At 42.7% G+C, this 128,237-nt stretch overlaps 3 protein-coding genes and 1 pseudogene across 3 annotated transcripts; 2 read left to right on the top strand and 2 right to left on the bottom strand.

Moving 5' to 3' along the window:
• Positions 1–24,774: 24,774 nt before the first annotated feature.
• LOC126563897 (uncharacterized) lies at positions 24,775–67,275 on the bottom strand. The gene is made up of 3 exons (XM_050220691.1): positions 66,922–67,275; positions 66,775–66,852; positions 24,775–24,906 (listed from the first exon to the last, which is right to left on the bottom strand). The coding sequence occupies exons 1-3, from the start codon at positions 67,273–67,275 to the stop codon at positions 24,775–24,777; spliced, it is 564 nt and encodes a 187-aa protein (XP_050076648.1).
• A 2,022-nt stretch (positions 67,276–69,297) lies between these two features.
• LOC126563888 (uncharacterized) lies at positions 69,298–76,643 on the bottom strand (annotated as a pseudogene).
• Positions 76,644–90,875: 14,232 nt separating this feature from the next.
• Positions 90,876–93,897, top strand: LOC126562359 (uncharacterized). The gene is made up of 2 exons (XM_050218838.1): positions 90,876–91,695; positions 92,309–93,897. Exons 1-2 carry the CDS (start codon positions 90,900–90,902, stop codon positions 92,530–92,532), a joined length of 1,020 nt encoding a protein of 339 aa, XP_050074795.1. The 5' UTR covers positions 90,876–90,899; the 3' UTR covers positions 92,533–93,897.
• Positions 93,898–102,591: 8,694 nt separating this feature from the next.
• Positions 102,592–104,474, top strand: LOC126558490 (uncharacterized). Its single transcript, XM_050214517.1, has 3 exons — positions 102,592–102,830; positions 102,911–103,218; positions 103,279–104,474. Exons 1-3 carry the CDS (start codon positions 102,607–102,609, stop codon positions 104,472–104,474), a joined length of 1,728 nt encoding a protein of 575 aa, XP_050070474.1. The 5' UTR covers positions 102,592–102,606.
• The last annotated feature ends 23,763 nt before the right edge of the window (positions 104,475–128,237 follow it).

Below are 128,237 nucleotides of genomic sequence, written 5' to 3'. Positions count from 1 at the left end.
GGGAGTAGAGAGGATCTGCTAATCATACCATTTTTATCTTTTATTTCGATTACCACCGACAATAGTAACTGTAGTTTTCGGTAGGCTTTGTGTGGTATGCAGCCGTTCGGGGAAAAAAAACGAAAACTCTTATTAATTTAAATTATTTTGATAGGAAATGGTCTTATATTGAATTTTAATCAATCGAAGAATTTTTCTATATACTTGGTTTAAGTTTTAAAATCAATTTTTAAGAAGTATTCGTAAAAAAGGTAACATTAGCAAATTTGCTCCAATTTTGCGTGTTGGCCTTTTCTTATTTCGTAATGACGTCTAGGCCGTATTCCTAATGCGTATTGGCCTTGCGAATGAAGATTTTCAAACACTATTAAAAGGTGTAATTCGTTAGAAACGCATGTTTAGAACTCTTTTCAACTTAGCTCCTGCTTAGCTCAAGTTTTTCATCAGAAATGGTTTAATGATTTTTTTATGTTGCTTAATATCATTTTAAAACTACCTAATTTTTAACTACCAGACCAGAAGACACTTGATAATCGCACTCGAATCACCCAGAATTGAAGAAATCTCACAGGATTAATCTGACAAAAAGGGAAATTTACCATTAACCTTTTTGTGACAGTCTTAAAAGTAAAAAAATCTTTATTGGGTTCTACAATCGAAATAAGCTTTGAATAAAATTTTTAAACATTTTAACTACAAAAAACTACGCTTCATTTTTGTTTATGCACCAATTTGCTTAATTACGAAATCCGTCAAACTCTCAAGATTCGCGCAAGATTCGCTCAAGATGCGCAAGATTCGAATTTGACGAATCAACCTTAAGAAACAGTTAAAAAAATATTAGCTTCGCAAGTATTTTTTTTATAAATCTACTTGTTTTGCCAGTTTGTTGCTGAAAACTGATACATTGCCGATATCTGGTATAGTTACATTGGCAAAGATTCAGATTTTTTTATATTTTTGAAATGTACTTCTAATTCGATAATCAAATTAGTATCCCTATTTTCTAAAACCAACCTACACGGATAGGTTGTACTTTTTGTATGGGAGTTTACATTTTTCGGGATTAAAAAATTTATTAAATTTTTATCAGCCGGTCTTATTTGAATGAAATTTTGAATAAAGTGGTGAATAGTGAACTGTCGATCTAACAAATGAGAACTTAAAAAAAATTCTTCTTTTTATTTTTCACTCCCAAAGCTGTAATCTACATGCTTCTACGATAAGCATTGTTCGATAAGCAGAGCTTTTTTAGAAAATTGGCAACCTTTGTGTTGTAAAACTTATTTATTTTGTTTGAATCAGCCGTAAACATTTCTTATGTAGGGCTTTCGTAGTGTAGTATAGTGGTAATACGATATGGCTTCAAATATGACTCATAATGATCATATTTTATAATATTTTTTTCATTATTTCGTCCATTTCTTAGTGACCAATCGTGTAAATTTATTTTAATAGTTTTTATTTTATAACGCGAGTTTGTTTTCTAAGAGATTCAATGCAAGACCGACATACGTATAGGGGTGAAAATATTTTGCCATTTATTCTCTTCCATATGCCATTGTAATAACGCAAGCAATTATTATACAAAAGTGAATAACATGCCCTTCGTTTGAATTGTTTGGAACTATAACAAAAACATGAGAATAATTATCGTACATTTCTTCGGCTATTTTTATTGTCTGTATAAATTGATTGTATGATTTATGTAAAATGAAGTAAAAACAGTACGCAGACTTATTTTGATGGTAATTTACTTTTCACAATTACTTAATAAAAAAATATAGATCATATAAAACGGCGATGCGATTTCCACGGTTCTGTAAGGGTGTAGGTGTAAGGGTGTATTTTTGGTCATTGAAATGAAGGTTAACCCTCTGGAATATTCAACAGAAGCTTCGGTTCACAATCAATCAAAAGGATGTCGTATCCCTGTTTATTTTCTCCATGAATGGCACTGACCAATGTGATTTAGAGTACAATGAGCTTCCCAATTGTTGCCACATGCATTAAAAAGTACCACAAAGATGGAGAAGATGTGTTGTTATCTACTCGAAACGTTTGGGGATTCTGGCGGATCTCAAGAAACCAACCTAAGTTTGCCTCTGTACCGTTCCGATCGCACTTTTCTCGATCAATTTGAAGAAGAGAATCTGTCTCATTGATTGCATGTACAAATTCAGGGATTCATTGATTAAATAAGGGAACTTTCTTCAAAAAAAAAGGTCAATAAATGAATTTTTGATACTTTTGTTTGAAGTGGTGGCAAAAGGCCGCAAAATGACGAGGATTTATTTAAATTATTTTATTTATTGTATGAAACTTATTTTAAAGGATTTATCAAAGAAATCAATGCAATTTGATTAGTTACAGTTTCATTTACCGTTTGATCTTGCCATGCATTTGAAAAGAGTTGCTTTTTTAAATACATACGTTATCAATGCTGTGATTTGTTTATTTATGCAATAAGGACATTCTTCTTCTTTGACTCTACAACCTCGGGAGATATTGGTCGGCTTGTACTGACTTCCTTCGCTCGATTAGACTCATAGCCATATAGTCAGACTTGCGTACGGAGATTGTACCAGGTTCTAATCTAATGTATTGCTTCGGAATGAATTCAAGCTTGAAGCACGAATCAAGACTATTCGTTTTAACTATTACCAAGAAGGTGTTTGAATGATTCATTAGCACTATTTGGACAACAGTTAAGTGTACTACTAATATCAATGTATTGCGTTTGACAAAACATAATGCTTTCGGGTGTGCATATGGCAATGCAATATAAATTTATTTTAAGCAATACGGCCTGGTCGTCCTTTATGAATTAAAAAAAAATAATTTTACCCTATTCAATGCGCGGTAGAACCTACCTTTGTACCCGTAAACTCCGGTGTGTCCACAAATTGTAGTATGCATGCAAATTCTGAGATGCATGGAAACTCTGAGATGCACTTAAACCTTAAATATTTTTATTCCATTGACAGTTTGGTCGTAATCCTAATAACTAAAAATACCAATGTTGAACATTTTCATTACTTGGAACACATTTCCAACAATGTTTCAACTATGTTTAACATACTCATTGATTGTGTAATAGATGCTAACATTTCCTATCGGCTGCCATGTGTTTACAAATCGTTTCTTTGTCCTGGCGAATTGAAAAAATCGCAAATACGCACGATGTTTAAATTCTTCATTATGTGAATTGTACAAATGAAAATATGAAAAGTGTCCTAGTGGCTATTCAAAAAAGCCCCGTCCCGGGTCCCGGATTGTGGTAGTATTTTTTGTATTTCTTCTTCATGTGCTTGTGCTAAAAGTTTAGAATCTTTTATTTTTCCATCGCCAATTCAATACTTATATTTTCTTAATGCAAACACGTCTGCGCACCAATCCCTCTTCTTTTTGGCGTTTCGTGAATAATCGCAGAAATTCACATCACATTCTCTCCTACATGACCCTTGGAGCGATTATTGTTTCGCTCCGAAATATGTGGCCTTTTTGCTGAAAATTAAGGCAGTGTGTTTGCGACTCCTGCAGTTACATTGCATCCCTCTTAGCGTACCGATTATTCAAACGGCACTACGCAATCTTAAGCTCTTAAACCCCCTCCCACCTCCCCTTTCTCTCCTTCCTTTCTCTGCTCGCTATTACTAAGGCGGAGAAGAACTTTGACTTTTGTGTGCGACGGACTCGGACTCGCGATGAGAACGGAACAACGTGATTGCTAGCTGAGCGAACCAACATCTTTTCTTTTTTATATCTTATGTATAAATATCTGACTGCACTGGTGAACACTGCACGCAGGCAGATAAATGTGTGTGCTGTCCTAACAATTGTTTGTTTTGTTACATTCCCAAATGGCAAAAAGTCGGCAATAGCCAAAACATCAGAAACCGGAAACAATCAACTAGCCTTCACAATAGCCACAGCAATAGTACCGGACCAATCAAAATTACACCCATATGAACAACCAACATGCGACAGCCAACATAGGACTGGACATCAACCATGAACCATAAATAAATAAATAAATAAATAAATAAATAAATAAATAAATAAATAAATAAATAAATAAATAAATAAATAAATAAATAAATAAATAAATAAATAAATAAATAAATAAATAAATAAATAAATAAATAAATAAATAAATAAATAAATAAATAAATAAATAAATAAATAAATAAATAAATAAATAAATAAATAAATAAATAAATAAATAAATAAATAAATAAATAAATAAATAAATAAATAAATAAATAAATAAATAAATAAATAAATAAATAAATAAATAAATAAATAAATAAATAAATAAATAAATAAATAAATAAATAAATAAATAAATAAATAAATAAATAAATAAATAAATAAATAAATAAATAAATAAATAAATAAAAAAATAAATAAATAAATAAATAAATAAATAAATAAAAAAATAAATAAATAAATAAATAAATAAATAAATAAATAAATAAATAAATAAATAAATAAATAAATAAATAAATAAATAAATAAATAAATAAATAAATAAATAAATAAATAAATAAATAAATAAATAAATAAATAAATAAATAAATAAATAAATAAATAAATAAATAAATAAATAAATAAATAAATAAATAAATAAATAAATAAATAAATAAATAAATAAATAAATAAATAAATAAATAAATAAATAAATAAATAAATAAATAAATAAATAAATAAATAAATAAATAAATAAATAAATAAATAAATAAATAAATAAATAAATAAATAAATAAATAAATAAATAAATAAATAAATAAATAAATAAATAAATAAATAAATAAATAAATAAATAAATAAATAAATAAATAAATAAATAAATAAATAAATAAATAAATAAATAAATAAATAAATAAATAAATAAATAAATAAATAAATAAATAAATAAATAAATAAATAAATAAATAAATAAATAAATAAATAAATAAATAAATAAATAAATAAATAAATAAATAAATAAATAAATAAATAAATAAATAAATAAATAAATAAATAAATAAATAAATAAAGAAAGAAAGAAAGAAAGAAAGAAATAAATAAATAAATAAATAAATAAATAAATATTGAAACAGGCATTTGTTCGCGATATACCTACATCCATTATTGTGCAAACTAGAAGCAAAATGCAACAGTCCTGATCATTTGGTTAATGACTACGCATACGATATTTCTATCATAATAACTGATGCTCACAGAATAGAAATCATAAAGGAATCATTAGAAGAATTCGAAAAAATATCGAGGGCAAAACTCAAAACAATGAAATTAGTATCGATGGATATAGATCCTACAGAAGTAGGATTACGACCGAGTGGATGAACGAAGCCAAAACGTTTTTACCATTAAAACTCTGATATATTTATGCTCCGTTATGATTATAAGTATGTTTTATTTGGCGAAAAAAAAGTTTCCTACTTTGTATGATCAAACGGTGGCCTTCATTTCAATTAGCATTAAGTAAAGCCAAAGATCGGCTAAATTTATTAAAACCTCTATTGAAACTCAAAACATTATTATTCATCGAAAATATACTGTTCAACATAATATACATTTCACAGTTCACATTTTCTTTGGAGGCTCAAAAGCGGTTGTAACTTGAATGCCTTGCAGCCCAATTAAGGGGTTATTGCACGAAACAAAATTCATTTTGGATTTTATCTGTCATGACGAGCTTATGACATCAAAATACCTTCCGCTCATGTGGTAACACATTCATCAGATTTGGTATTCCGGTTTCAAAATTTGAACAGAAAAATTTTTTTTCGTTAATATGCGCGCTCAAAAAATCACAAAATACAAATTACATGCTATCTCTTACTGTTTGCCATCAATCCGGGACAAAAACAACGCCTCGTATTCCATTTGACTGATATTTGACTCCCAAAACCAAATCTGAATTGTGTTTCAAGAATATATGCCGAAGCCGATGAAAGTGTTTTCCATTGCATGTTTACAGGCTTTATAGGCATGTTGCAGTCGCATACATCTGCGACTGCATCATTTTTGTGTGGGCTCTTGTCAACTTGGATTTTCATGATAAATGATAATCATTTTTTGAAACAACTCGTATCTTGAAAACATACTGTATTATTTTTATCAATTTCTGAACAACGTGTAAACATTCCTTAAGCTGCAGCCATACTGTCAACGATGAGCTGTCAAAGTGACCAATTTGTATGCGAATACAAGTTCAACGGTTTTACAAAGTGCTATCCGCGGATATTGCGATCGAAAAATTTAGTTTGTGCTATTGTCTAAAACGGAGCAGAAGCAGAAACGGAAGCAAACGACATTTGCAAGGAGACAGTAAGCCACTGAATAGTCTGACCAAGCTTAGGACGATAAAGCTAACCGATTTTTCTTTGCCGCTTTTTTTTCAGCTGCTGAAGGAATTGGCAAACGCATGGGGCAATGTAAGTAAAGGGAACTCCATTCTGTTATTATTAAATTTCAATGCATGCATTCTGATTGCCCGAGGCGGGGACTGGTCGGTGGTGTAGGGACAACGCCTGTCTTCATACGACAGTACCGGGATCCGTATCCGGGACAGTACCATCTTGCACGTTCCACCGCAGTAAGGATTGACTATCCAATTACGTGCTGTCTGGGTCGTTGAGAAGTCAAGAAGAAGATTCTGTATGCCAGCCAAATGCCGTAATTGATTGAACTATTGCTTCGCATTACAGCTTATGAAGAGAGGTTATGTCTTATAACCTCTCATTACAGCTTATGAAGAGAGGTTATGTTACCCATTAGGCGACAGGATATGCATGGTTTTCTGCACTGCATGGTATATGCAGTGAGAATATATCTGACTTTTTTTTTATTCGGAATGAATGCCCTGCTATTTTCTTCCATCCCTGGTAACAATGAGGTTCATTTCATCATGACCTCTCTTTCATTTTTTATGCTCTGTCTCCCTCTTCTCGGACTTAGCGTTTGAGGCGAGTTAGTATAGTGCAGAGTTCCGTAAAGCACCAGGAAGGCTGACCGTGAAGGAGAAGAATCGTAGTGTTGACGGATCACGATCACAGGCCACGTCACGGTTGACGATCGCGAGATAGTATCTTTTAATCAGACAATCAGAAGTTCTAAAGCGATCCATAATGAAGCTCTTCATTCCTTCCTCAGATATGTGTGGAGATACGTGGGTCGAGGACCCAGGTCCTTGGATTGACGGCGGGAATAAAACAATCAAAGACTGTTGAGAAATCCTTAGCAGTACCGGTAAGTAAGGAATTACAAGCATTTGATGAGAAGGCATGAGGTGTATCACGGTCGTCATTGTTTGTACGAAGGTGCATCCGGTGAGTAGACATTGTAGGAGTATGAGTACATAAGTATAAAAAATGTGTGTGTTGCTGTCAATGTGCTCGTGGCTAGATTCGTGGTGTTTGTGCAAGGATCGGCGGAAGATCCTAGTGCATTAGTGGAAGCAGTAATTTCATCCGTTTGTGTAAGCAATAATCGCCGAATTCTTTGAGAGAGAAAGTGTCCCGAATTTTCTAGAATTTGTGTGCAACGCTAGAAAACGGAGAACAATTTCAGTTAGTGTTTTTTTTTTCCGTTTATTTATAGAGGCTTTGAATCTCTGAAACTACATACGCCTCTGAGTAGCTAGTGTTTCTTTCTTCCTATCATTAATAAGACAATTTTGTTCGCTCTTAGAGGCGGCCCGGTAGTGCAGGCGACGGTGGCGCCCGTCTTCACACGACAGGACCGGGGTTGGCATTCCATCCGGGCCGTCCTCCGTAGTGAGGATTGACTATCCAACTATTGACTATTGATTCAGATGGTTCTAATAATCCTCCCAGTGACAAATGTTGTATAAATGAAGGAGGATGAGAATGACGATGGTCAAATGTCATATTATATCGGACTTTATGATATTGTTGTTTTATTATATTATTATATTATTTTATTAATTATATTATTAAATTATATTATATTATTATATCTTTATATTATATTGTTATATTATTATATCATTATATTATATTGTTATATTATTATATCATTATATTATATTGTTATATTATTATATCATTATATTATATTATATTATTATTGCCCTTTTATGAAGTCATATTCCAAAAAAAAAACAATTTCTAAAGAATTTAAGCAAATGGGAGGCATATGTTTTTCCTTTAGGGGCATCGGGTATCACATATACATTCTCACAGTAATAGGATGCCTAAAGGAAGGAGTGGTAAAACTTTAAGCTCGAAGTTTCTTCCAACATATTACATTCCAACAACAATATTTACCGAAGCGTTGTCACTGAATTCAACAGTAACATTTAGATTTTTATCTTACATATTTTTTATAATACTTACTTATCAGGCGCTACAACCGCTTTGCGGTCTTGGCCTGCCGCAGTAGAGTTCGGAACCGCTCACGGTCCCGCGCCGTCGTCCGCCAATCCGTTATTCCGGCCTTGATGGCGGATGATTCCATGCCATCCGCCCACCTCAATCTGGGCCTACCACGCCTTGTCTGTCCGTGGCCTAATAGGACTTTCTGAGCTGGGTCGTCCGGTACCATGCCTATAACATGGCCAGCCCATTAGAGCCTTGCGAGCCTAAATCGCTGCACGACGTTGAGGTCGTCATACAGTTCGTACAGGTCTTATCGTACAGGTCGTTGTAGCGGCTCCTCTATTGTCCTTCCACATATACGGGGCCAACAATACTTCTGTTCGACAGGAACGCGGCTAAGAGAGCTTCGTCTGTTTTGGACAGGGTCCATGTCTCAGAGGCGTATGTGAGTACTTTGACTATAAAGGTACTATACTATAAATCACTGAGGGACTTGTACATGAAGACGTGTTTTATCGAGTGGAAAGAAACGCGGACGCGACTGCTGTCGTTCAGTGTAACATTGTAAGTCATTTTTTTCTACAAATGTATGGTTTTAAATATTAACAATTTTTAAGAGTATTGGTATTTGTGCTACATGCTGTGAGTGTGTATTAGTGCCAGGAGTGTGGGATGTAAAATCCTAGTTTTATCTGAAAATTTTGTTTTAGGATTTTTGTAATCGTCGTCCGATTCGGTCGCTTTAGTTAATTGCACCGAATGCATAGACGCGTTTTCTGGCGACCCATATTCTCTTTTTGCCGGTGCCATTTTTTCCAAGACACAGAATGCGTTGCCTGAACTAAGAATGTTTATAAGCGTCCGTTGCGCGCGCAACACTAAGGATACATGGGTGCAGTTTTATTGCACCTGACCGTATTTTTTTTACAATCCTATAGGTTTTATTTACACGCTGTTGATACATTATTAGTGCAAACTATCCTCTACCGTTCTCGCGAGTGTTCTATTACGAGCTAGTTATATTAGTATGACCTTGAAGGCGAACTATTGCTTTTAAGGACATACTAATCCGTGCTAAGCGCAGCTACACATGTATTTATTTACACTAACTATTTTCTTAATTCCGCATGATAATGCCTCCGTTGGGCTCTTCAAAAATTTATCTAATTCCCTACAATGGTCTTGGACTTCGGCAATTAACGGGACGATGTATCCGCCTCTGTTGCCGCGGCTTCTTCCGCGGCAGAGAGGCCTCCCGTTGCCCTTGTGCTTCTGGCAAGCAACTCGTTGTTTGCCGGGAAATCTTCATCGTCTTTCCCTAAATCTCACGACACGTTCGCGGATGGCCGCACGGCGAGTGGCTGTTGTGGGCGATGGGGCCACTCACAACAACCCTACTTTCTCCCTTCGGTCGTTCGTACGAAGGATATGCTGTTTTATTGCACCGATTTATGCGAGTTTTACTCGCATAAATTAACTTTTCTTATATGAGTGTATCGAAGGTAAATCCTTCTAAATTCGAATGTTCGCCGGTAATCTTATGTATTACTGATGACGCTTTTCTTTTATCTCTTTGTTCATACACCATATTTTTCATTTTTTGTAGGCTTTCGGCATCTTAGTCACCGCTCTCCATTAAACTCGGCAATGGTGTATATGTCCAGCTTGTTACAATATCGGTTGTTAGTTGTTGTGGTGCCGTTGTTTCGCGCATGCGTTGATCGATAGTGTACCATCTTCCACCAATGGTAAATTTTACTGGCAACAGAGGAGTGCAATCTATTTGCGAACGAACGATTATTGTTTTTGTTGTGATTGCGTTTGTGATATGTTCACGTTAGTGCGCGAGTAAACGTTCCTGGATTTCGGGGGTGAAATCAATCACAACCAGGTTCTTTGAGTTCTGCGTCTTTACGACGTTTATTATTCGACTGATGTACTGAGGTGCTTGTCGCTTACAATTTATGTCCTATTTATAAGTTACATTCTATCGGGAACGGAGTAACGAGGGAAAGGAAAGGATTCATCTTCAGGTACACTGCTATGTGTCCTCTTCTCTTGGATTCACTGGACGCTGGCGATGTTGACTGTGCTTGATGAGTGTTGACGATCAATTCGGTTTTCTTGTTGTTCCGAATCCAAATCAGGTAGCATACTGACATGACGATGGTGCACAGAAGTGGCGTACCTATTAGGCTTGGAAGCGACCATGTCGTCCATGTGATGCTGTCTGTCTCCAGCCGTATCTGCTTCATCTCGCTGCGTAGCTCGAGATGTAGGGAGTTAAGATGTTCTAGGCTCAGGTTTAACATCTTCTTCTGTGGCTCGATGTGTACGCCGTAGATTGGCAAGTTCAATGGCGATCCCGGGAACTCCGTACGATTAGTTGAAATTCTCTCTCCATTGTAATAAACGTCGCACGACGTGTAAGAGACGAGAAATGATCCAGTTAGGTTCCTCCTTTCAATTCCACATGTGGAGTCCAGTATGAAATCAACGGCCGAGTTGATTAGGATGTGTGTAGCATCTAAGTTGATTAACTCTTTTTCGGCGGTATCAACGAAGAAATTACATGCTGGATTCCCGCCGTAAATGATTTTTGGCACACATGACGAGTTGTCTTCCTCTAGGTCTTCCGTCTTATAAATCGTTTTTTCCAATGTTGTTACCATGAATGCTTTCTTACCGGAGGATAGGTAGAGGGTGTGTGGAACATGTATTTTCTTATCTCTATTCGTAACCGCATAAACTTGAATTTTTTTTGTATGATTCTATGCTTAGCTTTGGACTGCTAATTATGAACAAAATTTCGTTATTATCCGTAGCTATCTTCGTGTTTGTAAATGAAAGCGCCTCGGTTGTAGTATGAATAGTTAGATTCTGTTTTCGTACGTCTCTTCCAATCATATCCATTTCTTTTCTATTCAAAATACGAGGGTTTGTTACTCCCAACTTCGCTAAGACAATGCTATCTGTAATTAAACTTAATTTTGCGGACAGGATTTTTAAATTTAACAGAATATTTAGAGAAAAAAAATTCTACTGAGGTATCTCTAGCGGTTCTCAACGTGACTCGAATACGATCTAAGGTGTCCGTTAGCTGTTGTGAGAGGTCCTTATTAATTTTAACTTGTGCATTGTTATTGTCTATGAGTTCATTGATGGAAGAATTTATTAATCTTAAGTCATTCGCATCCGGTGTACCTGCTATAAATTTCCATACCGTACCTAGTGTTTCCCATCTTTTAGTTCTTCGTATAGGGAATGTGTTTTTTTAACATTTCGTACGCGTTCGTAAATTCTTCTTCGATAATCGTTGTGAATTGTGTTTCAATTAAGGAACTAAATTCCATAGCTAGTATTTTTATTTCGCGTTGAATGCCTGACACATTAAAGTGATCAATATAATAGTTGTTACCCACTTCAATTCTTGGTTCACCTCTATCAAACGCTATCAACGGTACATTGTCTAAACTTGCTATACTTATGTTCTGTCCGTTGCCGCTAGGCAGGATCCTGCGAAAAAAAAAAAATTAAACCTTTTTAATTTTAATGTCATTCTTGTGTACTCTTCTTCCTTGTTTTGTTGTAACTGTGGTTCTATTTATCTTATCAATATAAATTTTCTTATACGGTTTCGCATGTTTTAATCTTCTTTTCGTTTTCATATAAGCCATCGCTTGGTCTGGTATAATAGATTCTTTTTTATCCCTATTGTAATATTCCACATCTTTTTCTTGTTTTATTTTAATGTTCTCTAAAACTTTTTCTAATATTTTAGGAGTATTATTTGTTGGTGTTATAATTTCAAATGGTGTAAATTTCGTGCAAGAATGAATTGAACTGTTATATTTGAATAACGCTAGCCCCATGATTTCGATCGTAGTTATGCTTGGATTCTCGGATTTTGTGATCCGATAAATCTTCAAAAGGGTTGAATGGAATCGCTCAACAATGCCATTCATCTCACTTCTGCCTGTTGCTGTTATATAAGATTCTATATTGTAAATGTTTAAGAGGTTTGTCATTTCCCCAGAATTAAATGATTTTTCGCCGTTCATTACCAACATCTTGGGTGGTTTTATTTTCAGTATCATGTCTCTCAAAGCGGGAATGATATCCACTGTGGCTCTTGATTCTATTTTCCTTGCCTGAGCATACTTAGAAAATTTATCTATGCACGTGAGGAAGTAGTGATTCTCTAAGAAAAGAATGTCTATGTGCATTATTTCTAAAGGTTCCTTGGGTAAAGGGGTATTTTGAATTGGTTGTTTTAAAGGGATTCTGTCATATTTACATTCATTACATAAGCGACAGTTCTTTATAAATTGTTTCACTTTACTAGTAATTTGGGGAAAGTAAAATTTCCTTAAAATTTTGCTTTGTTTTCCTCCAATCCGCGATGGGCTTTTTTATGTTCATCGTTTATAATATCCATCTGTCCGGTACTAGATTCTACATTCTCTAGTATTCTTTGAGTGAAACGTATTTTCAAAATATTTTGTTGGCTGAAGTTTTTCTTGTATACTTCCTGTATCTTACCCATTAAGGATTCTGAAGTGAACAATCCGTTCAACTTCGATGGATCAAAATGTTCTTTTAATAGTTTAAGTATATTTTCTTCATCTGTGTTTTGTATTTTTACTGATATCCGTTTAAAATTTGGGAATGGGTGAGATATTTCTACCCTATCTTGTCCTTCTTTTAAAATGACTTGGTGTCTAAAGGCATTTAAAGGAGCCTCTGTTGAAGGAATATAAAAGGTATCGCTCTCTTCTGCAGAATGTTGCGTAGCAGTCATTGAATATACTGCTCGACTTAAGGCATCTGCAACAACGTTCGTTTTTCCAGGCTTATATATTATTTCGTAATGCTTTGTGCTGCGGCTGCGGAATTTTTTGTTTATCCCTTCGAGACGGACGATGTATGGTTCCAGTGATCCTCTACTTCAATGTTTTCAGGCGTTTAACAATGCTTCTCACCTATTTGATTTTCATCTTTCCCATCAGTCTTTCCAACGCCTCCTCCTACAATTCTTTGATTCGTTCTTTCCATCCGTGTAGTAGTTTTTTTTCCTTTCTGTTTTTTTTCCTTTCTGTTTGTTGTTTCTGCAATGCCTAGTTTGACCTATCGATAAGCCTATCGATTGTCGTCCGTTTTAGCCTATGCGTATTTACAGTGGTTGTCAAAATAAAGTGCCCACCCCTTGATTTTTTACATTTTTGTCATGATTTTAGTGAGAAATGAAGTTAGAACACTGCAAATTTTTGTAAATGCTACTTTTAACGTACTCTAACAGATTCATTACCTAATCATAATAAATAAATTGTTTTGCACGCACCAAAAATAGTTCCATTTATTTTTCTAAAAAAAAGGTTTCAAAAAAAAGTGCCCACTTCAATTAAGTTAACAAAATATATATTTATTTCACTCACAAAATTTGCTAATATTTTATATGGCCCCCTTTGGCTTTCAGAACCCGCTGAAGGCGTTTCGGCATGCTTTCAACTAAATTTTTTAAATGTTGTTGGTCGATATTCTCCCAGGCATGTTCCAGGGCTTTAAAATATGTTTCTTTATTTTTCACACCTGTTTTATCAACCCTCGCATCGAGAATCGCCCACAAATTCTCGATGGGGTTGAGGTCTGGGCTTTGCGGAGGCCATTCCATCGGTTTAATCTTACATAAACGGAAGAAGGCCTTCGTTTTGTTCGCTGTGTGTTTCGGGTCATTATCCTGCTGGAAGATGAATTTCTCTTCAATGCCCGTCTTGATGAGAGACACTTCCAGGTTTTCTTGTAGGATGTTAATGTAGGAATCAGAAGTCATAATCCCATCGATTTTGACTAGATTCCCCACACCTGCCCACGAAAAACACCCCCAGACCATCACATTGCCTCCTCCATGCTTTACTGTTCCTTGTATGTGGCGGTCTTGCAACTCCTCACCCGCTCTGCACCATACACGGTCCCGCCGTTTTCGGTTGAACAGTTCAAATTTCGATTCATCTGTCCACAGAACTGTTTTCCAAAATTCTATTGGCTTATCCGCATGGTCTTTTGCAAATTTTAGCCTCTTAGCTTTATTAACCTTGCTAATGAACGGATGTTTCCTAGCAAGCTTGTTGTTGAAACCTTGCGCTTTGATCTGGCGACGAATAGTACTATCAGAAATGGGTAGCCGAAGGGTTTCCTGGATCTGGCGGACAGTCACTTTTGGATTTTTTTTAACCTCTCGAACGATCCTAGTGTCCGTTTTGGAATCCGTTTTGGGTTTCCTGCCTCTGCCTAGCCGATCCACCACTGATCCGAACGTGTTTTGTTTCTGTATGATTTTTCCCACGGCTGCTTTGCTAATATTGTATTGTTTTGCAACATTTCGATGGGAATGGTCATCATTTTTATAGCTTCAAAACGATAAGTTTATGGCTAATTTTTCACAGTGGGCACTTTTTTTTGAAACCTTTTTTATAGAAAAATAAATGGAACTATTTTTGGTGCGTGCAAAACAATTTATTTATTATGATTAGGTAATGAATCTGTTAGAGTACGTTAAAAGTAGCATTTACAAAAATTTGCAGTGTTCCTACTTCATTCCTCACTAAAATCATGGCAAAAATGTAAAAAATCAAGGGGTGGGCACTTTATTTTGACAACCACTGTAGTTTAGTTTAATTTTTAAATCATTTAGCAATTAAGTCACTCATATGTAGCCCTAGCGGCAGATATTTCGTTTGAAATAAATAAATAAATAAATAAATCATGCTCTTCTAAGAAAGCTTTCCATCTTTTCAATTTCGAATTGCAGTTTTTCTCTGATAACTTATATACAAGTGGTTGATGATCTGTTAGAATTTTGAATTTTGCTCCATACAGGTAGTTTTGCAAAGACTTGATTGCCCAAACTATGGCTAGCATTTCTTTTTCTGGGACTGAATATGACTCTTCTGTCTTAGTAAGGGTGCGAGATATAATAGTTTGCTAACCCTAAAAACATTCTTAATTCTTCGAGTATTGATGGCTGAGGATAATCCTTGATTCTTTCTACCTTCTTTGGATTGGGCTTTACCTTCTTTTCCAATAATGTGTCCGAGATATTCGACGTGCAAGAATTCAGATTTGTCTAACTGAATTTTCAAGTTAGCAGCATTTAATGTAGTGAGAATTTTGTCAAGGTTTTGCATATTTTCCTCAATTGTTTTGCTAAAGGCGATCACGTCATCCATATAAATGTAGCAAATTTTTCCTATATATTCTCGATGAACATCATCAATTACTCGCTGAAAGATGGCGGGTGAATTTTTGAAACCCAATGGCATTCTCAAAAACTCATATTTGCCATGATTGACGGAAAACGCAGTTTTATCAATATCTGCCTCTTTCATTTTTATCTGATGAAATCCTGAGGCAAGATCGAGGGTAGAAAAATATTGTTGCCCATTGAGTTGTTCCAGAACATAATTAATTGGAGGTATTGGGTATTTATCGCTAATGATCTTATCGTTTAATTTTTTATAGTCTTCGACCATCCTAAACTTTTGTATTCCAGACGCATCTTCTTTTTTTATCGACAATTAAAATGGGAGCGGACCATGCCGATCTCGATGGCCTTATAATTCCGTTATCCAAAAGTGCCTTTACTTGTCTATTTATTTCTTCTGTGTATTCTGCCTTTTGTGGGTTGGTACACAGGTATATTATATTATTAATTTTTGGTACACAGGTATATTATCAACAGTGTTGATAGAACATTCAACATTCGTGGCATACGTTAACTTTTCATTTGGCTCATAAAATACAGTTTTATTTTTCAGCAGTACTCCATTAAGTATCTGTTTTTTGTTGATGTTTAAATGATCCAAACGAAATTCTATAGGATTGCTATCTTCGTGGGCAGCATATGATTGAAAAGGTATTATAAATGGTTTGCCCTGATCGGTCATAATTGTAAGAGTATTAGCTGAAAAGCAGATACTAGCGTTCAGAGTTTTTAAAACATTTGTGCCATTATACCGCAGAAAAATGGATGAAAGTCTTTCACCAAAAATTGAAATTTCGTCATTGATTTTGGCTCAAAAAATGCATAACCAATGGCTGCTGACACATTGAACTTATAACATTGTCATATGGTTTTATGTTTTCAGCTCGAAATGCAAATTCTGATGATATTAAATTAATATTAGATCCACTATCTATTAAAAATGGAAATTCTCCCGACGCTGTCCGCAAAATGATGTATGGGAGGAATGGCTTTACCACTTTGCGGAATGGTCTAAAAAATTCGTTTCAGCATATCCCTGGGTATACGCTTCGTCCCTTGGTGGTTGCATATTGGCCCGTTGTGGCTGATATTGCTGATTATAGTCAGCTTCGGGCCTTGCTGGTCGACCTGTTTTTGAACCTAAATCTATCGGATAAGCTGATCTTTGCTGTGAAGAAGCAGGCCTAGCTCTTTTCTGATTCGGTTGATTAGTGAAATTTGTTCTTAAGGATGGATCAACCTCCATTGGTTTTGGGTATTGTAAATTTCGAGAAGGATCGTAATTTCTATGATTGGTGTTATTATAAGGCTGCGTATAATAATTTTGAGCCAAGTTATTTGGAGGAAAAACATATCCTTGACTTGAAAAATTTCCCGCCTGTGGATACATATTATACCCATTGTTTCTGTTTTGGGGAAAACGACCTTGTCTAGATTGCCCTTTGTGAAAATGATTTCGTGTGTACTGCTGGGGTGGTACCATGTTGTTTTGGTTACCTTGGCTGAGCGAGGCTTGGTTAGGTATAATGCAGTGAGCTTCATACACGCAGCACCTTTGGAACGCATCTGCCAAGCTCTTTGGCTTATCGTTATTAAAAAGAAAGTTATTAAAAAATATTGCATCTAGACCTTTACATAATGCCATTATAGCTTGATCTTCATATAGTGCTAATAAGTGCGGTCCAGAAAGGGCATAAGCTGTATCCGTTTGTAATAATATTCGGATTGCTTCGTAAACGTCGTGAATCCTCACGAAGAAGCTATGCATTGATTCGTTCTTGTTACGATATATGGCCTGTAGATCCCGGCATAAAATTTCTAAACTTCTCCTATCTTTATAATGAAGAAGCAAATTAGATTTGATTGTTTCCCAGTCGCTTAGAACAACGCTGGTACCCAAAAGTTTTGCCGCTTCTCCTACAATTTTCCTTGCTATTGATCTTGTTAAAATATTATACTCGATTGAAGTCTTTTCCAATCGCGAAAAAAATTTCATAACCTCTTCAACCTGGCATACCCATATGATAACATTACTGGTCCATTGAAGGTTGGAATGCTCTGAACGAATTTAGGCACCCTTCCGGCCTCCAAAAACTCGCTTCTAGTCATGGGCTTATCGTTATTTTGATTCATTCTATTGGAATTAAAAAGCTCCTGTCTCAAGTAGCGACTTGTTTTCATATGCGAGGGATAACTTGTAATAATCAAAGTACGTTGCTTTTCTTTGTATGCTTAAAATAATTTCGGATTGCTTAAATTACTCGACTCACAGTAACCAGAGGAGATAGACCAGCATTTATAATCTGGCCTCGTGGATTCGGTGTGATACTGCCGACACGTTGGAGTGGTCCCGTTCGATGATTCTACTAATGGTCCTCGGCGTCCTTCTCGATGTAATCGCTGAAGTGCAGTTTTTTTTTTTTTGTTAACAATTCAGGAATATTTATTGAACATTAAATGCTTATAACTATTCCCACTCCCCTTCCCTGTCCCCGTTCCCGTCAGGGGCTGGGTTGTTCAATGTGGCATAGCCTTTATTCGTCAGAACGGTTTCCGTTGTATTTCTCACTGTTCCATTTGGTTATGGACTCGCATTAACGCATCTAATCTTACCGGACGCTTCCACCCCAATTTCCCCCTTTCACTATGGTTACCTACATTAACGACCAGAGGTGGTCGCTGCAGTAAGGGAAGCTTCTTCATCTGCCGTTAAGGGCTCGCGTAGCCCTTGGTTGGATATCGCAACCCCTCGAGCAGCTGCTCTCCGCATCTGCTCCGTTTCACGTCTCCGTACGCGCCGCCGGATGATATCTGCCTCCGTAGGCGGCACCCGGCTTCTACGGCTCCGGCCGGGGGGGACTGGTGGTATCGTCCCGGAACGCATCCGTTCCCTCCAAGACCGCTGCATGTATAGTCGGCGCTCGTGCCTCTGGCGAATGGTACCCGGAGACGGGGAACGCCCTCGATTCCGACGTGGAATGGGAGGGGGTGCCGTTCCAGCTGCTTCCGCCTCGGCTGCCATCCGCAGCACCTCTTCGTCACGCGCACGCGCTGTTTCCGCCACTGCTGCCGCCAACCGGACATCAGCTCGAGCAGCTGCACGTTGCCGAGATTGTCGCCCTCGTGCCGTCCGCACGCGGTTCGCCCGTGTTTGTTCAGGAGACACTGGAGACGCTGCCTCCTCCTCACCCTCTTCGACTAACTCGGAGGAAGGTGCTCGAGTGTTTAAAAGCACCTCATCCTCCCGCCAGATCTGCTGAAGGACCCTCGTGATCCTTCTTGCGGCCTCTTGTATGGAGCTCCATTGGTCCGGGCTCTCCAACAGCTTCATACCCAGGTTGTCAGGATGAACTGGGTCTTCCGAGCCGAACCCAAGAAGCTCTTCTCGTATCTCTGCGAAGACCTCGCATACGAACAGGACATGGGCCACCGACTCAACCGAACCAGGGCACCGAGGACACTCTGGGGTGGGGAGAAAACTGCAGACATGGAGATACTCACGGAAGAATCCGTGTCCCGTGAGTATTTGTGAGAGGTGAAAATCCACCTCTCCATGTCGCCGTCCCACCCACTGGTGCAGGTCGGGAATCATGCGATGGGCCCATGTCACGTACCGACTGGCCGTCGGTGCTGCAGCCGCCAGGTCCCATGACCGCTGCCATTCCTGCATCGAGACCATTCGCTCCGATAATCTAACTTCCTTCCTGCTGGTGCTAGGGGCAGCTAGGAGCCTCCTGTAGCACCTTGCGTCCTCTTGTATTAGCAGCTTGTACGGCAAGAGGCCTGCTAATACTACGTTGGTCTCATACGCCACCGACACGAAAGAGCTGGTAACACCCCGTGCAGGTGGCTTTTGCACTTGGGCCAGCTTCCGTCGGCACCACTGCATTCCCGTTGCTTCCGACCAGACAGGGGCGGCGTATCGGACTATCGACTCCGCAACTGCTGCCATCAGCCGACGCTTCGCCACTTGGGGGCCACTGTGGTTCCTCATGACTGAGGACACCACACCAACCACACGGAGGGCTTTCGACGTGACCATCTCCACATGCGGTTTCCATGACAGGTGGTCATGGAGTCGGACACCCAAGTACTGTATCGATTGCTGTGTTCTGCACTCGACGTCGCCGACACGGAACGGTACTTCCAGCCGACCTCGCCGGAGACTGGAGATAAGAACTCCCTCCGTCTTCTCGGGTGCCAGCTGAAGATGATGACGGTTCATCCAGCATGCGATGCGATCCACCGCTTCCTCGGCAACCAATGCAGCCTCTTCCGGAGTGCAGCCCTCAGCTAACACCGCGATATCATCCGCAAAACCGATGATACTCGCACCCTCCGGGAGCTCAACCCGTATCACGCCGTTATACATGACGTTCCACAGTGTTGGTCCCAGGATGGAACCCTGTGGAACGCCCGCAGTCACCCGGCGTGTGACGGGCCCGTCTGCGGTGTCATAGACGAGCTCCCGGTCTGTGAAGTAGTCCTGCAGGAGACGTCTCAGCTTCACCGGAACTCCCTTTTCACGAAGGGCCTCCGCAATCAATTGCCAGTTGGCGGTGTTGAACGCGTTACGGACGTCGAGCGCTACCACTATGAGGCGTCGCTTGTCCCGGTGATTCGTACGTCCATGTGCCTGGGGATGTGCCAAAAAATATTTTCGAATTTTCCAAAACTATTTCACTTAAATTTGGCATTTTCCCGCCACAAAACAAGTATAATCCTTCACTATCTAACGTTTTTAACACTTTTCAAACGATTTTAACTGCAATTTTGCACACTTTTTTCGCTATCTCCACGGAGCTCTGTTTTGGTGTACCACTTGTCACCACTGACAGCTCACCACTCGCTGAAGTGCAGGTGGCGGTGACAAAGCGCAGGATAGATTTAACTAAACTGTCACTGTTTTTTTTTTTACTGTTGTGAGAAATCTCACTAAGTGGATGGTTCGAAAATATTCGGAGTTGATTTTACCAAGCGTGTAACGCGTTCGCTGTTTAGTTTGTTACTGTTTATTCATCTGTTTTCTTTTTACATTTACAGTAGTTCATTTTTCCCTAAGCCTAAGAATTCATTTCTGCTCTAGATCGTGCGTCAAGTATCTTATCTAGGGCAATTCTGTTTTAGGTGATTTCGTGAAACCTTTCATGAAATAATTCACTAACCTATTTAAATTCCAACATTCCGGCCACCAAAGAAAGTATTTCTTTAACTTATCTACGAATATCAATCGTTGCTTATCTATAATTCAAATTCCCTGATAAATTCAATTTAGGTAGTCCATAAAGTTCAACTGCCCTGCACCGGATGTCCGAAATGGTATGTGAGTAATGTCAAAGAGTGTACTTTGAGTGCATGTGTGTGTCGCTAAGTTGTTTACATTTGCGCATTTTGCAAAATGTCAGGATTTGGGAGCATTGATAGTCTAGCTGTTGCACGCACTATCTCTTTACCAGCGCCAGTTCGTAACGTGACAACACGAACTATTCCATCTTTCCCGGGATGGAGTTTCGACACACTACCCATTGGCCATAAAGTAGGTGGTATGTTGTCTTCTCTGATTATAACTAGCTGTCCCTCTTTTAGCGCTACCGGTTTGGATGAGATATTCTTTGCACGGGCCTGTAGCTGTTGTAAATATTCGGGATACCACCGTGCCCATATACACTGAAGGTGCTTTTGGATTAACTCATACTCTTTCAACCGATTGGACGGTGTGCTCCTGCGATCAACTTGTGGTGGTGCTAACATGTTTGACCCTACCAAAAAATGACCCGGTGTCAATGGTTCCATATCAGTGGGCTCGTTCGATAGTGGAACTAATGGCCTAGAGTTTAGACATTGTTCTACCTGGGCTAATAGTGTCAACAAGCCTTCCTGTGTCAGGCTCGTCGCTCCAATTGTGCGAACGATGTGTTGTTTAACCGAACGTACCGCAGCCTCCCACAATCCACCGAAATGTGGCGCTCGTGGTGGAATGAACTTCCACCGTATTTCGTTGTTCGCACACCAGTTGAATATGTGATCACGATCGGCGTCACTGCACTTCAGCATCCGATACAGACGATGTAACTCATGTGCAGCCCCTTTGAAGTTGGTAACATTGTCTGAATGGATTTCTGAAACTGAACCCCTGCGTGCGAGCGATGAATCGCCGAAGTGCCGCTAAAAAGGAATGAGTCGTTAGATCGTTGACCAATTCGATGTGCACCACTCTCGTCGAAAAGCATACGAAAATCGCGATGTATGCCTTAGTTGCACTTCGATTGCGGATAGTTGACTTAATCATCACGGGTCCGCAGTAGTCAACACCACACACTGAAAACGGCCTTGTTGGTGACACTCTCGATGTAGGCAGATCAGCAACAGTCTGTTTCACTAACGAAGGTTTAGTTTTAAAACAGTTGTGGCAACGATGGAATACAGACTTTACTAAACTTCGGCCTCCAAGTATCCAAAATCGCTGACGAAGTGAGGCGAGCAGAAGTTGCGGTCCCGCAACTTCTGCTCGTATGCAACAAGTGGCGATGATGATGTGTAGCTAGTAATGCTGCAAGCGGATGTTTCGACGATAGCACAATCGGAATTTTCGTCGCATCTGCGATCTGTGCGTTCCGAAGCCGGCCACCAACACGCAACGTGCCAGCATGATCGACGAAAGGTGACAACCATTTCAACCGTGAGTGTCGCGGTATCTCTCTGCCACTCTTGATCTCGCGAAATTCTTCCGGAAACGAATCTTGCTGAGCAAGTTGACACAAGCAAATCTCAGCATGATGGAGCTCATCCTTGGGTAGTACCGGAACAACCCTGATGAGTTCTGGGAGTGTTGTGTGAGTGCAGCTAACCTCTGAAACTGATGCAGTGCTGTGCTCCAGACAGCGAAAATAGCGTAGAACATACATAAGCCGTCGTGCGACGAAGTTTCATGTAGCTAGAAAAACGTGCAAAGAATTTGCTACTAAAGTCGTTCGTAGAAGATGTTGCAGCAACCAATTCTACAGTTCTTTCCTCTTCGTGGCAAACATTTTCTCCTGTTGTAAGATTATTTTGTGGCCAATCTTCTTCCTTGCTGCCTAACCAATGTGGACCATTCCACCAGCGATGAGATGAAAGCAGCTTATCTGGAAGCAGACCACGAGAAATATCATCTGCTGGGTTGTCCACTCCTGGGACGTGTCTCCAGCATTTGATCCGAGTTTCTTGTTGGATCTGTGCCACTCGGTTCGCCACAAACGGCTTCCAGCGACGTGGCGGTGAGTCCAGCCAATGTAGCACTGTCATCGAATCAGTCCAACAGAAGGTGACTATTGCGGTCTCGAGGAACACCAATTCATCATCCGATTGGGCCGCCAGCGTAACTTTCGGCTGAGATGAATGTTGAGCGACCGTGTGATGTAGTAAACTATGATGTCGTTCATTGCATGAACGGCAAGAATAGTCTGATTTGCACGATTTCACTTGATGAGAGCTGCTGAGGCAGTTCCAACATAGACCCTTCGTCTTGACTATGTCCCGTCGTTGTTGTGTTTCCTTTCCGATAAACACAGGACAATTGCGTAATAGATGCATTTCAGAACACTGTAGAGGACATTTCAGCTGTTGTAGGAACGGGGAGCTGGACGCATTTCTCTGCACTGCAGCTGCGTTTGTAATTGTCTTTCGTGGTACAGGAAGACGATGTGCGCCGGCCACCTTGGTCGGAGCTACCCTTTCGCACACAAAGCTCTTACTCGACTTCAAAATTCGAATTCGATCCTGCAGGAACTCGATCAGCTCACTGTATTTATCCCGTTTACAATGCACGGAATGCTTCTCCCAAGCTAAGATAGTTTCTTGATCTATCTTCATTAGCAGCATGTTGGACAAAGGCGTATCCCAAGTATCGACCGGTTCTTGTAGTTTCACCAAGCCATTCACATGCCGTGTGAATTCGTCCACCAAAGAAGTTAAACCGTCGACACTTTCTGTTTCTAATCCCGGTAGGAAATACAGCCTCCGCCAGTACTCGCGAATGAGCATCCGTGTGTTGTCATATCGCTTAAGAAGTGACGCCCAAGTCACAGCGTAGTTTTCTGTAGTCAAAGCCACATGTTCGAAGGGAACTGCTGCGTCGCCCTTCAACGAAGAAAGTATTGTAATTTGGCAATGTATGGTAAATCAGCGGAAGCGTCAATCATCGCGACAAACCGATCGCGGAATGACAACCACTCGCTTGGCGCTGGTGCGCTTGGCCGTCCAAACGCGAGCGTTGAATTTGCCAAAAGTGTGGATTCGTTCAGCGGGTTGGCATCCTTCCGTTGATTCTCCCTGAAGAATGATTTCAGCCGTCGGCACCGTTCTTCCATATCGATCCTGTCGTTGATACAGGATTGAATCGCCTCGCTGCTGTCGTCACACTCTTCCAGCTTCGCTACCGCAGCGAAGAAATCCTGCCTGTGTTGCTCCAGCCCCTCCAAAGCCTCCGGAATCTGGCTTACATCGTCGTTGCCGAAGGACTGCTTAAACCGTTCCAACGATTTAATGTTCTCCAACGCGACTAGTTTCTTATGCTGCGCAGCTTTGATGTTCTTGTCCATTTTAATCACTTTCAACTATTGATAACGCACGTTACAAACACCGAAAGAACTCAAATAACGATGAAGCGAATTTAAGCGATGGCGCGAATCCGACCGTTGCCCTTTTCGTAAGGCGAATGAACTTGAACGCGTGAATTTGGATTGGCGCGTAACTTGCACCGCGCTCGTGATGCGGAGCGTACCAAATTTACCGAATTTACACCGATGCCCGATACACAGCGATGAAAGAGAAATAACTCCGTATATTCAATATCCGGTTCGAAGGACCAAAAATGTGAGAAATCTCACTAAGTGGATGGTTCGAAAATATTCGGAGTTGATTTTACCAAGCGTGTAACGCGTTCGCTGTTCAGTTTGTTACTGTTTATTAATCTGTTTTCTTTTTACATTTACAGTAGTTCATTTTTCCCTAAGCCTAAGAATTCATTTCTGCTCTAGATCGTGCGTCAAGTATCTTATCTAGGGCAATTCTGTTTTAGGTGATTTCGTGAAACCTTTCATGAAATAATTCACTAACCTATTTAAATTCCAACAACTGTACTGCCACTTCACTGTCCGAATGTCCAACCTATTCGGGCGCCAGTTAACGTTCCTGGATTTCGGGGGTGAAATCAATCACAACCAGGTTCTTCTGCGTCTTTACGACGTTTATTATTCGACTGATGTACTGAGGTTCATGCCGCTTATAATTTATGTCCTTTTTATAAGTCACATTCTATCGGGAACGGAGTAACGAGGGAAAGGGAAGGATTCATGTTCAGGTACACTGCTATATGTCCTGGGTGCCGGATGCATCTCAGGTATTCTTGTAGGCAGAATATTCTAATAACCGAGTGTCTGGAGCCGGAATAACCGTGCGCCTGGAGCCGTCTTGGGTAGTCGGTGAAGGATGGCGACGGTGGTAGGTAGCCGTCCTATAACTCGTGCCGGGCAAGCTCTATTTCAGTGACCAAAAGCGCATTAGTCATTAGTACCCCTGGCTTTACGAAAACCAAACTGAGTACTTGAGAGAAGGTAGTTGGTTTCCAACCATTCTTCTAACCGCAAGAGAATCATCCTTTCAAGGAGTTTCCTCAGACACGAAAGTAACGATATTGGCCGATATGAATCGCGTTTTGTGCACAGTTTTGCGCAGGAACGAAGTCGGGACAAATTTTGTGGGCAAATTCATTCAGCCACTCGCCAGAAAAGCTTTCACTCTCGTTGGTGTTATTGCTGTTTCGCATCCTTCTAGCCATTCTCCAAAGCGAATTAAGTGAAGCAGAAGGGTCTAGGTTATTGACGTATCTACGCCAATACCCTTTTTCTTCGCCTTCAACAGGTTTTTGCACGATCTCTCCAGTCCTTTATATTTTTCATATAAAAACCTCGAGCCCGTGTCCCGGAATGCTTTAAACGCCTCCCGCATCTTTTTAAAAGCCGCTTGACAATCCTTGTCCCACCAAGGAGTGGGAGGTTTTTTGAATGCTTGGTGGGAGCGCCTTGTTTGGGCTTCAAGAGCGCACTTGTTTATAATTGAAACAAGTTTTTCGTACTCCTGAACTGGAGACAAATCTTCCAAGTCAAGAGAAAGCGAAGCGGCTAGTAATTCACCGTATGTCGTCCAGTCGATGTTCCTCGTTAAGTCACATTTAACGGGGATTCCACCTCCTCGACATCCTCCCTTGATGTAGGAAATTACTATCGGCAAGTGGTCACTGCCGAAAGGGTCCTGGATCACCTTCCAACTAAAATCTAGGGCTATCGCTGATGGACATAGAGACAGGTCCAGTGCACTCGCCCTACTCTTAGGTGTCTGCATCCTAGTTGCCTCTCCTGAGTTGAGAATTGAAAACCCAAATCTGTCGCAGATGTCTCGGATAATAGGAGCGCGAATGTCATCCTTATCGCAGCCCCAGTCGACTCCGTGAGAGTTAAAATCTCCCAGGATCAAAAGCGGTCCAGGCAAGACCACTGCTAAATTTCCAAGATCCTCTTTGAACTTTTCAATTTTTTCCTTTTCATTGTTGGCTATCGGGGGGATATAAATTGAGGTAAATGTCACGTGAAGATCGTCAAGTTTTGCCTTGACTGCGACAGTTTCAATAATATCTTGTCTAGGGGTGGGTATTCTGGTGAAAGTCTGACTCTTTAGAACACCAATCAGTACCCCGCCACCCCTTGTAATGCGATCTTCACGGATTATATTAAATCCGGTGAAGGTAAGATTAATGTCTCCCGATAGCCAAGCTTCACAGAGGGCGAACACATCGCAGTTGTGCTCGCCCACTTATGCTTTAAAGGAGTCCAGCTTACCAAGCAAACTCCTACAGTTCCACTGCATGATGGTAGCCCTTGGAGGAATTAATCGTCCAAACGGACCATCATGCTTAAGCTTGGCCATTGGGCCAGTCACTGTTTGATCATCCCCTTCAGGAAAGGAAGGGCCCAAGTAGAGATCATGTGCAGGTGCTGCGGGAGGTTCAGGGTCATGAGGAGGGACTCTAGGATCTCGGAAAGGGACGGGGTAGGGGTTTTCGGACAACCCCCGATTGGAAAAGCCAAGCTTTCCAGAGGTGCTTCGGTCCGGGGGGATCGCTTCTTCTTGGGCTCCTTCCTGGCAGATTGAGGAGCGGGAGCAGAAGGATCAGCGTCTCGAGTTGGGACTGAGGTTGTTGCTTTAGCAAGACGCTGTTGTGCCAAAGGTTTAGTTTTTTTTAGGACCTTCCGATGTACCTTTTTGTATGATACTCTCGTGGCCTTAGCTGATCTCAATGCCACCTGTTCGGGTGCAGTCGGGTTGGACTCGCCATTTGCAGCTGTATCCAAAACTGCAAAAGGGTTCGACGCGTTCGCACCTTTAAGGGCGTCGCTATAAGAGCCGCGTGCCCTCTCAGCTACCGTTTTTGTCTGTTCCCTTTGCAATTTTCGGTACACCGTGCACAAGACTACCTCATGCCAATCCTCCCGACAATGCGAGCATTTTTGAGAAGGGGCTTTGCACTCCTCGGTGGCATGTGCCCCTCTGCATTTTCCGCAGCATATTTTGCGAGTGCAAAACGGATCGGCATGACCGATCCGACTGCACTTCGAACAGGTGGCCACCCTTGGCACGTATGGCCGGTCGATCGGTATCCGGGGACCTTCAATAATGAGGGCCTGCGGAAGACCCTTACCCTCAAACGTGATTCTGATTGAGGAGGTCGGAACATATTTTTCCCCTCCTTCGCTGAGGCGTCAAGCTTAAAAAGCTTTTTTGCCTCGAGCACTTTTACTTTTGGCGTACCTGGGGCTTGAAAAACGCCCACGCCATATTTAACAATATCCTCTTCAGGATATTCGAAGTCCTGGATCACGCCAGACACTTCAACCAGACTACCGGGGATGTAAACCCGGTAGTGCTCCGTAAATTCTGGATCAGCCGCAATGGCGTTGGCTTGAGCCCGGTCCTTTGCGGTAACCCTGCTGGAATAACCCGAGCGTCCGGAGCCATGTCGCCTAGCCGGTGTAGGATGGCGACGGTGACGGGTAGCCGTCCGGTAGCCTGTGCTGGAATAACCCGTGCGTCTGGAGCCGTGTTGGGTAGTCGGTGAAGGATGGCGACGGTGGTAGGTAGCCGTCCTATAACTCGCGCATGCGTTGATCGATAGTGTACCATCTTCCACCAATGGTAAATTTTGCTGGCAACAGAGGAGTGCAATCTATTTGCGTACCTCTTAATTGTAACGAACGATTATTGTTTTTGTTGAATAAATGCGTTTGTGATAAGTTCACGTTAGTGCGCGCAGCTTACACGTCCGTATTGGTTGCAGGTTGTAGCGGAAGAGAGCGAACGTTTATTTGTTTTGTCTGTCCCTAGCGATGTAACACAACTTATTTTGTTTATTCCTACTAGTTGATGTTTCACGCGTTGGTATATTCAACAGTTTTTTACTGGAATTCCCTGATAGCAGTCTTCTTTGCTTTCGTAAGAAACGTAAACTGGTTTACATTCAAGATTGTATAATATTTCGGCTACTACTACTGTTATTACTACTGCTACTACTACTACTACTACTGTTAATATTACTACTATCCAGGACGTGTCAGGAGGTTTGTGACAAACTCACTGGGGTTTATTCGTGCTTCCCAGGTGAGATAACCGAAGTCTACGAGGGCTGACAATAAAGTAAGGTCTCCAATTTTTTTTTTCATAGAAAATGACCTTTTTTTACAAAAAGCGATACACCGTTGGAAAGGCCAAGGTCTTGGCTACTTTTCTACATAATCCTCATTCTTTCCAACACCTTGCGCATCCGCACGATGAACTTGTCTATGCCGGCAGAATACCACTCTCCGTCCGCCTCGCGCAGCCAGGTGTTGACCTCTTTCTAAACCTCCGCGTCACTTTCAAAATTCTTCCCTCCGAGATGTTTTTTCAGGGCGGGGAATGACGGATTGTTTCGCTGCTACACACTCCTCCAAGCTTCTCTTCCAAGTCCCTAATTGTCTCACGGCGGTTTTTGAGCATTTCTGCCTCCACTGCTTGAACAATCGCATCCGAGACCGACGGTCTGCCACTTCTCTCCTCGTCGTGAGCATTAGTACGCCCGGAATTGAACTCGCGGCTCCACTTACGCACGTTTTTTTTATGTCCATACACTTCCCCGTAAACTTCAACTAGTTGACGATGAATTTCAATAGGTGTCACCTTTTTGGCACTCAAAAAACGTATTATAAAACGCAATTTGCACTTGGACGCTGACGCGAGGGGTACCTCCATCGTTGACGGCTGCTCAGCCAAGACTGAGCGGTCGGGGGAGCCTCACCCAGCAGCAAAGTGGTAGTGGGGGAACCAAGGAACACGGCGGTGTTGTCGGATTTCGCCTAGCGCGTGATCCGGCGAAGTTGCAGCGTTGGAGACCTTACTTTATTGTCAGCCCTCGTAAATCGAAACATCAACCCGTCGTGTGCGCTAGTTAACAAACACGTGGGTTGGGTTTGGATTCGGAGCCCTCGGACAGAGTACTTGTTGTTTAAGAGCTGAACTGAGAGTGAATGTATTTCTAAATTTCGTCCTTAAATATAATAAACTATTTCTATTTCACAATATGAGGAAGCAGGATGGACGGTTTAAGGGTTCGTTGTTTCGCTGCTTGCTTGATGGTGGCTTGGAGTACCTGATGTACGACGGTTTATCAGGGAATACCAATACGGGTCTAGGGATGCAAATGTCTGAATAGCCAGGGTATAGATGACCAGGTAAAGGTGCATGTTGATAGTTGGTGAATTGTTTTACAACTGGCTGGATGTGAAGGACATTTTAGGATGCTGATGTCTGGATGACATTTTTTTGTTTATTTATAGAGGCTTTGAGCGTAACCACGTTGTCGTTATAACCCGATTTTGTACGCGTAGTATACCCCAACGCGTTTTCACATGTGTGGTTGATGTTCGATACGTTCCTCCGCTGCAAACTGTTCCTTGGACGTTACTGACGATGAGTGCTTTTCCCCTTGTGGTGTGTTTGCGACGCAATTCCCTAACCCTTTTAATGATGGCTAAGGCGATTTCTCTTGGAACTTGAGCTAGTTTACATTCTTGAGGTGTTAGTTCTTTGACGACGGTATATTCATAGCTTCTTTCATAGTCCAACGTGTGCGAAAAGGCGCCACACTGTTTAAGTGATCGTTTAACAATTACTTTACATTTGTAGTGATATTTTTTTTTGCTGTACAAATTTCAAAGCACAAACTTTTATGTCTTTTATGATACTTTTCTTTATTTAACGTGTTTCGCGGAGTTTACTTGGGCAGCGTTTCCCCTTAGATCGGACGTGTTGCTATTCTAAACCTTAACCTATCTTTAATTTATAATCGCTCGTTCGCGCCAAAATTTATTAACCTACTCACTGATTGGCTTATCCTAATTATCACTTATTTCCCTATTTCCTATTCCCTATCTTAAGCTATTCTATTCTATCCTACGTGTAACATTAAATCTAGCTTGTATGCGTGAATGTTCATATGTGTGATATCTCAGCGGATAACCTAACGCAATGTACTGAACACGGTAATCCTGTACGCACAACTTTATTGGTTGCGACTTAACTCATTCGCGGTTTTCATCAGACTGACCCACTCCACTCGGTCACAAATAAATTTCATAATTCCCTCTCTTCTCTCACTCTCTCCTTATCTCTTCATTCCCTCTCTGTTCCCCCTTAACGTGGTCCGGCGAACAGCCGCAACTCGCTTGCCTCGCTTCTCTGGTCCGTCCGACCACACAAGCCGCCCGCTTGCATTCTACGGTGGGTTTCGCGGAATTCTGGCCGGTGTCGATGAGATCGAACAACAATTGCGGGTGCCGCCGTTCCAGACAATTGTCGCCAAAACAGATGCCACTCGGACAGCCTTCCGTTCGCTCCTCACCCCGCACCTCTCTCTCCTTCCTCAGCCCGCCATTCTCGCCCGTTCCTTAGACCGCGCATCTCGCTCGTTCCATCGAAATGGAACATCCTCCCGGCCAGGTTGATGCTACGGATCTATAACTGGAAGAAGAGCTAATTTATGAACAGGACGTTTAAACTCACCACTCCTTGTCTTCACATCCACTACCCGGATCAATCCGTCCTCGCCCGGGAACACCCTTGCAATGCGTCCCAGCTTCCACAATTGCGGGGGCGTATTATCCTCCTTTATTAGAACCAATGCTCCCTCCTTTACGTTGTCCTTTATTTTGGTCCACTTGTATCTAGTTTGCAGTTCGCACAAATACTCCCTTTGCCATCTATTCCAGAATTGCTGCCGCAGTTGTTGGATTCTCTGCCATTTATTCAAGCGACCTTCAGGCATATCTAAATAGGATGGTTCTGCAACTCCAATCAAGGGACGATCAATTGTAAAATGAGCTGGAGTAAGGCATTCCAAATCGTTAGGATCATTTGAGTGAGCATACAATGGCCTTGAGTTTAAGATGGCTTCAATTTGGCATAGAAGCGTGCTAAAATCAGTTATTGTTAGAGATGCAGATTTATAAATCTTCTTCAGTACACTCTTAACACTCTTGACCCCTGCCTCCCAGATTCCTCCAAAGTGAGGGGCACCAGGGGGTATCATTTTCCATACGATCTCCTTTTCTTGGCAATACTGGAAAATGCCTTGGCCTGTCGCCTCCTTCCTAAACATCTCATACAGCTCTCGTAGTTCATTTTTTGCTCCGACAAAATTTGTCGCATTATCACTGAAGATTTCTTCAGGTATTCCTCTTCTTGATACAAATCGTCTCAAAGCTGAGAGAAAGGCACCAGTTGATAAGTCCTCCACTGCTTCCAAATGGATCGCCTTAGTCACCATACACACGAATACACATATGTATCCCTTTATTGCCGCAACACGACGTATACCGGATTTCAGCATAATTGGCCCAGCAAAGTCAAGCCCAACTCGTTGAAAGGTAGGAGCAGCTGTTACACGGTAGCTAGGAAAATCACCCATCTGTTGTTCCAAAGTAGTTGGCTTGCTTCGGAAACAGGTAATGCATTTATGCAGAACCATTCGAACCGTTGATCGCGCATTGACAACCCAAAATTGCTGACGAAGAATCGCAATCACTCCAGATGGCCCGACGTGCAAATTTTCACGATGAATTGTTGCAATTAAACGATGTGTAATCACATTTCGATTTGGAAGAAGAAGTTGATGCTTGTTTCCAAAGGCCAGATTTGCATGTCTTATACGACCTCCTACCCGCAGTAACTCACCATCCAAAAAAAGGTTAAGGTCTTGATAACGTTGCAACGGTTTGCTATTCTTTACGGCCGAAACTACTTCCGGTAGATCCTGATGCTGAATTGCTCTAATGATCCAACGCATCGATTCTCGCAATTCGGGAATAGTAGGGTTTGGATCATTAATGCGTTCGCCCTTGCGACGCTTTGTGTTTTGTTTGAACCGCACGATGTAGGCAAGTATTCTTTGTGTCTTTCTAAAGGATTCATATTTCTCCAAAATTGGGAGAACTTTCAGCGGTACGATAACATTGCAGATAACCTCGTTGCGCAATTCCGGAATTTCATCATCATTTAGTTCATCGATGCAAACATTTGGTATCTCACAAGTACGTAAAAACTCCGGACCATTCCACCACATCTCATTTGAAACCAGTAGCGACGCCGATTGACCCCTTGATATAACATCCGCAGGGTTTTGATGTGTCCGAACATAACGCCAAATGAATGCTCGGTTCTCGTTGATCTCGGCTACACGATTTCGTCCAAAAACATTCAGGCACTCTATCGGCTTTTTCAACCATGCCAGAACTATTTGGCTATCCGACCACAAGTTAATCGTTTCGAAATTAAAATCCTTTAATGCTTCCAGTACTTTTTTCACTAGACGACAAAGCAATGAAGCTGCAAGCAGTTCCATTCTAGGAATTGTCACGTTCGATAAAGGGGCAACCCGAGATTTGCTGATCACTAATCTCAATTGCGCTTCACCATTCCTCTCTATTGATCTTATATAGACGCAGGCTCCATATGCCTTCAAAGAAGCATCCGCAAATCCATGGATCTCTAATGAAACTGCATTTGTACTTACTACATGTCGAGGAATTCGAACTTGATTTTCTGTTGGCAATGCTTCCAAAAAATTATCCCATTCTTCTATCAACGGCTCAGAAATTTGATCATCCCAGTCCAACTTTGCTAACCATAGCTTTTGCATCAAAATCTTTGCCAACACAACCACTGGAGAAATAAGCCCCAATGGGTCAAATATTTTTGCAATGGCAGACAGAACCTCTCGTTTGGTAGGTGTTCTGCCCTTAGACGGTACCTTTGTCAAAAATATAAATTCATCATTCATCGGATTCCACATCAAACCTAACGTTTTGATGATTTCGTTAGCTTCACAATCGCCGATTTTTGTTAGAGCATCCCGATCTTCAAATGGTATCGATTCCAAAAGCCTTTCATCATTCGCTGACCATTTATGAAGTGTCATACCCGCCTTTCTAAACACCTCAATGAGTTGCACTTGTGCAGCATGGACAGTCTCGATATCATTTGCCCCAAACAATCCATCGTCGACATAAAAATTCTCTTCAATAATGCGACTGGCTAAGGGAAAACCTTCTCGTTCATCTCTCGCTAGCTGCAACAACGTTCGCGTTGCTAGAAAAGGTGCTGCTGCCGTTCCGTAGGTCACCGTGGTAAGCTCAAGCACACGCAGTTGTTCATTCGGCGAAGCTCTCCAGAATACTCGTTGTAGCGGGCTGTCGCAGGGATCCACCTTTATCTGTCGAAACATTTTAGATATATCGGCACTTACCACATATCGAGGCATTCTAAAACGCAGCTTGATGGAAAGTAAGTCGTGTTGTACCTTAGGGCCGGTCATCATAACGTTGTTCAAAGACAAGCCGTTTACCTTCGCCGAAGCATCGAACACCACACGGCACTTGGTAGTGTTCTTGGCCGGGTTCAATACAGCATGATGCGGCAGATACCACCTTTTCACGGAGCCATCGTCCTCACTTTCATCAACCACTCTACAATGCCCTAACTCCTCGTATTCACTCATAAACGCTTGATATTGTTCACGTAACGATGGATTTTTCAACAGTTTTGTTTCCAACAAATAAAACCTACGCAGCGCTACACTTCGCGAACAACACAATTGGCTTATCGATTCCCTTAAAGGCAACTGCACAACATACCTGCCACTGGATTCACGATAATGTGTCTTCACAAAATGTTCTTCACATATCTCGTCTTCCACCTTCACGGAACGCTCACTTGTCACATCTTCAACTTCCCAAAACCTTTGCACTATTGTTTCCAAATTTTCTTTTGTCACAACATTTGTGTACACCTCACGCTCTTTGTGTATTTCCGCAACACGTCCACCTATCACCCATCCGAAATGAGTGTCCGTCATCATGGGAAGTGTTTTTGCCAATTTCACTGAACCAGATGCCATTATTTCCGAAAGACAATCCATTCCCAATAAAATGTCTACACAACTTGGATTGTTGAAATATGGATCGGCCAACATCGATTTATCAGGCAAATTCCACTTCGACGTATCGAAATACACAGAGGGTATTCTACCTGTTATTTCACGATACACAAAACATGTCACGTCCATAGCAAAATCACTACACCGAGATTTCACTGTAAAAGTACACTTTTTCTTCACCGAAGATTCAACGTTGCCAATCCCCTTAACCGGTACGTTCACGTTTACCAAATTTACGCCTAATTTCGTTGCAAGCGCTTCAGTCACACAACTGATTTGCGATCCACTGTCCAACATCGCACGACACAACAACACCTCTTTGTTTGGTAATTCCGCGTAAAGCAAGACGGTTTGCAAGAGAACAATACTTCCCGCCGCATCGGTATTGTTCACATGCTGGCTCGCGCTCACTTGTTCGGGTTCCCTTGAAACCGGTTCTGGACCGTTGTCCCAATGCAATACCGTGTTGTGTGGTCTGTGGCACCTGTTACATTTCAAATGCGATTTGCAACGATTTCGCCAATGTCCCGGTTTTAGGCAAATTAAGCAAAGACGCTTCGATCTAATAAAACTTTCCCGATCCTTTCCATGCAGTCGCATCAGCTCAGAGCACTTGAACGTTTCATGGGCACCCTTACACAATTCACACACAACTACACTGCACACGGTTGTAGCTGCATTCGATCTCATAGGCGTAACACCACTTGAGCTGGGCCCTTTCGAAACAAAACGTCCCCTTTGCCCCGCTGCAACATTTCCTTGGCACCTTTCTAGAACCGACACTCTTTCTTTTAGGAAGCACAAGGTTTTTTCATAACAAGGAAGTTCGTTTCTAGGGACACTCGCTTCCCATAGTTTCTTTGTTTCAATATCTAACGCATTCGCTATCAAATGTATCACCATCGCACACGACAGACCGGTAAAGTTTTCACCTAAATACTTTAGATTTTCCACGTGACTTTCAACCGATTCAACCAAACCGCGCAAACCTACATAACTTTCCTCATTCACTTTTTTCAAATTCAAAAGTCCACTAATATGTAAGTCTACCATACGCCGTTTGTTATCATAACGTTCGGATAACAGTTGCCACGCACGTTCATAATTACCGTCGTTTATTGTTTTCTCATCTATTACCTTGGCAGCCTCACCACTCAAGGCCTTTTCAAGATGATACAACTTGATACGCGAATCTTCACTACCTTTGTCAACAATATCTTTGAATATTGTTTTAAACCGCGCCCACTCCTCATACTTGCCACTGAACGAAGGTATTGGCCGAGGAAGCGGAGCATTCACAATCACTGACGAAACGCTAGGATCAGGTATCAATGCTTTTGGTGAAATGGACTGTGCCGCAAGGGCTTCAGATGCACTTTCTATTTCCATCATCACCTCCTCATGCAATTTCACTGTCTCCTTAAACTTGTCGTCATGCACTTCACTTTCGTCATGTTTTATGATCTCACCATAATGTTTGTTGTGTTCTTCTAAAGCACTATCTGCCTTCTTCCCGAACACTTTGCACTGTACCGCGGTCAGCGCCTTTCCCTCTTCCTTCGCCTGCACAATGTTGTCCCTTATGCGAATCAATTCGCCATACGCAAGGTCACGCATGTGCACATGCGGCCTTACAGCAACAATTACATCCACCCAACCGGGTTGTGGCGCCGGCTTTACGGTTGGAGTGCGAGACGTCCGAGGCGTTCGAGTCATGATGACGCGATTTTTACCGATATCCAAAGCACAAAGGGTCAATATCCGAAGTTCGAAGGACCAATGTGATATCTCAGCGGATAACCTAACGCAATGTACTGAACACGGTAATCCTGTACGCACAACTTTATTGGTTGCGACTTAACTCATTCGCGGTTTTCATCAGACTGACCCACTCCACTCGGTCACAAATAAATTTCATAATTCCCTCTCTTCTCTCACTCTCTCCTTATCTCTTCATTCCCTCTCTGTTCCCCCTTAACGTGGTCCGGCGAACAGCCGCAACTCGCTTGCCTCGCTTCTCTGGTCCGTCCGACCACACAAGCCGCCCGCTTGCATTCTACGGTGGGTTTCGCGGAATTCTGGCCGGTGTCGATGAGATCGAACAACAATTGCGGGTGCCGCCGTTCCAGACAATTGTCGCCAAAACAGATGCCACTCGGACAGCCTTCCGTTCGCTCCTCACCCCGCACCTCTCTCTCCTTCCTCAGCCCGCCATTCTCGCCCGTTCCTTAGACCGCGCATCTCGCTCGTTCCATCGAAATGGAACAATATGTATATACTTAATCTAGCTAGTTATAATTATTGCGTAGGCGTGTTGCCTGTCTTGAAGGCGCTACACCTCCCCCCTTTAAAAATGAAAAGCGTATGCTTTTCATCCCTTAATTAATCTATTCTTATGCACTGTACTTCGTTCTTTTGTATTTGTATTCTTTGTTGTACAGTTCACGTTATCTATCCTTACTACTTTGTATGGTCCTAAGTATATCGGGTCTAATTTTTTTAGTGATGGAAAAAGTAACGAAAATTAAATAACGGACCGGTACCTAGTTGATCAGAAAATGTACCGGTACCGAGTACCTGTTTACTTTGGACCTGGTTATCGATTGTTGATAGGTTATTCGATGGGGAGGGGGGTGGGGTTCTGGGGGGTTTGAAATATGTTTGAAGATAAACAATATTCTTTGTGCATTATACTATCTCATTTATTTCATGCAACACATAACTCATTCTTCTTTTCGGAAAAAAACAACTTAAACTTAAAATTCTGGTTCAATCTGAATCTTGATTATATCATACATTTTTCATAATTATGTTTCAAAAAAATAATTTCCTCTACTTAATCTATTCCTACGCTCGGTGTAAATTTGTCCCGTATTTGAAAATTATTATTATTATTACACTTTATTCATTGGACAATAATAGTCCGGATGATCGTATCTTAGCCTAGCGTGTACATAAATACCTAATTTTTTTTTAACGCTATTCAATTCGTTCGCCTTGAGAACAGTTGGCCCTTGAAATATGTTATGGAGTTCTGGAAGTCGAATAGTGAGTACACCTCATTGAATGCTCTACACATTGATGTCAGAGGATCGCCTGACCCAAAGTTCGTTCGGCGCCGTGTACTCGCGAGTAGTGGGCGTGTACGTAGCGATGTTGTGGGAGCATATATGTTAAGTTGTTGGAGGAGTGCAGGGGAGTCAATGTTCCCTGTAAGCAGGTTGGCGATGAAGAGTTGCTGGGCAATACGACGTCTCTCTTTCAGCTGGTGCAGGCCAAGGAGCATCAGACGATTTTCGTAAGAGGGATGTTGGCTACCTGGATTTCATGGAAGTAGGTGGATTGCGTACCGGGAGAGCTTACGTTGAATTGATTCAATGCGGTCAGATAGGCGTTGTGCCAATGGGTTCCAAACCACACTAGTATACTCGAGAATTGACCGAACTGTGCTGCAGTAAATGGCTTTAAGACACATGGGGTCCTTGAGGTCTCTAGACATGCGTAGCACAAATCCAAGAAGTTGATTGCAGCGACTGATGATTTCTTCGGCATGACGATCAAATGTCAGTTTAGTGTCCAGCACAATACCGAGGTCCCTTACATGTGTCCCTTATAGGAGTTCCATTAATATTGTAGCTGTGGTGTTTCGTCTCCCGAGATCTACTGAAAGATATCACCTGACATTTTTCAATGCATATTTTTAGTTGATTCCGCATACACCAGTGGTAGAAGTTATCTAAGTGTTGTTGTAGCTCATGCTGGTCGGACTCTTTGTGTATTGTCATGAACAATTTAACGTCGTCTGCAAACATGAGGTATTTATCTGCTGGCAGTACGTAGGCTAGGTCATTCATGAAGAGTGTGAAAAGCAGTGGGCCCAAGTTGCTACCTTGGGGTACACCCGATGTTGCAATGAATGGAGGTGATAAGCTATGTGCAAATTCAACAGTGTATGTTCGGCCAACTAAATACGACGTGATCCAGCTTAGCAGCTTTCCCCCAATTCCCAATTTAGCAAGCTTTGCCAGAAGTATGTTGTGGTCAATGCTGTCGAATGCTGCTTTAATGTCGGTAAATATAGCATCCGTTTGTAGTCGATTATCCATGTTGCGCAAACAGTGCGAAGTGAATGTGACGAGATTGGTGACGGTGGATCGTTTTTGGACAAACCCATGCTGCTGCGAGGTGATGTAGTGACTTGCAGAGACAGTTAGCTTTGTGTGGATAACTTTCTCAAATACCTTGGCGCCTGCGCATAGTGATGGAATACCCCTGAAGTTTGCTCCTTGTGTTTTATCACCCTTTTTGAAGAACGGGATGATTCGAGAACTCTTCCAAATTAGTTCGATTTTGAGTGCCCGATGGTGCGTAAATATTTAAAAGTTTGGTTTGATCAAAACACAAGGATATGATTCTACCGTCCAAACTTTTTTCTACGTGTGAATATCTTATTTCCTGCCTCAAGGCAATTGCAGTTCCTCTTTGCCTTTCGTCTATAATTGTGATTATTTCATAACCGTGAATATGTCTGAGAGACGAATCGTTAACCTCTTGCATGCATATTATATCTAAGTCTAGCTTCTGTATCGCAGATGCTAGTGCGTAGGTTTTAGTGTCATTTGAGATGTTGCAAATATTTATACTTCCTATGCGATACGTTTTATGCATGCCTTTTCTCTCTTCTTGAAAAGTTCTTTTCCCTCTAGAAATCTAGTTTTCTTGTTTTTTCCCTTTTCGTGTTATTGATAAAGTTATACAGATTTTTTCCTACCTTTTCCGTTTTCAGGCATTGTAGTTTTTGTTGCATATCTTGTTCGACCGCGTTTCGATTCGATCGTGATAAAGTCTGTTAGTTTTTTATCCACTTGTCTCCTGACGGATGATGATCGCGATCTTTGTCTGTGGTTGATATTCTCTACCTGGTTAAGAGTGTGAGTGTCGACGACGTTTACAGTAATTACATCTGTGTCTGCAATCATTTTGGTTTTGTTTGCAGGCTTGCATTGTAGTCCCGAAGTGTCTGGCTGAGGTTCTAGCTGCTCTTTCGATGTTGAAGTGTTGGTCGTTTTGGGCACATTATCTACTGTGCTAAGATCATGTCCATTTGTCGTGACGTCCGCATACGATTCTAGCCGATCATTTAGGTTGGATTTCTATGTAGTTAATTTTCTGCTGCTTACACAGGTCATCCCGTGATGTACGGGAAGATCACACTCCAGTGCATTCCAGCAATGACATTCCGAGCTCAATCTAGTCAACGTCCAATCAAAGGATGATCGACAAGCCGAGACTGAGCCCGCCAAACACCCCGAACCCGACGCCAACGCTGCCAAACTCAATGTGTCTAAACTGGATTGGAGTGCAGAACACTGTACTTTCAACAACGCTTGCCTCCCTTTTACGGCAGTGGTGGAACCGCCTTCGAGTGCTGTTGCCCAGTCATCGGATCACCCGTGGCACTACAAGAAATACACTTAAGGCATAGACAACACAACATTTCACAAAAAAGGAATGGGGGAATACGAATAAGGATTGGAAGCCGATACGCCAGAGACAAGACCGTTGTCTCTGGCGTATCGGTGAATGATCCTCATGTAGGGGAGGTCCTTGGTAGCCAACACTTCTCTAATTTTAGTACCCGCTCGTCTGCCGATATCCTCGACTGCGCTCAACAAGGAGGGTCTTGCGGTTTCAAATTCCACGCAGGACCACAGAAGGTGATCCACATCGTGGAATCCGTCACCGCAGCCACACACTTTTGTCTGAGCCAGAGTTATACGCTGTAGATGAGCATTCAACGCAAAATGATTCGACATCAGTCGAGACATCATTCGTATGAATGCCCGGTCTTCAGAGAGCCCATCGAACCAAGGGCGCAGGGACACTTGCGGAGAGATCGAGAAGAGAAAACGCCCGAGTTCATCCGCCTCCCACATGCTCTGCCAGCGAGACAGGAAAAGTTGCTGTGGGAAACGAAGGAACTCCTGGGCCGAGATAGGTCGGTCGTAAAAAGTGCCTTCTTTGACGCCTGTTTTGGCCAGTGAGTCTGCCTTTTCATTGCCGGGAATTCCACAATGAGAAGGGACCCAAATGAGCGAGATCTTATACGCCTTATCGAACATTGAGCCAAGCAGTTCAATGATTTTTATGGTGAGGAAGTCCTGAGTCTTAACTGCCTTCGGAGATCTCAGAGCTTCAATAGCACTAAGGCTATCAGTGAAGATGAAGTACTGGTCCGAAGGTCTCGCTGCTATCATCGATAGTGCGTACAAGATTGCGGCTAGCTCTGCGGTGTAAACACTACATGGCTGCCTCAATTTGAAAAATGCCTCGGTGGACTCGCTAAAAACACCGAAGCCAGTATCCTCCTCAGAGGATGATCCATCAGTGTAGTACTGGCTTATTTGGTCTAAATGACCATACTTATTCATGAAAATACCCGGAACTACCCTCGGGCGAAGATCATTAGGTATGGTCTTAATTTCCTCGTGCAATGAGGAATCTGTTATTAAAATGGAACTGTAGTTCTCAGGAAGGGCAGCACGATTTAATGCCTGTGGAGCGCTAGGATGCACTTGCCGGGCAACAAAATCTTCATAAATCTTGAGGATTTTGCTCTTAGAACCTGTCTCTAGAAGCGCTTCAAAATTTTCTATTATCAAGGGATTTGATACTGAACAACGGACTAGAAGGCGAAGCGACAGCATTTCAAAACGTAGTTTGAGCGGCATCACTCCGGTCATCACTTCTAGGGACATGTTGTGTATAGATTTCATGCTCCCTAGTGCGAGTCTAAGACAGCGGTACTGTAGCCTTTCAAGCTTGAGTATCAACGTATTGGATGCCCAATGGAAGCATATGCTTCCAAATTCCAATACGGATAGTACCGTTGTCTTATACAGTCTCAGGACGTCTGATGGATGTGCGTCCCACCATAATCCTGTGGCTGTCCTTAGAAAGTTGGTTCTCTTACTGCATTTTTGTACCAGATGGGTGAAATGAGTACTCCAGTTTAGCCTTGAATTAAACCATACACCAAGGTATCGAAAATTGTCGGATGTTGATATCTTTTCACCATATAAAAAGACATCAATTTTCGGGTCATATAGTCTTTTCTCCCTGTTTTTTCCCGTGTCGCTAAAAGGAGAAAAGACTACCATCTCAGTTTTCGTAGCAGAGAACTTGATACCAAGGTTTTCAGACCACTCGGAAAGATTATCCAGAGTGGTTTGTAAAGCCTGTTGTATTTCGTCGGCGTCTCTGCTTGCAACAGATATAACACCGTCGTCTGCCAATTGTCTAAGACTGCAGTTTGGCGCTAGACAAGAGTCTATCTCACTAACATAAAAGTTATACAAAAGGGGGCTCAAGCAGGACCCTTGTGCTAGTCCATGGAAGCTGGTTCGTTTTAACTGCACGTGAACTTTGTTGAAGTTCATAACTTTTTCCGACAAAAGGTTGAATAACAAGTTATTCAACTTTGGTCCCAGGCCCGCATTTTCTAACTTTTGACTCAGTTTGTATGGAGAAACTAAGTCAAATGCTCCCTGTATGTCAAGGAAAACAGACCCCATGTTCTGCTTGCGTGAGTTAACGTTCCTGGATTTCGGGGGTGAAATCAATCACAACCAGGTTCTTTGAGTTCTGCGTCTTTACGACGTTTATTATTCGACTGATGTACTGAGGTGGGTGTCGCTTACAATTTATGTCCTATTTATAAGTTACATTCTATCGGGAACGGAGTAACGAGGGAAAGGGAAGGATTCATCTTCAGGTTCACTGCTATGTGTCCTGGGTGCCGGATGCATCTCAGGTATTCTTGTAGGCAGGATATTCTACTACCGGAGTGTCTGGAGCCGTGTCGCCTGGACGGTGCAGGATGGGGACGGTGCAGGATGGGGACGGTGCAGGATGGGGACGGTGCAGGATGGGGACGGTGCAGGATGGGGACGGTGACAGGTAACCATCCCGTGCTGGAATAACCCGAGCGTCCGGAGCCATGTCGCCTAGCCGGTGTAGGATGGCGACGGTGACGGGTAGCCGTCCTGTAGCCTGTGCTGGAATAACCCGTGCGTCTGGAGCCGTGTTGGGTAGTCGGTGAAGGATGGCGACGGTGGTAGGTAGCCGTCCTATAACTCGTGCCGGGCAAGCCCTATTTCAGTGACCAAAAGCGCTAAACAGTCATTAGTACCCCTGGCTTTACGAAAACCAAACTGAGTACTTGAGAGAAGGTTGTTGGTTTCCAACCATTCTTCTAACCGCAAGAGAATCATCCTTTCAAGGAGTTTCCTCAGACACGAAAGTAACGATATTGGCCGATATGAATCGTGTCTTGATGGCGGTTTGCCAGGCTTCAAAATAGTGACAACTTTCACTTCTCTCCATTCTTGCGGGACGCTGTTGAACTCCAACATATTGTTGAAGATTCTCAACAGACGTTTCTTGCCCATGTCGGGAAGATTTTGCAGCAGTTTGCTGTTGATCTGATCCAGGCCTGGGGAAGAATTTTTGCTTGAAAGGAGAGCAAGCGATAGTTCAACCATAGTGAACGGTGAGTCCATGATAGGGTCACTGCCAGGCGCATTTTGATGAAAGTTCTGCGCAGGAACGAAATCGGAGCAGAGCTTGTGGGCAAATTCATTTAGCCACTCGCCAGAAAAGCTTTCGCTCTCGTTGATGTAGTTACTGTTTCGCATCCTTCTAGCCATCCTCCAAAGCGAATTAAGTGAAGCGGAAGGATCTAGGTTGTTGACGTATCTACGCCAATAGCCTTTTTTCTTCGCCTTCAACAGGTTTTTGCACGATCTCTCCAGTCCTTTATATTTTTCATATAAAGACCTTGAGCCCGTGTCCCGGAATGCTTTAAACGCCTCCCGCTTCTTATTAAAAGACGCTTGACAATCCTTGTCCCACCAAGGAGTGGGAGGTTTTTTGAATGTGGTCACTGCCGATAGGGTCCTGGATCACCTTCCAACTAAAATCCAGGGCCATCGCTGATGGACATAGAGACAGGTCCAGTGCACTCGCCCTACTCTTAGGTGTCTGCATCCTAGTTGCCTCTCCTGAGTTGAGAATTGAAAACCCAAATCTGTCGCAGATGTCTCGGATAATAGGAGCGCGTATGTCATCTTTTTCGCAGCCCCAATCGACTCCGTGAGAGTTGAAATCTCCCAGGATCAAAAGTGGTCCAGGCAAGACCGCTGCTAAATTTCCAAGATCCTCTTTGAACTTTTCAATAAATTAAGGTAAATGTCACGTGAAGATCGACAAGTTTTGCCTTGACTGCGAAAGTTTCAATAATATCTTGTCTAGGGGTGGGTATTCTGGTGAAAGTCTGAATCTTTAGAACACCAATTAGTACTCCCCCACCCCGATCTTATCGGGGTGGGGAGTAATGCGATATCGGTAATGCGATCTTCACGTATTATATTATATCCCGGGAAGGTAAGATTAATGTCTTCCGATAGCCAAGTTTCACAGAGGGCGAACACATCACAGTTGTGCTCGCCCACTAATGCTTTAAAGGAGTCTAACTTACCAAGCAAACCCCTACAGTTCCACTGTATGATGGTGGGAATCGGAGGAATTAATCGTCCAATCGGACCATCATGCTTAAGCATGGCCATTGGGCCAGCCACTGTTTGATCATCCCCTTCAGGAAAGGAAGGGCCCAAGTAGCGATCATGTGCAGGTGCTGCGGGAGGTTCAGGGTCATGAGGAGTGACTTTAGGATCTCGGAAAGGGACGGGGTAGGGGTTTTCGGACAACCCCCGATTGGAAAAGTCAAGCTTTCCAGAGGGGCTTCGGTCCGGGGGGATCGCTTCTTCTTGGGGTCCTTCCTGGCATTTTGAGGAGCGGAAGCAGAAGGATCAGCGTCTCGAGTTGGGACTGAGGATGTTGCTTTAGCAAGACGCTGTTGTGCCAAAGGTTTAGTTTTTTTAGGACCTTCCGTTGTACCTTTTTGTATGATACTCTCGTGACCTTAGCTGATCTGTGTTTAGCTGAGCTGAGCTGATCTGAACAGAGGCATCTGTTCGGGTGCAGCTGGGTTGGACTCGCCATTTGCAGCTGTATCCAAAACTGCAAAAGGGTTCGACGCGTTCGCACCTTTAAGGGCGTCGCTATAAGAGCCGCGTGCCCTCTCAGCTACCGTTTTTGTCTGTTCCCTTTGCAATTTTCGGTACACCGGGCACAAGGCTACCTCATGCCAGTCCTCCCGACAATGCGAGCATTTTTTAGAAGGGGCTTTGCACTCCTCGGCGCCCCTCTGCATTTTACGCAGCATATTTTGCGAGTGCAAAACGGATTGGCAAGACCGATCCGACTGCACTTCGAACAGGTGACCACCCTTGGCACGTATGGCCGGTCGATCGGTATCCGGAGACCTTCAATAATGAGGGCCTGCGGAAGAACCGTACCCTCAAACGTGATCCTGATTGAGGAGGTCGGAACATATTTTTTCCCCTCCTTCGCTGAGGCGTCAAGCTTAAAAAGCTTTTTTGCCTCGAGCACTTTTACTTTTGGCGTACCTGGGGCTTGAAAAGCGCCCACGCCATATTTAAAAATATCCTCTTCAGGATATTCGAAGTCCTGGATCACGCCGGACACTTCAACCAGACTACCGGGGATATAAACCCGGTAGTGCTCCGTAAACTCTGGATCAGCCGCAATGACGTTGGCTTGAGCCCGGTCCTTTGCGGTAACCCTGATCTTGTTTGGGCGCATCCGCAAAACATCGGCAACGCCCGGGTACTTTTTAAATAACGATGCCGCGATCGTCCTTACATCGAGTTGTTTAACTCGCGGCATAAAATACACTATTGGCTTACCCTCCCACGACGGCGGGTAAGCACGCGCTCGATGTTCTGATAGCGGCTCGTTAGTTGCTACCAGCGGGGAACTCTTTGTCAGCGGGGCACTTTTTGCCACCTGGGAATTCTTTGCAAAGTGGCACTACTACATGCGGCCTTCGATGTCGAAGGCCTTTCGTCGATCGCTATTTTTTTTGCCGCTGGTGCAGCCTTAGGGCGCCCAGGCTTTCGTTTTGCCTCCCTGCAAGAATCATTCTCCCGATCCGAATCAGAGACATCCTGCTCTACCGCCATGGTAGAGCCGGGGACAACGGTGCGTATAGGGAAGGATAACACTTACCGTGACACACGATGCTCAAATAGACAAACTCACTCACACACACACACACACACACACACACACACACACACACACACACACACACACACACACACACACACACACAGTAGGGCTGCTACAAGCGCCGATCGATGCGATAACGCTACGTCGATACGCTTGCTTATCGCTTGCAACGATCAGCAGCAACGATACACACACTCACAACACAAGAACACACGTCGATCGCCACTCGATCGATAGAAGTAACGGTACACTCTCCGCACGAATACAGGAGAAAGGCCGAGACACCGATAAGTGCGTACGGGTTATCGCGTCGACTACCCATTCGCACTCGAGAACAACCACTATCTGCCGTATGCGAAAAAGACAAAGACGCTTCCGAGCGGAATACGTCCTCTCACTACGGAAGTTGGAGGCAGACTGACAATTTTTTAGTAGTATGCTTAAAAAATGCTCAATTTGATCAGGATTAGATTAACAGTATGATAAGATTCACTTTTATTGTTTATTTTTGTGCTTCGGTTTGAAGATTACATATGCTATGGCAGCTGTTGGAAAACACAAAATAAACAGGTCAATTTGTATTCTTGAAAACATCAACCAGCAGTGCACCATCATTCGTATGGCGTGTTTTAGTTTGCCACTTTTTTAGTTTGTTGTCTGCTTGTTTAAGTTTTGCAACGGCAGACAAATCCATGAATGCTTACTGCATTAATACATTTTCTTCACTTCTTCTTACCAATTATCGTTGACGTGAGATAATTCTTTAAAATTTATGAAGAACTTATATTCTGCTATTTAGATGTCTAGAAGTTAAATAAGACGCAAATAATGAATCTGTAAACAACTAGTTGCCTTACAAAATCAATTCACTACTGCCTTTGTTCATAATTTAAGCTGTCAATCACATTGAAAGATCTTAGACATCTTTACACGGTACAACTGAACATTTAACATTTTTTTTATTGTCATAATAATTGCCTGCAAATATTTTTGTTGAGAATTTGTGAATAGTCCAAAAGACTTAGATAGTTTAAAAGGCTCACCAAACATTGAAAACAGATTTAGCTTGGGTAATCGGTATGATTACCTATGCAGTTGTATGAAGGTTGTGTATGATACGTATTGTGTAAACGCGTCTTCATATGTACGTCTAGAATTCATATGTACGCTCCATCTCGTGTGCTGCGGCATCGGAATTTTTTGTTTATCCCTTCGAGACGGACGATGTATGGTTCCAGTGATCCTCTTCTTCAATGTTTTCAGGCGTTTAACAATGCTTCTCACCTATTTGATTTCCATCTTTCCCATCAGTCTTTCCAACGCCTCCTCCTTCAATTCTTTGATTCGTTCTTTCCATCCGTGTAGTAGTTTTTTTTTCCTTTCTGTTTTTTTTTTTCCTTTCTGTTTGTTGTTTCTGCAATGCCTAGTTTGACTAAAGCCTATCGATTGTCGTCCGTTTTAGCCTATGCGTATTTAGTTTAGTTTAATTTTTAAATCATTTAGCAATTAAGTCACTTATATGTAGCCCTAGCGGCAGATATTTCGTTTGAAATAAATAAATAAATAAAGTAACATTCAGTAATAAACTGTGCCAAAACTGACCGTATAATTTTCCATTCGGTGCTCTTCGTGCAAAACTGTCTCTTCTTTCTTCCTGACTCATACTCCCCCTTGAAACTGTTTTAGTCTCTAGCGCCCCGTTGCTCTCGTACGTAGGACTTCTCTGTTACTCCCATACATTTTAGCAGGTACCGGTATCTGACGGGACTTCTCTGTTACTCTCATGCAATTTACCAGTTACTAGTACCTGGTTACTTTGGACCTGGTCGTCGCCTTGAAGTCTATAGTGTACCTGGTTACTTTTAGACCTGGTTACTTTGCGTGTTATTTTACCAGGTACAAGTAGCTGGTTACTTTGGACCTGGTCGTCGCTCTGAAATATGTAGTCTACCTGTTGAGACGAAGTCGGGTTCGTTTCGTGCCATCACGACGCTCGAACAGATTGACGGAGCTTATGCCCGCTGCTCCCTCGAGGTTCGCGTCCACTGCTTCCCGCACCACCCATCTGGACGGAGCAGATCACCCATCTGGCACACCACTCGGGAAGCTCCCTTGTCGCCGAGTACAGCCTGAATCTTCGCCGAGATGTCAGCGCTGTTCGTTGATGGGGACTCGAAGGTATCCGAGTGCTGTTGGCACCACCTAGGTGGTGATGGAATTATGATTTATTATTAACGATTGAGGATTCGATTCAAAGCTACCGGTGGTTTTACGCAGGTGATCAAAGCAGGTAATTTTTTCTTTTTAGGGGAAATAACTTATTCTGAAGTGAGCGTCGAATCGGTGAACGAAATCCATGCTGAGGGTGACAATCATAGAATGACATACTAATTTTGTTTATGCAGCTCAGTTAAATTGGCCCGGTTACAGGGGTACACAACAAAACTCCGGCTACGAAACAAAATTCCAGGATATATCTTAATACCAGTGTGTATGTTTTTGGGGAAGCATAAAAACATATTCCAATATGACCGGATAATAATTTAAGATTATTGACAATGCGGCGACAAAATAAAATGATAAAAATATAAATAATTTATAGCTGCTCACTGTTGATTAGTGAACCTATTCGTTTATAGTTTATCGGGAATTTCAGCCGGAACCAATCGGTCGTAATCCACCGCTGACCGTAGTTTGTTCGCTTCACCGAGGATCAACAAACAGTGAACCATGGGGAATGCAACGTTTTTGATACTTAATCACATGAATGTGTGCGATCTTCAGCCCAAGCACTATCGCCGAAATGTCCTCCAGGATTGCCTTAAGTTTCAATCGAAAAACACGTAAATTGAGATCTGATCGAACGGAAGCTTACTGCCGTGGTAATATAGACTCGATCACTGATGGCCACTTTGGTTTGCACGTTACTGTAATGCAGAGATCAGGCTTACCAATCGCACCAATCGCAATGCAATAGCCATAGAGTCTTGGTACTGAACTCGCACGAAACGACTCCGCCAGGAAACGATGGTGCAATGATAACACGTCTTCCTGCTTGCTCCAAGGTTTGGCCTTGTTCAGGTGCTCCATCTTGCAACTGCTGATCGGCTGGGCCGACAAAGTCCGTAGTACCATCGTCGCCTGGAAGTGATATCATCTGAGCGCGTTCACGGCGCGGTGTCTTTAAGATGCCTTACGTCCTTCCTACTTCTGCGTACGGATCAAAGTGAGTTAAGAGGAGTTGTCGCAGAATAGCTCTATGTGGGTATGCCATCTAGGGAAAAAAATTGACAGTTACTTGACTGAAAGGTAAACAAACTTCGGTCAAGCAGTCTTCAGAAGCAGACGACTTCAGGAAGGGCGCTGGGTGATGAATGTGCTAAGTACCAATCGTGGTACCAATACGAGCTGATAGAGCTTCTTTTACTGTGACCGGAAGCTAGCGGAAGCCCTAACAACCGTCCGAGACCCATCGAATATCTACTGTGCATGATGGTGTTCCTTTCACCTTTAGCACTAGATTTGGCTGCATATGTAATATTAGATTGCAATTGATGATGTCTGATACAGGACAAGACTTGCTTTCATATGAACTTTAACTTGTCTTGCGTTGTATCAACCGCAATCATTGGGCACAGTTGACGCGCATATACTATATGTTGAGAGGAAAACGTATCACTAATTAACTTTTTTGCACTGTAAATAATAAACATGTTAAATCAGCTGGTTCGTTTCGTTCAAGTAAATGTCAAATCGGTGCTGGCATACTTCTTCTTTTTACTTGTCAAACCGGGGTTTTTACCTCCTCTTAACTCTTTTTGGTACGGATGCAGAAAAGGATATTGGAGTGCATCGTAAAACTGATGCTACTCGTAATCACGGCTGAGAATTCTGATGCTACGGTTCTACACAACAATTTTACGCGACTGTCCTTGTTCGTTGCTGACAAATATAATTATGTGAGCGACGCGGGTTTATTAATTTAAAGTTTAAACATTTATTCATAACTATGCGTACCGCACGCTTGAGTTGCGAAGTACAAACTAAAACTTAATTCTAAGCTATTCCTATTTCTTTTCCCTAAGCGCTGAGCCGGTGCCTGATGCCGCGGAATGCTTCAGGGCATGTCGGTGTCGGATGGCGAACGGGGTCCAGAATTGCTGAGTTGTCGTCTGCTTCGGTCTGGACGACAACCGTGGGAATAGCATCATATTCTTGTGTCATATGACGGTCACATGTCATAGGCACATAACTATGTATCACCGAATTTATCGTCAGTTGGACAATTATAGCAACGCATAATGAGTCCCTGCAATCGTGTGTTTATGTGTAACTGCAGGTTCGCGTGGGGTGTCATACGATCGTACGCATGCTGGATTATGGCAGCCAGCGTATTGTATGAGTCGAAAATACTTTGGAGGGTAGCCACAATCGCCCGATCCAGGTTGCTGCTAGCCGCCAACCGCGCGTCGATCATTTCGATTCGTCGAAATGATGCGTCGTCGATTGTAATGGAAGTATGACTGCGCATGTGTCAGTACATTCCCGGTCAGATGAACAAGCGCTCCAATCCGAAGTGACACACGGCACTTTGGATGTGGTATGTGTGCGCCCCAGATCTCTCTACTACAGTGCGATTCTCATGTACTCGGTCATCCGGTCGCACTGATGCTCTCATCGATTTAAATTGTAAAATTGAAATGAAAGATTGGTAATATTGATGTGTGGTTTCGGAAAAACATAGTAGATATCATGAATACGGAGAAACTGCCCATCCAAGTAGAGGTAAAATCTACTCTTGTCTACGGCGTCGTCCTTTCCCATACAATTAGTATGGAGAAAAAATTCACATCCAAGTAGGGGCAAAAACTAGCCTTTGCTCTTTGTACTCATACACTCTTTGTTTGATAGTTTTTTTGAGCTGAAATTATTGCAATGCTTTTAGCAAAAAAGAATGTTTGTTGAATCATTTAGTAATGATTTTATCAAACAATCAGTAATCATTTAGTAATGATTACTGAATATTCAAATAATAATCAATTATTATAATTAATTTATAATCATTGCCGAGTAATTAAATGACTGCTAATGTGCAGTTAAACGTCATTTAAAAAACCACTAAAACCACTCCACTAAAGGCCAGCAAAAACCGGAAATGCCTGTGACTGAGCTGAGCCTTTTTTTTTTTTTGTAACTTGTTCGTTTTATTTATAATGTAAATATTTGCACGAATTCGATAAATTGCTTGAAATAACGCCACACTTCTTCTATTTTTCTTCATACAATTCGAATCACCATTTTGCAATGTAGTCAGTGGCGGTTCCAACGCACCGTTCCTCAAACTGGTGAGCGGCCTATAATTCAGAAAGGTCCTCCCCAGAATTCTCGGTTAGCAGCTTTAATGTGATTGGGTCTATCAACCTCTACTCCGCTTAGCAGCTCCGAGCTAAATCCGGCTCTACAAGCTCTTCCGAATTAAGGTTTTCGTTTCGAAGAAGGAATAATGTGTAAAATATGAATATTCCGAAGACTGAAGGCTCAAGGTGTTACTCGGTCGGGTAAAAGACTAAAGAAGGCACCCCCTAGAATATTTTGTGTACAACACTGTGAGATTTCAATTTTATTGCACAGTGTGTATTTGGTGGTGGTCAAAAGAGATAGAATAAATATTTATTTATTTATAACTAATTATGACGGTCCAGTGCCGTATTGTTCACACCGCTTGTGTTGAACAAATTCTATAATCATATTTATAAGGCATTTCCTCCTTATTCCTTGCCTTATCCCGGGCATACTCGGTTAGATAGAATAAATATGATGTCTCTGGAAAAAGTGGGTTGTTGCTAGATTGACCATTCACAAAACAAAAAGAAAAAAAAATACTTTCCTGACCCTACCGCACTGCATACGGACCTTTACAACCAACATCTAACATGCGTGGTATTTACGCATCAGCCCGAGTTTCCTCTCGATTCATAATTTTCATTTTTACATGCACATCCTAATGCCACTCACAAATTTGTGCATCAGCTGGTATTGAAATTCAACAACAAAGCAGAAACGGCGACTATCCTACCCCCTTTGGTCTGTAAACAAGCCCATCATATTTATTCTATCTCTTTTGACCACCACCAAAAACACACTCTGCAATAAAATTGAAATCTCACAGTGCTGCACACAAAATATTCTAGGGGGTGCCTTCTCTAGTCTTTTACCCTCGGTCGACTTCTCGATTCGTTCTGTATTTATTCTCCTTCTTATTTCGTATGCTGTTGTCAAGGATACATAATTATACGGAAGAAAACTATTCTTGCGCTTCAAAAAGAAATGGCGGAATTAAAAGTGAGCATCGGAGCAAAATCATTTGTCAATATTGAAAACGCCTCTACTACAGTGCGTGACGCGTTCGAATGCATTAATAGCATGATCACGCCTTTTGCTGGGAACATCTCAGAAAGTATCAGTGCGTGGTTTGAGAAGGTAGTCTGTTGACTTCTACGGGACGAAGGTCAAAAGGATTACCTTATACAACTCTCCTAAAAACTTGGTCTTTGGCACACACATAGCACCAGCTCTTATAGAAGGATGTAAATTAAACTTCCGTATTAATCTTACCTACACAATATGAGAAAAATTTAAATATATGATGCACAGTAGCCACCCCGTCAATGAAAAGGGCATATAATATCCCGAAGACTGAAGGCTGAAGGTGTTACTCGGTCGACTTCTCGATTCGTTCTGTATTTCTTCTCCTTCTTTTTTCGTATGCTGTCATTCCCGTCAAAATGACAGTTGTCAAGGATACATATATATATGCTGCTTAACCTAAGGTTTATAATTTTTTAACGTTTACAACCATGTGTACAAAAACTGTCCTGAACGTAACAAAACATCCACTGCTGCCATTTTCGAGACTGATGCAGGTGCAGTCACAAAGCTTCAAGGTAATACTGTATCCTGAAAATAGCACAATTAGACTTGCGTGAAATCTGTAAATCAAATGCATACATATATTTAGTTAAGTTAGTACAGTAGAATTGAGGTCAATTCAAAGCTCAGGATAGCCGAGTTGTAAACGTTAAAAAATTATAAACCTTAGGTTAAGCAGCGAATAAATATGTATCCTTGACAACAGTCATTTTGACGGGAATGACAGCATACGAAAAAAGAAGGAGAAGAAATACAGAACGAATCGAGAAGTCTACCGAGTAAAATCTTCAGTCTTCGGGATATTATATGCCCTTTTCATTGACGGGGTGGCTACTGTGCTTCATATATTTAAATTTTTCTCATATTGTGTAGGTAAGATTAATATGGAAGTTTAATTTACATCCTTCTATAAGAGCTGGTGCTATGTGTGTGCCAAAGACGAAGTTTTTAGGAGAGTTGTATAAGGTAATCCTTTTGACCTTCGTCCCGTAGAAGTCGACAGACTACCTTCTCAAACCACGCACTGATACTTTCTGCCACGATGCCATCGTTGAAACCGTCTTCACTTGCCTTTGACATTCTTCCGCTGACAATCCAACCCAACTTAGTTTCGAGCAATCGGGGAAGATATGACGCCAATTTAATCTTTCCATCTTGCAACAATTCGGCAAACAATCCAGCTCCTATCAGTAGATCTATTCGTTCTGGTTTGTTAAACGCTGGATCTGCAAGCGGTATTCCTGCTGGTAGGTTCCACGACTTCACCTCTACAACTCGACTCGGAGAGTCGGACGTTACTCGCGGTAACACCAACAATTGCAGCGACGTCTGAAACTCGGACACACGTGATTTTATTCTGGCAGATACCATACTGGTTGCTGTCACTGACACCGTCCCTATTCCGGATAAGGGGTTCGAAACTCGGGTTCTCTTTAATCTTAATTGCTGGGCCAGTCGTTCGGATATAAAGTTCGATTGGGATCCTTGATCCAATAGAGCTCTCGCGGGCATCTCCTCTCCATTACTTCCGCAAATCAACACCACTGCCGTCGATAGCCACACCATCGTTTTTGACCTGCCGGATTCTCGGGTGGTGGCATTAATTGTCGTAGTTTCCACCTCTTCTGCTGTTGACTGTGATATCACCTTATCTTCTTCTTGCCGTTTGCACAAAAGTGTAGGATGTCTGCCATGACAATTATTGCACTTGGTGCTATTTCGACAAAACCTTATTTGGTGATTCGCCTTTAAGCAGCTAAAAAATAGTCGGTGACTCTTCGCCAAAGCTTCACGCTGTAGAATTGACATTTCCATGAATCTTGAACAGCTGTCTAGGGGGTGATCTGCATTGCAAGCTGGACAAGTTTTCTTGTTACGCGATGATTGGGCTGCACATGTGACTGAATATGATTGGGATGTTCTGTTCATCTTCTGATCTGGAACACGATTTCGCTGGTAGACCTTTGCAGCGGCTCTCGTGCCAATTACTCCGACGCTGTGGAGAGCGGTACTATTTAAGATGCGAATCCGTTTTTCGCAAAATTCCATCAATTGCTCGTAACTGTCGGTCAGGTTTTCCACTGCAAATTGTTCCCAATACATTAATGTGGTCTTATCGAGTTTATACGTTACCAGCGTCGTGAGTGGCGTATTCCAGTGTTGTATGGGTTCATCAAGCCGTTTCATTCCTTGAACCAATCTTCTTGTCTCATTTACTACTCGGGTCAGTTCAGATGATGTTGTGGCATTCATGGGCTCCAGCTGAATAAGTGCCTTGAAGTATTCCCTCCGAAGGATCTTGTTATCGTCGTATCTCTGCAGTAAGGTCTCCCACATTGGCGCGTAGCCCTTGTCTTCGAGAGGCACATGCTCAAATTGCAGTGCAGCTTCTCCCTTTAGCGACGCTAACAGCTACTGAAGTTTTGCCACCTCAGGAAGTTCCGGCACATCATGCACTAATGACACAAAACGATCCTTGTATGTCACCCACTGTGTAATGTTCCCATCAAACGTTGGCAGTTCTAGTTTTGGTAAACGCATTTTAACACTCGCGGACGTTGTATTATTTGCCATTGTGCTATTCGCAATCGGATGCGCACTTTCATCAGCCTTTTGCAAATCCATAATGAAACCTTTCACTTTATGGTATTTTTTATAAAACTCCTTTCGATCGTTACGCATCTGTACCTCGTCAGCCTCCTCATCTTCCAGCAATAGTTTTTCTCTTACATCCTCGTATGCCCCCTTTGCTTCCTCTAACGCCTTCACTTGACTTGGTAACTCTGCACGATGCACGGAATCATTATAATTGTCTACAAATTCGACGAACGTTGCTATCCACGAGTGACGATCTTTATACACCCTTGCTATTTTTTTCATTTTATTTTCTGGTGGCATTACAACGATTTAATTAAACTTGTTTTATTTTACTATTATTATATTTTTGTCCACGACACGACGTACTGAATTGTCCCACTGTACACTATTATGGCCGCACTGACGCCAACCTTACGCGCCCAAATTGACGAAGCGATGGTGTACTCAGGTTATTGACCGACACAATGAAGCGATGGTGTACTCATGTTACTGACCGCCACAACGCTAACTTTCGCACAACGCGCATGCAACCCACTCCAACAATCAATTTGAACCGTTTTGTCCTACAACTTGTGTTATCCTCCGACTGTTTTCAATTTAAACTCGATCACACTGCGATACGATTATTATCAGTTTTTTATCCGTTGGCCTTAATCGTTAAACCCTTACACACACAAAGTCACATACAAGCGTCACTACGATAAATGTCTTTTGTTGAACTACGCACAACGATTTTCTACCGAAAGTCTGTATCGAATATTCTCCGTTTTAACACTAGTACGCAGCACTACTTTTCCAAACTGCACAACTTCCTTCTGCGGATCCGGTTCGAAGGACCAAATGTTCGATACCTCGCTTGCTTCTTTCGGATCGTTGTTTGTGACCTTTCCGTCGGGGGTTTACGTTAAGACTGAATTATTTGTATTCACCTACAATATTTACAATATTACTTACACTAAGGCCTATTCTATACCTAGACTACACTAACATATGTACACGATATTACGGGATAATAATTGCATACTCATAGGCGCAACAAGCAGTCTTGGACGTTACAGCCTAATAGAAAACCGCGTGGTTCCAACGGAGCAAGGAAAAGAAACAACTACGCGACACACAAACACACATACGTACACGACACGTAAATGACAGGACTACACACGCGATAACTGACAGGGTAAAGGAAGTGAAGCCACGGTTGATAGCTTAGATAAGAGAAAGGAGAGGTTGCGTCATCACGTAAGGCGGGTTAAGCGTTTCAAGCGTTTACGGGCTCTAGTTGATTAGATGATACGCAGATAAGATAAAGGAGAGGTTGGGTCACTACGGCGGGTTAAACGTTTCAAGTGTTTACGGGCTGTAGACGATTAGATTATTCAACCGTGGCACACTTGGGGGGACAATGTTGGAAACTTTATAAGGTTCTCAACGCCCTGTCAGTTAGGAGGCAAGAAGAAGAATAGAAGAAATAAGAAGGATCAGAAAAGGGCAGGACGAGCCTGCCCCGGGATCAGTTAGGGAACGATCGAGTCATTCGAAAACGTATCACGAGCGGATAAAGATAGGAAAATTAATATTAGCGCGCGCGAACAGCGGACTAATTTTTGGCTCTTTCTTTCTTTCTCTCTATTGTATCTAAAGAGCTTGGTAATAAAGAAAAGGTAAAAGAAGCCGCTCGTTTTTTAACACTCGCTGTTGCCTCTCCATTGCCGCCCCGGATGATGTTCCATCGCGTTTTGTTCGTCGTCCATCTCTAGGAATACGTTCTCGATATGATCAGTGTACAGTGATGGTGGACGAAGGACTTTACAAATGACAAGTGTATGATACTGGAAGTTTGAAGAAATGTAGAATCACATACTTACAAACAATGGTTGCTTTGACAATCGAAATAGAAAGCAGAGCACTTTCGTTAATTTGGTATTTTTTAAATGCCAAATTTCAAATTTGTTGATATTGCATTGGCAAGAAACAGTTTTGAAGCAGGAAAGGGAAACTCATTAGCTATCGGACAATCGATTTCAAATTTGTAAACTATGATAAATTATAAGTCTGAAGAAAGCGTATACGATGGGCAAACACCAGGCATGGAGTAATCGAACCCAACCCCAACGCTGCTAGTCATCGTCTTACAAGGGAAGCATGTTGAACGAGCAATCGAACACGGTACGTCCCGTTCCGGTTCGTTCTCATTAAAGCACACTGATGTGCTGAATAGGAGAAGCAATAGAGGACAACATAGTGGGGTCTCTTGCACTATGAGTCAAGAGTGAACGATAATGCCGGAAGTACTGAGATCTTGTTCACAATTTTAGCGACTAAAATCATGAACGTACTTGGCTGCTTGGTCCACTTTCGATCGTTGTCTCTCGCATGTCCCTATAGTCGCCTTTGCTCTGAGGCTCCTATTTAATTTAATATATATGGAGGCAAATCAATTTGGCGAAAGACAATCGTGTCCTGAGAATGTCAGGCGAATCTCACGTATATTAGTGCATGTCCCCAAGAAACGACGGACGTTGATGCACCTTGATCTGTAAAATGATTGCATAACGGATGTAAGGCGGCAACTAACCGAACCAAGTTAGCTTGATTTATGTGGTGATCTTAGGAAGTTAATGTGATATACAATTGTGATATTACCCATCTAGCATTGTTGAAACATCTTTGTATATTCATACAACCCAACTGTCATTGTTGCACGATTTTTACCCGTTTCGATGCGTTTGTATGCTTCCTCAACCCCCTCAACTCCACAAGCTTGAATGTCGTTGCTATCGTCGTTGGTTGTTTCACAGCCCATCTCTTTCTAACATTCTACTGCCTTTCTTCGCTCTCGCTCTTCTGGGACTTAGTCGTTTTCAGTTTGTGTATTTGGTGATTTTTATCAAAGGCATCCAGCTTCATTGTGAAGTGAAAAAGTGTGAAGGTAAAATGTACGGATACTTGAAGTCAATCAAAAAATCGATTAGATTGAAAACAATTTTTTAAAAAATACTTAAATCTGGGTTTTTGCTACATGATAGAGAAAAAAAAGATTATTCTACGCTTTCCAAATGTTTCAAATTGGTAGCTTCATTATGTTGAATGTTATTGAAATATAAAAAGGCTAAACATACCCCGGGTAGGTGGCCATTGAAATAATAGTTAAAAAAGACGATAAATCGTTGTCCAAACTAAATTATGCTAAAAATAACGCTAGAAATACGTAAACTTTTGTTTTATTTAACATAAACCATGCAAATTTAGTAAAATTATGTGAAGATTAATTTATTTTCGCTCTCGTTACCTTTTATTCGAAAAATTCACTCGAACCTCTATCATATCTATCAGGTAGTAGTATTAGTAGTGGTAGTAGTAGTGAGTTTCATTGAGTATAATATAATTTTTTTACATGGAAAGTTCTTTGAGCGGGTTCGACTTTCGCGTCTTTCCTCACCATTTTGAATAACTTTGCTGGCATAGCGATTTTTGGTAGGTCAATTCGTTACCTGTAAGGCGTTTGGAAAATATGAGTGGGAAAGTTTTCAGAAAAAACCCAACAAGTTTAAAAAAAGGGGGTAGGGGGTTACCTTAACAAACTATGCTTAAATCTAGAAGATTATGGCTAACAACTTACTAGCTATGTTGCGTTAGCAACGTACGGTGATATTGCACTTTTATTCCGAAATAATTCACTCGCGAAGTTAGCGTTTTCTTAACTACACTTTATTTTCGTAGTTCTCGATTATATCGTGGTACGGTGTGTGGTGTGGCGTTAAAAAAATTACACTGTTTTTCGCGCGCGTTGATGTTGGAAAAAAGAGCTCGATGATTCGCCAATTAGCCCTTTTATAGTTTTCCACCATCGCAAATTCGTGGACTTGCGATACGCTCGATCCTGATTCAAGCGGATCCGCATTCGAGCAGTCACGCTTGGTGTCACGCCTGACATTCGAGCAAAGAATGTCCTGAGCAAACGCTTTGCAAATTAAAAACAATAACAAGCTATTTATACCTATCTAACCTAAATAAGTAATTACAACTAGGCTGAATTTCGATTTAGCGTTTTTTTTTCTGCCTAGGAGCTTAGTCGGCTTATAACCGGATAAAGAAGAGGGGATAATGTGCTGCCTTGAGGTACTCCTGCTGTGGGAGTGTACTCTTCTGATACGCATTTACCAATTTGTATGTAATTTTTCCTCTCTTTAAGGAAGGATTCGATGATTTTAATAAGATTTATTGGGAATTTAAGATTTATGAGTTTATGAATCAGTCCTTGATGCCAAATTCTGTCGAAAGCCTTTTCACTGTCTAAGAGGATTAGGCCTGTAGATTTTCTTTTGTGTCTGTTTTCTCTTATGTCTTTAGTTAATCTATGTAGCTGGTGTGTTGTAGAAACTGTGGGTTGAAATCCAAACTGTTCAATTGGGATTATGTTATTTATCGAGGTGTGTAATCTCATTTGGATTTCAATGCATTTTTCGAATATTTTACCAAGGTTACTTAATAGGCGGATAGGTCTATAACTTTCTGCTTGGAATAGATCTTTAACTGGAATTTGGAATTGCGATAACTTTAGCTATTTTCCAGTGACTAAGAAAGTAGCCAAGTTTGAGGCTTTACGCGGTAGTCTTTTTAGCGACCGGTTGTTACGGTTGTCAGATATTTTAGTCTAGTATCAGTTTTCCAATGATTTGATCTGTTGTAATGGATGTCTTTTGTAAATTTCTAATATGCCTAGCCACTTTAAGTTCTACATTTCTGTTTGAGTGTGTTGTAATATTTTGTGCTGATTCGAATTGTTTTTTAAGTGCTTTACATTTTTCTTCCGAAGTTATTAGACTTTTATTATTGCATTTCAGTGGGGGGATTGACCTAGTGTTGTTTTTAATAATGCGTACGATTTTCTAGGGTTTATTGTTATTTTTGGCTTGATCGTTATTCATTGACATTAAATTTTATTGCCCATTCTCTATTTCTTAATTCAGACAGAGCTAGTTCAATTGTCTTTTTGAGTCGGTAATATGAATTTTAAAAAGAAACGTCATGTCTGTGTCTTTGCCATCTTTTCTGAGCAATATTTCGGATTTTTATGAGCGAGATTATTTCTGATGGTATAATAATCCTGTAGTTACTGGGTGTTATGAGAGGGACTGATAAGTTATGAGCTGTTGTGATGGTTAATATGAGTTTTTTATCATTTCGTCTATTTGTGTATAGTTTTGGATATCACTTAATTGTGTCTCAATTGGATTTAGCGTGGTATTTATGTGTTCTTTGAATATCTTCCAATTTGCATTGCTGTAATCAAATATTTTTTGTTCGTAATTGTTTGTTAGTTTTGAAGTAGAAACGGAAAAGATCACGGGTAGGTGGTCTGAGGTCTAGCAGATTTTGGTGATTAAGTCGGATATTTCGCAAGTGGCATTTGATAATGTTAAGTCTATTGTAGAGGGGTTTCGCAATGGATCTAGTGGGTAGTATGTAGGTGAATTTGGGTGATAAATGGTAAAACTACCTATTTGCATTTCCCTAAATAGGCAGTTTCCAGCTGAATTTGTAATAGAACAGTTCCATAGTCTGTGTCCAGCGGTCGCCGCCTATCAGAAAGCTATTTTTTCTATTGGTTAAGGTTTTAATATCATTCTTAAATTTACTCACATCAGTTTGTGAGCCTGGATGATATGCTGTAGTGAAGGCAATGGAACCTTTTGTAGTAGACAATTTAACTTCTAATGCTTCGATTATTTTTTTTTATTCATAAAGGACGGCCAGGCCGTATTGCTGCTTCGATTATTTTAAGATTTGGACTTTTTGCTACTTTGTGTTGAATGTGATTTTTAACTAAGATTAAGATTCCTCCTTTGGCACCGTCTGTTCTATCTAACCTGTGCGTGGTATTAACAGGTATCGAGAATTTCTGTATCGGTTTGAGAAAAGTTTCTACAATGCCAATCAAATCAACATTATGATCTTTCAAATATTGAATTAGCTCCTGTGTTTTGTTGTAGATGCCGTTTGCATTCCAGTATGAAAGAGAGATATTATTTAAGACCGCCATCACGGAAAGCAATATTTTTGAACTATTTGAAAGACTACCATAATCTGATCTTCCTTGGTTGAACATTTTTTAAGGCACGAAAACGTTTCCGTGATTATTTGGGCTAGTTCATCGGGCCCGAAGAGAACGTTCTGATTAGATGCAGTTACGTTTGCATGTGTGTTAGTTTGAGATCGTTGCGTACACGATGGATGTGTATTCGTAGTTACGATTTGGGGACGTAGAGGTTGCGAGGTTGGTAAGTACGGGAAATCTTACGTAGATATTGTTACCCGTTTTGGTGTTGGTAATTTGACTTTGCTTTTATCGGTTGTTCTCTTGTTCTGTCGTTACGGGCATCCGGGATTTGCCCGTCCGTTGACCCTTTGGCCACTGGACACTCGGATGATACGTGATGATCTGCACATTTTATACACTTTGCTGGCTTGTAACAATTTGCCGCTCCATGGCCGAACCGTTGACAATTTTTACACTGCATTATGCTGTTGCTGTTAAAGTAGTACCGCCAATATACTGCTTGATGGTTCAAAGCTTTGATAAAACGCAGCGTTTTTAGGTCGACAGTGCCTTTGTTGAAATGAAGCAGATATACCGCTTGCTCCTCATACCGCTTTTTGTTAACTGCTAGTTTTTTTTATCGTCACAGGTGTCAAATTTTCTTCTTTGAGAATTTTTGTGATTTCTTCTGTTTCCATGCCGATAAGACCCATTAGAACAATTTTGGTAGTTCTGTCTTCCTCCAGTTGATAAGTGTGGAAGTCCGTTTGGCATTGTTTTAAGTAGTTTATCACTACATTGAAATCGTCTACTGTAGTAGTGCGCACTACAATGCCCTTGTTTGTTACAGCTGTCGTATATCGTACAACACCTGCGGTGATAATCTTCTTGTGGATGTCTCCAACGTTGGTGTCCTGGATGTTGTAGTTGTTCGTTGCGTTGAATGTTTGTTTACGATCTCCTGATCGTCTATTGTTTGCAATATATCAAATTGGTTCTGTTGATCCAACGGCCTTTTTGATTTTGATTTTGATTTTGAACTTCCGTACACTGAGGATTGAAATGTGGAGAGAGGCAGCGTTGCCCCTCTCTTTCTCCCGATACGTTTGATACGGCCCATGATGGGCGTCTGAGAGAGATGAATACTGTGATTAGCACTTGATTTATATTTCGCTACTTCTTGGCTTAGCTCTCGCAAAACACGTCTGCACGCATTCGAGTGTGAGGAGCGACCTCACACCACACACCACCACTCTCCGTGAATGCCTTTTGTGAAGTAAGTATCTTTGCCATGATCCTATTTACATTAGTAATTTCTTGTGGATGTTGTAAAAGGGTTATTGTAAGATTGGTTTAATTTTGAAAGAAGTGAGTTGTGTTTGTGCTAAAAGGTTTAATAGTATTCTTTATTTTCCACCTAAAAAACCCCGTCTAATGCTGAGGCTTAGCACACTCTAGCCACCAAGTTAACAGGATTTGATTTTATTTATCAACTTTGAGAAAACTGTTGCGAGTAGATTCAAACACGTAGGTTATTACAAATGTTTATTCAGCTAAAAATAGTTTCTATCCTCAATATTTCATTTCAAACCGAATTGTATAAAGTTCTGAAAGTTACACCACAACCAATTCAATCAAGAAGGCTATTTTGTAGGACAAACCCAAAATTTAAAGGTACACGTAAGACCGTAAAGTCTTGAGGTGGTTAGCTATGGTGCTAAACAATCAGTATCTGTTTACGGATGGAGTAAAAGGCTGCACTCCATAAGTTATCATCCTCTGCATTTTTATAGTAGATCCGAAGTTCAGACAGACCTAAAAAGCTTAACAAACGGTCTTCTTTGTGTTTGGATAACATCGCTGTAAGTAAATCGATTACAATTTTTTTTATCTTCTACACTATCATTAGCATGAACCAGTCCAAGTGCCACTTGATAACGATGGTGGGCAATTGCGATATCAAAAATGCCCGTTGCTTCAAAGGGTGCGAAACTGTTCAGACGCAATGTTTGATGAAGGTAGGAAAATGTGTTGGCCGTACGATATGGAGCTCTAAGGAATAAAAGCTTCTTACATACGTTGGTAAGCTTGTTTATCTGCATTAGGCCAAAGCCTCTGGCGATTAAACACGGCAGCAGGTACACGCAACGATCCTCTAGTACGATGTGAAGCAAATTTCGTCTATCCTCATCGACACTGTGTAGATCGAGTGTCTTGTTGATAAGATATTGGAACTGTGGTAAGGATTTCGCGTGACTTGTGCAATGGAATAATTTTAAAAGCTTCACAATTAATGCGTTGGTAACCTTCATGCTCGTTTTCTGTACGATGTACCTTGTCATCGGTAAGCTGCCGACGTTTATCACATGTGCTAAAAAACATTCCAAATCAAATTCATCGTCGTCGTTGAATCGTTTCCATTGATCACCGCATTCCAACCACTTGAGACAGCAATGTTTAACAAACGGGATGTTGACTGGGATGTTGGAACGTTTCATCGTGCTCGCCCAGAATTTCTTCTCGATCGATAGTATCCTCTTCGTGGCAACACTGAATCTCGTGCCGAGCACACAACTCGTGAAAGATCACTTTAAAAATATTCTCTTGATCAAGGTCAACTGCGGCTTTAGCACAACCGACTAATACCTTGTTGTCTTCAATCTGGTACAGGAGTGAACGATTGTGTTCAACAAGGTAAACTATTGAACGGTAAGCTGTTTTGTCAATGGCCAGTTGAAACAATCGATCGACGATGCAGCTGTCCAAAGTGTTCATCCTTCTACCCGATTGTATAATTAACTGCTTGAGGATCAAAAGTTTCGAATTTGCTACACAAAATTCCAACATCGTCATCTCGTTCAGTGTTGGCATGGGCGCATCCGCATAGACATCGAAATTTCGCACTCGCAGCATATTATTTACCACACGTGCAGCTAGTCGATTGGCTGTGTCCGTATCGCGTCCATATCTTTCTGAGAAGTCTACATACTTAATGAACTTCTTCCATAGTTCAATCGCGTCGTTAGCACACAGCTGCCGAAACAAGTTGTCCTCATTAACGGTTCCTCCCTTTCTTAAGGATATTGCATATCCATTGATCGTCATCCAGCACATAAGCATAATCTAAAGCACTCCATCCCTATTCGGACAGTCGCGCGGAAGTCTTGTAATTTCCCTTTTTTTTGCTTTATTTTATACAGACGTTTTTATTTTGCTTTGTTTGTATAAAGACGAAGAAGAAGTAGAAGTAAAAAGGAATAAAAAAAAATTCAAAATTTGGTCCGCTGACCTTACTTGATAGAGTGTGTGACGAGAAAAGGCACCTTCTCTTGCTCCCGTAGCGATTATATATCTTATTTTTCGCCTCACAGTGGTCGCTTTCGAGCCCCGACCCGTGACACATTTTCGCCCAAGCGGTTTCGCCCTTCCAGGGGTCCTGAACGCCTCAACAATCCCAATAGTGCATCAGGTGTATCGATAAGCTCAAGGGATGTCGCTTGCAGTACGGTTTCATTGTCCACGTATGGGCCTAAATGCAGCGGTATTGGGCCACCTGTGTCTTTGTAGCCAACGGCATCAGGATTAACGCTCACTATTGGTACAACCTCTATATTGAAGCGATTTTTTTTATAAAACGCTTTATATTCAAAATATATTATTTCTTATATCTATCTTATTTCTAGTGCTTCCTTTCAGTTTATCATGTGTTCTAGTAGATTCTTATCAATGCTATTAGTTGTATCTTCTTCAGTGACTGTGATTATATAATTTATAAACATGGACATTATTTTATATCTGTGATTTTTTTTTTCAAAATGCTTAGTTCCGGTTTGCTGAGTTCATTAAACGTTGGTACTTCAAGTTGTTTTTCGTTAGCTATTTCCGAAAACATATTCCATAAAGAATTAACCGTGTGACATTCTTTAAATGTGTGTTCCAAATTTTCTTTTTCTCCACATTTTTCGCAATTTGGGTTCGTTTTCATTCCGAATTTGTGTTTCAGCTCTTCTGTAAATATTTTTTCATTGACCATAAGGTAATAATAGCTTCGTTGTTTTGAGTTCAAACTATTGTTGTTAATGTTTCTCCAAATTCTATTCCATTTTCGTGTTGGGATTTTTGTCTGTATATGAGGTGGTGGCAATGAATTTACTATCTGTTTGTATATTCCCTTTGCTGTGGGTTCAGCTTTATTTTTGTTATCTAGATACGCTAATTCTGATCTTATTGGTATTAAGCAAGTATATCTTTTTGATTCAAGAAGTTGCTTGTGAATGGCATTGAATCTTTTTCACGAATGTGTCTATTCAGTAATAATGTTTTGAGTTTTAGTTGTGGTATTAATAAATTTAGCCCTCCTTTGGCCTTACTCAACGCTAATTGAAACATTTTGACACGAGGGCCACCGTTTGCCCATATGAAACTACCAAGTAGGAAAGTTATTTTTGCCAGATGAAACTTACTAATAGTCATCACTGAGCCTAGATACCACAGTTTTGATGTTAAAAACGTATTAGCTAGTATGACTTTCTGGTGGATGTTTAGTTCCCTCATTCTGTGTTGCCTCACTATTTACAATTGAATGTGACGGTCCAGTGCCGTATTGTCAACTGTGTTGCCTCACTAATTGGGCAAATTTGTGGGTCGTGGCTTCCCAATTGAATTTCATGGTTAATCGAAAGGAATTTGTGAATAATATGCCCAATATTCTTATTTTGTTGTCGTCTTTTATCCAATCGGTTACAATCCTATTCCTGTTGTTTATTAAGCCAATATCCATTGCTACCGACTTGGACGTGTTCAGTTTGGCTCCAGATGCTTTTTCAAATTCCTCAAATGCTTGTTTAAAGGCCGGGCTACATTGATCGTACTCCTGAGTGTAATTTTTGTGAACGCATACGCCATCTAGCGGCGGCGGGTCGAAGCTAGAGGCTGGTATAATTTATCTGTCAAAAAGCGTTTTGGGTCGAGGAGCCTATAATTTTGATCACAAACCAGTAAACAAACAGCTCGGTGAGTATGTTCGATATTTTGTCGTGTATGTTTTTTTGAAAATATGTGGTAATTTAACATACATATTGTATTTCTAGCCATGGAACAAGCAGGAAGCAGTGGACGCAATGAAAAAATAGTAAGTACAACTGTTTTTAACGAAAATTGTGTGTGTGTGTGTGTGAACTGTTGTCTGTGAATCGCCGGCTCGGCTCGGGGCCGCAATTGAGCTGAACATTTTATTGAAAAATGTAGTGTTTGTAGGTTTCACAAGTGCTTAAATAATTTGTTGTAGGGTTTGTCCATCTATTTCATCATTTAAACTACATTGCAGAGTGTGTGAAACTGGTTGTTCGTTTTGGTATTGTAGCGGTTTTTAGTATAGAGCGAGTTTTTTTATTCATGAGGAACGGCTTTGTCATATTGCTTGGTAGAACTTTTTTTTTTATAAAATTGTAAGCAAAATTTACCGGCCTATTTGTATACATTTAATATAAAAATAGCACGTGTTATTATTATCACTGTGGTTCCGGTGTGACGGCTAGCATGACCGAATTATCACGCGATTGTCGACCTTTCTGTTGTTTTAATTTAAATTAAAAAAGGGAAGTATTTAACTGAATTTTCTTTTTCATTCCAGGATCATGAAAAAAGCCTCCGCTTCATTGCCGAGGTGCAAAAGCACCGTGTTTTGTGGGAGAAAAAAAATAAAAACTATAAAAATGTAGTTTTGAAGGGCGACGCGTGGGCTGCGATAGCGGCCAAGGAGGAGGTTTCGCCACAAGATGCGAACTCGCTGCACCAACGGGTCGGATTCGCTTATGCTTTCTCGCACCTACTGATCTTTCGGGTCGACCCGAACTCGTTGCACCCGCGGGTCGGATTTGATTCCAACTCCGACCTAGCGCACCCGCTGCACCCACGGATCGGAATCGATTCCGGCTGACTCTTTTTATACGAGGACGTTGAAGAGGAAAACGTAGTGCAGCACATTTCACACGTTCATTCCGGCTCCGTTTTTCATGAACTATCCGCCGGCATCTACTACCCAAGCAGTGAATTTTGATCCAAAGATGCATGTAGAAAAAATGAGGTTTTTCGCTATAATTTCAACTCTACTCTCTTCATCAATACTGTTGTGTGTGGGTTGATGTCTTTATCAATCGCAATAATATTTAGAAAATCATTTTTTACCTTCACACCGTTGTATTCATGCGATTAGAGTACAGTTGTTCGCAATGTATTCTGTTTCTCTAGCCAAAGAGTCCCCAGAGCAATGGTTGGCCCCGGCAAACGGGAAAGTTTACTGGCAGGCCCTGGTGCCTGCCACCTGGCTGAACGTTTTAAACACATAAACACTGAAGCGAGGCTGGTTACACCCGCAACTTACCTTGACATAATCCCGCAAAGCCTCGATAAGACATGCGCACGTCTCTTTAACTATTCTGCTGATAGAATGCCTCGACACCTAAAATTATATGTTGATTGATAAAAGTGTGCTTAGCAAAAAGCAAATAGCTAAAATAATATTACTTACCCGGAACACGTATTGGAGGCTGGTAAATGTCTCTCCAGTCGCAAGATAACGCAATGTTATCAGCAGCCTTTCCTGTTCCGTGATTGCTTTGCGGAAATCTGTGTCCATTTTCGCAATTTTTGGACCAACAAGGGACAGTAAATGGAAGAAATCTTCCTTCTTCATCCTTAAAAATCGGTTCATCGTCTCGTATATACCCGATGTCGTGATGTCGGTCAGTAGCCGGTTGCCGGTTTCGTTTCGGTTCAGGAATAAGTCTTGAACCCACAAACGACGTGCATGCGGACTACGGGAACGAGATCGGGAACGATCCCGGACTTCGTTGTTGTCATTTTCAAGCTCTGGCTCGCTCATTTTTCCAAAAAATCGAGAACCACCAACATTTTCACTTCTACTAAACACCGGCCGGCAAACGATTCAAACAATAAACAATGCACACTGCTACGATCAAGGTGATAACATTGACTACAATTATATGTGGAAGATTTGGCTGTGGAAGCCATGATGGATGGAGTTTGGCAGATGGGAAGGAATGTTGTCGTGCGCTTTGTATGAAGCTTAGGCACCCAACTGTCAAATGACGATTTGCCCCGCAGTACTCGGCGTCCTGACCTGTAGCAATTTATTGATTTTGATCAACATGTCAAACGGCATACAGACAGCCTGGTCGAAAATTGATGAGACACCAAGCATGAATAATTTTGGCACTTAAATTATACCCACATCTAGCTTGCGCTGGTCGCCGCCAGATGCGCTAGTGAATATAAAAATTACGCTTGCGAGTACGATCAATGTAGCCCGGCCTTTATCGTTATTGCTGTGATTTTTCGGTACTAATACGATTATTCCTTCCACAAATTCGGGTGTAATACGATGGCTAAGTGCATCGTTTAGAATAAGGTTTAATTCTTTATGGATGATGTGAAAGAAAATTTCATAAAATTCGCATGGCAAACCATCTCTTCCTGGACTGCGGTTTTTTGTACTTGTGCGTAAAGCGTTGAAAATTTCCTCAGTTTCGATATCTTTTGTCAAATTTCTGTTAAGAACACATTGATTTGGTATTTTTGTGGATACTGAAGGCTTTGTGTTGTCGCAATTTTCATTCTCTGAGAAAAGTTGTTTGAAGTATTCATTTACTTTAGTGTGTATCTCGTTTTCATTGTCTATTACTTGATTGTCAACACGCAGCTTTTTAATGAACATACGATTTTTTCTTCGTTGGCATAAATGAAAAGTTGATATTGGCTCGCCTGCTATGTAATGGTTGCTTTCTTTAATATAATTTTGCTTATGTATTCTTTGTAAATTCAACATTTCCGCTTTTGTTCGATTAATAATATTTTTTTCGTTTGGATCAGTTATGAATTTTACATGTGAATTGTTTAGTCTGTTCTGAAGCATTTCATATTTTTGATTATAGTCTTGGTAATGAAGCTTGTTTTTCCAAAGGAAGAAAATCTTGATTTGGTTTTTTGCTAATTGTGTCCACCATGTGATCCAATTGTTGTAATTCCTTTTCTGTTTAGTCCATTTTATCCAATTTTCTTTAAATTCGGTTTTAATTTCATGCGTGATAATGTGTTTTCTAAACAACCACAGTTTGTGTCTTGGTATGAAGAAATCATCCTCATTTGGTATCGCTATTCGCATTATATAAGCCCTATGGTCGCTAAAAGAAATACTTTGAATGTCAACTGATCGAAGATACTTTTTTAAGTTACGAGATACATATATCCTGTCAATTCGTGACGCGGAATTAGCAGTAACGTACGTAAATTCTTGGTGTCTTTTTATCAGATTCCATGTATCCACTATTTGCAAATGTCTAACTGCGTTACACAGAGCTGAACTGTAGTTTGAGTTCCCTGTCGCATCTTTTGTATCTATCACGCAATTAAAGTCGCCTGCTATGATTAAAGAATTAACAGAGGATGCCTTAGGTGGTGCGCTACATCATGTTGGAAAAATCTTTCTCAATTATTATTACACTTTATTCATTGGACAATAATAGTCCGGATGATCGTATGTTAGCCTAGCGTGTACATAAATACTTAATTTTTTTTAACGCTATTCAATTCGTTCGCCTTGAAAACAGTTGGCCCTTGAAATATTTTATGGAGTTCTGGAAGTCGAATAGTGAGTACACCTCATTGAATGCTCTACACATTGATGTCAGACGATCGCCTGACCCAAAGTTCGTTCGGCGCCGTGTACTCGCGAGTAGTGGGCGTGTACGTAGCGATGTTGTGGGAGCATATATGTTAAGTTGTTGGAGGAGTGCAGGGGAGTCAATGTTCCCTGTAAGCAGGTTGGCGATGAAGAGTTGCTGGGCAATACGACGTCTCTCTTTCAGCTGGTGCAGGCCAAGGAGCATCAGACGATTTTCGTAAGAGGGATGTTGGCTACCTGGATTTCATGGAAGTAGGTGGATTGCGTACCGGGAGAGCTTACGTTGAATTGATTCAATGCGGTCAGATAGGCGTTGTGCCAATGGGTTCCAAACCACACTAGTATACTCGAGAATTGACCGAACTGTGCTGCAGTAAATGGCTTTAAGACACATGGGGTCCTTGAGGTCTCTAGACATGCGTAGCACAAATCCAAGAAGTTGATTGCAGCGACTGATGATTTCTTCGGCATGACGATCAAATGTCAGTTTAGTGTCCAGCACAATACCGAGGTCCCTTACATGTGTTGCTCGTTCAATAGGAGTTCCATTAATATTGTAGCTGTGGTGTTTCGTCTCCCGAGATCTACTGAAAGATATCACCTGACATTTTTCAATGCATATTTTTAGTTGATTCCGCATACACCAGTGGTAGAAGTTATCTAAGTGTTGTTGTAGCTCATGCTGGTCGGAGTCTTTGTGTATTGTCATGAACAATTTAACGTCGTCTGCAAACATGAGGTATTTATCTGCTGGCAATACGTAGGCTAGGTCATTCATGAAGAGTGTGAAAAGCAGTGGGCCCAAGTTGCTACCTTGGGGTATATCCGATGTTGCAATGAATGGACGTGATAAGCTATGTGCAAATTCAACAGTGTATGTTCGGCCAACTAAATACGACGTGATCCAGCTTAGCAGCTTTCCCCCAATTCCCAGTTTAGCCAGCTTTGCCAGAAGTATGTTGTGGTCAATGCTGTCGAATGCTGCTTTAATGTCGGTAAATATAGCATCCGTTTGTAGTCGCTTATCCATGTTGCGCAAACAGTGCGAAGTGAATGTGACGAGATTGGTGACGGTGGATCGTTTTTCGACAAACCCATGCTGCTGCGAGGTGATGTAGTGACTTGCAGCGACAGTTAGCTTTGTGTGGATAACTTTCTCAAATACCTTGGCGCCTGCGCATAGTGATGGGATACCCCTGAAGTTTGCTCCTTGTGTTTTATCACCCTTTTTGAAGAACGGGATGATTCGAGAACTCTTCCAAATTAGTTCGATTTTGAGTGCCCGATGGTGCGTAAATATTTAAAAGTTTGGTTTGATCAAAACACAAGGATATGATTCTACCGTCCAAACTTTTTTCTACGTGTGAATATCTTATTTCCTGCCTCAAGGCAATTGCAGTTCCTCTTTGCCTTTCGTCTATATTTGTGATTATTTCATAACCGTGAATATGTCTGAGAGACGAATCGTTAACCTCTTGCATGCATATTATATCTAAGTCTAGCTTCTGTATCGCAGATGCTAGTGCGTAGGTTTTAGTGTCATTTGAGATGTTGCAAATATTTATACTTCCTATGAGATACGTTTTATGCATGCCTTTTCTCTTTTCTTGAATAGTTCTTTTCCCTCTAGAAATCTAGTTTTCTTGTTTTTTCCCTTTTCGTGTTATTGATAAAGTTATACAGATTTTTTCCTACCTTTTCCGTTTTCAGGCATTGTAGTTTTTGTTGCATATCTTGTTCGACCGCGTTTCGATTCGATCGTGATAAAGTCTGTTAGTTTTTTATCCACTTGTCTCTTGACGGATGATGATCGCGATCTTTGTCTGTGGTTGATATTCTCTACCTGGTTAAGAGTGTGAGTGTCGACGACGTTTACAGTAATTACATCTGTGTCTGCAATCATTTTGGTTTTGTTTGCAGGCTTGCATTGTAGTCCCGAAGTGTCTGGCTGAGGTTCTAGCTGCTCTTTCGATGTTGAAGTGTTGGTCGTTTTGGGCACATTATCTACTGTGCTAAGATCATGTCCATTTGTCGTGACGTCCGCATACGATTTTAGCCGATCATTCAGGTTGGATTTCTATGTAGTTAGTTTTCTGCTGCTTACACAGGTCATCCCGTGATGTACGGGAAGATCACACTCCAGTGCATTCCAGCAATGACATTCCGAGCTCAATCTAGTCAACGTCCAATCAAAGGATGATCGACAAGCTCTATCCCGCAGCAGCGAAAGCGATTTCACTACTCACGAGACTGAGTCCGCCAAACACCCCGAACCCGACGCCAACGCTGCCAAACTCAATGTGTCAAAACTGGATTGGAGTGCAGAACACTGTACTTTCAACAACGCCTGCCTCCCTTTTACGGCAGTGGTGGAACCGCCTTCGAGTGCTGTTGCCCAGTCATCGGATCACCCGTGGCACTACAAGAAATACACTGAAGACATAGACAACACAACATTTAACAAAAAAGGAATTGGGGAATACGAATAAGGATTGGAAGGATACTTGGGATGTTGAATCATAGGACAAGACCGTTGTCTCTGGCGTATCGGTGAATGATCCTCATGTAGGGGAGGTCCTTGGTAACCAACACTTCTCTAATTTTAGTACCCGTTCGTCTGCCGATATCCTCGACTGCGCTCAACAAGGAGGGTCTTGCGGTTTCAAATTCCACGCAGGACCACAGAAGGTGATCCACATCGTGGAATCCGTCACCGCAGCCACATACTATTGTCTGAGCCAGAGTTATACGCTGTAGATGAGCGTTCAACGCAAAATGATTCGACATCAGTCGAGACATCATTCGTATGAATGCCCGGTCTACAGAGAGCCCATCGAACCAAGGCCGCAGGGACACTTGCGGAGAGATCGAGAAGAGAAAACGCTCGAGTTCATCCGCCTCCCACATGCTCTGCCAGCGAGACAGGAAAAGTTGCTGTGGGAAACGAAGGAACTCCTGGGCCGAGATAGGTCGGTCGTAAAAAGCGCCTTCTTTGACGCCTGTTTTGGCCAGTGAGTCTGCCTTTTCATTGCCGGGAATTCCACAATGAGAAGGGACCCAAATTAGCGAGATCTTATACGCCTTATCGAACATTGATCCAAGCAGTTCAATGATTTTTATGCTGAGGACATCTTGACTCTTAACTGCCTTCGGAGATCTCAGAGCTTCAATAGCACTAAGGCTATCAGTGAAGATGAAGTACTGGTCCGAAGGTCTCGCTGCTATCATGGATAGTGCGTACAAGATTGCGGCTAGCTCTGCGGTGTAAACACTACATGGCTGCCTCAATTTGAAAAATACCTCGGTGGACTCGCTAAAAACACCGAAGCCAGTACCCTCCTCAGAGGATGATCCATCAGTGTAGTACTGGCTTATTTGGTCTAAATGACCATACTTATTCATGAAAATACCCGGAACTATCCACGGGCTAAGATCATTCGGTATGGTCTTAATTTCCTCGCGCATCGAAGAATCTGTTGTTAAAAGTGAACTGTAGTTCTCGGCAAGGGCGGCACGATTTAATGTCTGTGGAGCGCTAGGATGCACTTGTAGCGCTACAAAATCTTCGTAGATCTTTAAGATTTTGCTCTTAGAACCAGTCTCTAGAAGCGCTTCAAAATTTTCTATTATCAAGGGATTTGATACTGAACAACGGACTAGAAGGCGAAGGCGACAGCATTTCAAAACGTAGTTTGAGCGGCATCACTCCGGTCATCACTTCTAGGGACATGTTGTGTGTGGATTTCATGCTCCCTAGTGCGAGTCTAAGACAGCGGTACTGTAGCCTTTCAAGCTTGAGTATCAACGTATTGGATGCCCAATGGAAGCATATGCTTCCATATTCCAATACGGATAGTACCGTTGTCTTATACAGTCTCAGGACGTCTGATGGATGTGCGCCCCACCATAATCCTGTGACTGTCCTTTGAAAGTTGATTCTTTTACTGCCTTTTTGCACCAGATGGGTGAAGTGAGGACTCCAGTTTAGCCTTGAATTAAACCATACACCAAGGTATCGAAAATTGTCGGTAGTTGATATCTTTTCACCATACAGAAAGACATCAATTTTCGGGTCATATAGCCTTTTCTCCCTGTTTTTTCCCGTGTCGCTAAAAGGAGAAAAGACTACCATCTCAGTTTTCGTAGCAGAGAACTTGATGCCAAGGTTTTCAGACCACTCGGAAAGATTATCCAGAGTGGTTTGTAAAGCCAGTTGTATTTCGTCGGCTTCTCTGCTTGCAAAAGATATGACGCCATCGTCTGCCAATTGTCTAAGACTGCAGTTGGGCGCTAGACAAGCGTCTATCTCACTAACATAAAAGTTACACAGCAGGGGGCTCAAGCAGGAACCTTGTGCTAGTCCATGGAAACTGGTCCGTTTTAACTGCACGTGACCATTGTTGAAGTTCATAACTTTTTCCGACAAAAGGTTGAATAACAAGTTATTCAACTTTGGTCCCATTTGCTAACTTTTGACTCAGTTTGTATGGAGAAACTAAGTCAAATGCCCCCTGTATGTCAAGGAAAATAGACCCCATGTTCTGCTTGCGTGAGTTAACAAACACGGGGGTTGGGGTTGGATTCGGATTCCTCGGACAGAGTAACGTTGTTGTTTAAGAGCTGAACTGAGAGTGAATGTATTTCTAAATTTCGTCCTTAAATATAATAAACTATTTCTATTTCACAATATGAGGAAGCAGGATGGACGGTTCAAGGATTCGTTGTTTCGCTGCTTGCTTGATGTTGGCTTGGAGTACCTGATGTACGATGGTTTATCAGGGAATTCCAAGACGGGTCTAAGGCTGCATATGTCTGAATAGCCAGGGTACAGATGACCAGGTAAAGGTGCATGGCGATAGTTGGTAAATTGTTTTACAACAGTATGCTGGCTGGATGTGAAGGACATTTTAGGATGTTGATGTCTAGATGATGTTAATGTCTTGCAGCTGAACGGATGCTTATGTATCTGTAGCCTCTTCTTCCGGTAAATATCATAGGAGAGGGTACTTACGGTGGAAGGGTTGTGGCGACGAGCGTTAACTCGTGCACGGGCAAGCTCTATTTCAGTCATCAAAAGCGCTAAACAGTCATTAGTACCCCTGGCTTTACGAAAACCAAACTGGGTATCTGATAGAAGGTTGTTTTTTGTTTCAACCATTCTTCTAGCAGTAAGAGAATCATCCTTTCAAGGAGTTTGCTCAGACACGAAAGTAGCGATATTGGCCGATATGAATCGTATCTTCATGGCGGTTTGCCAGGCTTCAAAATAGTGACAACTTTCACTTCTCTCCATTCTTGCGGGACGCTGTTGAACTCCAACATATTGTTGAAGATTCTCAACAGACGTTTCTTGCCCATGTCGGGAAGATTTTGCTGCAGTTTGCTGTTGATCTGATCCAGGCCTGGGGAAGAATTTTTGCTTGATAGAAGAGCAAGCGATAGCTCAACCATAGTGAACGGTGAGTCCATGATAGGGTCACTGCCAGGCGCGTTTTGTGCACAGTTTTGCGCAGGAACGAAGTCGGGACAAAGCTTGTGGGCAAATTCATTCAGCAACTCGCCAGAAAAGCTTTCGCTCTCGTTGGTGTTATTGCTGTTTCGCATCCTTCTAGCCATTCTCCAAAGTGAATTAAGTGAAGCGGAAGGGTCTAGGTTATTGACGTATCTGTTATGGAGTTAGGTTTTGATCCTTCAAGTGCTGTTTTATGACTGACGGTTTATTCTCCTTCTTACTAATACATACATGTACTTACATCTAACGCTTCCACTATACGCTTACATACTATCTATACTTACGACACTACATTCTCCCCCTTAAACAAAGTTTACTTCTATCTCGGATACTTTAATCTAGGTTGTCCTTCCAACCTTTTCGACCGTCTTAAAGGTGGAGGACTAGACTCACTCCTTTTCCTTTTAAATGATTTATTTTCATTTCTTGGTATTACGACAACATTTTTATACATTCTTTTATCCTTTTTCCTTATTTGATTTGCATGTACCAATCGCACTACTCCATTTAGACTTATTAAATATCTTAGACTTCTTATCTTCTTCTTTATTATCGCTGGAATCCATCTCACGTATTCCTTAAATTGGTTTTTGTAATAGACTTCTTCTTCTTCTTTATAATGATCTTGATATTTCACCATTGGAATTAGTCTTCTTGACTCTTCTTTACTTGATGTACGTGTTGGTACTAATATGCCATCATCCACTAATTTATCTAGGTTTGCTTCTACTGGTGCTTCTATCTAGGTTTTTCTATTAGAGCATACGGGACTGAATACGCTTTGTGAAAAACGGGTGTATAGTTTGGTTTTAACACTAAATTAGCTTCGAATCCTTCTATCGCTTCTTTATGATTACTATTTGTTAGATTCGGAAACATCTTTTTCATCTCATCAAGCCATTTATCTGTATCAATTTGATTTAAGTTGAAACTTTTTCTCCAATTTGGAAATAATATATCTAATGCATCACGACCTAGTAGAGGATTCCCTTTGTTTTCGGTTGGAATTACTGTGATGTCTAAACTGACCGTTTTACTTTTTGTGCTTACATTTACACGTGTTTTTCCTAACGGTGTTAAACTTTGACCTGATGCAGTAATAAAACGCAAATGTGTTTGTTCTAACTCGATATTTGCAAATTCTTTCCGGTACACATTCTCCGGTATGACTGTATTACACGCACCGCAGTCTATCTCAAATGCAATGTCTATACCATTGATTTTCAATACGCACACTTCTGGACCACTAATCGCTCTATCTTCGGATATGCGTGTTAGTAACACATCCTTTTGTTCCGACCTCAAACTCTGCACATTCGTACTTCGGCAACACGACGACACATGACCATATTTTTTGCAGTTGAAACACTGCCACATACGCGCAGGACATGTCTGTGGATTATGTGATCTTCCACATCTGTAACACTTCATTTCTTGCTTGTGCGCTCTGCTCTGTTGGTGTAAAGGTGTACTGATTCCACGGTAGTAGTACACTTTCGGACCGACGCTTCGTTTTGGCGCGCACTTAATCGCCGCCATTTCCCTCTGTTTCTCTTTCGATGTAAATGTTTCATTTTGTTCATCAGCAGCTTCCCACGTTCTGGCTATATTTTCTGCACTCACGAATGTTAAGTCCGATTCTCGTAGAAGACGTTTTCTCAATCCATCGTCTCGAACACCAGATACTAGTTGATCTCGCAAACTTTCCGCTAAACAACACGTGAACTTACATGATTGTGTAAGCGCTTTTAATTCTACTATGTACTCCGCAACCGACTGATCCTTTTGTAGACAGTTTCTGAAGTTGAAACGTTCCGCCACTATGTTGACTTTCTGTTCCAGCTGGTCTTGTAGCTTAACGCACAGCTTCTCGTAGTTTACCGTCTTTGGCTGTTCAGGTAGCACTAGCTTTGATATAAGACTGTACAGCGACGCTCCACCCAAGGTTAACAACATTATTGTTTTCTTCGATGATTCGACTTCGTTCACTTGGAAAAAATATCCATTTTTCCAAGTACTCCTTGATGCTTTCACCCATGACAAATGGTTCGATTTCACCGATTAACGACATGACTATTAATTTGACTTTAACGTTTGCTTTATCCTCGTCGCCAACTGTTATGGAGTTAGGTGTTGATCCTTCAAGTGCTGTTTTATGACTGTCCGGTTTATTCTCCTTCTTACTAATACATACATGTACTTACATCTAACGCTTCCACTATACGCTTACATACTACCTATACTTACGACACTACAGTATCTACGCCAATAGCCCTTTTTCTTCGCCTTCAACAGGTTTTTGCACGATCTCTCCAGTCCTTTATATTTTTCATATAAAGACCATGAGCCCGTGTCCCGGAATACTTTAAACGCCTCCCGCATCTTATTAAAAGCCGCTTGACAATCCTTGTCCCACCAAGGAGTGGGAGGTTTTTTGAATGTCCTTGCTTGGTGGGAGCGCCTTGTTTGGGCTTCAAGAGCGCACTTGTTTATAATGGAAACAAGTTTTTCGCACTCCTGAGCTGGAGACAAATTTTCCAAGTCAAGAGAAAGCGAAGCGACTACTAATTCACCGTATCTCGTCCAGTCGATGTTCCTCATTAAGTCACATTTAACGGAGATTCCACCTCCTGGACGGACATCCTCCCTTGATGTAGGAAATTACTATCGGCAAGTGGTCACTGCCGATAGGGTCCTGGATCACCTTTCAACTTAAATGCAGGGCCATCGCTGATGGACATAGAGCCAGGTCCAGTGCACTCGCCCTACTCTTAGGTGTCTGCATCCTAGTTGCCTCTCCTGAGTTGAGAATTGAAAACCCAAATCTTTCGCAGATGTCTCGGATAATAGGAGCGCGAATGTCATTCTTATCGGAGCCCCAGTCGACTCCGTGAGAGTTAAAATCTCCCAGGATCAAAAGCGGTCCAGGCAAGACCACTGCTAAATTTCCAAGATCCTCTTTGAACTTTTCAATTTTTTCCTTTTCATTGTTGGCTATCGGGGGGATATAAATTGAGGTAAATGTCACGTGAAGATCGTCAAGTTTTGCCTTGACTGCGACAATTTCAATAATATCTTGTCTAGGGGTGCGTATTCTGGTGAAAGTCTGACTCTTTAGAACACCAATCAGTACCCCGCCACCCCTTGTCATGCGATCTTCACGGATTATATTAAATCCGGTGAAGGTAAGATTAATGTCTCCCGATAGCCAAGTTTCACAGAGGGCGAACACATCGCTGTTGTGCTCGCCCACTATTGCTTTAAAGGAGTCTAGCTTACCAAGCAAACTCCTACAGTTCCACTGCATGATGGTAGCCCTTGGAGGAATTAATCGTCCAATCGGACCATCATGCTTAAGCATGGCCATTGGGCCAGTCACTGTTTGATCATCCCCTTCAGGAAAGGAAGGGCCCAAGTAGCGATCATGTGCAGGTGCTGCGGGAGGTTCAGGGTCATGAGGAGGGACTCTAGGATCTCGGAAAGGGACGGGGTAGGGGTTTTCGGACAACCCCCGATTGGAAAAACCAAACTTTCCAGAGGTGCTTCGGTCCGGGGGGATCGCTTCTTTTTGGGCTCCTTCCTGGCAGAGTGAGGAGCGGGAGCAGAAGGATCAGCGTCTCGAGTTGGGACTGAGGATGTTGCTTTAGCAAGAGGCTGGTGTGCCAAAGGTTTATTTTTTTTTTAGGACCTTCCGTTGTACCTTTTTGTATGATACTCTGGTCTTAGCTGATCTCAGAGGCATCTGTTCGGGTGCAGCTGGGTTGGACTCGCCATTTGCAGCTGTATCCAAAACTGCAAAAGGGTTCGACGCGTTCGCACCTTTAAGGGCGTCGCTATAAGAGCCGCGTGCCCTCTCAGCTACCGTTTTTGTCTGTTCCCTTTGCAATTTTCGGTACACCGGGCACAAGGCTACCTCATGCCAGTCCTCCCGACAATGCGAGCATTTTTGAGAAGGGGCTTTGCACTCCTCGGTGGCATGTGCCCCTCTGCATTTTCCGCAGCATATTTTGCGAGTGCAAAACGGATCGGCATGACCGATCCGACTGCTCTTCGAACAGGTGGCCACCCTTGGCACGTATGGCCGGTCGATCGGTATCCGGAGACCTTCAATAATGAGGGACTGCGGAAGAATCGTAGCCTCAAACGTGATCCTGATTGAGGAGGTCGGAACATATTTTTTCCCCTCCGTCGCTGAGGCGTCAAGCTTAAAAAGCTTTTTAGCCTCGATCACTTTTACTTTTGGCGTACCTGGGGCTTGAAAAACGCCCACGCCATATTTAAAAATATCCTCTTCAGGATATTCGAAGTCCTGGATCACGCCGGTTACTTCAACCAGACTACCTGGGATGTAAACCCGGTAGTGCTCCGTAAACTCTGGATCAGCCGCAATGACGTTGGCTTGAGCCCGGTCCTTTGCGGTAACCCTGATCTTGTTTGGGCGCATCCGAAAAACATCGGCAACGCCCGGGTACTTTTTAAATAACGATGCCGCGATCGTCCTTACATCGAGTTGTTTAACTCGCGGCATAAAATACACTATTGGCTTACCCTCCCACGACGGCGGGTAAGCACGCGCTCGGTGTTCTGATAGCGGCTCGTTAGTTGCTACCAGCGGGGAACTCTTTGTCAGCGGGGCACTTTTTGCCACCTGGGAATTCTTTGCAAAGTGGCACTACTACATGCGGCCTTCGATCGCTATTTTTTTGCCGCTGGTGCGGGCTTGGGGCTTTCGTTTAGCCTCCCTGCAGGAATCATTCTCCCGATCGGAATCTGAAACATCCTGCTCTACCGCCATGGTAGAGCCGGGGACAACGGTGCGTATAGGGAAGGATAACGCTTACTGTGACTCACGATGCTCAAATAGACAAACTCACACACACACACACACACACACACACACACACACACACACACACACACACACACACACACAATACATAGGCGGCTGGCTATGCGAGTCGCTAGTGCCTATCGTACGATCTCGTACGAAGCAGTTTGCGTGATTGCTGGGTTGACGCCTGTGTGCATAACGCTCGAGGAGGACTCAGAGTGCTTCCAAATTGCACGTACGGGGGAACCCAACGCGGGAGCTGCTAGAAAGGCTGCGAGGGCGAACTCCATCAGGATGTGGCAGAACAGCTGGTCCAACGCTGTGAACGGTAGGTTCACAGCGTTGGACACACGCTGATACCTGATATAGCAGTATGGTTGGACAGGAAGCATGGTGACGTGGACTTCTTTGTCACCCAGATACTTTCTGGCCATGGCTGTTTTAGGCACTACCTGCACAGGTTTCGGCACACGTCTTCGCCTCAATGTCCAGCGTGTCCGGATGCAGACGAGACGGCAGAACATGTCATGTTCCGCTGCCCAAGATTCAGCGCAGAACGTCAGCAGCTGAACGACATATGCGGTACAGAGGTGAGCCAGTCGAACCTGGTGCAGCTGATGTTGCAGAGCAGTGAGTTGTGGGAAGCAGCGTCAACTACGATGCGGCTGATAACGTCCAAACTGCAGCAGTGGTGTAAATGTCTGCGAACGTTTATGTAGTGAACGAGAGTGTTATAGTTGCTAGCGCGTATTAGTCAGACTAAGTGCACAGCACTGCCCCTCCCATGAAGTAATACCGCGAGGTGATCCCGTGGGAGGAGGCATAGGGTCCAAGGAGAGTTTTTTACTGGGTTAAAATCCCATGTCGCCTCACCGGGTGTCTTTATGAAGATTTTAAACTCCTTGTATAAAAAAAAAACACACACACACATACGGCCACAGACGCCACGCATGTCCTGCTTCGCTGATCGCCATATACGGAGTCACACTCATCTTGCTTAGTATAGTCTGTGGTTTTCGCAGAGGTGAAAACCCTGAAGCTCGGGCTACATGGATCGCAAACGTAAAGCGCGAACCCAAGCGTTGTGTCAAAATAATTTTTTGGTTCGGTAGGCATAAACGTTGAGTTCAAACATTTGTAAACAAATCGTTTTTTCAACTGAACGTTCCACTACATACGCGTTTTTAAGTCGTTCAATCAAACAATCAAACACATTTTTCCGTTGTTTTTTTCACAAAGTCATTTCCATTTTTACACTGAACTAATCCTGACAAGAAATTGATTCGCCTTGCCACAGTTTAATATCCTACAGTGAGGTGATTATTATAGTGAGGTGCTTCCGTTGACACCAACTCCACTGCTTCGTCATGGCTGACCATTGCTTGTCGTGTGTGCGTGCACATTCGCTGGAAGATCACATCTACACGTGCGATGGCTTCTGCAAGCGCTGAATCCACCGCTCTTGCCTAGGAGTGAGCAATGTGGTGGTAAAGGAACTCACCAGAGAAGGATCTCAATTCCTGTGGTTGTGTTCCCAATGCTCCGAACACCGAAGCAATGGGCGCTTGGTGGTTGTCTCCGAACTGACGTCTGCACTGCATAATCTCAAGGCTCAACTGACTACAGAATTTGCGTCCCGCTTGGAAGCTGCCACTGAGTTTTTCAACTGAGACCCACAACAACATCTACGATTTAGCTGCCACTTCACCGCCGACTGATACCCACACCAACATCTACGATCACTCCGGATACCGATCTCACCAATCCATCCAAACGTCGCCTCATCGATCGATCCGCACCGACCAGCACCTATGCCACTACTAAGGCAACTCCACTCCTTTCTGGCACAGCACTAATCAAAACACCATCTCAGGCTGCTTTGTTACTACCACAAGAAACACCCAAATTCTGGTTGTATTTGTCGCGTTTTCGACCAACGGCCACTACTCAAGAAGTACAAGCGTTCGTAAAAGAGCAAATCGGCACTGATGATGTATCAAGTTAAGCTAGCGCCAGTGAACAAGGATCTTAGCACGCTGATCATTTAAGATCGGTATGTCGCTTGAACTGCGGGAGAGAGCCTTATCCCCATCCACTTGCCCGACTGGAACGATTTCTAAGGAATTCACCGATCATAGAACTGCACATACAACCCTACTTACTTCACTGGAATCTACAACGTCCTCTCTATCAACAAAAACAAATCACACCACTTCAAACACCATTACTACTGTCACCATCGCATCAGAAGAAACCGCCACACCACTAACATCGTCTTCAGCGTAACACTACCTTCGCTTCCACTACCACAACAACAATAGCTCCGGCAGATGGCTGCCCAACGTCTATCGCCTCCGTCATCATTACTAATGTACTGCCAAAATGACTAACCTCCGTATCTCTCTTTGTGACGCTCTTCATGACGTCATTATATCAACGGAAACTTGGTTAGATGATACGATTCCGACTGCACTTTTTGTCGACGACACTTTCTCCGTCTATCGCTGTGACCGCTCCTCAGATAACAGTACTTTCACTCGCGGCTGCGGGGTACTTGTAGCCTGCAAAGCTGAGCTCACATCCTCAAGAATACCTAACACGCATACTTCCCTGGAGCTTTTATGGATTCAAATCCATCTTAGGGAGTATTCTATCTTCGTCGGAGCTATTTACTTTTACTATTCACTGCGATACAAGAGCGCATGAAATCGAGGTATTTTTTAATACTTTTTGGTGATTTTAATCAACCATCGATAAATTGGTCACACGAATTCGACTATTACGTTCCCTCTACTTTTTCATCATCCTCCTCCTATTTTGTGGATGGTCTTTATGAATGTAATCTTAGTCAAAAATAAGGTGTTGTTAATTCCGCAGGAAGAAAGTTAGACTTAATGTTCGTAAACGAATTTGCCTTACCTTTTGTATTGCCCTTCTCCAGCTTTCCGTCCCCTTTACTTCCTGCAGACAGCTACCGCCCTGCTCTTAAGCTTTGTATTCAGGTCCCAGCCCATTCACGTATCAGAAAGGCCCAGAATCGCGAATTTAACTTCCGCAAGCTAGACTATAGGAAATTCAATCAAACAATCTCCATTAGGAGAAGTTGTTGGTCTGACCTTGGTCTGACACAACTCTCAGATCCTTGCGTTTTGACAGAACTCGGGCTCTTCGTAATCTTCGGCACACTAGCTCAGGTTATCACCGCCAGATTTTTAAGTATGCTGCGGCAGCATACCGAATTTACAATCGGACAAGATATTCTCTTTACATGAGCCGGATCCAAATCAATTTCCACTGCAATCCCAAATCGTCCTGGTCCTATGTTGAAAACTCCACAAAAACTCCTTCATTTCCTACCGTTATGACCGTTGGATCTGCTGACAATGCCCCCGACATCTGTTCCCTCTTTGCAGAACATTTCGCCAGCAATTTTTCTCGACCTCTGGGCGATTTGTCCTCAACCTCATCATCTATAGATGCTCATGCTCCGGTTGATCCGTTGATGATATATCCGTCCTCAATGCCCTAAAGTCGCTTAAAATTTCTTATAGGCCTGGTCCAAACGGAATTCCTGCATCTGTACAAAAAATGTGCGGTGTAACATTTGTTCCTCTTCTTAGAAAACTATTCCTCTAGTCTTTGTGTAAGTCCTCTTTTCCTTCCTTGTGGAAACTTGCTTGGTTAATTCCTTTACATAAAAAAGGCAATAAGACGTCAGTCGGAAATTACCGAGGCATTTCCATACTATGTCCAATAGTCACAGTGTTTGAAATAATTCTCCATTCATATCTTCTGTATGTTACTCGTTCTTCCATCATTCCTCAATAACACGGATTCATGCCCAAAAGATCAACTTCCACTAACACAATGTGTTTTACCTCTTACCTTTCGTCTCAACTGGATACGGTTTCTCAGGTTGATGTCGTTTACACCGATTTCAAATCTGCCTTTGATCGTATCCCCCACTCACTCCTCATTTCCAAATTATCTTGTCTTGGCATCCATACCTCCTTACTTGCCGTGTTCCGTTCTTTCCTGTGTAATCGTAGTTATCGAGTCTCCTTTAAAGGTTCCTTTTCTTCTCCCTTTCTTTCAGGTGCAGGCGTACCTCAAGGAAGTGTCTTAAGGCCACTGTTATTTGTTTTGTATATTAATGATGTCAGTACTGTCTTTCCACCTGATTATTTTCTCTGTTTTGCTGATGACTTAAAAATCTTCTATCCTGTATCCTCTCCTCCTGACTGTGTTGTTTTTCAATCTATCCTTGACCGTTTTTGTGCTTGGTGTAATCGCAACCGTCTTTCCCTTTGTCCGACAAAATGTAGTGTTGTTATGTTTACCCGGTCCCGTTCCCCTTTTGTTCGTCCTTATTCCCTTGACCAGGTTCTGGTTGAGCGTGTTTTGGTCATTAAGGACTTGGGCATCTTGCTCGACACGGGGCCCTCTTTCTCACGCCAGATTGACTCCATAGTCAGCAAATCGAGGAGGACTCTTGGTGTACTTAAACGTGTGGCCCGTGACTTCTCCGATGCTTGTTGTTTGAAGACTTTGTTTTGTTCACTGGTCAGATCAATGCTAGAGTATGGCTCGGTTATCTGGTCCCCGTCGGCTAGAATCCGCATTGATCGAATAGAGCGGCTGCAGAGGTCCTTCACCAGGTTTGCTCTCCGGAAAATTCTTGGCGATCGATCCTCTGCTCTGCCCTGTTACGAGCACAGATGCCGGTTGCTTGGTCTTGCGTCGCTTGAAGATCGCCGTGCTATTTCGCAATCCTCATTTGTTGCCGCACTTCTCCTGAATTGCATCGATGCACCAGCTTTGCTCATGCAAATCCCTCTATATGTTCCCTCCCGCGTCCTTCGAAATCGTCCCCCAATTTTTGTTGCCTTACGTCGCTCTGCGGTGGGCCGTAAAGATCCTCTCCTTATTGCCATCAAAATGTTTAATTCCTCGTCGCATCACTTTGATTTCAACATATCTCTACCTGCTTTCCGTTCTAGGTTGTTATCCACTTCCTAATCTTTTCTAGGGGCGGCCCGGTGGTGTAGGCGACAGCGGCGCCGGTCAAACGGCAGGACCGGGGTTCAAATCCCATCCGGACCGTCCCCCCGTAGTGAGGTCTCACTATCGAACTACGTGGTATCGGCAGTCTAGAAAGCCATTTCGATGGCCGGCATGATCTTAGAGGTCGTTACGCCAAGAAGAAGAAGAAGAATCTTTCCTTCGCCTTTATATTTTCTGTTTTCTTTTTTTCCAATGCTGAGTCTAAAACAGAGAAGCAAAGGGTCGTCAGTACCATAGCGTGTGCAACGGATTGGATTGCTTTTGATTGTACATTGCGTAACCGAACAATAGGACCACTAGGGCCGGAGGGCGGCCAGTGGTGATGCGACAGCTGCGCCAGTCTCTACACAGTAGGTCCGGGGTTCAAATCGCACCCGGATCGTCCCCAGAAATGACGACATACTATAGAACTACTTGGTATCGGCAGTCTAGTGAAGCCATTCGATGGCCGTATTGTGGAAAAAATATTTTTGATATTCCTCATTATGTCCAATTTTTTGTATATTTTTACCATTGGTGTTCGTATTTCACGACGCATTTATAGTAATTCATACCGTAAAAAGGCCCACTTCTCACATATTTAAAAAAATGAGATGAAATGCTATGTTTAAAAAAGCTAAAAATCAAAATATACGAAAATTTGCATGAAAACTCAACTAATGGCTTGTCAGGGTTCACTAAACAATACAAGAAAATTGCTTAAAAATGGGTGTTCAATCCTACGGATTTCGGATGCTTGTTTGCTGTTGATAATTGCCAAAAATACGTGCTGTTGTTTCGAGTATCAAAGCGCAAGAGAACTATATTTCGTGCAAAAAACGATTTTCGTTAACTGGAATGGAGCCGAGTGCTCAGGCTTAACGAAGAAAGCTCGTGTGTCGTTAAGTACGGTCAAGCGCAGTGTTGATGTTGAACATCCTCCCCGGCCTTGACGAATGTCAATGCAAAAAAAAAAAACAAAAACAATGCAGGTGAAAACGCAAATCACGTGTTTGTGCTCGGCTGCTCATCTGCTGTGTCAGTCCATCTTCACCGGTGTGCGCGTGGAGAATGCGTGCAAGTGGTCAACGGGTAGGCGGGAGGAAATCGTCCTTCAGGATCACCAATCTCCCGGGAAGTATATCGTGGTTCGTACTAAGCCGTTCACTGACCTTCTGCATTTCTTGTAGATACTCGGCAGATCAGTGCTTCCAGAAACGCTGTACCATCACTTACCACTTCTGCAGATCGCTGAGTTTGCACGCACGAAGACGAGTGTAGTCCGGCTCAGGAACGGCGTGCATGGAGGTGCCGATCAGGAAATGAGCTGGGGTAAGGGCCGATAACTCGTTAGGATCGTCTGATATCGGTAAAAGAGGATGCGAGTTCATCGCAGCTTCGATTTGTTGTAGAACAGTAGTGTAGCCTTCATAAGACAGTCGTGTACTGCCTAACTGCCGGAACAGGCGTCGCTTGACTGTCTTCACCGCTGCTTCCCACAATCCGCCGAAGTGTGGTGCCTTGGGAGGGGTGAAATGCCAACTAATGCTACGGTTAGTGAAGTCTGTCTATATGCGGTGTAGTTATTGTTCATCGCGAAACATCTCGAATAGTTCAGGAAGCTCTCTTGCCGCACCCTCAAAGTTCGTCCCGTTGTCCGAATGTATATGTGCGAGTAAGCCTCGTCGCGCAGTGAAACGGTGGAGGGCGGCTAAAAAACCTTCCGTTGTTAAGTCGCCCACTAGCTCCAAATGTAAGGCCTTAGTAGAAAAGCAAACGAAGACGCACAGATAGCACTTTCCCGGAGCGGCTCGTTTGTGGATCGGTTTCAAGTATAATGGACCGGCGTAACCCACTCCAGTCACAAGGAATGGTCGGATGGGAGAGATGCGCTGAGCAGGAAGCTGTCCAGTTGGTTGCTGCTCGAGTGCCAGTCGCTGTCCGTATGCCACGGACACAGTCCCGCACAATACCTTTAACTAGATGCCTCCCATCTTGTGGCCAATACTCTTCTCGTAACCTCGATAGCAGCAATCTTCCTCCCCCATGACGAAGCTCCTCGTGATGATACTTGCCAATCACGTGCGCGAAGGGATGCTTTTTAGGAAGCAGGACAGGATGCTTGGCTTCGTAGGGTAGCTGAGAGAGCCGTAAACGTCCTCCTACTCGAATTATTCCCTGGCTATCCAGGAATGGATTGAGTTTTTGCAATGGTGATTGCTTCGACTGTGGAAAGGAACACTTTTGTGGGGTTTCTTTTTCACACTTTTTATTGAAATGAAAATACTCAGCTCAGCAGCAGCGCGGAAAAACAGGAAGTAATAGGAATACAAAATGGAACCGGGACGATATCACGCGTTCAGTGGCATACGCTGTCACGCATGACGTTGATCACGGTTGCTACAACACGGTGGGCAAGTGGTGAATAGTGGTACATTTAAACACTCCCCCTCAATGTGAACCCTCTTGCCACTATTGCCTTGCTTGAAGTCCCAAAGACTTGCAGAAATGATGGTGCTTGACTGGTCCCAGTGTATTAGTCAGGATATCTGCCTGCATACGATCTGTTGGACAATATAACAGTTGAATTCCTCCTCCTGTACATAGGTCGTGAATGAATCGCTCCTTTGTCTCGATATGCTTCGATCTTCTACTGAGACGATCTGATCGAACAAACGCCAGACACCCCTGGTTATCCTCCATAACGGTCGTTGGATGACTGCGTTTCATCCAGATCATGTAGAAGCTTCCGGAGCCAGAGTACTTCTTGACATGCTTCGCTGAGAGCTACGTACTCAGCCTCCATTGACGAGAGACTGATGCATTGTTGCCGACGACTGGCCCACATAATGCAACCACCTCTTAACTTGAACAGTATACCGGATGTCGTACGTCGTACTCTCACCATCGCCCGCCCAATCTGCACCCGGAAATCCAATCAACTCCTGTTGATGCTCACCTGCAAGTTATAGTTGATACGTTTCTTCGTTGATTCGTTGCTTTCAAATAGCGAAGTACTCGCTTCGCCGCTGTCCAGTTGTAGTCTCGAGGAGCGCTGAATCGTCTTCCAAGTATTGATGCACTAGCTGCAATATCTGGGAGAGTAACAATGGCCAAATAAAGCAACCCGCCCACAACGCTTCGATACATATTTGGGTGTTCGAATGGCTTACCGCTACCTGTCGTCTTAAGATAGCCTGGATCCATCGGTGATTTGGCAGTCTTACACAGCTCCATCACGAACATCTTTAGCAGTTTGTCGATGTAGTTACATAGGCTTATGTTGAAGACGTTTCCTTCGCGTTTAACCTCAACGCCGAGAAATTGACGTATTTCTCCTAGTGATGTTATCTCGAACTCGTTCCTCAGGCAACCGCAGATCTCCTCTAGCTCCAACTTGTTAGAAGACGCAATCAATAAGTGCCGATAACGGCATATCTCTATGGTTCCCTAGATGGTATGGTTCTGATATTTTCAATAACGGATCTGTAGCGGCTTTGACTAAGTCCGTGCTACTGTAAACATGGTCTATCAATGTTCTGCTCTGCCTGGTGATTCGTGTGACTTCTTTAACTTTTTGTCTCATGTTTACTGAATCCATCAAACGCTTCAGTTTGGCAGATTTTTCAACATTCAACCAGTCGATATTGAAATCACCGACGATGATGTTATTCTTTCTCACATCTAGGAACCTATCCAACCATTCTTCCAAGATATCGACAAATCTTGAGTCACTAGCACTCGGTGAATGGTACAGAACACCATAGTTCCCCACCGCCATCCCTCGAGAAACTGCTATGCCAAGAAACCAGTTACCCTCCAATGATTCATTAAAAATCACCCGAAGAGTAACCTCGCTCCTGGCATATACAGCAACTCCTCCTGTATGACGCGAATGAGACAAACACGAGACAACCTTATAGCCATTCATATGAAGCTGTTGAAAAGCCTCAATTTCCGTTACATGAGTTTCAGAGATAAAGACCAACATTGGTTGAACTCTATCTACTGTATCCCGCAACATAGCATAGTTAGAAGAAAGGCTGGCAACATTGAAATACAGGATTTCTTTGAGCCGCCCCAACTCCATCCCTCCCTGCTATTGGGAAAGTTTGGCTCCTCTCTCCATTTGTTTTTTAAACAGTGGACACTCATAACTATTGGCCGCATGTTTAAAATCCAGCTTAAGGCTTCTCGTTGCATTTGCCAAACCACCCTAGAGATTTTGCATCTGTCAAAACCAACATTAATTTTGTCAATCTTTTCCAGATGCTTATGACACTCGTTATCGACCTCCAAAACAGCATTTTATTTTTGGTATTTAAATACCTTGTTTTCAAATGTTCCAAGGACAGTCAGGACGAGTAGAGGTGCTCTCCCGTTTAGTCGATAAGTTTGTTCGGCTATATATTAGTATTTTGAGGAGAGAAAGTGACGCAAGCAGTAAATGGCTTTCAAGTGAAAAGTTACGTACAGCGGATAGAGCATTGTGCAGAATTGCACAGAGAGATGGTTTTAGCGACGAACTCAAGGCGTTAAAGCATGAGCAGCAAGTATCACAGAAGTCGCAGATGAAGAGTTTAAACCAATATTGAGTGAAGATGGTTTAGTTCGTGTGGGAGGTACACTGGGAAACTCGGCAGAGCCACACAATGCGAAACATCCAATCATCATCCCTGGAGAGCACACATTGGCTCGATTAGTAGTGAAGTACTAGCATGACCAAATGTTACATGCGGGTCTTCAACTTGTGTTAAGTACGCTCAGACAACATTATTGGATTGTTGGCGGCCGCAATCTAGTAAGACGGATATTCCATGAATGCTTCAATTGTTTCCGATGCAAGTTAACACCGGTTGTGCAACCGATGGCAGACGTGTCACGTCATACGTAGAATTGACTATGGTGGTCCAGTTTTTGTGAAGGGCAAGCACCGTCGCGCGGTTCCGATGAAAACCTATTTTGCTATTTTCGCCTGTTTTGTAACGCGTGCAGTACATGTCGAGTTAGTGTCTGAATTAAGCACGGAAGCGTTTCTAGCGGCAATGAGGAGATTTGTCGGACGCCGTGGTTTGGTAAGGAGATTTTCTGACAACGGCACAAATTTTACAGGGGCTTCAAATGAGCTGCAGGGAGTGTTCGAGGTGTTGAATTCGGAAAACCATCAAGAGGCGATTCAACTCTGGACTGCTAATCAAGGAATACAGTGGAAATTTATTCCATCTCGCGCCCCTCACTTCGGTGGTTTGTGAGAGGCGGCCGTGAAGTCACTAAAGCATCATTTGCTTAGAGTTTTTGGTACGTCGTCATTGCCATTCGAGGATCTGGCAACGATGTTGATCGAGGTTGAGTCTTGTCTCAATTCGCTACCTATCACTTCCATGACGGATGACCCACTAGGTCAGGAGGTACTGACACCCGGGCACTTTCTAACTGGTTCCCACATGCATCAAATTCCGGCAATCGATTTGCGAGAGAAACCAGCAAATGGACTCAGTCATTGGCGCTGTGTTCAGCAGCTAAGGCAGCTGTTTTGGAAGCGTTGGCACACGGAGTACTTACAACAGCTTCAAGTTAGAGCAAAGTGGTTGGATCCAGCCACAGCTATTGAACCAGGAACAATGCTGTTAGTAAGAGAAGATAATACCGCATTAGAAGTCAATACCGGAAAGGACGGGGTAGTGAGGGTGGTAACGTTGCGAACGGCAAATGCGATAAATGTTGTACGGCAAGTTTCCAAGATGAAATGTAAGATAGTCCGAGTGAGTGAGAGAAGAAAACGAGAACAAGGTCTGGAGTTTTGCACTTAGGTGTTTATTTGCTGCTATCCTGACGACGACTGCCTGTGTACTCCCTAATCCTTCCTTTTATACCCTTTTTCTCTTGGCAAAAGAAATATGCGGCATTTCTTTTCTACATTCGGCCCTTCCTGACAGACTTCGATCCTCGATGTAGCAACATTAACGCATTATTGTATTTTTCTTGTTCCCTGAACATTTCTATTCTTCCTCATTATCCGGTTCGATCTTCGCATATGCTCACAACTTCATGTTATCCTCGCTGGTAGATGTGACTCTCGGTCCTTCACAATCAGCCGCCTTTTCTACTTTTTAACGCCCATTCCGGTGAACTTTCGTAATTATTGTGGAAAAAAACCACTCCGTGCTCAGACTTCGACCAGTGTGGTTATGCTGCCTGCTAAAGTGATACTCGTGCAAGGAAAAAATACTGTGCCTGTGATTAGTGCCTGCTACGTGACTGTACTTCTTGGTGTGCCCGTGTTGTGCTGCTGTACCTGTGCTGTGCTTCTCGGTGTATCCTTTTTGTGCCTGTGAGTGTGTTCGTGTGCTGTGCTTGTGCCCGTTCGTGTGTGTGTAGTGCCTCTTCGTACCTGATTCGGCTTCGGCTTCAGCTTCAGCTATGCCGAAGCGTGGCAGAGGGAGGAGCAAGAGACCAGACTCGGTAGGATCGGGCTCCGATTCGGCCGAGTCCAAGCGCTCGAGGAGCGTGGTTTCTTCTTCTTCGGAAGAAAGCGACGGCACCATGAGCGTGAACAGTACGGAATCACGTTCGTCCACCAGCGTGCAGGAGGAAAACCTGGCACAGTTTGTCACCGTCAACCGGCGACAACGGAAGGCAGCCTCGACTACGAAGCCTTCCAAGACACCAGCTACGCCCGCCGTTCCTGCAGGGCGTACATTGGCTCCGGCTCCCGTATCGGCGGTGAAAATGCCTCCGATCACCGTGAAGTCGTTGCCAGTTGCTGTCCTGCGTCCGGAACTGCAGGCGCGAGGCATCACATCAGAATTCCGTATCTCCGACGTAGGCACGTCGATTACGGTCCGATCTCCTGCTGAACAGCAGGAGGTCCTTAACTACCTGCAGCAGCGGAATGCAGAATATTTTTCGCATGACGCTAAAAACATGCGTCCCTTCAAGGCGGTGCTTCGTGGGCTTTCGGAAACGGACCTCGCGGAGATCGTCAGTGAGCTGAAGGAGTCTTACCAGCTCGACGTTTTGGAAGCGTTCGAGATCAAGCGCCGCGCAGGGGGCATACAAACCAGGTTGTATCTGGTTCATTTCAAGCGAGGAACGTGCTCGCTTAAAAAGCTGGAAGCAGTACGGTCAATTCAGCAAGTCATCGTGCGATGGGTGCCGTACCGCGGAGGGAAGAAAGGCCCGACGCAATGCCATCGATGCCAAGCTTTTGGGCATGGTACTCGCCACTGCCAGATCAAACCTCGGTGTGCCATCTCTCGGCGGAGCATCTCTCGGACGCTGCCGGCGGAGCATCTCTCGGAGCAGTGTCCATCGAGTTCGGGCACGGTAAAGTGCTCGAACTGTGGTGCCGCTCATCGCGCCGATGATCCATCGTGTCCAAGGCGGGCGAAATACATTGAGATTCGACAGCGCGCCAACGGTCGAAACTCTACTCCTCTGCGCGGCGGAGCATCTCTCGGAGCAGTGTCCATCGAGTTCGGGCACGGTAAAGTGCTCGAACTGTGGTGCCGCTCATCGCGCCGATGATCCATCGTGTCCAAGGCGGGCGAAATACATTGAGATTCGACAGCGCGCCAACGGTCGAAACTCTGCTCCTCCACCAACCACAACTAACGTGTGGCACGCGCTTCCACCGTTAGCCTCCATTCCAACCAGCATTCCGCACTCCATTCCTCCTCCGATATTGCACACTGCTCCCAAGACCAAAAGCTTTGCGCAGATTGTGTCAGCACCAACCACTCCAAGCGTCCGACCTAAGGCAGCGTGCATCCCACCATCAGTACCACAACCTAAACCTGTTCCATCTTCTTCTTCTTTGCAATCCACAGCACCGAAGTACAACCTAGCGAAGCGACTACAGGACATCAGGAACGCTCCAGACACTCCAGCTAAAACTCCAACCACAACTCCAGCCACAACTTCCGCGGAAGACTTGTTCAGCCCGGAAGAACTCTTCGCTATATTTAGCAGAATGCTCCCGAAGATCCGCCTTTGCCGCAACAAGGGAGAACAGCTCGCCGTTATCGCAGAACTGCTGATGCTCCTTCATTGACCAGGCACTGCGAGTCATCACATGGAATGCTCAGTCCGTCCGGGCTAAGCAAATTCCACTCGGCGACTTCCTTGTCTGGCACAACATTGACGCAGCGCTAATAGTGGAAACTCATCTCAAACCTGAGATCAGTTTCTTCTTAGGCAACTTCACCATCCATCGTCTGGATCGCACCACCTCTCGAGGCGGCGGCGTTGCCATCGCGATCCGACGTGGAATCCGGCACACACTACTCCCGCACTACAACACCACCACCATAGAAGCAATAGGCGTCCAGCTCCATACCGACACCGGTCCACTGCAGCTTACGGCAGTCTACTGTCCGCGGCAGTGCACCCTGTCGCGAAGAGCTACGTTCCGACAAGAGCTACACATCATCACCAGCAATCCGGCCCGTTCACTCATTGGGGGTGATCTCAACGCCAAGCACCAGTTGTGGGGCAACGTACGGAGCAACACGAACGGAATCACCCTGGCGGACCTGTCGCAGCATGGGAATTTCGTCGTGCAGTTCCCCGATGATCCAACACACATCCCCAACCGAGGTATCCAATCAGTAATAGATATTTTTCTTTCTAATTTCATTTGCAGCAAACCCCGCACTATCGATGAGCTGAACTCAGATCACTTCCCGGTCTTAACGGAACTGAATCTGAATGCAACCAGACATCCACCAGTACTGGGAAAGGACTATTGCAACACCGACTGGGCTCGCTTTGGGAGAACTGTGGACCAGCTTATCGGCAACAACGATGTGGAAGCTGCGATAACTGATATTGACGCAGCAATCGCCCGGTTCGAGGGTGCCGTCAAAGCAGCTGAAGCGGAGTGCGTCCCGGAGAGGAGTGTTCGTGGTGTGGTTCTCGTTCTCGATGACCACACGCGGTCACTCATCGCCAGACGTAATCTGCTGAGGCGGCAACATCAGCGGACTGGAGACTTGTTGCTGAAACGCCAGGCCGCGCAGCTTTCGCGTATCATCCATGAGCGAGTATTGACGATCCGCAACAACAGATTCGAGCGTATGGTTCAAAGGCTACCTCCCCATGCACTCAGCTTCTGGAAAACTGCAAAAGTCCTTCGCACCAAACCCAGACCAGTTCCACCACTCACCATAGCCACGAACCAGACGGCACACACACCAGCAGAAAAGTCCGATGCACTTGCCCTCCAGTTTGCCAGTGCTCATCAGATCGGTCTGTCGATGCCCAGTCCACATGAGTCATCTGTGGCTGCGACGATTGACCGACTCGATGAGGACGACCTACCCTTTCCACCCAAAGACCAAACCACCATAGCAGAAGTGAAGGCTGCAGTCAAAAGAATGAGGAACATGAAGGCGCCCGGCTTCGACGGCATATTCAACATTCTTTTGAAAAAAACTGCAACCACAGGCGCTGTCACTTCTGGTAAATATCTATAATCGCTGTTTTCAACTTTTCTATTTTCCACAGTCCTGGAAGTGCGCTAAGGTGATCCCTATCCTGAAGCCGGGGAAGGATCCAACGCTGCCTGCAAGCTATCGACCCATCAGTCTGCTGAGTGCTCCCGGTAAACTCTTCGAGAGATTAGTTTACTGGAGGCTTCGCGATGCAGTCGACGAGCGGCAACTCATCTCAGCGGAACAGTTCGGGTTCCGGTCCGGCCATTCCTCCACACTACAGCTTCTTCGGCTCAAGAACACCATCCATAGAAACAAACGAGTTTCCAAATCCACCGCTGTCGTTCTGCTGGACATCGAGAAAGCGTTCGACAACGTGTGGCACAACGGGCTCATCCACAAGTTGTGCAGGTTCGGCATTCCAGCTCACCTGGTAAAGATCCTGCACAACTATCTACAACAGCGAACGTTCCGGGTCGTCGTCTCTCCAACTGCCTCTGGTACTACTGCAGTACCAGCCGGTGTTCCGCAGGGCAGCATATTAGGGCCTCTGCTCTATTTGCTGTACACTGCGGACCTGCCGGCCCTTCCCGTCGGTGCGGGCATGTTCCTGTTCGCAGACGACATGGCCATCGCGACGAAGGGTAGGACGTTGGCAGAGTTGAGAGGCGGCGCTCAACGTTCGCTGACCACCATCGGACAGTATGCTTCCAGCTGGAAGATCAAAATCAACCACACCAAGACCCAGGCGATGATCATCCCCCATCGCCTGTCGAACCAACTCATCAATCCTCAAACCCATCACATCACCATAGACAGCATCCGGTTGCCGTGGAAGACGACGGTGCGATACCTCGGGATCACCATCGACAACCGTATGCTGTTCCATTACCACACCAAGGAAACATCCATCCGCTTGCTCATCCTACTGAGGAAGCTATACCCACTCATCAACAGACGCTCCAAGCTGCACCCATCCAACAAGATAGCCATCTTCAAACAGATCGTCCTGCCCACAGCAACGTACGGCATCCCTGTCTGGCGTTCCTGTGCAAGGACGAACCTGCGGAAGATACAAACCAGTTGCAATAGATTCCTTCGACTCATCCTGGACGCTCCTAGCTGGACACGGCTTGAGGATGCAGCGAACACAGCACCATTCGACGAGTTAGCAGACAACATCATTAACCGGTTGCAGACTTCAGCAGCGGTTTCAACCCACCAGCTGGTGGGAAACCTGGTTTTTAGAGAATAAGGTAGTTAGATAGTTTTAAGTTATTAGTTTGATTTAGTTTATTTGTTGATTAGTTGTAGGTGAGTTGTTGATTAGTATGTAAGTTTAAACTAACAATGAGCCTTAGTGCTTCTAACATTTAAATAAATAACCAATAGAACTGCCTTTTGGCATACACCATGACAACAGCGCTGAAAAGCTTTTTAGGGTAGGGTCGCGCTCTAATCACTTTTCAAGGAAGCTAAACCTTCGCTGCGCTGCAGTTTTAGAAAGGCCTAACTTTTCTTCAAAATCAGGTCTATTTGGTAAGCGGACCATGTAACGACCGGTTTCATCTCGCTGAAATGTGTCTGTGTAGAACTTTTCGCATTTCCGTTCTTCGGGTGAATAACCATCAGTAACATGTAGTTCTTCTACTTTCCAGAATCGTTCGACTGATTCATCTAGGGATGCCATGCATACTACAAATGAATTGGCAGCTGTATCGTTCGAGGTAGCAGCATTAGAGGTAGATGTTGAGCCACTAGCGACCCACCCAAATACGCTCTCCAACAGGACTGGAAGATTGGAGAATATTTTATATTGCGCCCCGCTGACGAAGAAGGTGTGATAGTGTCGGGCACTAAGAATCACGTCGATTGGTGCCGACCTATCGAAACAGGGATCGGCAAGCATAAACTCCCGTGGAATTTTCCAGTCGCTGGTGTGCAAATCACTCGCCGATAAATCCGCTATCACCTTCTCGACTATTAAAAAATCAACGCTCAGATCGTACTCGCTCGCTCTGGATGCAACCTTAGCACGCAACGATTTTTTTACCGGAGTAGAAGATTGGCCAGCACCGATCAGAGTGATGTTAACGGGTTTTGGTTTAAGCCCTAAACTATGAGCGAATTGGCTGCTCATCAAGAGGGCAGTGACGCGCTATCCAACAAAGCGCGTGCAGGGTGTTTGGTGTTTGCCTCAGTGCTGCTACGTAATACGTTGTGCGTTTGCCATGAGATCGTCCGTGTAGTGTGTATGGTTTACCGGAGCATTTTGCGCAGCTAGCATCGTGGCAGTGGAAAATGTGCTGGTGTTGGTGTTGTGGTGTGTGTGTGTATCAAAGTGCGGTGTGCTAAATTGCAGTGGTGGAATTTATATTGTGAGGAGCAATCGCGCGACCGGTGATTTTCCCTCAAACTATTCAGGCACAGCTTGAACGTCATAACGCTACGGTAGCATTCTTCAGGGCCCATGTAGAGGAATTGCGGGCATTTAGTGATCGTGTGTGCGCGGAGCGGCATATAGTGCATGCGGCAATGCAAAAATGGGCAAAACTGAACAATGCGCCGGAAGGCTTTTTTTCGTAACGCTTCTCTGAACTTTCACGGTGAGACGACGACATGGTCACACTCTCTCGGCCGTTAAATTCGGGAGAGTGAAATGTTGCATTGTATCTTTTCGCGCAGCTCATACGATCGTTTGGAAGGTATGCAATGCAATGCGTTGATTGTTCGTTTCACGAGAGTGAATCGCGGTGGCTGACACCACCATGTCAGCCACCAATGGGTGACGATAATTTTTCGTTCTCGTTTTGTTTTTTAATAAATGAATGCATCAATTAGGATTGATTGTCGCATTAATGTTACACTGATTATGTTATAATCATTTATTATATATCAGAAATACGGCCAGGCAGTTATTGAAAAAAAAACAAAAAAAATGATACATAAAAAAGCTATATTCTCTGCTTTTTTATGTATCATATTTTTTTTTTGTTTTTTTTTTTTCAATAACAATTTGCAATTGGTGTCGGGCAACGTTTAAAAAATACTGGTAAGCTGCATTTTTGCGGCAGAGGTTCGGCACTCGCACAGAGTATTTCTCACGCAATATATTGCAAGCATTATTTAATTATTCTACCGGTTGAAACGAGTAAGTCTTAGGTTTTTTTTTTGTTTCTGTTTTTAAATGTATAAATTAAGTGTCCATCTTTCATCGGTGGTGTATTCCGTACAGCTGTAACAAACGATATGTTCTACGATATGCTTCGAAATGTTATATGATAGAAAAGAAAAAAAAAACCGATGTTGTGGCTTAATGCGCGTGGTGTTTAGCTTGAACTAAATCCTGCGATGAGACCATTTCCCGTAATTAATCCACGAATAAAATGAACCGCTAAACAAACTGTTAGACATTATTACACACAACTTCGCACAGCTATTGGATGCCACAAATGTGTAATTTGTATAAAATGATTAAAATTAAATCAAATATACTAACCCTTTATTTGAAACATTGTTTTACACTTTTGACATTATTTTACACTTCAAGAAAACCTCATGAAACAAATATTAAATTAGATCTATTGAAATATACTTCCAGCAACACTGTAGCCAAATTATGTTAACACTCCTGTACTTGTTACTCGTTTGCAATGACAATAAAGTAAGGTCTCCAACGCTGCAACTTCGCCGGATCACGCGCTAGGCGAAATCTGGCAACACCGCCGTGTTCCTTGGTTCCCCCACTACCACTTTGCTGCTGGGTGAGGCTTCCCCGACCGCTCGGTCTTTGCTGAACAGCCGTCAACGATGGAGGTACCCCTCGCGTCAGCGTCCAAGTGCGAATTGCGTTCTGTAATACGTTTTTTGAGTGCGAAAAAGGTGACACCTATTGAAATCCATCGTCAACTAGTTGAAGTTTACGGGGAAAAGTGTATGGACATAAAAAACGTGCGTAAGTGGAGCCGCGAGTTTAATTCCGGGCGCACTAAAGTTCACGACGAGGAGAGAAGTGGCCGACCGTCGGTCTTGGATGCGATTGTTCAAACAGTAGAGGCAGAAATGCTCAAAAACCGCCGTGCGACAATTAGGGACTTGGAAGAGAAGCTTGGAGGAGTGTGTAGCAGCGAAACAATCCGTCATATCCTTGTGAACAACTTGCAGTATCACAAAGTTTCTGCCCGATGGGTGCCGAAACAGCTCAGAAAGAGGTCAAGGTGTTGGAAAAAAATGGCGATTATGTAGAAAAGTAGCCAAGACCTTGGCCTTTCCAACGGTGTTTCGCTTTTTGTAAATAAATGTCATTTTTTTTGAAAAAAAAATTGGAGACCTTACTTTATTGTCAGCCCTCGTATTAGACTAAATTCTAACATATTTCTAAATATTAACAGCATAAAATCAACCAATAGCGTAAATGTACTCACATCATAACATCGAATCGTAACACGAAAACATCAACAAGATTAGCGTGATTACATTTGGAAAAATCATATAGTGCAGTTTGATACTGTGATTTCACTTACAAACAATCAAGTTTAAACTTTCTTCCCAAAGCTGATTGAAGCTGTTTTTAAACTACCTTATGTGTTTAGCATAAGATGTGTTGTGAGCTGAAGCCCCACGAGGAATTATAATATCCCCGATATTATTTAATATCTACACAGCAGATATTCCCGAAATAACCAGGTCCGTAGCGTGGGGTTGGCGGGGTTGACCACCGCCAACGGCGCCAGGACTAGGGAGGTGCCAACATAAGAAATTGTCCCCTGGTTGATGCTCCTTTCAGATCGCCTGAATAGTCATATCGAATATTAATCCATAGAGTAAAACCTGTTTAACTCCAAGAGTACATAAATGTCCCAGCTAATTAAATAATATTTTCCTTTTTAAAATCTCATATTGACATTTTTTCGTAAAAATCATTTGAAATCTGTTTAAAAACATTCTCTGAGTAAATTTTTCAAACACAAATAGGCTGATTCAGGCATTCATATCAACATTGAATGGTATGCGTCATGGTTGCAATGAGGATATTTTCTCCGCAGCAAATCAAACACGCTTGCGAATTGGGTATTGATGAAAAAAAAAACAGTGTTAGAATACACGTTTGGCAAGTAATGCTGCCAGACTGTCATTAGTAATTTTAACAGAGCAATTGCAAAATATGCTGCCCGCTGCAAGAAATGGAATCTTAAAACAAACCATGACCAATCTGAAGCCTTTTTCAAGATGCATTATTCTTCAAGATGGCCTCCAGGCGGATGGCCTTGCGACCGGTGCCCGGGGTAGCTAGGAGCCTCCGATGGCACCATGCATCCTCCCGTACCAACAGTCGAAATGGTAGCAGACCTGCCAGTACGACGCTTGTCTCGTAGGCCACCGAAACAAAACAGCTGCTTATGCCCCGCGCCAGAGGTCTCTGCACCTGAGCCAGCTTCCGTCGGCACCATTGCAGGTCAGTGGCTTCTGACCACACTGGGACAGCATACCGCACGACAGACTTCACCACTGCTGCCAACAACCGACGCTTCGATACCTGGGGCCCACTGTGGTTCCTCATAACTGAGGAGACCACGCCAGCAACGTGGAGGGCTTTTGTTACCATCAGCTCTACGTACGGCTTCCACGACAGATGGTCATGAATCTGGACACCCAAGTACCGTATCGACTGCTTACTCCGGATGATCATGTCTCCAACCCGGAACGGCACCTCGAGACGTCCCCGACGAAGGCTGGAGACGAGGACGCCTTCCGTCTTCTCCGGAGCGAGCTGCAGGTGGTGTCTCCTCATCCAGGCCGCAATTGCATCGACCGCCTCCTCTGCCACTGATGCAGCCTCCTCAGGGGTACAGCCCTCCGCCAGGACCGCTAAGTCATCCGCAAACCCGATGACCCTGGCACCTTCAGGCAGCTAGACCCGCAGCACACCGTCATACAAGATGTTCCACAATGTGGGGCCCAATATGGACCCCTGTGGAAAACCCGCACTCACTCGACGTGTTACTGGCCCGTCCGTGGTGTCATAGACGAGCTCCCTGTCCGTGAAGTAGTCCTTCAGGATGATCTGTAGCTTGTGCGGCACTCCTTTATCCTGCAGGGCCTCTGCGATCGACTGCCAGCTGGCAGCGTTAAATGCGTTGCGGACATCGAGTGCAACGAACAGGAGACAGCGTTTGTCCCTGTTGTTCGTCCGACCGAACGACATCGCGCGACGTCCCGCGTCCACCACCAGCCGGACAGCCTGCACAGTTGATCTGCCCTTTCGGAACCCGTACTGGTTCTCCGCAAGCCTGGGAGACTCCGGATCCTCGATGACATCATTGATCCGGTTAAGCAGCACCCGCTCAAACACCTTTCCCGGCTGGTTCAACAGACACACTGGTCGAACAGACTAAGGAAGCCCCGGCGGTTTGCCCGGCTTCGGGACCAGCGCCAGCTACTGCCTTTTCCACTCCTCGGGGAAACGTCCATTGTCCAGACACTCCTGGAACAACTCACGGAAGACCTCCGGATGCCTCCTGAAGGCGGCCGTTTATGCGGCGTTCGGCAGGCCATCCAGACCTGGAGCCTTCCGCGGGTTGAGTGAGCTAGCGATGTCCACGGCGGCACTGATGGTGATTGCTTCGATCACTTTAGCGGCTTCGCTCTTCACTGATGCGCGCAAATAGTGAAATTTTTGTATTGCCGGCAGTTCAACGTTATCGTGTATTAGGCCTTCAAAAGTGTCCCTATAGGTCAGCCTTCAACTGGGCCTGTACTTGTTAAGCGCGGTTCAAAATCATCACACAACGCAGCATTTTGTGCGATCTCTTCGCAGGTAGATGCCGTATCTTCTAATTGCGTCTGATTTTTTTCTAAATCCCTGCCAAGGTGCTCTATTTTGCTGATACGAATATCAACCTCTATGGCATCCCTTTCTGGTAGAAACTCCGCCAAAAATTGTCCCTGCCTTGCCAAAATAGCTAGCAAGACTGTCCTTCTGGATGATAGAATGTTCGTTTGCGTTGTCATTGTTAAGCTCGGGCCAAACTGACAACCTTCGCGTACACGGTGAACTCGGTCAAATGTGTAGAAAGTGTAAAAAAAACTCGAAAGTGACGGTGATCGTGAGAATCCGTAAAATTTAGTTTCCAAAATCCGACGTAATCCTGGTCACGGCACCAATGTTTAATCCTACGGATACTGGATGCTTGTTTGCTGCTAATAATTACCAAAAATGCGTGCTGTTGTTTCGAATATCAAAGCGCAAGAGAACTATATTTCGTGCAAAAACCGATTTTCGTTAACTGAAATGGAGCTGAGTGCCGAGATAAATTCATGGAATAAATTTTAAAAGCAATTAGGAGAATGAAACTTGACGCGATTAAAAAGTATGAAAGAATTTGATGAGATTTTTTTGTAGGCTAGATTATCTTGATTTTGCATTTTTCGGTTATTACGTTTACTTTATTTCACCGCACTGTCACTTACGCACACATAGTATTTAACGCACACGCATAATTACATAATTTTTAATATCACACATGAGAATTTAAATTTTTTCCATAATTTATGCGCACACACATGCTCACTCACCTGACAACTTCGGGTCATATCTTTTTTTTTTTGGCTATCGCGCTGGCTCTGCTGTTGATGTCTCCGTTTCTGCCGCTTCAGCGTGTGTCTTGCTCTAAATCGTCTAGCTCACTTGTTTACACTTATGTAGGAGTATTCTGTGACGTCATGAACTTTGGATTTGCCGTAACCGTACGATTCTGTGTTTCGTTCACACTCGTATAACTGTTTCATTCGCACTTACAGACGAGATAGGCCGAGCAATGGTTGTTTGCCAACGATATCGATGTTGTGTCTAGATCGTATCGATGCATTGGTTTTACATTTCGCTCAAACTCGTATGTCATTCCTCTCGCACTCACGGACAGTATAGACGGGGTAAATTTTTGTTCTGAAAGGTATCGATACATGTGTGTATACGCCGGGTGTTTTCCCTTGCTTACACTGCTATACCTCACACACAAACGCATACATACACGCCTCGTACCTTTAAACGCGTAACCGTCTGAAATCACGCCAGACGGCGGAGTAAGTGAAAGCGAAAAAAATATTCTGGTGCCATGAAGTTTGTAACTCTTTGATACTAAAAGAAACATATATTTTTTAAATACAGGAAAAATCATTATCTCACAAAGTGTTTAGTTGTTCCGTTCAGTTTTAATAGGTGTTTATTTCTTGGGTGTTGGTCCAGCTGAGAGATCTTTGTAAAATAGTGATATTTGAAAGTGTTGTTACCGTTTTTGTAATGGCTGACTTAAAACGTCTGCGCAAATCTGGCATGTTTTATCGCCAAGCTGCAAAGTATATGGCGCTGGAACCTACTGAAAAGGATAATCAGGATGCAGGACCAAGCCAACCATGTAAGTTGACTTTATTACACAAGTTTAACGAATATAAAGTTCGATTACATCGTAGTGTTAATGTTATATTATTATTTACAACATACCCAAAATATAGCTACGAGCAATTTAAACCATGAAATGCAGCGCACATCGCCAACCCTAGAACAAAGTCCAGTACCAAATATGAACCAGACCGAAGAAGAATATGTCGAATTGGCTGACTACATCGATTGCTGTTCTTCCGAAGATGAGAATGAAATCAACACTGACGATACGTTGAATCAAATTATCGATAAAATGTCTATAGTTGATGGAATTCGTTACTGGGCACTTTCCACCAACGCGCCGCATAGCTCCATAAACATAATTTTAAAGCTTTTTAAAAAAGCCAACGTCAAAGTCCCTTTAACCGCTAAAACTTTGCTGCGGACAAATCGGAATCCTTCGACGGAGATAAAGCAGATTGGTGGTGGCCAGTTCTGGTACAGAGGGTTTGAGAAGTGCTTGCTAAATTATTTTCGGTAAGTGTTTTATTTGAAGCGAAACCTTTTTATTATTGTTGCAAGCTGATACTTTACGTTATTTTTTACATCCTTGTCAGCTTCAATAAGATAACAATTAAAAACTTATCGTTAACGGTTTCAATCGACGGGCTACCGCTACACAACAGCAGCAACATGCAGTTTTGGCCTATTCTGTTTACTGTGTATGAATTATCTGAATCGCCAGTAATGACAGCAGCAATATTCTGCGGACAAAATAAGCCAGAAAGCGTGGAGGAATATCTGCGACCAATGGTCGAAGAATTAAAATTTCTTACGACAAAAGGAATTACAATCAACGGAGAGTTTCTTACCGTAAAAATAAGATGCTTTGTTGCAGATACTCCAGCCAGAGCATTTATTAAAGGTAACTTTTTGCATTTGACGCATGACTACTGTTGATGATAAGTATTAATTTTTGTATCAGGTGTAACAGGCCATACGGGATATGCAGGATGCTTAAAATGTACGGTAATTGGTACATACCACAATGAAGCACATACAATGGCGTTCACAGGCCTTAACGCACCAAAAAGAACGGATCAAGGCTTTAGAGACGACGCATACCCAGGCCATCGTAAAACATCGACACCGATTACAGATCTGTTAGGCATCGATATTATTGAAGACACTATTACAGCGGACCGCTTACATCTTATAGACCTTGGCATAATGAAAAGATTGATTATTGGTTGGCGCGATGGATCACTGGGCAGAAAACGATGGTCGCCTCGGCAATTGACACAAATTTCAGAGCAACTGGAAAAGATTCAATTACCAACAGAAATCCACCGTAAGCTTCGATCGATAAAATATTTACATTATTGGAAAGCATCGGAGTGCGCATCCTTTCTTCACTACGCATCAATAGTTATTTTGAAAGACCGTCTTCCAACTGATATTTATAATCACTTCATGTTACTTTTTTGCGCAGTAACATTACTCTCATCCACCATTTACAAAGATAAATGGCAATTTGCTGGTCAGTTTCTGGATCGCTTTGTACAAGATTTTGACAAAGTGTACGGCGAGAGATACATGAGCAGTAACGTGCACAACTTACAACACATGTATGACGAAGTGCAACGGTTTGGATCATTGTCGTCTATATCCACATACCCCTTTGAGAATCAATTGCAACATCTGAAACGAACACTTCGAAGCGGATTCAGAAACTTAGAACAAGCGATAAATCGAATATCTGAGTGTGATGAATTTCATCTCTCCAAATCAAATAGCCAGATAAAGTTTCCTACAGTTGCAGTTAAAGGAAATACCACAACCGTTCATGTCAGGCCCGGCTTTCAGCTTCGTAACAACCTGAGGGACAGTTGGTTCCTAGCAAAAGATGAAAAAATTGTTAAGTTTCACGAAACGAACCAGTGCTCCGAACATGACATCGATAAAATAACCATTAAAGGCTATGAACTATGTGTGAAAGGTTTGATATTCAATGATCCGATCGAATCCAGCGAAATATTCATCTTTAAGGGATGTACAAATAGTTTATCAGAGTCTCTTATGGAAATGTCAATAGAACAAATTAAATGTAAATTAGTAGCGGTACACACGGATCGCAAACATGAAGCAATATTTATTCCTCTCATCCATACACTAGTTTAATAAAATGTGATAAAAACCTGGTTTATTTTATTTGTTTTTATTTATATTTAAGGATGACGGATTTACGCCGTATTGCCATGTGCGTTATGTTTTCATTATAATATCTTCGATTGTGTTTTATTCGCATCATTTAATAAATCATCAAATAAAGAAAATGGCAAATTATTCAACTAGCCAAAGCAATGGAACGTGCATTAGTTTTATTACCATATGCGTAGTAACGATACTTTAACTTAAGTTTATTCAAACGTCATTATAATTTACCAGCTAAGAAGGTGCTTAAAAGTAGATTTTTTAAGATGAAAAAAGTTTTCTTAGATATCAAGCATTTAAAAATACTGAACTTATCCATTAATCCTGATTTAATCCGTTTTTTCTTTAACCTTACAAAATGTCGTTCTTTCCTCACCTTAATGTACACGCGAACAAGCATGATTTAATTTGGTTTTTAAAAACTTAGCCAAATAATCCGAGGTTACAACTAAACTCACGTTACTTCCCACGGTTATAAATAAATCTAAAATATTATTAAAACTACGTAACTCTACTTTCCTTTCGTCCTTTGTGCGACTGAGCCCTGTCCAGCTGCATTTAGCAAAAAGGGTTTTTGGTAAAAATTAAATCTATTAACACGTGTAATCGTCTTTTTACATTCGATTCTGTAACTTGCGCATGCAACCAACGCACTACATTTTGCCTATAAGTACTGTCTAATTCTAAACGTTCATCAAAAATCTTCACCTCTTCCTCAGTTTTCAAAGGCTCTAAGGTAAATTCTGTTCTTGGAAGAAGTCCTTCTCTTGGACAGCTAGCTGCCAATACTTCATTCAATGCTTGGGTTTGTCGAGCCGAGTTTTTCAACAGTACATCCATTTTACCGTTAAGCTGCGTTTTCAAAAATTCGACTTCTTGCTCCAATGACTTGATTTGCTGAACGTAAAGATTTGTCATGGCCATAGTCAATCCTTCATCGTTTGTTTCATCTAATAAAGAATTGCTTAATTTTCTCTTTTTGGCATCTGGAAATCAAAATAAGCATAAACAAATTTCCAAAAAAATGCAAGACACAAATACTTACTATTTGATGAAAGAAGCTGTGTTTCGTTGACGGTAGTAGTTGTTGTTGTGGATGTTGAAATAGCATTTGAATCTGCAAGTAACAGTTCAACAAGTAAAGATAACAATGAAGTTGAAATGCTTGTTATGCATGATCATTTCATACGTGCCTTGGCGTAACTCTTCCAAAGGTTGTCTACATGACCGAAATTGAAACGCTGTCGATGATGTCGAAGCTTGCTGATAACTTTCTGTAAATTCATTAACTTGTTTCAGTACTAACAAAGAAGTTAATACAATTTTTCCCACGTTAACATACCTGTTGCAATAGGAACAGTATTTTCCTTTCCAGTGTCAGTAGCTAACGCACAATATTTCAATATATTTATAAAAAACTGTTTAAACCATACAAAATGCAATTTGAATGTTACCTTTGGATCCTAATACTTTCACAAATTTGTTGTACTCAGATGAAAACGTCATATCATCTGTTTCTTTGTCCAGCGGCATTTTGCTTAAATAGTAAAAGATGATAATGAATAAAGGCGATGCATTACATCACGGTCCACCACGACGATTCTTAACAAAACCATGGATCATTGAAACTCAACAATGATATTCATTATAGTTTGCTAGTTTTGCATTTACCAAATACAAATACAAGAATGTACACAAAAAACACATTTTCTTTAACTTGCGATCCTATATAGCGCATGTAAAACAAAACCTACTCCGATCCACACTAGATTATCACGACTAAAAAGGACCATCGCATCACCGCCGCAGCAAATCATATGGTAAATATGCATTATACACTAATAATCACAGTTCAATTCTCACTTCTCCTGCTCACCTCTAGATATCCAGAAAAAAACAGAACTGCAAGCACGGACGTTTTTCACTCGAATGGCACTGAACATATGACAACGAAAAAAAAAACAACAAACAACACTCTTCCTTCCGGGTACACACTACAACTCCATACTCCTCCAGACATACCCAAAAATCTGCGCACATATTTCTATCTCTCCTCTACACACAGGCTCAAAAGCAGCTACCTTGATCCATAAGAGAAACAGAGCAAAAAGCATGTAAGAACGAACAAGCAGTGCGAAAGAGAAAAAGAACAGCATACACAAATCAATTTTTTTGCACTAATTTCATGACGTCAAAAGCTTCACACACACCACTGCAAAACCACGGCAACGACAATTTTGTGACGTCATAACTTGTGGTAAACAAAATTGCCCCATACGTTTCTGACTACGGGGCAATCATCGCGACAAAAGTAGGGCCCCATTTTAGCCCCATTCTTGCAACGACTTTACCTATTTTGTTGTGTTTGGGTAGTTATAAATGTTAAAAGTTATGTAGGTGTTATGGAGTTAGGTGTTGGTCCATCAAGTGCTGTTTCAAGACTGTCTGATTTATTCTCCTTCTTACTAATACATACATGTACTTACATCTACGCTTACACTATACTCTTACATACTACCTATACTTACGACACTACATTCTCCCCCTTAAACAAAGTTTACTTCTATCTTGGATACTTTAATCTTGGTTGTCCTTCCAACCTTTTCGACCGTCTTAAAGGTGGAGGACTAGACTCACTCCTTTTCCGTTAATATGACTTATTTTCATTTCCTGGTATTACGACAACATTTTTATACATACTTTTATCCTTTTTTCTTATTTGATTTGCATGTACCATTCGTACTACTCCATTTAGACTTATTAAATATCTTAGACTACTTATCTTCTTCTTTATTATCGCTGGAATCCATCTCACGTATTCCTTAAATTGGTTTTTGTAATAGACTTCTTCTTCTTTTTTATAATGATCTTGATATTTCTCCATTGGAATTAGTTTCCTTGATTCTTCTTTACTCGATGTTTGTCTTTCATGTCCTTCCCTAAAGTTTAATTTCGCTACTAATGTATGTGGTACGTAACAAAATACTCTTTCTGATGGCATTACTTTGGTAACCGTACATGGACTATTTCTATAACCGATTAGAAAATGATTAAGCTTCCTTTGTAGACTTAATGGTTTCAATCTCATATCCAACAAATACTTCTTCAGCTTGTCTTTTACTGTCCTAACCGCTCTCCCGGCCAACCCGTTCGACTGTGGGTGGTACGGAGGGGACTTACTGATTTTTATGCATTTTGCTCTTAAAAACAATAAAAAATTTTCTGAACCAAAAGGAGGACCATTATCTGATACGATTTCCTCTGGTAATCCAAAGCATGCAAAGAATATTTCTAACTTCTCTATCACATTTTCAGCCTTAGTACTTTTCATAATTTTTACCTCCATGAACTTGGAAAAACTATCAACTATTATGAATAATGTACTATTTTCAAAAAAGAAAAAATCGATATGTACTCTTTGAAATGGACGCGTACATTGTACCCATTTGGTTGTGAATATTTCTTTTGGTACGGTTTGTCTACACTGACAGACTTGCCTTTAGGAACTGCTCAAAATCTTTGTCCATGTTCTTCCACCATACAAGTTTTCTAGCTGACATTTTCATTTTCATGGAATAGACTGATAATTCTATCTTTCAGCTTATCTGGTATTACTGCTCGATCGTTGAAAAACAACACTCCATTTTCTATTGCTAAACTGTTACAAACTTTAGCATAATCTTTCAACTCACATTCTACATTTTTCGACCATCCATGCTGAACGTTTTTGTAGACTTTTTGTAATACACTGTCTGACTTTTGAAATTGTTTGACCAACTCTTTATCGATAATTGAGGAAGACGAAATTGCATTCAATTGTGTGAACTCTTCTTCTACTTCTAAACCTTCTGCTAAAGATAATCTGCTTAACCCATCCAAGTGACCCATACATTTTCCTGGCCTATGTTCTATGACATATTCATAATTGGCTAATAACAATGCCCATCGGCACAGCCTGGCTACTGCTATAGAAGAAGTTGTTCGTGACGGTTTGAATATTTCTTTTACTCCAGAGTTATCTGTTACGAGTTTGAATTTGATTCCGTAAATGTACTTGTGAAATTTCTGGACATCAAAAACAACAGCTAATGCTTCCTTGTGGACCTGAGCATAGTTTCTCTGTGCTTGAGAAAGAGTTGCTGAAGCAAAACAAAAAGGTTTTTCTACTCTTCCGATTTCATGTGACAAGACTGCTCCTAAACCATAAGGACTTGCATCTACTGCTAATACCACAGGCTTTTTAGGATCAAATGGTACCAAAACGTTGTTGTCTATTAACATCGATTTCGTTTTTGTGAATGATTCCTGACATTTCCTTGACCATACATATTTTTTGTCTTTTCGTAGAAGTTCGTACAGAGAACTCAATATTGTTGATAAGTTTGGAAAAAACCTACTGTAATAATTTATCATGCCTAGATACGCTTGTAATTTCATTTCATCTGAGGGTACCGGTGCTTTAATAATAGCTTTCACTTTTGACTCATTTGGTGTTATTCCATTTTTTGATATTTTGTTGCCTAGGTACTCAATTTCAGTTTTTCAAAAATCCGACTTCTTTTCGTTTATCTTTACTTTATCCATTTCTAACCTTTTTAGAACTTCGCATAAATTCTCTTTACATTGTTTTTCGTTTTGGGCTAAGTTTGGGTAGAAATTGAAACTATTGTAACTTATCGTATGAGAACAAGATCGCTAGCCTAAATAAACACACATTTTTTCGGAACGGCCCGTTTCTTGAGTTCATCGATAAGCGTAAGCAACACGGCCAAAGCGTAGGGTAATAAAATATTTTTGGATCGGGTACATCCGGTGGGTGCAAAGAAATTAGGAGAAAAAATGTATGCAGGACGAAAACGTGCATATGTACCAGATAATGAATCATTTCAGTTACCAACCCAAAACGAGGACGTCATACAATTTCAAGTTTTCTTATGATTAATCTAGAATGCGTGGAACTGAAACATAAATAAAGCGGCATATAAAAACACAAGGAACATAAAAAAACCTTTGCATGGATTTCCGAAAAAGGGCACAATATTTTAACACGCACTGGCACCAATACATTTAAACAACGTGTACGGACACGTTTCAACACCATCGAGCATGTTAGTATATAAGAACCAATTTTGTTTAATAAATGAGATATCTATTTCAGAACCTGAACGGAGAACGTCTCGATTTTCTTGACCTTTCCTAGGATTTGCTTTAGGTCTCATCCGGGTCACTCTGCTCCATCCGAAAAGTTATTGTATCAATTGTGCCACTTTTGCAGCATAGATTCCCACTAACCGTGAACACTAGCGGAAAGTTTAATGCACAATTGGTTATAATAACTCCTTTCGGGCAGAAACCCATCTTTTCAAAATAATTGTTTTATTTTTATTATTATTATTATTATTTATTAACGTGTTGTCTGCCAATAGGCTACACCACACTCTTACACTCTACTTAAAATTATTTAACTCTAAACTTAGAGAAATGGGGAGGGAGTTAAATGCTAAAGGGAAGACCGCATACTGGAGCGTAAGGATGGAAGGGAGAGATGGAAATCGAACACAAGAGACGAGGAGTTAAACGAACGCAGTGCCCTCAAAAAAGGATCGTTGCGACCGGCAGACGTACGGCGCCTAGGGATAATCAAAGGGGGACGAATACGAAGGGAACGGTTAGGGACATAGAACGGGATGGAACAAAGCAGAGAAGGAGCATCTATACAATTCAACAAGAGGGAAGCGACAAAAAGAGTTTGGGAACGTGATCGACGGTCTTCGAGAGAGTTAAGACTCAGCAACTGACACCTCGACTCGTAACCGGGCAGGGTGAAGGTGGATCTTCAAAGGAATTTGCGAACCGCAAACCTGGTAAAAGTCCTCTGCTCCGGTCGATTCGATCCATATGGATCCGAGCCGTTGGTGACCAGATTACTGAGCAATAATCCAGCAATGACCTGATCAGCGAACAGTACAGCGTTTTCAAACACAGAAGATTAGAGAAGTCACGAGCAATACGCCTCAGGATACCCAGTGTTTTCCAGGCTCTAGCAACCATAGAATCTATGTGGGACGATAGGGTAATGCCACTATCGAGCCTTACGCCTAAGTCCTTGACCAGCGAGACCCGGTTGACTAGGACCTGGTCCAGCACATAAGGATAGAGAAAAAGAGTGCGGGAACGAATAAACGAAATGATTTGACACTTCAAAGGGTGAGAGAGTTATGAGCAGAGGAAAAACGGTTAAGAACAGTTTGAAGGAAAACGCAATCCGCACCCGATGAGATTGGGAAAAAGATTTTCACATCATCGGCATAGCAAAGAAAGCTATCTTACGGCAAGACAGAAGTAATGTCATTAAGGAATAAGACGAACAATAGAGGACTTAAGACACTACCCTGGGGAACACCGGCCCCAGAACAGAAGGAAGTAGAGAAATTAACATTATGAACATATGAACGCTCACTTAGAAATGACAGCAACAAGGAAACAATTATGCTGTTGATCCCTAATTGTGACATTAGGAATTCTCAAGAATTCTCAAGAAGTAACTCATGAGGAACGCGGTCAAACGCGGATTTGAAATCCGTGTAAATAGCGTCGACTTGAGGCACAACATTAAGATGAGTCGACACGAACGACGTAAAACACATGAGGTTGGAGGAAGTGGAACGTTTAGGAACAAACCCGTGCTGTTGAGGGATGACAAGACTACGTGAAAAGTTAAGTATACAGGCATGCAAGATATACTCAAATACCTTAGCAAACGCACATAAAAGTGAGATACCGCGATAGTTCGAGACAATTGAGGGATTTCCCTTCTTAAGTATAGGAACAAGCCAAGCTTGTTTCCAGCAAAAAGCAAAAAGGGCGCAGATATCAGAGCTATTGTCAACCGAGACATCTCCGAGCGACATAACAGTGGGAATGGAGGCGGTTTTGCGCTGACTCTTAACGAAAGCCCAGAAGGAATTAGGACGGGAGTGACGACGGATTTGGAGTATGTGGAGGTAACGGGAATATCGTGCCCGATTGTATATGCGATAAGCATAAGCTGAGTATTTAAATGTAACGCGGTGATGATGTGACGGATGTCTACGCAGACGCCGTATTGCTCGAGATCTGTCTCTGCGGAGGGAACGAAAGGTCGAATCGGACCATGGGAGGGATTGAGGGAGGAATGATGGAGAGCAACATAACGGTAACGCCGCATTTATAATTTCGTAAAAATGGTCAGTTGCCTCATTCACCGACCGAGAAGAGTCCAAAAAAGACCAATCAGAAGCGCCCAACATACGGACCAATTTCGCGGAATCCAACTTACGAAAGTTAAACCCTCGCCTCATGCTATGGATAGGGGAGGGAATCACTAGCACTAACAGATAAATTAAACTCTAGAGCTGGGTGGTAATTGTCTAACCTAAGTAAAGGTATGGGAGTGCTTGATACTCTCGAGGCCGTGAACAGAGCCGACTCATTAATGAAAACTAAATCTAACTGTCTGTTCATTGTGTTTTTTACGTTAGAAATTTGTTTAAGATTACATTCATGTACTCCATCTCAAAAATAAGCATGAGAGGGTGACGTGGGGAATGGGACAAAGAATCCATCGGCGGACGACCAGGAAATATGTGGTTGATTGAAGTCCCCACAAAGGAGTAATACGTCGTGAGGTTTCATACGCCGTTGTACATCCGCGATCGAGTTGAACAGCGAATCTAACTCTGCTGTGTTTCTGCTTGATTCGGGAGGGATGTAGTATACTCCGATGAAGACACGGATTCCCTTACAGAGCATATTTATCCACAGGAGTTCTAAGGAGGGATAGCACACAGGAACTTGCGATGTTGTGAGATTCGATGAGCAGGCAATAAGAACTCCACCACCGCGGGTGGCACTGCTATTATTAGATGTACGATCGCATCGGTAAACGATGAGGTTGTCATCCGAAAAGAGTGACGAGGGTATCGAATCATCCAACCAAGTCTCGGTGATGACAATGACGCCATAGTATATATCCGTGAGTGCGAGGCGAAGATCAGTGAGCTTAGTTCTAATACCTCGCGTATTTTGGTAGTAAAGATTTAGCTTATGATTGGTGTTGGGAGAGTGGGAACCGGTGTGGACGATTGTTATTGCGGTGACTGCGACTTGATGAAGACGGACCCGTGGTATTGAGTATTGTGGAAGCCAATGTAGATGTACATGCCGGCGATAAGCTAGCATTAGTATCTTGCAGATCCGTCAGTTGATGAGTGCTGGAGATGGAGTGCGGGTGGTGAAACTCGGTTGCGGAACGTGCTACGTTGTTTACGGTTCGTCTATCAACGAACTCCTTAAAGGCTGTTCCGATAGGCCAGGTTAAATGACGAAAAGGTCAGCGTGCTGGGATCTCGACTAGCCGGCACTAACTTTCTAACGATGACATCATCAGTGCTGAGTTGCTGCTTAACGAACGCCAGTACTTCTTCGACAGTGGCCATCGGTCGGCAGCGCGACAGGTAGAGCCAAAATCTAGGCGTTTCGGGTGGCAGCAATAATGCGTCATGGATGGAGCTATTATCGGGGCTGTGCCGGTAAGTAGTGGCCGGTAGATAGTGGAGTAGAGTCTGTCCATCCGACGGGGGGAGCGATCAATCCGGCGACGATTTGCAGGATAAGGCGGTTCGGTTAAAGGTGTAAGCGTGAATTCAGGAGTGTGCGTTTCGGTTGCGGCAATGGGGTTCGAGGATGAAGTGGTGGGCGGGGGTCGGACACTAGCGTGATGTGTCAGTGAAGATAGCACCGACCGTTTCGTCTTCTCCAAGGCAGATAACATGCGACCAAGGAAATCAAACATGGACAGACACAGACGGAAATAGCGTTAGACAACCCAGAAACAATACAAACTACACTCACAAACAAACCAAAAAACACACAAGATACAGACATAGACACTCTCTCGACACTCGCAAACAAAATGACAAAGACACAAACGGAAACAAACACCAAAACACACACAACTCAAAATACCACAACGACATGTGACAGTCAAATGGACACCGCCACGATCACGGACACACCCTCGACCCTGCCCCCCACCAAAAACGCGACAGACCAACACACAAACACACAGCCAAACAAAAAGACCAACAAACGCAAACGTCAACGTAAACAAAACAAACAGAAGACCACGGATAACGGACAGGACCAGGACAAACTACAGGAACCGACATCTGAATGGACGAAGGTGGTTAGTAAGTCGGCAAAGCGACGGGCACGGAAGAAGCAGCGGAAGCAGGAGGCAGCAGCACTTGACGCAAATTAGCAGCAGCAGCCGAAGCAACCGCAGCCACCGAAACAACCGAAGCAACGCGCACATCGGGTCCAGAACGCGTTGGAGTTTGAAACAACTAACGACGCGACACTTGACGAGATACTGCGCATCGTCAACAGGAAGCTGGGGGACGACAGGAAAAAGGTGCAGCGCGCTCGGATGAACTTCCAGAGGAACCTCCTACTGGAACTCAACTGTGAAAGCCACACCGAGACGCTCGAGATGTGGAGAAAGGTGTCCGGTCTACTGAAGGGCAAAGCAAAAGCCCGACCACGGACCCCCACAACTCGCCTCACATGTTCCAATATACCCCCAAGCTGCACCAGTGAAGAGATTGCGACGGACCTGAGCACAGCCCTGGGAGTGGCGATTGATGTCGACCAGATCACGACCGTAAAAACCAATTACGGCACGCTGGTCGCATTCTTCTGTTGCCCTGAGATGGCCGTGACCGACGACGTACTGCTCAAGCAGCATGTAGTCGGTCTCAGCCAGTGTTGCAGGCTGAAGAAGGTGGAAGCCAAACGACAGTGCTACCGGTGCTAAGAGTTTGGCCACATCGCTATGAAATGACCGACCGCGGAAACGACCGGTCCAGCAGGTGTCCTCGGTGTGCGGAACTGAAGCACACAGGACCATGCACTGAGGAGCGGAAGTGCCTCGTCTGCAAGGGCCCGGAAGCAATTGGCCATTCGTTCGGACAGCGCAGCTGCCGTCAAGTAGTTGGAATGAGTATACGGCCTCCCCAAAAATAATATACTCCAGCAGAACGTCAACCACTGCCGGTTGGCGCAGGAGATGCTTCTGCAAACCGCCCGGCAGGAAGGATGCGACCTGGTGCTGATTTCCGATCCATATCGGATCCCGGAGAACAACGGCAATGTTGTGTCTAATTAAATACTCTTGCTTGTTCGACTGTACGTATGCGACTGACTGTATTTCCTGCTTATAAACCAATACTCTTATTCTACTTATGACTACTTACGCACTACTCTTACACCTATACACTAATACTATTTACACACTACATTTTCCCCCTTAAACGAAGTTTCTATCCAATCTTTACACTTCTCCCCCTTAAACGAAGTTTACTTATTTTGGGTATTTAAAACGTGGTTGCCCTTCTACTCTTTTTGATCTTCGTACGGGTGGTGGACTCGACTCACTTCTTTTTCTTTTGTAAGACCATTTGTTTGATATAGGTATTCTATTTACTATAAACTTATCATGCATTGTTTTTCGTCTTAATTGATTTTTGTGTACTTTACGTATTATTCCATTAATGCTTATTAGGTACACGACTTCTCCTATTCGTTTTTTTACTACAGCTGGAATCCATCTCAGAATTTCTTTAAAATGATTCCTGTAATATACCTCTTCTTCTTCATGAAATGCATCTTCCACAGTTCTTTTCACAATATCTCTTGTTTGCTCCTTGCATTCATCGGTAATCTCTCTTTTGTGTGCTGCTGTAGGGTTAATTTTTGCGATAAGGGTATGTGGTACATAGCAAAACACTTTTTCGCTTGGTGTCGCTTTTGTTACTGTGCATGGATTGTTTCTATAGTTTATCAAAAATTGATTTAGTTTCCTCTGTAGATTTAATGCTTTAAATCTTGCATCTAACAGATATTTTTTCAATGCATCTTTGACCGTTCGCACCGCCCTTTCAGCTAATCCGTTAGATTGTGGGTGATACGGTGGTGATTTACTGACCTTAATACCTTTTGACTTTAAAAACATGACAAACTTTTCTGAACTAAAGGGAGGCCCATTGTCTGATACTATCTCTTCTGGCACTCCGAAACATGCGAAAAATGTTTCTATGACTTCAATTACATATTCTGCTCTTATACTTTTCATGATTTTCACTTCTATGAATTTCGAGAAACTGTCTACCATTATCATTATCGTACTATTCTCGAAATAAAAAAAATCAATGTGAATTCTCTCAAACGGACGTAAGCTTTTTGACCATTTTGTGGTAACTACTTCCTTCGGTATGATCTGTCTTGACTGGCAAATTTGACACAATCTAATGAAATTATGAAAATCCTTATCCATGTTTTTCCACCAAACTAATTTTCTTGCTGCCATTTTCATTCTTACAAGACCATCATGATTATCGTGGAACAATTTTACTATTTCCTCTTTCAGTTTTTCTGGCACTATCACTCGATCGTTGAATAGCAGTATTCCATTTTCTATCCCCAAATTGTTTTTGATTTTAGCATACTCTTTTAACTGAACTGACTCGTTTTTTGACCAACCGTATTTTACGTTCTTATAGACTTGTTGCAGTAATCCATCGTTCTGCTGATATTTTCTTATCATTCCAATGTCTAAAATTTCATTTGAAGATAGTGCATTCAATGACACTTCTACTTCTTCTATTATTGATTCTTCTGCTAATGGTAACCTACTCATAGCATCTACATGACCCATATTTTTTCCCGGTCACACGGTCACGGTCACACGGTCACACACTACAGGCAACTGGGTCGCGGACCCGACGGGAACAGTTGTGGCAGTATCGACAGGACGGTACCCCATCCAGCGCATCATCGAGAATCGGCGAGATTGTTTCGTTGTGGTCGAGATGCGCGGGAATGTGTTCTGCTCCGTGTACTTACCTCCAGTGGGTCCCGATTTGACAGTGGAAGACTTCAGACGCAAATGGACCGAGATTGCGTCAGTTATTCCACGGAACCGGGACACCGTGATTGGTGGGGATGTCAACGCCGAGTGCATAGGGGAGCGGTGGTGATGGACGCTATGGCTTCGCTGGGGCTGGTCTTGTTGAACCGGGGTAACCGGCCAACCTGGTGCAGCAGCAATGGCCGTAGCTCCATCGTCGACGTTTCCTTGTGCAGCCCGTCGCTCCTGGGGGACAACAACTGGCGAGTTTGCGACGAAAATCCGAGCGACCACAACACTATGAAGTTTTCGGTCGGAAGGACGACGGCGCAGCGCAACCAGGGACAGAACGACAGACAACGGAGAGTAGATGGGCGACCCGGGTTTTCAACAAAGAGCTGTTTGTTGAAATGTTCGGGTCGTTGGACATCCATAACCGCACCCTCTTGGCGGACGAGCTGACGCAGGCAATGACCACTGCTTGCGACGCGACAATGAGACTGCCCGCAGCACGAGGAGGACGGCGATCGGTATACTGGTGGAACAGCGAGATTTCCCAGCTACGCCGTACTTACATCGGGATGCGGAGAAGACTCAGGAGAGCGCGAACGGAGGAACAGCGACAGGATCGGCGGCCAGCATACACAGCGGCGAGAGCAGCTCTGGAACAAGCGGTTAAGCGGAGCAAAAAGAAGCACACCGAACAACTTCAGGAACAGCTGGGTCCGCACGGATTCGGACCAGGCTACGAAATTTGGAAGCAGGCGTGGGAAGGTGCCCGCGTACCGATGGAACGGGACCCAGCGAAGCTACAGCACATCGTCGGGGAACTGTTTCAGGTGCATCCGCCCATGGAGTGGCCCGCAGTAGCAGCAGAGACAGGACGGACGGACGAGGACACGGCTAGGGATTCAGTCATCGAGGACGAGCTGTTGGGCATTGCAAAATCGCTCAACCCACAGCGTGCCCCTGGAGACGATAATATCCCAAACGTGGCCTTGATAGCGGCGATGGCGGCCTTTCCACGCGTCTTCTCGAGAACGTTCCAGCACTACATCAATTCCGGCCACTTCCCCGATGAATGAAAGAGGCAACGGTTGGTGCTGTTCTCGAAGGCCGGGAAGAACCACCACCGGGTGAAGCATCGTCGTACCGGCCAATCTGCCTGCTGAGCGTTCTGGGAAAAGTGTTGGAGCGACTAATTCAGCGCAGACTTACGGAGCATCTCGATGCGACGGGCGGTCTCGCTGATGCCCAATACAGATTTCGGAAAGCTCTACTATGGACGCCATCAACAGGACGGACGAAGGAATGGTCTCGCTACCAGTGACGGCAGGTGTTCCACAGGGTTCGGTTCTAGGGCCAACACTGTGGAATGTCATGTACGACGACCTTCTACGTCTGGAGCTGTCCGGGAAACGTGCGGACATTATTGGATTTGCGGATGATGTGGCGTTCACCCTTATCGGGAGGGACCCACAGGAAATCAGCAACCATGCTACGAGGAACCTGGAGAGGATCGAGCGTTGGATGGATGCAGTGGGTCTGAAGCTGGCCCATCAAAAGACCGGCTACATGATCTTCTGCACGCATCACAACCCGCAAGTAGGTCAACTACAAGCGGGGGGACACACGATCACTTCCACGGAATCGCTCAAGTACCTCGGCGTCGAGCTCTGCCGCAAGCAGCACTACGGCCGGCATTTGGAGAAGGTCTGCACCAAGGCAACGCGTATCGCAAATGCCTTGACCGCTCTGATGCCGAACAAGTGTGGCCCCAAAAGCAGCAGAAGGAGAGCCCTGGTTAACGTTGGGAATAGCATTGTTCGTTACGCGGCACCATCGTGGGGACGGACACTTCTACAGAGAGATATTGCGTGGTCGCTTGCGACGCAAATGGACGCAATTGCGCTTACAGCTTGCGTGGTCGCAAGTACTATCCCGCTAGTCCTCCTCCTAGAGGAGGATATTCGCTGCCATGACGACAAGGTAGCGAGGGGATATACTGGACCAGACATACGAAAGCGACGCAGAAAGGAGACCATGGAACGCTGGCAACAACAGTGGACAGCCGGAGCAGAGCAGCAGGGATCGCCGGGGATGAAGACGAGGAGACTTATCCCGGACATTATGTCCTGGGTAAATCGTAAGCACGGAGAAATTGATTTTTATCTATCTCAACTCTTTACAGGGCATGGGTTTCTCCGGAGCTACTTCGTCGAGAAAGGCATCCTCGACGGCTCGCCAAACTGCCAGGTATGTGAACATGACGTGGAAGATGTCGACCACGTAATGTTCCACTGTCCACGGTTTGCTCGGATCCAACAAGAGATGCAGCAGCAGAGCCACACCCGCCTGATGATGGACAATCTGGCGGCGGAAATGTGTGCCAACCGCGACACCTGGGAAGCAGTCCGGACTGCCGCTCGGACCATCTTCAGAAACCTCCAAGTGAGGTGGAATGAGGAAAGTCCACCAACGGCAAGACGGAGGCGACAACAACGACGGCGGAACGCGGAACAACCAAGGTAGCAATAGCTGCCGCCGTACCCGCACACAAAGAACTACACTACAACGGAAGCAGCAGCAGCAGCGACGAGTAACCAGAGCAGCAACAGGAGCTTAGACCCAACCGGGAGTAACGGCTACGGAAGGACGGGTCTGAGCAGCAGCAGCGGAAAGGAAGGCACGAAGCAGCAGCAGCAGCTAAGACAACAAGGACGAATGACGCAGCAACCGCGCGTCAACGGGATGAGTGCACTGCACAAACGAACCTGCATGGAGTACTACGCACATCAGCGCATCGGCAGGTTTCGGATCAGGTTGAGGAGTGGTTTAGTTGGGTCGCATCGGCTGCCGGGTACGCGTCACGGGCCCAGCGTCACGATGAATCCCATATACCCCATCTTGAGGGTTGGTCTGCAGCCGCAGACCACCTTCCGAGATGGGGACCTTTTGAAGGTTCCCTCCCCGTTAACAAAAAAAAAGGCAGATAACATGCGGGACTCAAACTCAGTCGTTAGTTGAGATTTGAGATCGTTGAGAGCATCGTTCAGCTCAGCAATCACAACTGAGTGACCGCTGCTGCGTAGCTCACAGCATCCAGGGCATAGCCAGAGAAACTGGGTGCCTCCCTTGGTAAGTTCCTTAAACACTGCGTTACTTACACCCACACACGAACGATGCATCCAGCCTTTGCTGAAACCATCACACTTGTAGGAAGGATCCTCGGGTGCTGATACACGGGAACATGACACGCATACGTCTGCCATCAGGAAGTGTGAGATCAATTACCGACGATCACAAGGCGCCAAGCAAACTTCTATCCGGAACAAACTCGTGAAGCACAAAAACACAAAATCAGTGGCAGTTTTATGCTGATAACAATCAATCCGCAATCCAACGCAGAGAAACAACTGCCCACTTGCAGTAATCAGTGCAGTACGCGAAATTGTGAGAAATAACGTGAATCGGTGAATTTAATCCGTTATATCGAGGAGCGGTGCAAAGTACGTGTTGTCTGTGAGAAAACGGTACTATTGTAAATAATAATGTGCGTGGATACGATGGTAGACGCACTGGAGGACTTTGACGGTGGAAAGGGTGACGTTGCTGGTGGATCTGATGTTACGCTAGATTGTGTTTTCGGTTGAAACTTAGGACACTGAAGGCCTTTCCTTCGCGTGGCCTGGCCTGAGTTCCATCGTCAACAGAATTTGTGCTTTGTTTTCTTCGCATCCCTGCTCTGTTATGTTCCTTACTAATTATGTTCATTTGATCTGAAGGAGATTCAATGTTCTCTAAAAATGTTTGAGTGAAACGTATTTTTAAAATATTTTGTCGTCCATAATGATTTTTATAGGTCTCTTGTATTTTCCCCAATAGTGACTCTTTAGTATATAATCCATTCAATTTGGACGGATCAAAATGAGTTTTTAAAATATAACATAGATTCTCGTCTCTAACGTCGTCTATGTAAATGATAATCCTTTTGAAGTTTGGAATGGGGTATTCTATTTCTATACACGGTATACTTTCTTTTATTATGACCTGATGACGAAATGCATTTAGTGGTCCTTCTGTAGAGGGTATGAATAGTGGCTCACTATCATCAGCCGAATGTTGTATTGCTGTTATTGAACAGCACAATCTGCTTAGGGCATCTGCCACAAGGTTTGTTTTTCCTTGTTTATATTCTATTTCGTAGTCATGCTCCTCAAGATAAAAGGAACTCTTAAGCTTTGCATTTGTATTTTTTTCGGAAAGGGTAAATGTATGCGGTTGATGGTCAGTCAAGATCTTAAACTTGTTACCATAAAGATAATTCCGAAGAGTTTTCAATGCCCATATGATGACTAACATTTCTTTCTCTGACGCAGAATAAGCTTCTACAGTTTTGCTTAAAGAACGAGAAGCAAAATATATTGGTTTATCCTGCCCTATTTCGCCCTGGGACAATACCGCACCTATGGCATAATTGGAGTCGTCAGTTGTCAACACAAAGGGTTTGTTGTAGTCGGGATAAATTAAAATGTCGGAAGAAGATAAAATGTTCTTCATTTTTTCGAAACATTTGACTTGTTCTGATGATAATGATAATTTCTTCGTAGATGCTATATTTTTATCTCCTCGTAAAATATTGGTTAGAGGTTTTGCTATTCTTGCGAAGTCTTTAATAAACCTCCTATAATAGCTCATCAGCCCTAAAAACGATCTAAATTTCTTTATTGTATTAGGTTGGGGAAAATTTTTTAATTGCTTCTATTTTATTCATGTTCGGTTTTAATCCTTCACTTGAGATTATATGTCCTAAAAATTCGATTTCCTTATGAAGAAATTCGGATTTGTCTAATTGAACCTTCAAGTTAGAGGCATTCAATGTACACAAAACTATATCTAAATTACTCAAATGCTTTTCAAGTGTTCTACCCAACACTATTACATCGTCCATGTATATGTAAAATATTCGACCTATGTGTTCACGTAGTACATCGTCGATGGCTCTTTGAAAAATTGCAGGAGCATTTTTCAAACTAAACGGCATTCTTTTAAATTCGTATTTAACGTTATTAACTGAAAATGCAGTTTTTTCAATGTCTTGTGAGCTCATCTGAATTTGATGAAATCCGGAAGCAAGATCGAGATTCGAAAAATATTGTTGTCCACGCAGTTAATGTAACACATATGAAATTTCCGGCATCGGGTACCTATCGCTTATGGTTTTTTGGTTTAGTTTCCGGTAGTCTATTACCAATCTCAACCTTTTCTTTCCGGAAGCATCAAATTTCTTTGGAACTTTCCATACAGGGGAAGTCCAAGCTGATATTGATGGCCTAATTATACCATCCTCCATCCTTTTTTGATTTGCTGGTTTACTTCTTATACATAAGCCGCAGGATAAGGGTATACTGGTTAATGCACTGGAATTTCATCAGTGGTGTTTATGGAGCATTTTACATTTGTTGCACAAGTTAATCTTGAATTAGATTCGTAAAAAACAGAGTTATTTTTACGGAGAACTTTGCGCAATTTTTCATTTGTATCGTTATCTAAATGTTCGATACGAAAATCTGTCAAATGGTCACTTCCTTGTCCGTTGTCATACCTTTTCACAAGTATTGTAAAGGACGTGCCATTATCAGCGGTAGCTTCTATTAGACGTTTTTTGAAGGATATATTAATGTGAAGGTTTTTTAAAATATTGGTACCTATTATTCCGGCAAGAAAAGGATGAAAATCGTGTACGAGAAATCGAAACGATTTCATGCTTTTTGGGGCAAAAATTGGATATTTATGGCAGTTGAAACATTAAATTTTCCCGTAACAGAATTAATATTTTTTGCAGTTATTGTATAAGGCCGATTGTCTCTATATCTTGTAGCTAATTTCGTTTAGATGATGTTAAAATAAGCTCCTGTGTCAATCAAAAATGGAAACTCTCCCTGGGTTGTTGGCAAATTAATGAATGGGAGAAACGAAGTCACCAATTTGCGTTCCACTCTAAAAAAATACTTCCGTAAGAATTGTTTTGGTATTGGTTATTTGTGATTTCTAAATTTGTACCAAGCCCTTGATCTTGTGAAATTTCCTTATTGGATTTTAAATATGTTTCATTTGGTATAAAATATGTTTCCTGTAATGGTTGAGAACCAATTATATCAGTGGTGTTTCCTACAGGTGGTCCATCCATGACATGTGCATTTCCATTTGAGGAAGATGCTCGTGAGCGTTTTGCATTAAAGTTTTGACGGTTATATTTCTGTATTGAAGGCCTCCATGGGTCCATGGGTGTTGTTGAAACATGTTACCCTATGGATTCATATATCTGGTAAATTGGTGATTGGTATACGGAATCACATTTCTTTGTAGATACATCGGTCGAGGTTGATTTATTTGGGGATAAAAAACATTTCTATTCAATGGTTGCCGAATAATGTTAGGGCGATTTTGCGGAATTTGTAAATCTCTTGGTTTAGGAATGAAATTATCAGGTTTATCGTGGAATGGAGCGGATCTCATGTCCATATTGTAAAATTCTAAGCAGTAATTATTAGCGGAACTCAAACTGTTCGGGTTGTAATTTTTTAACAAGAAGCTTAATGGTTTTTCTAAGCCTCGGATAAAGCTGTCCAAAGCTTTTTCTCTAAAATAATTTATATGTGCTTCATGATTGGAAACGTATTTTGGGTCTGACTGAATTTGCACAACTATTGCCGTTTGTAAATCATTTACTGTTGTGTCTTGGGTTTAGGGTGTCCGAGTTGTTTATATTAATCATTGCATTTAAGACGCAAACTAATACTACAATTTATTAGACCTATTAAAATTAATGCACGCACCGCACGCAACACACCGAACGCTTCGCTATCTTGAAACTGAGTTTCTGATCCCTCTCTACCTGGTCGCTTATAGATTGCGCGCTGACCCGATCCTGCGGTCAGCGTCCTAGGACACTCACTGAGCTGAGTGTCTGTCAGTGCGTAACTCCAACGCATCAGGTTGCACCATAACATTTTCAAAAGCTACAAATCTCTTAGTTTCATCAGCAGATGTTGGAGCTTTTTTCATGGATGCATTCCAACTTGCTCGGATCTGGCTTTATACCTTCCGCCGAAATATAGTGACCTAAGTAGATTAACTCTTCTTTAAGGAAGTGGCATTTTTCCGGATTCAGCTTTAGGTTTACTCTTCTCTATCTTTCAAATATATTCTTTAAATGTTTGGTATTGTTGTGTTGCTCTATTGTTTTTCCAAATACTATAATGTCATCGAGATATATCAGACATTGCGAATTGCGTTCTGTAATACGTTTTTTGAGTGCGAAAAAGGTAACACCTATTGAAATCCATCGTCAACTAGTTGAAGTTTACGGGGAAAAGAGTATGGACATAAAAAACGTGCGTAAGTGGAGCCGCGAGTTCAATTCCGGGCGCACTAATGTTCACGACGAGGAGAGAAGTGACCGACCGTCGGTCTCGGATGCGATTGTTCAAGCAGTAGAGGCAGAAATGCTCAAAAACCGCCGTGCGACAATTAGGGACTTGAAAGAGAAGCTTGGAGGAGTGTGTAGCAGCGAAACAATCCGTCATATCCCTGTGAACAACTTGCAGTATCACAAAGTTTCTGCCCGATGGGTGCCGAAACAGCTGACCCAAGACAGGAGGTTCAGAAAGAGGTCAACTGTGATATTCTGCCGGCATAGACAAGTTCATCGTGCGGATGCGCAAGGTGTTGGAAAAAAAATGGCGATTATGTAGAAAAGTAGCCAAGACCTTGGCCTTTCCAACGGTGTATCGCTTTTTGTAAATAAATGTCATTTTCTATGAAAAAAAAATTGGAGACCTTACTTTATTGTCAGCCTTCGTAGTATCCCTGGGATAAGTCTAAATGCGAAAAATATTTGCATCCAGACAACGTATCAATGACTTCATCGATGTTAGGTAGAGGAATTTTGTCGTTTTGTAATACCGTATTTACCTTTCGGTAGTCTATTACGAGTCTCCATTTCTTTGTATCATCAGCACTCTTTTTAGGGACCAATAAGATTGGACTATTCCACTCCGATTGTGTTTCTTCTATAGATTTATTTTTCAACATTTTGTTAATTTGATTTTCTACTTCTGCCTTTTGAGAATAGGGTAGTCTGTAGGGTTTGGAATATATTGGCATAGTATTGTTGTTAACTTTCAAGGAAGCTTCGTAAATTGAAGTAGTGCTTAGTTGGTCGTTTTGTAGACAGATCACATCATTATATTTGATACAAATATTCCCAATAATAGATGTATCAGGTTCAGATAAATGAGGTAGTTTGAGTTCTTTTAATAATTGATTAGCGTGATTACTATCGTGACGAGGAGTATTGATTTCTTATATTTTATAATCTGTAGCTGGTTTTATTGTTGGTTTCTGTTGTTTCGAAAAATGTGACAATCTCTGTTCTAGGCGGAATTATTAGGTTTATTGCATTATTATTGGCAGTACAAATTAAATCCATATTTTCAAAGTTTAGGATAGCCTTATGTTTTTATCAGAAAATCAGCTCCTATTAATCCTACGATATAGGAAGGCAATGTATCCACAACATGAAACACTATATGAAAACTATTTGAATCCGTAGAAATGATGGTGTTAATACATCATAGTGATTTGGCTGAACCGTTAATTGCATACATTTTTAACACAATTGTTTTATCGATGGTTGCATTTTTAGGCAAGTAATTAATATTTAATACACAACAGGTGGCTCCTGTATCAAGGACAAGATCATGATATTCACCAAATAATTAAAATTTTGCTTTAACACTGCTATTGAAATGTAACTTAACGAAATAAATTAATTACTTCCCCCTGTTCAATATCGGATTCTGGGATGTTACCGTTAACTGATTCTAATGGATTACTAGTTGCCATTACACTCGAGTTGTTGTATTATTTCGTCTATTGGAATTACTGTTAGATAGTAACTGACTAAAGTGATTGTTGGAATAAGGTCTACCTTTATACGTTCCTCTGTTGTTATTATTGGTAAATCGTGATTGATTTTCACTTGAGGAATTGTTACCAAACAGTTGTGAATTGGATCCTCGGTAAGATTGATTAAAAATGATTTAGGATAATGCGAGTGATGAGGGCGTCTGGTATATTGACGCATGTTCTTCGGATATGAACATCAAAGTATCATTTCTCTATCCTCTCCAGCTGATTTAACTGGTTTGCACTCCAAAGCATCAGATATGGCTTTATTTACAGTACAGGGGTTGCAAGATTGAAGGAAGAATTTTGTATTGACTTTGTTTAAACATTTGATACGTCCGGACTCGGTGATGGTTGGTATCGATCAGAGAGCAAACACTTTTATTTCACCTCGCGCGTAACGTTATCGTATCTTACACTAATTCTTATGCTAACATTATAATTCCTAATTGTAATAGTATTAGTTAATTCATCTAGATGAGTTCTGCTCATCGCATCTCACAAAATCTCATCTCTTTAGGCAATGGTCTCTACACATTGTATGAATGCACGAATCAATATAGGGTTTACTATATTATGCGCAGCAAATTCGGTTTCAAACGTTCCAGTAGACACGTGAGTAGCAGCAAGTTTAGCAGTCATTTTCTCCAATTCTAGTCCAAATTCAGAAATTAAATTAGCACCTTGTCTTAAAGACAGGATTTCTTTTTCCATGGCTAATGGTGTTAGTTGCACACTAAAACGTGTTCGTAGAAGAACAAAAGCTTGTTTTAGCATCTCTCCTGTATCAATAACTCCAATACCAACTAAAGTAGTTCTCACAAACTTGAGGATTTCCTTTTCATCCACTCCTTGTGCGTAGTCTTGCAACAATTCGATACTTTCAATGTATGCGTTTAGTAATGTGGTTGTACCATCAAACGGTTTAATCAACTTCAGAGCCAATTGTATCAAGTTTGGGAGCCATTTTGGGTCTTAAAATATTACCAACTGCAGAAGTGATGCGCCGAGGTGTACGAGTAGCGCGAGTTGCTCTTCTCATAAAGGTTTAGGACGAAAACCTTTTGTTAAATGGTTAAGGTTTATTCAAATTTTTTAACTTCTGTAATATGCCAATATTGTTAAAATGATCAAAAGCAAGAAACCTGACTGAAACCAATGACGAACGATCACTTTACAAGCTCCCCTCTACGCTGACTCCCAGAAGGAGTGTAAACATTGCACAGGGTGGCAGTGTTCTCAAGCCGAAGGCAAATTAGACGCGAATCTAAACTGCGTTCGACGTGAGAGAATTTTAAATGATCTCGCAAAGCGATCGCTGTACCCCTCCCCGTGACGTCAACATTAGTAATGACACTAAATCCGGGGATCGTCAGATCCGGAATATATACTTCTTGCAAAAATACGATATCCAGCTCCACCGTCCTGATAAAAGTTCTGAGGGCTTCAAGCTTCGTCGTGTTAGAAATTGTATAATGTTAATAGTAGCAAAATTGTAGCTACTACTAACATTATCACTTATCGATTTGGAATCCATCACGACAAGACATCTATTGTGGTGTGTAAGTGGGCCTTTTTGGAGGGCGACCAGGCTTACGCCTTGTCTCACTCGCTTGGCTGTGTGTGGAAGAACACGAGGCATCACTTTCGTTCTCTGTCTCCGCATTTTGCTTGCGTTTTACACCAAGCACTTCATCGTTGGAGTGTGAGGAATTGGGGCGGGAGAGGAAATCGAGCGGAGCTTTGAAAACAGCTTCCTTCTCTGTTGGTTGGGGGATGGGCTGACACGGCCATCCGGTAATCGCCGCAGGAGCAGAGGCAGGAACGATAGCAGCGGTTAGCACGGCAGTAGCTTCATCCTTCGATGCTACTTTCTCTTTCGTCTTCTGCTGTGTGTCTGCTTCGGGCGTCACTCGGCTTATCGGCACGATAAGCCTTTGACCGATTTTCGATGTGGATGCTGCAACAAGCTTTGTATCCACATATTTCGCGTCGGACGTCACAAGAGTAGAGTATTTTGGTTTACTCTACGTCTTCTTGTTGCTGACGACAGTAAACGGTGCCTGAACAACGGCAGGTGGTGTTGGTGCTGTGCGTAAGGCATTCGCATATGATGCCTTTTGCGCCGGTGCCTTATCTTGGGACAGGGTTTCCCTAAAGCGGCATTGCCGACATTGCACACAATTAAGACCGTAATGTACGGGTTCTTGGCAGCTTCGGCAAGTTTGTCGCTGCCCCGGATAGGATACGCTGGTCACTTCATCGCCCAGCGTGATGTAAGATTTTATCGGGTTGGTAATCTTCATTCGAACGTTTCGAACTCCAGATTCAACCTCTGCAAATCGTGTTGACGGTGCCCATACTTCTCTGATGATCGACAACACCTCTCCATACACAGACAATCTGGTCTGTGTCTGGTACTCTAAGGGGCAAATCACGGATTTTCGCGATCGTCGTGTTGTCTTCCATGGCAATAGTTACAGGGAACTTTTTCCCCTCGTGCGTCAAGAAGTGCTTCCCAGCGTATTCACTCACTAGAGCTTGCGCTTCCTCAAGTGTGTGCATCGTGACATAAACTATGCCCTTCACACTGTTCAGCTGCACCAAGGATACTTTTTCCACTCCAATCTTCAAAGTATCCACCATGAAATCAATTGTTTCATTCTGGGTAGGCTTTACCGGAATGTTTGAATAATCGACACGGAAGGTTTTCTTGTCTTATCGTGAATAATTTTCGTCGCTCATCGCGAGGCTTGCAAAACAATAACAATATGCGTGTTGACACTTTGGGGTCTGCAAGCGAACTGCAC

The sequence above is a fragment of the Anopheles maculipalpis genome, chromosome X, assembly GCF_943734695.1.
Source record: "Anopheles maculipalpis chromosome X, idAnoMacuDA_375_x, whole genome shotgun sequence".
In the NCBI taxonomy this organism is placed as follows: domain Eukaryota; kingdom Metazoa; phylum Arthropoda; class Insecta; order Diptera; family Culicidae; genus Anopheles; species Anopheles maculipalpis.
Note: the sequence above shows the minus strand (reverse complement) of the source record. Positions and strands in the feature narration are given on the sequence as shown.

Excerpts from the sequence above, each read along its gene's own strand:
- LOC126562359 (XM_050218838.1), top strand. The coding sequence starts at position 90,900 with ATGCCGAAGCGTGGCAGAGGGAGGAGCAAGAGACCAGACTCGGTAGGA. Across the intron at positions 91,696-92,308 it reads ATGCCAAGCTTTTGGGCATG|CACCGAAGTACAACCTAGCG; the intron begins GTACTCGCCACT and ends TGCAATCCACAG.
- LOC126558490 (XM_050214517.1), top strand. The coding sequence starts at position 102,607 with ATGTCTATAGTTGATGGAATTCGTTACTGGGCACTTTCCACCAACGCG. Across the intron at positions 102,831-102,910 it reads TGCTTGCTAAATTATTTTCG|CTTCAATAAGATAACAATTA; the intron begins GTAAGTGTTTTA and ends CATCCTTGTCAG. Across the intron at positions 103,219-103,278 it reads AGCCAGAGCATTTATTAAAG|GTGTAACAGGCCATACGGGA; the intron begins GTAACTTTTTGC and ends TTTTTGTATCAG.
- LOC126563897 (XM_050220691.1), bottom strand. The coding sequence starts at position 67,275 with ATGAGCGAGCCAGAGCTTGAAAATGACAACAACGAAGTCCGGGATCGT. Across the intron at positions 66,853-66,921 it reads GCCTCCAATACGTGTTCCGG|GTGTCGAGGCATTCTATCAG; the intron begins GTAAGTAATATT and ends ATATAATTTTAG. Across the intron at positions 24,907-66,774 it reads CTTTGCGGGATTATGTCAAG|AATGTGACTTATAAAAAGGA; the intron begins GTAAGTTGCGGG and ends CGTTCCCGATAG.